Source organism: Aplidium turbinatum, chromosome 7 (assembly GCF_918807975.1).
Source record: "Aplidium turbinatum chromosome 7, kaAplTurb1.1, whole genome shotgun sequence".
NCBI lineage: Eukaryota > Metazoa > Chordata > Ascidiacea > Aplousobranchia > Polyclinidae > Aplidium > Aplidium turbinatum.
The window spans coordinates 27,333,256-27,477,434 of NC_137478.1; the positions used below are offsets into that span (position 1 = coordinate 27,333,256).

Here is a 144,179-nt window from a genome sequence, read left to right on the forward strand (position 1 = left end):
ACACGAAAGAAAGATTGAGGCCATTTTTTTGACTTAAATCAAGCCTCTCATGTTTGTTCGACAAATTCGCAACCGGAAAAAAGCAGCGCCCACTCTTTCACAGGAAGTCTGCGTGACAAGAGACATTATTGTTTTTTTTAACACCCGGGGCCCGGCAAATTTAACTGAATTGTTCAACCACTGCGTTAAGGCTCAAGTCACGTGAAGTTTTTTCAACTGTTTGATGTTTCAAGCGGTTTTTGAGGAAAGGATTAGACTTGTGGCTACAAAGATATTAGAAATATGTTTCATCGTTCTGTGACTTACATCCGACTTCTGGTATGAAAGAAATGCGATTCTAACAATCATGGCACGTTTCCCATTAAACAAACTTTACCCCAAGCCCATTTTGCCGATGTGGTTTCTTTTTGCGACGTTAAAAGGCTAAAAAGTGTTGCCCGTATTACTAGATTTAAAACCCAGTCATAATATCTTTACTTGTCGAAGTTAAAGCAGCTATTGTTTCACCGACATTCAAATACCGATAATGTTGCTGTGGCTGATGGCACTGATGAATCTGATAATTGTCGGAATCACTGAATCTCCAATCCTCTTTGATGTTTCATATTTAATCCACATTGACGTTTAATCTCCAATCCAGACTGATCATTCAAGAAATGCTTTTGACTTTCTAAATTCTATGTTGTAACTTGAAAAAACTTGTACAAGAATTTTTTCAACATCAAATTATGTATGATAGGAATTTAACATCAAAAAGCGCTAGTTTTTTCATCTTGATTTAACAGTGTTAAGACTCAGACAATGCATAATCAGGTGTCGTGTATTAATTTGATTTGTAGGCTAGATCATAATTACATATTATTTTAAATTTTAAAGTGGCATGGCTAAAAAGGAAATTCACCCCTGGTAGTTTCTCTTCTGGTTATACCCTTGATGACGTCGTTATTGTGTCATAATGTACTGGTACTATTGTTATTGCTGGGAATTGCAAAATTTTAAGCATTTGCTAAACTTATACTGATAGTATTTGATCGCTTTTTTCGGAACAAACTTACCTTTGGCTCCTGAATTTCTAGTTGATAAAAGATGCAATCAAGACGAAACTAATTTTGGGAATTGTGAAATGGTTTTAGTAACCGGCACTCCAACTAAAACCAACGGCAAACGACCAAAATAGATTAAAAAGCAAAAAAAATAATGACGTCGTAATGACGTCATCAATCAAATTATTTTGTGTTCGTTTTGTCTTACTTATTTGTGTGTGCTTTTTAAGTTAATATATGCAAAATCAAATATGTGATTGCACAAAAATGCCGAAAAAGAGCTGAAACGTGTTTTCTGGGAAATCTCCGATTTGGGGGTGATCACGTGACCCAAAAACTTGCGGCACCCCCAAAAAAAAAGTTGGGTTGACCAACCGCAAAAATAAACAAAAAAACAACGTGTAACACGTTTAACCTAAAGATTCCCCTAAGGGCCTGGACTACTAAAGGAAATAATTAAATAACAAAATGCTGAAAACCACAAGATTATTTTTTTTCAATAAAGAATGTCCAAAATTTTTTTTTCTCTTAGATTTCTAATATGTTATTCTTCATGATAAATACTACAAAAAACCGTTGAAAAACCTTTTGTAGGAATTTTTTTAGGTTCAAACCATATATTTCATATATTAACCCTACTAAAGTTGCAAATGTTTTCCTTATCTGATAAAAAGAAGAGTTTTTGCAATGTATTTATTGTGTTATTCTTAAACCCGATATCACACAAATTGATCACTTAAATTTAACAGACTCAGCTGCTGAAAATTTGACAAGATAAGTGCAATAAGATAACAGTGTTTATCTAAATTACTGTACTATATACAGTATCTGTGATGATTTTGTCATTCTTTAACTCAGGAGTGACATAACAAAGCTTTGTTTCTGGGCATAAGAGTCGAGTCGCAACCTTTGCCTATGCTGGAAGTGGAGCATTGATAGCCGAAAAGAAACATGTTGATATAGTATATTTTATCTTGCTGCATTTAACTCATTTACTGTGGCGGCATATTCAATACGAGAAAGCTAAAAAATTACGGCGAAAGTCAAACACAAATAGCCTAACTATTTTAATAATTCATTATGTGAAATCAAAACGAATGTCTTTTCGTAGCGAAATTTCTTTGTGGTGCCAGCCATGGCCGCACTTAAGCAATTTCGCTATCATTAACTGAATCCCTAATTATGACATTACCCATTAATTGTTTTTACTGATACAACTATGATGACGTCATAACCGACTCAAAAGGAGAGGGGGTTAAGATACATAACCCCCATCTGGCTTAGGTCCAGTGATGGGCATTATCGGCGATAATTTACAGGCGATAAATTTTTATCGCTTATCGTTATCGCTCAATCATTTTTTTAGTTATCGTTATCGCCAAAGGCAATATTTGATTATCGCCGATAATCGCCGATAAATTTTATTTCGGATCAACAAACAAGTGGAAAGACCATGAAAAGTAACATTTTTACTAGCCACCTAGTTAATGAAACTAAAATTGAAACCAGTTCTTTTTCAGTGCCTGAAGTGTATCACGTGTGTGTACACAGGTCGTTGTCAGGGGAGGGGGCACGCCCCCTTTGCAGCGACGCCTTGATAACACAATAATTTTTAGAGTTGCAAATTGCAATCCAATGAAATGCATGCAACAATTTTGGAATTTTTTCAATTATTGCTGACTTTGCTGTAAACAGCCCTTTATAAAGCAGAAAGCAAAATACAAAGTTTGGAATTTTTTATGGTATTTTCATTTCATTTAATTATTTTGCCTACTGCACGTAAGCGGCAGTGTAACTCAATTGATAAAAGCATCCAACTGGTATCTGAAGGTATAATTATAAGCACGGCGGTTACCTCAGTAATTTGATTCTGGATCAAGAGGTTGAAGATTCGATACCCACTGCCGCTGTTGCGATTCTATTCATGCATAACTTCCAAAAATTTTGTCCCTTTACAGTAGGCTATATTATGTTCGATCTTTCGTCATGTTGATGAAAACAGTTCGTGCTGCATGGGATGGGGCAGCGCTAATCAAGAAAAAAAAATTATCGTTATCGGACATCATCGGCGATAATTTTATCGTTTATTGTTATCGCTTAACTTTTTTTGATTTATCGTTTATCGTTATCGCTTTAGGCATTTTTCGTTTATCGATTATCGTTATCGCTTAACTGAAAAATGAGTTATCGCGCCCAACACTGCTTAGGTCTGCAAAGCCAGCTCTTTGGTAAGACATACACAATGGTGGATAATAAGAAGAGCTTCCTTGTCTTATCTACTGTACATCTTCATCTATCATAAGTGAGCCTTAAACGGTACAAAAACAGTCACAATAAATTTCCTGTTTACTCTAGTTGTCATAAAATCCAGTGGAGTTTCCAGAACCTCAAAAAATTTCCAAAACATTTTATTTGTTGTTGAACGCGATGACGAAATGTAGTCTATCAGAAATCACCGAATTTTAACGTCAGAATAAGCTGATTGTGAAGATCGTGAAGTTCAAACTGAGTAGGTTACAACTAGATGCAGTTTGTAGCTCTGATTTGTTGCTGATATTTGAGCGGTAATTCCAAAAACATAATTAATTTTTTAGTATTTTTAGTACTGTAGAAATGATTTATGTGCAGTGCATCTTTTAAACCATGATAACAGATACACAGTAATAAAATTCTTAAAAACAGTAGCAAATCAAAACTCTCTTTCACACGAGTAGACCTACATTTCTGCGTGGGCCAATACATTCGGTAGGCACTTTTACGTATTACACTGCCCGAAGAGGTAACCGCAACCATGCGTATCGTATATGACATTACTGGTGTTTTAGTCACAACTTTTCTCATAAACTCCATTGTTTGCAGTCACTACGATTCTTCTTGCACTCAGTTCAGTTGCAGAAAAAATAGTATTAGCAGACGGTGGGAATCGAACCCATGCAATCGAAATTACTACTACTCTGCCCTAACCCATTAGGAAACGCTGGTTGTGGCGATGCATTCAGTTAAATTTCTTTGTATCAAAATCTTTCGATAAAGACGACCAGTTAATCACGTGTTGAGTCATGTCACGCATGATAGCGCTACCAACATCAGCGATGTCGTATGTCACGCATGGTTGCGGTTACCTTTTCGGGCAGTGTAATACGTAAAAGTGCCTACCAATACATTCAGTGTTTTCAACCTCTGCCTGTTACTTCCTTTCCTAACCATGTCAGTAAACTTACTATTAGCGGTGGGATGGCGCAACGGATAAGGCGTTGGGTTTGCAATTGTGCAAACCTGGTTCGACTCCCGGCTTCAGCTGGTTGTTGAAAAACACCGCTCACCTCTACCCAGGGTGTAATAAATTGGGGAGCGTAGTTGCTGAAGTAAAGGCGGCCGAGAGAAAGGAACTGGCCACCCTACTCTCCTTAGTGCCGAAGGCTTAGTATAATGAGAACCTTATCTTCTCATTCCCCAAAGCTCAGTAACTGAGTATGGGACCTTTACCTACTATAAATATTCCTCCGTCAATGTGCGATCACATTATTATGTGTGCCTAGTGCTTTTAAATGTGGTCGGCTGTAGGCTATAGCCGAGACGTGAGAGCATCCCCGATGTTTGAAAGGGTCCGTTGTGGAGTAGCGTTGGAATGGGGGTGCAAGGGATACTTGTGGACCGGGACGAGGATAAATTTTTAGGTCCGAAACAGGGTGCTCCGAAATTTAGAGAAAATGTTGCGGTATTTTTGTTACAATAGGCTACATTTGTTTTGAGGTGTCTTGTTTTTGGGGGCGTGGAAATGTCATTGGTACCGAGCCCATTGTAGCTTCCCAACAAACCTGTCACTGTTTCTATACCAACCCATAGTACCGTACTCACTTGGCAAGAAACATAATGATGTGGCTGAAGGTGGACACAGATTCCATTCTTTGCTTCCGCGTTTACTTATTCTAAACCTTCAAGTATCAACCATAAGCCTGTGTACGAGTACGACGCAATGCTTTGAATATCTTACTCTCTGAGGGTCTACTATGGAGGAAAGCTAGGTGAATTGTTAAAACAGAGTCGTTAATCAAAACAAATCAAGCTATGTTTGGAAGACAATAACATCAATGCTCAAATAGGTTTCCAATTTTAGCAAAAAAGGTTTTGGAGTTAAAACTCTCTTTTTATTTATTTACAGAGTTATCGAAAAAAACGTTCAATTTTACACCAATACAAAACCATGTTATAATTGACTGTCGGTTTGAAAAGCGGAAGTTACATTAAACAACATTGCTCAAATGCTCAGTCGCGGCAAAGTTACATGTCGTCCCATCAATGCCTTCTAGTGTGGAATGGACTGGGATAGAACTCAACGCATGGTGACGCTTGTAATAAAAAATATAAATTAAAAGAAGACAAAATTAGTTCTTGCAGTTAAAAACTACGTAAAATCAGCAATATAAAATATGGATTGGTATGATCTAATTTTAATGGTCAAAATTTTCACTGAATTAACATGAAAGTACAAAATAACTATTTGCACAATCAACCATAGAACTGGCTGTCATTCAAGACATGTGCAATTGTGCAGTGTGAACGCCACAAAAATTGTTTCGTCATCGAATAATGTCAACAATAATTTGCCTTGCTTCTGAATATGTCTATATTATATTTATTGTATATATCATCTATTAGTTCAATACTACCTATATATTTAAGTTATTTTGGCAGCCGATTGTAGCATCGAATAGACAGCGATAGACACGTGTTTCGCCCATGAGGCTGGGCTCATCAGTATCGCACCGTATTCGGTGCGATACGTATAAAAGTAGTAGTGCACCGTAATACGGTGCGATACTGATGAGCCCAGCCTCATGGGCGAAACACGTGTCTATCGCTGTCTATTCGATGCTACAATCGGCTGCCAAAATAACTTAAACGTTTAATTGGAGGTCTTTATGGCTAGCGTGGAAGCTACACCGTTCTGGTTAGCGAAGCGTTACTGCTGCTCGCTGTGCTAGTGAGTAATCAGCCTTGTGCTGATAGCCGGGAAGAACGCCTTTCTTCACACTACCTATATATTTGATTCTACCGCGTCGCATGTTAGGTAATCCATATTCAGGGACTTGTAGAAACTGCTGTGATGTAACCTAAATTGTAAAGTAATTTTTCATATACGTTTGATTGTAGCAGGAAAAAAATGCTGTAAACCACTGACAAACATTGATTGTTTTATTTGCTTAAAAAAGAGAACAGTTTGGGTGTGTATGTTCAGAGTGAATGATAATTGAATAAACATTTGCAGATTGTTTCATTAGAATCGTTTCAAACAAAAAGATGAAAGGGACAGCGCAGAAGCCGGCAACCTTCTTTGGTAAGAGGGCCATTAAAGCTACTAATTTAGAATTGTATTTTCGTGATAGTCATATATTTCTTTAAAACTTAATACCGCACAACCAACATGTAGTGGCAGCTGGTTAATTGTGTTCGATAAGGCCAGTGATCCAATAAAACACGTGGCTTATTAAGCAAAGTGGATTCTATCACAATACTGAGCTTGCGTGGTGATCAAATGGGCCACGTCTCCGCTAAAGACGATAAAAACAGCGGAAGGTCTGGGAGGCCTACCTCAAAAAATGTTGAAAAAGTGCATTTAATTTGATGCACTCTGAGCGTATTTTCAGCTCTTAATTGTAATAAAAAGTTAAAATAAAACTTTCGTGTTTTGACCTTCAAAAGATGATTTATCTGCAAGCCAGATGCCGTCATCAAAAATGCCATATATGGCTTGCAAGCTAGAGGTTCCCGACTCCTGGGATAGCCTATCTTGTTTTTTTTTTTATTCAATTTAAAGAATAATTTTTATCATAAATTAGCCAAGTCTAAGATTGAAGCGGGTCGTAGCCGTATTGTGGAGTCTGCGTTGCGTATGTGATTGGTCCAAATCAGTGACATAGCAAAAAAGAAAAGTCAGGGAGACAAAAGCAACTGTTGCGGGGACAAGCATTTTAATATTTGAATAAAGAGATTGTTTAAAAATTATAGCTATTGAGTCAAACAAACGCAGACGTTGCAACAAAGCGACATTGGCACGGTTATTTCAAAGACGGTGATGCAAAACCATCTGCCTTTTGTTTGTAATGTGTTTTGAGACTATGAGAAATTAAAAGAGCCCGGGGATTTGAAGAAATCGCCGCACATCGTCTCAACCAGGGCTTTGGAGCAGGCATAAATGTTGTTGCTCTAGCTCCGGAGCTCTCTTTTATTATAAATTAGCTCCAGCTCCTGCTCCGGAGCTTATTGATACCACTGCTCCGGCTCCAGTTTCAGGCTCCGAAAAGTGCTTTCATTAAAATAATGACGACATATAAATTTAATTTTTGAAGCTTAAAATTGCCTGCTGTCAACTGTTGCTAAAAAATGGCACAACTTTATGAAATTTAAGGTACTTTCATCAAAATGTCATGCGGAACTGAGTTTCAAAACATTCGTTAATTCGACGTCTGCTTACGCAAATAATTTCTTAAATTTCTGAAGGGTTGCTGTTAAATTTAGTAAATTCAGCCAATAGTAGCATCTCATGAAATACATCGGAGCCGGAGCTATTTTTCAAACAACTGGCTCCTGCTTCACTTCAATTTCACGTAGAGCTCCGGCTCCAGCTCCGTTGAAAATGCACGGCTCTGAAGCCCTGGTTTCAAAAACCCTGCTTTCAATTACCTACGCGTGGTTCATTGGATTGAGTAAGCCAACTACATCGTTTACGAAAAACAGTATATGCTACGTCAAAAGTGTTATAGCATAACGTATTGTTTGCTTTCAATACAAAATTTATCCAAATGAGTAACCTAGCTGCTGCAAACTAAAATATTATCGTCAGTGGCGTAGCCAAGGGGGGGTTTTGGGGGTTACAACCCCCCTTTTGGCATGCGTGTGACGTCACGATATTGAGAATGATGCTTTCAGTGTCTATATTTGTAAAACAAAGTTTGCCTAATTTTAAACGAAACTGCACTAAAAGAACGAGTTTTGCCAATACCAAACATTCAAATATCTCAGCCAGGAATTAGCAACAAGAAAACACAGAGACTTAGCTTTATTACCGAAAAATGCCCAAGAAAACATGATCTTATCCTTTTGCTATGCCACCGGACAGCATCATTTTACAGTAATATTCATACCCAAATTTTTGTTGAAAATGCTCTCAAAATGCACCAAATTCAAAGTAATTTTTCAAAATTTTCTCGGAGAGGCCCCCCAGACCCCCCGCCGCTGGGTGTCGCTTTTAGCGAAGTCGATGTCGGGTTTCGCCCGCCGGCCGTCAAAAACCCCTCCCCCCCTCTTTCAAAATTCCTGGCTACGCTACTGATTATCGTCAATGCAAGCTGAGCGCGGTAGGATTGGTAGGCTAATCGTATACAATACAACTTACAGGATATTACCAGCAAATGGCCGTTTTTTTTTTGTTCTCTTTGTTTCGATTCCAAAAATACTTCGAATGGCCCCACCCTTGAGAAAATCTTACATGGGTCTAGGTTACGTTACTGTGGGTGGGCACAGTGTTTTTTTCTAAGGTGTTTTGGGGGACCGAAACGGTCCCTCAAATTTCTCCAGCGGTTTCCCAAAATTTGGAGTTGCAACTACAGTAGAAAAGTAATGGTTGTTTCTCGCTATGTCTTGTCGATAATACGAATATAGCCTACGATCAATAGTTCACGTACGGAAAAAAAAATAAGTGGAGGTACAGCTAACAGCTGAATCAAACAGTTATTCACAAAAGAAGTGCACCTTCGATACTCGTCAATGTTTATTTCTGATTTATGGCGCATAATGATCAGTTTTTACGTGTGGAAACATAACAAGCAGAAGCCAACAAGCACACTTTGTTTGATTGTGCAGCAAACTTGTTTGGCGGCCGTGTTGGGCAGGCTGTTTGGTTGCTGTCACAATCATTTAAGCTGTGCCTTGTCGAATAATTCATTTTATGTTGCGTTGATTGTATGTAGCTATGGCTATTTTTTGGTATTTAAATGAAACACTTGCGGTCTCTTATAACTACTTAGCGGTCACCCAAACCAAACTTTAAAAAAAAAACTGGGTGGGCATATAATAGCCTTTAGTAGTTGCTGAGCGAAAGGCGGCCGCGAGAAAGGAACTGACCACCGTACTCTCGTCATAATGGCAAAAACCTAGTAGCCTATTATGAAAACTTTATCCTTTCAGTTCCATAAGCTTAGAAACTTAGTATGAGACCAACTTTACAATCCTTAACAGACAGCTGCCGAGCAACACCACAACATTTAACAACATAACAAACAAAATAAAATAACATGTAATGTAAACAACGATCATGCTGCTGCTAAAAGCGAAACTCAATCTATTGCAAAATAAAATGAAGCAAAACAAAACAAAACGTTTTTGGCTACACATATAGTAGTTAGGGCAATATATGGTTTGACCTCAAAAAATTGCAACAAAAGGTTTTTCAACTGATTTGATTAGTATTGGGTGTCAGTATTGACACATTCAAAATCTTAAGCGATCCAACTTCCGGAAAGTGGTTATTTTCAAGATAGCTTCCAAGATGGCCGCCAATCCATTAAAATAACAGTCAATTGACCATAACTCGGTCATCATATGACCAAAACATGTAGTTTTGGTGTCTATATCTAGGTTTTTATACCCTGTGAAGTCAATGAGACCATTCTCAGAATTGTTGAATTATCTGATAGCCTATAAATTCAATATGGCAATCCAAGATGGCCGCCAAACCAATAAAATAACAGTAAATTGACCATAACTCGGTCATCACATGACCAAAACATGTAGTTTTGGTGTCTATATTTAGGTTTTTATACCCTGTGAAGTCAATGAGACCATTCTCAGAATTGTTGAATGATCTGATAGCCTATAAATTCAATATGGCAATCCAAGATGGCTGCCAAAACGATTAAAAATGAACAGTAACAATGTATTGGTTATTAAAAAACCCGGTGAATTTCTATACATATTTGGGTAAACTAAGCAGGCATAAAGAGTTCATACAATGTGGTCATGTAGACTCTTGACATAATTAGCGTAAAGAAAGCACATGGATCAAGTATTATTAAAACTCATCGTTGTCACTCTCGATGTCATCGTCTGTAATTATGTGATTGTTGTATGGGTTGACACATGAACCAGTTTGGCATGGTCCACATCCAGCATGGCATGGTAGGCCGTATCTCCGGCAACTACAGTGAGGTGGACACGATTCGCAATTGCAGTGTATCATTTTCAGTAGGTTGTCCGGGGCAGCTTTCATGTCCGTCATGATTGGAACCATCTGAGTATTGTCTACTTTCCATCCCCAGTCTAGAGCATCCATACCATCATCAGTACCCATCCAGACCATAATCTGGTAGTAAACTTTGAGGCAGTGGAATTTGGTAGAGGATGATGTAGGTGGCAAACGTTCAGGGTGAACAAAGGACTTGGCTGTTGTAATTTTCTTGACCAATGCAATGTAGCGCAATGTTTCCAGGTCACTACTGCCTTCGTTGCCAAACATAACGGTCATAGCTTTGTTTCCAAGATCCTTAATGATGTGGTCTGTCTGATTTGGGAGAATGAAGCAATTTGCACATTCTTTGATTATTGGTTGACCTTTCACTAGTTTCTTGAAAGCCGTCTTCTTCCCGATACCAAATAGCCTTGACGTTGAATCACAACCGGTGAATGCATGAATGAAGAGGAGCTGTGAGCATATGTCTGGTCCGATGATTGCTTTCAGTTTGTTGATGTCGTGTATCTTGGTTGCGTAAGCTTTGTCGGAGCGGAAGTAAAGGTCTTTTATGTCTGGAGAAGTGTCAGCATAGTGTAGTAACAATATTAAAAGGTCTGTGTCTTCACCAATTAAAGTTGTACTATGTCGATGAGAGCTGTCCACTGCCGTCTTGACGATATCAACATCTGCATCACCTGGTGCGTTGATCACATTGCAGCCTCTATTCCTCAGTTGAGCAGAAATTAGAGAAATTAATCCTTTCTTGTTGGAAGCTCGGGACAAGAAATGCTCCTTCTTTCCAATGAACTCGGTGTCTGCAGTAAAGTGAACAACCGGGTGGACGTTCATGCCGCGTCTTTGATGGGTATTGTCTTTGATAGACGGACAACCATATCCATCAAAAACCACCGTTGCTAAGCCATAATGACGAATGGTAAAATCTGCATACGACTGTGCAATAGACCCATAACTGTCTCCAGCTTTCCAATGCACTCGATGCAACAAGGACCCTCCATCAAGGACGTAGTGATCGGTTTTCGGGGTAGATTCTTGCACTACTTCATAATCGCCTGACGTCACACTACTGGCATGTTCTGTGATGGCGGTAGCTATTTGAGGCTTATCGGCTTCTCGGAAAACATGTCTAGCTTCAAACAAGGCGGGTGGGTATGTACTGAGTTCGTGCTTCATCACTTCCTGCATGGAGAGATCACCTGTTTGGGATACGACGATGAATCTCTGAAACAACAAGGCGGGATCGATGGTGCGATCTGGGGCAATGGGCACGGATGACGAATGTCCAAGGGTTTTAGCCTTATCCTTGCGCTTGAAAGAATACTGAAATGCAGCTTGACCAGCCATGGTATTAATTATGTTCATTCCGACTGCCTTGTATTCATGAACATTGGTATCAGATGGAGCCTCTATGCCAGTAACAATGTTTCGTAATGAACGATCTTCAGAAAATGGTGTGAATGGAATTAGTCTGGAGTTAATCTTGGCAAGATCATGTATGTCTCTATTTAGGCGTGCATCTGTAGTTTCCTTGTGTTGATCACTGGTTGTATATGTCAGGTTGTTGAAGTCCTGCATTGCCATGTTGTACATTGCTGTAACTGGCATGGACATTGTCCAGAGTGAGCGCTGTTCTTCATTCATCCCGCTACCATGTGTCAAGCCTCCACTGGTTTTGAGAGACCTCATTAGTGTCTGTTCGATTACAAGATCTGAGCTTAGTCCAGCCCAGAATTTGTTGCTTCTTCTTACTACATGTCGCCCATTTACAAATTTCAAGTATACATCTGGGTTCCTGCTTTCTAGCTCTGACATCTCTTGCAAATAATAATATGCAGACTTCAGGTAGTTGAAATGCCCAGCGGGTGCAAATATTGGAAGACAGTCAGTAACAGCTTGCAAATGCATTCTCCATGAACCTGTGCGATCGGCCATGATGAGGGACCTCGCACACCGTAGCATATCTTGATACTGAAGCCACAACTGACTAGTTTTGGACCTGGATTGATTGTTTTTGGAAAGAATAAAAGATCGCTAAAATGCAATTGTTTTTGTAAGATCCGGTGGACCAACCAACTGTGGAAAGAGAGAGATAAATTTAAGTACCGTACACGAATTTATAGGCTATCAGATAATTCAACATATCTGAGAATGGTTTCATTGACTTCACAGGGTATGAAAACCTAGATATAGACACCAAAACTACATGTTTTGGTCATATGATGACCGAGTTATGGTCAATTTACTGTTATTTTATTGGTTTGGCGGCCATCTTGGATTGCCATATTGAATTTATAGGCTATCAGATAATTCAACAATTCTGAGAATGGTCTCATTGACTTCACAGGGTATGAAAACCTAGATATAGACACCAAAACTACATGTTTTGGTCATATGATGACCGCGTTATGGTCAATTTACTGTTATTTTATTGGTTTGGCGGCCATCTTGGATTGCCATATTGAATTTATAGGCTATCAGATCATTCAACAATTCTGAGAGTGGTCTCATTGACTTCACAGGGTATAAAAACCTAGATACAGACACCAAAACTACATGTTTTTGTCATGTGATGACCGAGTTATGGTCAATTTACTGTTATTTTATTGATTTGGCGGCCATCTTGGATTGCCATATTGAATTTATAGGCTATCAGATAATTCAACAATTCTGAGAATGGTCTCATTGACTTCACAGGGTATAAAAACCTAGATATAGACACCAAAACTACATGTTTTGGTCATATGATGACCGAGTTATGGTCAATCTACTGTTATTTTAATGGTGACGCCATCTTGGAAGCCATCTTGAAAATAACCACTTTCCGGAAGTTGGATCGCTTAAGATTTTGAATATGTCAATACTGACACCCAATACTAATCAAATCAGTTGAAAAACCTTTTGTTGCAATTTTTTTGGGGTAAGGTCATATATTGTCATATATTGCCTTAACTATAGCCCTTACGAAAACGTTCGCTTTATTTTGTTTGTTGTAATGTTAAATGTTGTGGTGTTGCTCAGCTATGTCTGTTTATTGCTGAAAAAAGTAACCTTCTACCCAATTTGTACCAGAACCTGTACAACGGTCGATGGAGGCTGGTTTAGAAAACATAGGTATGCAGTATGCTATTTAGGTTTTTAAATTATTGACTGTTTTGGCTTTGAATCATACGCAAGCAGCTCTACACAAAGCGTTTGGTTAACCCTGTTACATCAATTATGGCGATTTTTTTGTAACCTAAAAAAACTCAAAAAGGTGACTTTAATTTTGCGAAAAAGTAACCAAAAAGTAACTTTATTCAACGAAAACAAGAAAGCAAAAGAAATGGCAGCAATTCAACATAAAAAAGCATCTAAATTAGTTTCAATTTGTGCTAAAATCATAATTACACTTTCAAATTACACATATGTAATGTTTTACATTCTCTGGCAGGAAGTTTCTGTCAGTCAAACGCTTTAGCTGTTGCAGGGAAAACAAGTGGTTAAATATAGTTAACACAATTTGTTTCATCGAAAAAATTACTTAACAAGTTTTCGGGAATACACGCGATACGAACAAGCATGGGCACGTGCAAACCTAAAATCCCTACCATAGTAGAAGCATGTAGAAGATATACTAAAAGTCGTGACATTACATAGAATGTAAATTCATCTCTACAGTAGCAATGAAAGATAAATAAATAAAAAAATTAGGCAAAAAAAGTATGCATAGTAAAGTGACCTAACAAATGAAAAATAACCTAAAAACACAAAAAGTGACTTTTGGTAACTTAATAACTTCTTAAATATTGACCTCACAACCATGAAATTTTGGTTCTATATTTCTTTTGCTAATTGGTACAACTAAAAAAAAGTAACTTTAGTGACAAAAATCGCCCTAATCATTATGCTTATGTAACTACAGCTAATCTGATATTAGGATACGTTTAATCTTCCAATCAGCTTATATGTTGTTAGTTCTAAAGCAGAAACAAACTTGTAATTCACGAAGGATGTCAGCTTATGAAAATTCAACATTTAACGTCGTTGAATGAACAGAAAATTAATTTGCCATTGCCACTCTGCAGGCAGCTTCAAGAATCGCAAAAACAAACGCGAACAAAATACATAACCGGAGGCAATGCAGTCCTGAATAGGATAAGTCAGTTATTTGCTCTATTAGAGGCAAAAGAAGCTTGATTGATCAAGGTAGCAGAGAAACCAGGTAGCCTACTTTTAATCACAAAGTAGCCCAGACTAATGAGTCGTTATTAAATATAAAGTAGCTTTTTTTGCGTATTCAGCCATCGTGAGACTGCAGGTCGAATGTAGTTTAGACAAAGGAGAAGAGGCCCGTTTGAAATAACTTTCAGAGTTGTTTTTACAAAAACAACGAGTCAAAATTTCCAGAAACACAGACGTCATTGAGAAGCCACTTTAGAGATTACGGTTATTCACAAATAGTCTCATATGATTTTGGAGAAATATTGCACAAAACCAAAAGATTTAAGCTTTTTGAAAATAATGTCATTAGGCTATCGTTTTATCAAAATGCATATGAAAAACCTACAGGCTAACCTTGGTAGGTCCACCAACAGTCATTTAATAAGTGCTACTTAACTTTTTATGACAAAAAATATTTTTATAGTTTAGTTGGGCATGCCCCTTCCAGACTTTTAAAGCAATCTACAGATTTAAACGATTTTTTATTTTGTTAAAACAATGAGAATATGTTTTAATTTTTTTTTTCAGTGCAAGTTACGAAGGCTTCATTTTTATCGTTTTTGATATGGCTTGTCTTGATTGAATAAATGACAGAAAAAACTGTCACATTAATTTTGAAGATATAAGTGGTAGCATGTCAACTATTTAAGACGATATCAGCAGCCTTTATGCAGCACGCATTTAAGTAACGTATGCTTCAAATTACCGTCAGTAAACAGTAAAAAGTGAATTGTGTACGTTATGTGTCAATGCATGGTATCATTTTTCTTTACCCTTGTTAGTTTATGCCTGGCAACAGAATTTAAGCTCTACTCATAAGTAAACAAGCATGTTATAAGCTTTTTGCTTGCGGAAGGATACTAAAGAAAATATTAGCCAAGTAAGAAATTAGCATCAAACAAGCAAGACTCAACAGTATTTTGAGGCAAATACAGATAAGTCTGCCGCTATAGTTAAACCGAAAAAGCTCATTTTTAACTTTTTAATCGGATGAGTTTTGTACTTTTACTTTATTGCTGTTTCCTTTCATATTGCAAGCTTTTTACCGTGTCGTAAGCCACTGAAGGCTTGTTTTATGTCTAGCTATAGTGGAGTTTTAGTTTTAAAAATGTTTAGACTACTGTCGGTGCTTAAACTTATAGTAAGTAGACCTCTATCGGTCCCTTCTAACTTTAAAATCTTTTCACATTCATTAGTCTACTTTTCAACACGTAATCACAGGCATGTATCTGGTAAACGTAGGTTATTCTACATCAAGGGAATGAAAAATACTCATACTGTAACTGTCTAATTGCATTACTAATATAATTTTGAGCAGATGCTATATACTTACAAGTTACATATAGGTTTCTTTTTGCTTTGGAATAAGTCATTTCATATTCGTGTGACCCTAGCTTATGGATTTGTAGTCATAACAAGCTTATGATTTGGCCGACTTGTTTCTAACTTATCTTTTGAAAAAATTTAAACATATATTTTGCTTTTTAAATATCGACAAAAAAATCTTACTGTTTGGGTTATTTTCTTGTCCTACTGTAGGTTGCTCAATCGATTCATCATAAGAAAGCTAACAGTTAGCTGTATATATTCACTATTCCATAATAATTAAAAAGATTATTGTTCAGTTGTTTCACTTTTAGTTGATTAGTGGTTGAGCTACGGCAGTTGTCGATGACAGCTTAGCTAAAATCAAAGGCAACTTCCTGTAGTCATGAATAGACAGATACATATAAAAGTGTCTTCATTGGCTTGCATGCTTTTGTTGACGTTGCTTTCCTTTGTTTTACACGTCATCAGACAGGCACAGCACACAAATGTGATCAGTCTCATTAGAAAAATGTGGCGACATCTTCACACGATACTTATTGCGTGAAGATGAAGCACAAAAACTTGACTCACAGGCTTACCGCTTACATCATGCGACCACAGCAACCCACAGCGTGGTCTCTGATACTGTGATGTTGCCTGATTGGCGGAGCACCGTGTATTTCTCCTTTGGCGATACTTTACAAAGCCTCAAGTTCTGTCAATGAGAATTTATTTGAAACATAGTTGCTTTAAATAAAGAGAGTTACGGAAATCGAGGCGGTATACTCATTGACTGATTCATAGCAGGATAGATAGTGTATTTGTACGGTTTAAATTCAGTACAGCTAATTTTGCTTTTGCGACTATCACAGCAACACCAGATTCAATACACGAAGCAAAATCCAGATAAAATATGGAGGCAACAACATGAACAGTGGTAGGGAAAATTGTTTGCGTTGGGGCTTTGTAACCCGCCCACTCTAGTTAGAAGCCTAAGTATTTGTGTTCAACCATTTTGGATTGAGTTATCTTAAATATGCTGTAGCCTGTAGGCTACCTGTGGTAACTGTACGCTGAGTCAATGTTAGAACATACGCAATATATCTGGTGACATATCACCCTCTTCCAATCTGCCTTGAGCCAGCATGAAAGCAGTACGGCTCATAAAATCACATGGAACCCTGTCAAGTAATCCATGTTGATGCGCAATCTGCTGCAAGCGGAGATAGCGAATGATTATTATGCATTATGCAATACATTGAAAGTGAAAGCTTCAGTTTGTGGTTTGAGCTATGCTTAGCCTATGTAAGGTATTGGCGTGATAATAGTAAATTACACTAACGATATGTTAGTCATACTGTAATGTCTTGTTTCATTGTGCGACAGTTTCTTTCTTTTTTCATACGAGAAAAAAATTGGAATTACAGAGCAAGGTGACTTTGTTCATGACTGCTACACCCAGCATAAATTAGGCTACTGTGCAGTGCCTTTCCGTAAATAACAGTTTGTGAAAGCTTACACCAACAAGCGAAGTAGTCTTGTCATATTAATTCAACGTCTGCAAACAGCAAACCAACGTAGAGTAGCACTGAATTAATGACTAGGTTGAAATAAACGCAAATTTTCATTTTTTGAAATAGCACTGGCAAGCTGCGTGGGGCCAAGTTTATATTGACAAAACATTTTATTTCAGAGTAATTTCAAATTTGGAAAAGTACTCTCACATTTAGTAAGCTATCGTAGGCTATATACTTGCTCATTTGTTCATGCTAATATTGAAATTTCTGAGCAATCGAAAATAACGTTAAATCTGGAAATGCTTGCCGGGGGCCCATATGGACTTTTCATTCCAGTTTTGCTGGCTGTTCTCAGCCAATGCAAACTGAGGAATAATGGAAAGATACCGAGTAAGTATATACTGAATAGCACAGCGCAGTGTAGACCCGAGATGGGGAACCTGTTGGCTATCGTAGGCCACATAAATAATGAAACATTACTAGGCGGCCGCAAATTATGACGAAAACCTGCCCATTTACATGATTAAGCTTAAACCAAAACGTGTTTTCTTTGTTAATAGATAAACCCAACATGTTTTCACGCCCAGTCATGTTGATACAAGATCGCTTTAAATTAAATTTGTGTGGTTTTGAAATTTTTGGATAGATGTGACAAGAATAGATCCACTTCTAATGTACACAAAAATGATATGACCACTGGAAGTTTAAACATCCAGCAACACTTTTATTTTAATACTGTTTGTTTCGCATTCTATCCTTCAAAAAACCGTTGTATTTTAACCTTTTAAGGTTACCTGTCACAACAGTCCTGTTAATGGTTTCAGATCACGAAGATAGGAGTTGTAGGCTACTGACACTTGATTGAGTAGTTTTGCTTTGCTGCCATGTGTTTACGACAAACAAGCCATGTAGGTTCATCACCGTCAAACTACTTCGGCTATGAAAATAAACGTTTACTAAATATTCTACTCAATTTGCACATTTTTCAATTATTAACCCTCACTGAAACCAGGCGTCAGACTTGGACAACTAAATATTTAAATCTAGTTGTCTAATTCGATAAATTAGAGCGAAATATCGGTAATTCTAATTCTAATCTAATTCGGTAAAAACTTGTTTGCTCTAATTGTAGTTCTTATCCAATCTCCAGTTTTGCTAAACGTTTTAGTTTCCAACAGTATTTTTTGGTAAATGGAAGGATACTGCGCTCTTATCAACGTTACACAAAGAAAATGCAATAAAACGATCAAGTTCAAAATGTCATTCCATTTGATCCAGATCAAAGTGTCATTCCATCCCTTGAGCAGCAAAGTCATGAAAAATTCGATTAGTTCATGAATTCACTGACGTTACAGTGTATATGGTGGGATGGCGTAACGGATAAGCCGTTGGCTTCCAAATTATGCAAACCTGGTTCGACTCCCGGCTTCAGCTGGTTGTTGAAAAACACCGCTCACCTCTACCCAGGGTGTAATAAATTGATGGGCGTAGTTGCTGAAGTAAATTCTGCTATTCGCATTGTTTTTAAGTCGGTGAACTGGTAGGTCTACTGTTTATTTGTGTTCAACTGAAAAACGCAAAGTTTTATTTGTTTGATTCGCACGTCCCATTAGCATTTTGTTACGCTCTGCCAGTGAGGCATGCTCTCAGGCCGAGAATCAACATCCTTTAGGTCGAGGATAACCTGTATGCTACGATGCAGTGGTGTAAGAGCGATGCAGTAACCCTAACCCAAAGGCTTTTTTGTTTACAATTTGATTGAAACGTTTCTCATCACAATCAAACTTTCCTTCTTTTCCAGCAGGAAAAAGTAGGTTAAGGATGATAAAAAATTTGTAAACCCTGCAATTATATCAAACGGAACAAAATCTTGAAATGTGATGCGTCTAGTTTGAAGCAACCATAAGTGAAAATACTATGGTCATTAGTCAGTTCTGAGGTAAACACTTTTGGTTACCTCCCTTCTCGTGTACGCCATCGGTTTTTTCAATGTCAGTTCATTAAAACTACAGTTTATCAAACAACAATGCAACAAGTGACAGAAAAGTGGTAGATTATAGCACTGAACATAACCAAATAAACAAGGCGATGAACTGTTGCAGTGCCACTAAGCAAACTTTAAAAATTTGATGTCGACGCTGCTCTGTGGCATTGTTTCAGCCCAGACCTATTGTGTTTGCATTTAAAATGCGGTTGTAGGTTCTAAAAGCTTGTTCTAATCTCTCGTTTGATACGTTGCCAAATTCGATGAATTATATATTGAGCTGTTCGGAACAAAAAGATTTCAATATGTTTAGCTTTCTTCACAACATTGATTGTTTTGAAGAATTTTTTTACTGAAACAAATTCGTTTTCAACAGCTCTTATTAAATCACATTTTGATAAATTATCTTTTCGATGTCGGCCTACTGTCGTTTCGATCAACTGTCGCGGTACCGATTACTTCATGAATCAACAAGGAAACTTTAATGCAAACTAATACAGTAAGTAGTTAAGATTAACACGAAAACTCCTAGTAAAAAATGAACTTTGGAGCTGTCTAAGCATTGAGAATAGTTTTTTGTTAATAAGTAAATTGTCCCATTCCAGACAACAAAACCGTTGAATATATTATGAATTTTCAAAATGACAACAACAAACAATTTCTGTGGCAGTTTGATCGTAATTATTCAAAAGACGGGAGAAATCTTTCTCTGTATAACACTTAACGGTCTGCAGTCCATACATTATGCATGAACTCGATCAACACTGAAAGGAAGCGTCGGAAAGCTAAAGCTTGAAACACTGCAAGTTTGGAAGGTCGTGATAATTTCTGCCATAGTCAAAGCATAAAACATGTTTAAGATCGTTTTCAGTCTTGTTATTCATCTGGTACAACCAGGGCCGGATTAAGGTTTTGGTGGGCCTGGGGCTAGGCTATATGGTAATCTGAGGCCTATTTTTCATTCCCCTCATTGTACCAATCAGAATTTAATTGAAATAACAAAATTATACCCGAACAACACATTCAAATGACATATTTTCTGGATTTAGACAAAGCAAAACTGTTAATAACATCATCGGTGTCTATTTTATCCAAAATTTTGTTTTCAATAAAGAGTATAGCTAAGGAATGCAGCCTTTTCTGGCCGATGAATGAACGCAGTTGATGCTTTACTCTTTGAAGCATTGAAAATGGGTGCAGAAAAATGTATCATCTCTTCAGGATGTGATTCTTCTAGAATCTAGATCATCTGGGTAATAGTGAAGCCATGTTTTAGCACTCTCTTCAATTTTACAGTTAGACATGGTGTTTAATTCCGCCAGAAACGAAAATCTTATTTGAAGACGATCGTATGCTGCAATTGGGATTTCATACACAAAATAATTTGGTCAATGATTGGCAAATATGAGTCTACTTTGAATCTGCTCGATGGATCAAGTGATGTGTCTTCAGATCCACCTTCGCTATCCAAGCATACTTTTCTTCTCTTCTTTCTTGAAATTTCTTCAATATGATGATGACAGTCACTTACTATACCCTTTTCTTCAAATTCTTGAAATTGGGATCTTAATGTTTGAGCAAAGTCATGCAAACCAATTTTTTTGCTTTATTCAAAGTAATTTTGCTATCCTGCAGCGTTGGCTAGTTTTATGAAACTGTTCCATTATGCACGACCATAACTCAATTAAAATCCCGGTTTCAAGCTTTTCCGTTGACAAGATAAACCCCTTAGCTGTTTCTTGAGTCTGGATTGTTCGTCATTGTCATTATAGATTGCTTTCAAGACTTGAAGAACTGCTTGATAACCTTTTCTTAGAGCATGTAGGCTATAGCGTCATATCGTGTGCCTCCCAACGTGTATCAAACGGTACCCGGTCATTTGGTCGACAGGACGTTTGGTCGACAGACATTTGGTCGACAGGACGTTTGGTCGACAGGACGTTAGGTCGACAGAACGATTTATTTTAGGGTTAGGGTTAGTTAACTAACCATAACCCTAATCTAACCCTGACTCTAACCCTAACCCTAACCCAAAAATGAATCGTTCTGTCGACCTAACGTCCTGTCGACCAAACGTCCTGTCGACCAAACGTACTGTCGACCAAATGTCTGTCGACCAAACGACCGTGCACCGTATCAAACAAAGGTTTAATTGTTGGCAAATGAGTTAAAAACCACTGGTTTACACAGTTAGCATTCGTTCTATGATTTCCGTCCTTTATTCTTTCGATCCTGATAATAAGCATGCCAGTTGCTCTTAGTAAGTTGTTATCGGTGGGCCTATTTTTTTGGTGGGCCTGGGGCTGCAGCCCCATCAGCCCCCGCCTTAATCCGGCCCTGGGTACAACGTAACCTTGAACATCCAATAAAAAGCCAAGAGCCCAGGAGCTTCAAGAAGCCCCATTTATTTTTTGGACGTATAGAGTGTTGTCATTTAATCTATTTCTTTTTTTGAGACAACTCCTTTTTTTTCGGATAAATGACCAAAATCACATGATAACTTGACAGTAGCCTATTATTTTTCACTTAGATATTTCTTGTTTCAAGAGTATTTTTAGAGGTATATTATTTAGGGATTTGGATTCGTGCTCACTGGATCTCAATTTTCTACTCAACGGTCCTAAGCAATTTTATTAGCAACCTTGAATAAATTTAAAATGTTTCTGAAATAACTTGATAATATTGAAATATTTTGTTTTTACAAAAAAGTCTTTATCGTCGTTTCATTTTGTCTGTTCCAATTCAGCTAGAAAGTTATTCTCGTTTATTCAGACTATATTTTGAGTCAAAAGTAGTTTGTTGCATTGCACCAACTTAGCTGCCAATGGGCCCGGCTCAGTTATGGACATCATAGTATGGTACAAAAATATGCTTTGGCTTCTACATGGAATAAGACAAAATAATATTATCATAAAGAAACTTGTGTTACTTGCATATAGCCTAATAACAATCTGTAATAGATTTTGGCTTTTATAGGCTGGTCTAACTCTATTATTAGGCCTACCCTATGTATATTATAATATAATATATTATATTATTATATTATATTAATTATTATATTATAATACATAATATAATATATATTATATTATTATTATAATATAATATATTATATTATAATACTATATTATAGTATACTGCGCAGTAAGCTAACTACAGCATAACTTAAAGACGTTTACAAACTTGTCAATTGATGTTTGAACAATTGGTCCAGCCTAATTTACATTCACCAGAGTACAAGAATGAACTTGACGCTTGAAATATTTGTTTTTAGATATCCCTCCTTTTGTGGCCAACGAGAGTGCATCGAATGCTTCAGGTATGAACCATTTATAACTTCATTCAAACAGAATTTTTTTTTAAATGTTTACTTCGAAGTACATGTAGGCTCCTGCTTGCATTTTGTCACTTTGCTCTGCATTGTGCAAGTGATGAATAGCTTCGTCTCTGCTTCAGGCGGATTCTGTGTCAATTCAAACCTTGTGTAGCAATCCAGACCAGGATTTCCCAAACTTTTTTGGCCACGGACCATTAGTTGGAATAGCTTTTGTCGCGGACCAAATTTCACCTTCAGTTTACAAAAAGCAACAACATTGAATCACATTTATTAACAAAATTGACAACATTGGGACGGATTGGGTTGTATCTTATCGCGAGCTATTGGTGACTAGTGAACTCGCAAGTAGAGATCAATGTCATTGTCAAATCTTTGACAATGCCCCTGGTCTACTGCACAATGCTTGTGTCAGAATCCACAGACCACTGTAAGGGATTTAATTGGGAAATCCTGGTCCAACTTGCTTAACAGTGTTGTTATACGCCGCCAAATAAATTCTCCTACAATTGTATTGATAATTCCCCATTCATAAAAGATCCTGTCCTGATTCTGTTCATTTACAATGTTCTTATGAAAATTTTCGCTTCTTGGCAACGTGTATGCCCAGTCCTTAATCCTTTAGAAACATAAGGTTACTAAATTATAAATGACATGTCAATGTAATTTTGAACTCGGTTTAGGAATTTTAGATCATGGAGGTACAAAATTAAATCCGCTTTTGGCTTATTCACAGCACTAAAACTAGATCGGTTACATTTTTTCCTAATTTACACATAATGTACTTTTTATGGGTTACATAAGAGGAGGGAAGTTAGTTTTAAAGCAAGTTAGTGCTTTTTGTTGAAAGCTAGCGAGTTGTGAAGCGTAAAAATTGGCAATTGACCATTCTAATGTTGCTGGAAAAGCGGAGCTGCGCTCGTCCCGCAATGTAATGTCCCTAAACTCGGGTGCAGACTCCACGGTGCAACTATAGTTCACTATATGTCCACTGAAACTATAGTTCACGCCATGTCATCTATTGGCTACATATGAAGAATAAAATATGGTAAGCTCGTGAATAATGTTATTAGGTATAGGCTACCCTGCCAATTTTCAACGATTCTGTGAACATCTCTGATTAGGGATGAGCATAAAACGAGTATAGTTTGCAAGAACAAGAGAATAAAAAGAGAGATTAACGTTTGAGAAAGTGGTCTTTATATTCTTTCGTTTTCGTAAATCAGACTTGTTTTTATCTTACTCCTTTTCTTAAATCTATGACCAAAGTCTAGCTTTTACCGGTGTCCACCAGTTGCTTTTTCTTTCCGGTACCAGTATCCCAAAGTTTCCCCAATTAATTTTTTTGTTTTTCACAACACTGAAAGCATTTGAATCTGTGCAATGCACAATTTGTCATTCTTAATTATACATTTTACGTTTTGACACAAAAGAAGTCGCGCGACTGTGTTTTCTGAAAGTTCACATTATGAATATAACACAAAATTGAAGAACACACAAATTTGGTGACTCTGTTACAAGTTGTTAATCTGATGTTGGGACTGCAGCCAAGGTTACCAACGTGAAACTCAGCCAAGATATCTGCAGACGTGCTTGAGTAATAGGTGTTCAAACGACTTTCATTACATGAAAGCGTTTTATTTGTCTTCCATTATTGAACCTTTCAGAGATTTCCTGTTTCCATGCACAAATTCAAACGAATTCAGACACATGACACATGCCATGACACAGGTAGACATTGCCAAGCTCTGCATGTATAACGTTCGACCATCACAGACTGATCGTTTTTTGCATTGATTTAACGTCTGCAAAAGTCAAATCAATGTAAAAAAAAGGTTGGTTTGCTGGGTGGGAATATGACTGACAGTGATACAAAGAAAACTGCAATAGGAAGAACAGGCTGATTTGACTTATTTCGTCAGGTCGCCATTAAGCGAACTTAATTAACCTGATAAATTGAAATGTCAGTAGATACATTAGAGTTTGATCTTCAAATGCACAAGCTTTTTCGGCCCGGAGCGTAAATGTTTTTCTCATACATTACAAAAGTGGAATTATTAGCATTTGTTGCTGTCAACAGCAGTTACATCAGCTCATATAAAAAACATACTCATTCTTATTTATATGTACTCCATGAAACTAAGACATTAATGCGCAATCCAAAGCCTTATGTTGCTTGGACAAACTCAAATCACTTCGTGCTGAAAATGAAGCCATTTTTTTCAAAAACAGTTTTATTTGTATTTTTTCACCAAAAACTTTCAAAGAATTAGAGATTCATGGCGACTTATCCAAGCAGGCCTTACCAACGTGCAAGACTGACTGAACGTTAAGCTGCTACGTTTGGTATCATTTAGATTCGCCACTTGCTGAGCAAACTATATGTTGTTAGCCTGAGTAGTAAGCCATATTTCGCTCATTAGTTTCTGCTATGGGAATTTCCTTGTAATATGGACTGTTTGGAAAGTTTGCTTTCGTTGCATCCAAATATATTAACATAAGGTTTGGCTCTAGTGTTGCTGAACGAGGAATTTTGTTATCAGTTAAATGAAATTTCACAGGCGTTAAGGGCGAAATTTGAATTGGAGCTGGCTGCAAAATATTATTAAAGTAGGGAGAGATCAATTTTTTTAGACATCACCTGGAAATTGTCGGAAAAATACTCCTAAAAAACTCGTTTTTTTTTCGAGATCACTCTCAGCTTTGATAAACCAGAAAGTCGTTGGGGAGAAGAGAATGCGTTTGGGAAATTTGCGCAGCAGCAGTGGAGAAGTTTATCCGTCGACTTCCGACAACACTTTTCGGTGCACAATTGGACGGCGCACTTTTAGTGTGGTTGATTAAGTTTAAACGCTTTCACTACAGATATGTCTGGGTTTTATAGGAACCTGCTCCATACACTCACCGATTTACTGCGCGGATGGAGTTGGCTGTGTGAAAAGAGTACACGAATTCTGCGACGGAGTAAAACATTGCAGGTAGGCTTAATGTTTTTGCAAACCTTTGAAAAAATGATGTTGTAGATTTGCTGGTGTTTTAACAAAAATTCGCAATGAAGTTAGATATCGATCGAAAATTAACATTCATTGATAAAACTCTGATACAATGAAACCATGACAATTAAAGGGATGAGGGGAATGTTTGAAAACGATATTGTAACTTAAGCAATTCTTTTGTGTATGATTAAACTTTAAAAGGCATTGAGTTAAATGATAATACTCGAAATAGACGAAAATGGCAGACTGCCGCAAGTCTTTGTAAATCTGGAAAGTATCAAGGTTTTAGCCATGGGCTCGAGTAGCAATCGCCTGCGCCAAATTGTATTTTGCTTCCACCAAAATGGGTTTTCATTGATATTGCAGTAGGCTACAACGTTTTAGTGACATTGCATAACATGTTGAATGAAGTTTTATAAATGTTTGGCTGCATTCAACAGCTCTATTTTTAAACAAACCATTTGTTTCAAATTTTAAAATATTTTCCCATTAATTGTGACTTGTGTTCTCCTAAAATTTTGTTTCTAGCTGCGTCGCTGTAGTAGCCTATAGAAAAGTTATCCTGGTGGACAGACCATGACTTACCGAAATGTTTGGCGACATAGGCCAATCTACCGATTCATCTAACCATGTAAAAGTACTTATAGCAGTGATTTGTGATCTAAGGTCGGTAAAACCTTTTAAAGAAGTCGAGTCCGTAATTACATTGATTTTAGGGAAAATATTTAATCAATTATTAAAAACAATGAATTAGAGACATTTTAAGTAATACGGTATTGCAAACAATTTCACTCAGGGTCTTTTTGGACATTTAAGACTTCGGAAGCTTGATACGTCTTTGAAAGGGTTTGTATCAGCGAAAAGCTTAAGAGCCATTGCTGACACAGCGCGGTTTTAATTCTAGTTTCTTTGCGCAACTTCTAAAGTGAACCGTGTCGTATCGGATAGCTTCCTGTGCAAAACTCGTCAGTGAAACCGTCAATATGTTTTTAGTCATAACATTTGTTCAGTGGTTATAACTTTAGAACACAAGTAGCCTTAAGCCAGTTTGTTCAGCAAGCCGAACAAAAAAGAACTTAAAAATTTGAACGGAAAAGCTTTGCGTAGTTTTCATTGCAGAGTTAACACGAAATGTTTCATCCATCGGTATTCTCGTTCTTTTACTAAAATGTCGTTTTAATAAACACACCAGTCTACCATACATGACCAGTATCATTGACGGGGGGGGGGGGGAGACGGGAGTTCAGGGGTACTTTTAGACCCGGGCCCGGGGGTAATTTAGGAGCTTGTAATCTTTCCATGGGTCCCCGAAACTGGAAAAAACCAGAACATATTCTTTGGATATTGTTGCAGTTTTCTTAGATGTGTCTTGATTTTGGGGCCTGAGGTCTCAGTGATACCGGGCCCGAACTATCCTTTCAGCGGCCCTGTGCTTGACGGTTGTGCATAACACTATTCTAAGGCTACTATGTAGCCTATGTATTTTAAAAGATGTTTGTATGATGTTTTTTTTTCACTAAAGTGATGGAAGTGATGAAGAACCTTACAACCCTCACGTTCATGATCAACTGGGCGGCGTCGACTGCCATGTGCTCATTGGAGAAAATATAAGAAATTGCTATTTGCCAAAAGAATACATCTGTGATAATGAAGTTGATTGCACATTGGGTATAGTAAATAGGGTATACTGCTGTGATTTTTATGTAATAAAACTATGGGATTGATCTCGTTATTTGACTAGTCTTGAATGTAACAACATGCACTCGTATGTTTAATAGTGTGTAAGAACAGCTAATCAAAGACTATAGCTTCTCTCCAGTAGTCTGTTAGGCCCTAATATTTAGGATAATCCGGGAACCATCCTTGAGGTAAGGTGAGGACTGAGGAACCATCGACGTCTTGAAGAAGCTCAAATGAAGAAGAAGCGTGCATATTAAATTGTGGAACCATGGCCACCTGGAGATGCGGCCTGATTTGTCACATTTTGCAGATTTTGATTACAGCTACTGCTTGACTGACATTTTTTGAGATGTTTTTACTTTTTGCGGTTTCCTAATGACATAAAACTTTTTTGTTGCCTTGGGGAAGCAGTAGCAAATGAGAAAAAGTAAGTTGAAAAACGCAAAATCAGACTGTTATTGAAAATTAACAGTCTGACTAAAATCTTCGAAATCAAAATTTCTTTGTTTTTTAACATGTGAGAATGTTAAAACCTATTGTGTCATCTGGAGAAAAGAATAAAGAAAGCGTAAAAATCTAAAGTTTAGAAAAATTTATTTAAACGTTCGCTCAAAGATAGAAAAACCTGGAAATTTCTGCAAAATGTGACAAATCAGGCCGTATCTTTAGATGGCCATGGTGGAACGTATTAGTAAAAAGGGTTCTTTCCAAAACGAAATTTTTCAGTGGTTTGATTTGACCATATAAGCTACACTCTCAGACAGCAAAATTCGTCGTGTTTGCATCGATTCAGCGTCTGCAGACATCAGACTGTAGACGTTGAATCAATCCAAAAATGACGGATTTTGCTGTCTGGGTTGTGAAATACTCCACTTCTACGTTGTTGCTTAGGAACGGATGAGTGTGATTGTGATCATTCCTTGATGTGTGATAGCTCTCCATACAGTAAGGTTGGTCGACAATGCATTTCAAGAGTCGACTTTTGCGACAATGTCTACGATTGCTTTGACTACTCGGATGAAAAAAAGTACAGGTAAAATAAAGTTTTTGCACTCACAAAGATTAATTGCAAAATTTCAATAGAATTGTTCTGATGTCATTATAAAAAATGAAGTTACTGTACTGACGAGGCTTTATTACAAAATAATAATCATAGACTTTCAAACTTCTGAAAATCATTCAGTGTTACCCAGCTAGCAAAATCACGGCTATATTATGTGAAAAGCTGTTACGCTAATGTGATCACATTGATTGAGCGTTGTTTTTACGTGCATATGTTTAAACTAAAGCTTACTTCAAAGATCGTGCTGATTTATCATACCACGCCACGATTACTTTAATATGTGATTTGTCCATGTGGGTATTGACCAAAACGAAGTGTGGACGCTCTTCAGTTGAGTTTTTTTTAACATGGTATCCGCATCAGCTTGCCGCTTGACGTCGACATTATTACCACAAGTTTGTGGAACTGGCATTACTTTGCAAACACTCGTAAACAAACTGTGAAACGAATTTTCTCTACCAAGTTTGTTCTTGTCAAAGCATATTTAATTTTCGGACAGCAAAAGTGGACAAGAATTGCCAGCCGTGTGTCATTGTGAAAGTCTTGAAACATATTCAGGACGCAACCCATGATAGCAACACAATATAGAGCAGTAATAGATCACGTGATGTTGGAACATAAGCTTCTGTTGAGGCGGGGCAGCTGCCTTTTTTTTACAAAGCGAAGGCCATGCGATACATGCGCTGAATCAATTGCAAAATTTTGTTTAAAAATTCAAAGTATTTTTGTATTGAATATGCTTAAGTCCTGATGATTAGTAATTCCATAAATTCAGCGTTCTGATTCTTGCGTATTTCGAACTCGCGACAAAACGAAGTTGCTTTTATTTCGAAACGAAATGAAATATTTTACTAAAATTAGTTTATTGGAAGCGAGATCAAGACAGAAAATGTTGCGTCAAAATGAAATCGTTTTGTTTTGTTTCCAATAACTCTTCTTCTCTCACTGACACGCCTTTGTTTTCTGTTTTCAGCCCTGGAGCGTCGGGTTACCAATGTGCTGTCAGCAAAACAAGAGAGACGACCTTCTGTATGCTTCCTACGCAACACACTTGTGATGGGGTACAGGATTGCGATTATGGAACTGACGAGTGCTTCTGTAATGGATCAAATCTAATCATTGATTGTACGCTTCGCTATAAGTAACTAATCAAAACTACTTTTGAAGCTTTTATTCGTCAACGTGTGCTTCAATCGCGTTGGTCTGGTAATTATCATTTTTGTATGAGTTGGTGTAATCTTCGATTGTTTACTGACAATTGTAAAGTTTAATTTTAGATTCTCTACTGCAAAAAAGGCTCCATGGCATTTGACTTAGGCCACTAGTTACAGTAATATCGCATTGAAGATTAAAATTCTTCTTTTTGGACATAAATTATGTAATTTTTGTTTGTTAAATCCACGCTTACGCCTGGTGATTGAAGATTTAGATTAAGTGGACGAGAAGGCAAGGAAACCAATCTTCGTGTCCACATTCAGGCATGCCTTTAAGTGTCTTACCAAAGACACAACTGCATGCTGAGCGGTGTCGAACCGCCGCCTTTTCGAACGTCGTTCCACGGCTCTCACATCTCGGCAATGCAGTAGTAATAAGGTACAAGTAGACCTCGCTCTGCTCCAATGGCAAACAGCATCTTTCTCTTCAATTCGTTGAGAACTTAATCGCAGATCATATCTTTAACGACTATGTCCTCTTTTTTCCATCAAATGAAGAAGGTCTGAATGTCCAGATAATGAGAGCAAAGAAAGGCTGTTCTTCGTTAATCCGTAGCTGTACAAGTGTACAACTGTACATGTAGTCAAAGGAAACGTGAAAAAAAATATGAGTCTCAATCCAGATGCTCAATCGACGACAATTATTAGGCTCCATGAACGGCCATTCCAATATATATGGCAACAACATACTGGATGATTTGTTGCAGCAATTAGTTACGTTGATTTTTTTTTGATATTTTTACCTGCATGTATTGAAAACATATGTTGTAGTTATAGGCTATTCACTCAGTAAAAAAGATATCACCACTACATTCTGCATATCCCACTATGACTTTGCCTACAGTGGCACAACTAGGCTACCTTGTACAACAATACAGTTCCAGCAGCTGGTCATGATGACAGAACGTCAAGATTAAAATTTCCAATTCAATTTGTTTTGATGCTAAAATTGTCTACGCTTTTTAATCTAATCTTTGACGCTACATCTTCTAAGTCCATGCAATTTTTTCACTAAAGCTTATTCCAATGGCCGTTGCTTTCAATGCTTGGACGAAACACTTGTCATCTCCCAACGACAGCTTTGCGACGGGATGTTTCATTGTCGAGATCTCTCAGATGAATGCTTGTGCTCCGATAAACCCGATATTTGTGATCAAATTTGCAAAAGTAAGCAGGCTTTATTTTAGTGATTATTGAAATAGTTATTCTTGAATTGAGAAAGCTTCTATGAGAGCTTAACTCTGGGAGTTTCGCATCCTTGTAGAGGCTTTAATGCAGGCCTGGTCACCGAATTTGATAGAGTAAAGTTTCTGATTGTTGAAGTATTGTTGTCTGTGAATTATTCCATCCAATAGGTGCCGGTGAATGAAGAACAGGCCTTGAAATGCGTTGCTCAAGCGCACACTCCGAGAGTTAAACCAATTAACGCCGCTCAATCTTACAGTTTTTTTTTAATATATCCGCAAGATACGTAAGATATATTTAAATTGTACAGTACGGTAGTTTAATCTAGATGAGCAATTAAGTCACAACCAGTGATTTTTAAACTTACTGATCTGATAGCTCCCTTTTGCTTGGCTGAAATGATGGAGGATTTATTTCAATTTTTAACACAAAGAAAGTGAAAAAGGAACTTACAAAACCATCAGTTGTTTATTGTCACTTTGTTGTTTATTGGTACTTCGACGTTTGCATAGCCATAAACCATTCGCATTTATAGGTATTTTTGTCTTTCAACAGCCATTATTGCAACAAAATAGTCCTTGGTAGCTTCAATATACATTTTTATAGTTTCGTAGCTCAACTTGTTCATCTGTTTTGCTATCAAAGTAAGTTTCAATGGTTGTGTAGGGTTATTTGGGGTCATTGAAACTGAAAATGACATTGTTTTTTCGAATGCCTCTAGTATTTTGATTATTATGATGTTGCTTCAAACAAGTGCTCAGAACACTCAAAATTTTGACAATAGTGTCCCTCTATGCTTCAATCTTGATTGACTTTTATCTTCCTCTTTAGGTATGTTTTCCGTACATCATTCTTGTAGTTTTGAAGTAATTTGTTAAAAACGACAATTCTTATTATAGGAAGCCATGCAAAACGCAACTTAGACACGTTTCATGTTATCATTAAGTAACAACTTCACAAGTAAACCTTAGATAAGAGATTTTGTAACATAACAATTAATGGAGTCAGAACATCAACACCATTCATAGCAATGATTATGAAACACAAAATATCATGCAATTTTTATAGATTTTCTTTCACCAAACCCCAAACCTAAAACTTCAACTTTGGGAAAACATCTGTTCTACCAATTTTAGTAGTTTTCGGCGTCTCGGTGTCCAAGCAGGTTATGTGTGAATAAAACATATGTTGCCAAGTAACAGACTCCTTGTTTGTCAAAGACTGTAGAACAGAGCATAGTCTACATCTTTTATAAATTTGTGTTTCAAATACCATAAAATGCTTGCTTTTAGATTTTAGATAATCAAAACAGGAAGTAATACCCGGGTAGTACAATTTAGTATAGTTCAAGCAATTTCACTTAAGACAGCCTTTCTGAAACATCAAATCATATGGCTAGGGATGGTAGAAAATCTATTGCTCCTACAGTACATATGGCATTCAAAGTTTTGTTGATCATGTTTCTGTCTTCATCAGCTCTCATCCTAATGTCGATTGGGCCGCACTGCTTCTTTTCACGCGCTTGACTGTCTTACAAGCAGATAAAAGACATAGCTTTATTGGGTTCAATCTCTTTGGCGGGTACTTAAGTACGGTTTGTTTTTATTACTTTCAAATCTAGTTTTATTAATTTTCTATGTACACAGATAAGTATTAATGAAAGTCATCATCTGGTTTCTTTGATACAGTTTTGAAGTTGTATGCTACTTTTCTTTGAGGTTTTTGAATGGTCGCTGGGGAAAGGTGCATATCTATGAAATACAGTACATAACTGCAGACAGGACGTCACTGTTTCGACCTCAAGGTCTCAGTCATCAGTGCAGTAAACATACGCCAGATTTGCACGCATTATTATTATATAAGTAATTCAGCGTAGTGATTTTTCCATTTGTGGTACACAAGGACATTTAGATACTTTCACCCACCTTGCCAGAGTGCTCAAACTGCTGGAGCGGTGACCTATGCACAATACAACAGCAAGGTGTCTGCTAGCAGAGTGTTCAATTGGCGAACCAAAAGCATGAAATATATGTTTTAAACTTTGTTTGATAGCCAATCTGCCGATGTATGGTACCCAATCTTGAACTCCGTAATACGCTACATTCGCTCATTTTCAGAGAAAGCTCATGTAAAGTGGCTACTGGCAAGCTGTTGTTGGATAAAAGCTAGAAGCATTTTTCTTTCATAGGCATAAGCTTTCACTCCAACGAAGATTTTGTTTTCTAATCTAGGGACATTTTCTGCAGCTTTTTTTGGCATGTTCTGACATAATTTGATCGGTCTTTCCTGTTTGACTCAATGTGGAAAGCATTGAACTGCGGTAATTTAAAAAAAGCTTTTATTGCGATTACTGAAGAAGTTTTCCACCTCATCATAAGTTATTTTTCTGATGAGGGCAGAAAGTATTGCCGAAAACGTTCGAACTTATGTAGTTATCTTTAATTTTATGCATTGTTTTGAAGTTATGCAATTCAATCCTATCAAGTTGCTATCAATTATTTATCTGTCTTCATAAAACGTAGGCTACCAATGAATATGTTAGGTGAATCACCAATTTAGTGATTCAAGCAAATAAAGTTGATCCTACCCTACATCATTAACAACCTATTTCGCTATTGGTGGAATCTTTAAAAAAAATTGTATTTACATATATTTTAATGGTTTAATAATAACTGACGATAATTATTGGATCAATTGGTTTATTTTAAGGTTTTTGGAGAGTAACAATTTTACTTTAATCTGCTCAGAATGGATTTTGCTTAACATTGAGTACTCTTTTTGTAGTGTTGATAAGCTTTACTGTATAAATAAAGATTTAAATTTATTTCAGAAAAAAAAAATATTACATGACAAAACTTAAGCTAGCCTTCGTAGTTACACAACCATGCATGTAAGAATAGATATTGTTAGGCTATCATAGGCTTAACATTGAGTATACTCTAACGTTGAGAACTTTATTCAACCAGTTAATCAAGACTGTGGAGCTTGTGAAGTTGGCCAGTTGCTTTGTAAAAAGGAAAACAAAACCGCTTCTGCCATGTGTCTGGACAAAAGTGCGGTTTGCGACGGGTCTTACGACTGCCCACTTGCGGACGATGAATTAAGCTGCAATGTGGACTTTACTGACTTGTTCAATTGCTCTGACGGATCCATGTATATCCCAAAACGCCAACAATGCGACAGTAAGTGCTGGTAATCAAAATAATGTTATCGTTTCTATTGTATTAAAATGGGTATCATATCATCGCGCCAGTTCAGCCTACTTAGCTTGTCAGTTAAATTTTTCTTCACTTTTTTTGACTAGTAATTTCAAAATAATGTTGCATGCATTTAAAGCACGTTTGTAACATGCTGTGTACCTCAGATAAACTATTCTCTATTTCAGGCCAAAATTAAGCCTATTTATGTCAGTTAAGATTGTTAAATTTTCCTCTGAAAAGAACACTTAAACATGCAGTAGTGTCAAGAGCCAGTGGCCAGTGTTAAACGTTCTGGCCCAAGGTGGAATGTAGTGTATTCTTTAAGTCAGACTTTGCGCTGAAAAATAAAATATCAGCATTTTTGTTAGCTGCATGGCTGAATGGTGATAGGCTACTGCCAGCCTGATGCTGCAAAGGTTCTCCAGTAAAGAGCGCTGTGATGTGTTGGCGAGTCATTTTAATACTTGAAGGTGGACACGAGCATCAACTTCTTTGTTTTCTTTTTCTTTCAACTCTAATCTTTGTCCATTAGGAATGATCTTGCATCTTAAATTATGAACACTTACATGAACGTTTGCTTTTAATGCTTAAAACATAGAAGTCTGTAACATGAAGTAGAACAATGAAGCAATTACTAACTAAGCGTATGAGTTTATATACAGTATATGACTGGTAAAAACTGTTAATAAATTATAAGCAACAAAAGTTTAATGGTTTTTTCTATGCTACTAATTTCAATGTCGTAAGCACAATAAGTAAATGCTTATCTACTCATACTTACCTACTCATCAAGTATACATCCTTGTTTTGTTATCTTTTTCTCGGACTGACAAAGCCTTGATAGGTTATCCCTGGTAGTTTCGCATACTTGTAGAGGCTCTTGATGCAGGGCCTGTTCCCGAGATTGACAGAGTGAAGTTTCCGATTGTTGAAATGTTGTTGCCAGAAAATTATTCCATCCATTAGTTGCCGCTGAATAGAGAGCAGTCCTTGGAATGCGTTGCTTAAGCGCACACCCCAAGAACCGAACCAGTGCCGCGTGATCTCGAGTCGAACGCTGAACCATTGAGTTAACGGGCGGGGTAAAGCCTATTAACTACCAGTTTAATAAGACTGCAACAAACTGTGTTAATAAGTAACCAATAGGCAACACGTTGTTTCATATGCAATGTCTTTGATGATATTTATATTCAATAGGAAGATTTGACTGCCCTGATCATTCAGATGAGATGAATTGCTCTAAATTATTCTTCGAGTGCTATCCAGAATCTGTCTACGACAATCCCATCAGAGAAGGAGGTAAGTTATATTTAAATGTATACTGACGTAGGTATGACAAGCGATCTTCCCTTGCAAGTAATTTTTGTCTTGGTGATCTGACATGGTTTAACAATTTTGGCAACACACTTAAGATTAGGTTCACAAACAGCAGATCATTCACCAATGAAGCAAATTGGCCGATTAAGTAGCTTAATTTTCGGATTATTATTTTTTTTGTTATGCACCGACTGTGATCTGTTCAATAGAAGATCGGATTATTGATCCCCAGATAAATTTTGTGCAAATTGATCCTCGATTGGTCAATCAAACGATTAACATGGGACAGCAAAGCAAGCTCTTTACACAAACGTTTATTTCAGCAATCGGAATTGTTTTCACTGCACTTACGCTTTTAGGAAATGAATTTGAATCGAGATATCTTTCTTCTCAGCTTATAGCCACGCCAGGCCTCGGTATACTGAAAAGTGCAACCGGATACCAGATTGTGAAGATCTTGAGGATGAATGCAACGCCACACTCTGCGGTGACTCTTTGCCGAAGTATTGCGATTTGGTGACCGGAACAACTGGGTTCATGTAAGCTACGACTTGTTTTGGTTGCTTTCTAAAACGACTGCCCAATTATCAGGGCAGTCCCAGTTGATGCCCTCCTTGAAAAAACATATGATCTTTTGAGTCGTTCGAGATTTAGTTTTGTTTCACTGTATGTTTGAAAGTTTATTCCTAGCCATCTCAGAAGAAAGGCGTTAGGTTGGCGTTTCGAGACATTAAGTAATTACGCATAATCAACGATAACGCGACTTCTTTCTTTTCGCTTGTGGTACATGGCCGTTGAGAGGATAATTTGAGCTCGGGATCAATGAGATTCTAGGGCCCCACATTAAGACACGACTAAGAAAAAGGCACTACATCCAACGTATACAACGTAGTTTCTTCAAGTTACTGGACCCTTGGAAAAGTATTGGATCACTAAAATCACTCCTGGACCGGGCCCAAAAGTACCCCCTGGACATCCCTGTCAACGCTACTGAGTTTAAATTAAATTGTTTTGACCCCATCCTACAGGCTACGTTAAAAATCATAAGCCAATTTATAATCTAAGTTTCTTGAACGTTACTGTTATAATTAACATTTTTTTCTCAGATGTCCCGATTCCTTATCAGCATTGATAGGATCTCAAATATGTGACGGATATCCAACCTGTGATGAAAATTCTCCTGAAACATCTGCGGATGAGTTTTACTGCGAACATAGGTAAGATCAGCGTGTGTAAATTCTAAAAAAAGAAAATGAAATTGCAAAAAATTGATTTATTTATGAATCAATTCGCAACAAAGTTGTGGTTGCCTGCAAATTCTATCAGACTGCTGGGGCAAATTTAGAGGATGTCAAATTTTTATAAAGATTATATTTTCAATAGCCCTTTTTATTCATTGAGACAAATTGAAAACTATCCGTCTGAAGCACTCTACTCGAAGACTCAGCTTGTAAAAAGATCAGTTTAAAAACTTCAACAAACATATTCCATTTGTTAAAAGACGAATGGTTTCAACCTTGTCGTCATATGTTTCTCAGAAGTCGAGTGTTGCGAAAATTGACAGCAATAGACACCGGTGTTTCCCCCTTAAAGTTGGGCTCGTCAGTACCGTCAGTACTCGTCAGTACTCGAGACTCTCATTGATTCATGCCACAGAGTTATCGACCGCTGCTTTTTTCAGTCAATTCTAAACCATGTCATCATGTTTTCTAAACATTTCCTAGAATCTACTGCCAGGACAGAGGAGCTTCTCACCTACCAATCCACATTGATGTGTCATCTAAATGTGACGCCATTTCTGATTGCTTTGATGAAAGCGATGAATTGAACTGCTCTTTGGATACCCACTTTTACTGCAACGGTGGCTTTCCCAAATATCTCCCAAAGAGCAAGGTAAAGTGTCAATTGAACTTATTAGCGTTTGGCATTTCTTACGCAGATTAATTGTAGTCCTGCTCAGTATCATCGTCTAGGGTTAATTTTATAATGACAAATTATTTTTAAGCTAGTGCATTTTTGACTAAGACTTATTCTATGTCAGTCTAATTTTTTCAGAGCATTTACATTTCCAGCTGAAAAAATGTGTAGGCTTAGAGTGTTTTAGACTTATTAAGAGCACATTTCTGTAATACTTGAGCCATTACGAAGTTGATTTAAATGCATTTGTGTCAACCAAAATGACTGTATCTTAAAATCTGTCATTTGCAAATTTTAATGCAATTATAGGTTTGCAATGGAGTCCAAGACTGTATGGGCGGGGAAGACGAATGCCAAGAATGTTCCGACAGTCCGTTTTCTTCCGATAGTTTCCTCATCAATTCCTATGTTCTTCAAGTGTTTATTTGGATAATAGGTAAAGTGTGAGGTGTGCAAGGTAGTAGGCAAGGTGTCAGTAAAACGACGGCCCAAAATTCAGAAACTAGATTCATGTTTAGCAAACGTTTTGAAAACTATATTGATTCTACCTTGGTAGGCTACGGTAAGTACAGTTGTCCCAGTATTAAGCCCAATTTGGCCCGGTCCGGAATTACTGAATGTAGGCCTATAGAAGTAGCAGAAAATCGTCTCCGCTTAATAAGCCCAAAGTCGTCTGGTTCCGAGGTGGACTTAAGCGGGGACTATTGTATCTTGAAATGATACAATTTGAGTTGTAGCAATGACGGTAGAAACATTAAAGTTTTCAGAAGTTTTGATGGACGTGAGCGCAATTTGGTTTTTACATTTGAGGTTGAGCTATGCATCTGTCAGTCAGGTCGACCAAGCATTTCAACCATTTAGGTGCTAGTTTCAAGATAAAGTTTTTCCTTTTTTCGCAATGCCTAACTTTTTTTGACCAACGTTACTGGGGTCTGGGGAACTTTCCTTTGGAAAAAAATGACCTATTTTTTTTGGGGGGGGGGCTACTTTATGGATCACATGGTGATATTTTTTGAGAAACTTAATATACCTCATTACATGACGTTATGACACACTGTTGACTAGAGAAGACTTGTAACTTATCTTTTTTTATTCAGCTGCATCTGTAGTTTATTTGTTGTCACAGGTTTATTTGCGGTGGTGGGAAATATTGGAGTAATAGCTCACAACACGTGGCAAATGTGGTCAAAAGGGGAGAGGATGAGTAAAATCTCTTTCAACCACAGAATGCTCGTCATCAGCTTGGGATTAGCAGACTTGCTTTTGGGGGTAGATTGAACATCTTACTTAGTAGCTTACACTAATTTATTGAAGTGGGCCATAGCCTATTAGTAATTTTAATAAGTTGTGAGTAGCCTATACTATAGTTATTATTTGTTGTTATGCTAAATTATCTGATGCTGATAGCAGCCGTACTTTTTTGAGTCGTATTTGCAATTGGTTATAGCCTATGTAGTTTTTAAATATTTAGTTTTCAAATATGCCACAAAAGCTCAACTTTACTTTATGCAAACGCGAAACCAATTTTGATCTCTTGTTTATAATCCTCAGTGCTCGTATTTTTTTGATATTGACATGCAAAAGCATAGACCGGTATAGGTATCGAACCGACAACTACATGCTTACCCTAGACTTCCTTCTTAAATTTGCCCAAAGTAAATAGCCTAATGCTGTTGCAAATGCATGGTCACTGTACGCTTTTGATAGTCATTTACATTTTACACGACGAGTGCATTTTGCTCAACATGCGATGTAATTTCGTACAGTAGGCTATCAAGATATTTTATGATAGCTTCATTAACCAGCGATATTATAACTTTTTTAAATAATGGGTTTAACAGCCCTGTGTTTGTATACTAAACAGAAAGAAACATCATTTTTTGTTGTTGTTGATTACTAGTTTAAAATTAAGTGAATCCATTAATGAAGGAATATGTGTTTTATAGCTATATCTGATTAGCTTGGGCGTTGCCAATGCTAGATACAGTGGAAGTTACTGCAGACATGACATTCAGTGGAGGACGAGCTATTCATGTGAAGCAATGGGCGTCATGGCGGTCATCAGTACAGAGTGCTCCATTTTTCTCCTTGTAACCATGGCGACCATGCGTTTCTGCCTCGTCACATGGTACGTCAGATATCAATTAGATTCACTCAAAATTACGCTTCCACTTACGCTTCCACTTGACGAAATGTGAACTTGCTTGCTTTCTACTGTGTGGTGTCCATGTGCACTCTCGATGTGTCGCCTCTCACGCGATTTTTGACAAAATTTAACGCCGTGTGGAAGAGAGTGGCAATTGTACAAATTTACTCGGTTGGTTTTGTCAGCTTCTTCTTAATTGACATTTTTGACATTTTGGCTTCAGGGCCTAGACCTAGAACCTATTTTACCATTCTAAATTAGTGGTGTTTCCCGAACTAAATCGAGTCGCTAATACAAAGCAGCCAGTCTTTGGTTTCATATTTCAAGAGATACAGACGTTCGGCTGTATTTGGTGGATAGTAGATGGTGCAACAGTTGATGATATGGTCTGCGGTCTGTTCCTCAACACCACACTATCAGCAAGAGGAAGATACCACTCGTCCTCAGTGCGCGAGTGAGCAGATAGCTTGTAGCCTACATCAATTCAAAAAAGATAAAACGGACTCGATTTCGCTTTGGTGGAGGCAAGAGTAATCTGACCAATGGAAAGCCAAGTGTACAGATTAGGTCCTTTTCAACATCACATTTCGCGTCCAAAATATGGAACCAAATATACAAATCAGCAATATAAAATATGCATTGGTATGATCTAATTTTAATGGTCAAAACTTTCACTGAATTAGGCTAACATGAAAGTACAAAACAACTATTTGCACAATCAAGCATAGAACTGGCTGTCATTCGAGCATTGTGCAGTGTGAACGCCACAAAAAATTGTTTCGTCATCGAATAATGTCAACAATTTGCCCTGCTTCTGAATATGTCTATATTATATTTATTATATATATCCAGTGATGTACGCGCATACAAAAAATATTGACGCCGTCAGCGTTAACGCAAACGTTCGAAAAACCATACGCCGTATGCGTCAACGTAACTTGTAAAAAAAGTTGGCGGCGTCAGCGCATACACTAGCGTAAAGTAATTTTGTTTGCTAGGTGCCAAACATTCACACGGTACAAACCACTCGAAACAAACAAGTTTTATTTTGAATTTCCACGAAGAAACACAAGCATCTGAAAGTGTTCATCTGACATTTTGCTGTGTGTTGATTCCAATATGTCTTTGCCCATTGAAAACATTCTTTCAACTGCAGCGCTGGAAGGTATTGGCGTGTTGTAGCGAAAAAAAGACATTAAAAAGTATGCGTTGACGCTATGCGCTAAAAAACCGCGAAAACTTTACGGTGTAGCCTCAAGCGCAAACTATCCAAACAAATGTGGCCGCAAGCGTTAGCGTAAACAAAAAGTCTACGCCGCAAGTATGCGGCGTATACGTACATCTCTGCAAATATATGCTAGTAAAGTGACTTCAGCTCAGTCTCTCGCCATTTTACAAAACTTGTACAGTACCGGTAGTTAGCCTACTTCACTAGGAGCATCAAACATGCAAAACTTTTTAGTTTTCCTACAATTTCTCAATTTTTATTTTCTTGCTCTGATAGTAAAAAACGTCAAATTTTCTTAAACAGTTTTCTCAAAATGTACGGTTTTTTTTCAGGCCCTTCAATACCTTTCTGAAAAGCCGTTACATCGTGGCATTAATTCTGTTTTGTTGGGTTTTGGCTATCACTCTTGCAACATTACCTCTTACAGAGAATCTAACGGACTACTTTTTATCAGAGGTTTGGTAAGTAAACTGCCTTTTTTACCTTGCGTTGGCCCAACTCATTCACCCCAAAGTAACCTTACTTTGACCCTAATCATAAAACCAACCTTGCTTTGACCTAAATCATCGAAACTAACCTTGGCCCAACTTATCAAATGAAAAGTAAGCTTACCTTGACCAAAATTATCGAACCTGATTTTCTTCTTTAGCCAAACTAATCGAACGTTGATAGCAGTGATGAGATGCGTTTCTCAAGCGCACGCTCCGAGAGCCGAACCAGCGTCGCTGGATCTTAAGTGTGATGCGTAACCACTGAGCTAAAGGGGCAGGTTGACTTCACTCAACTTCACTGCCTTCATTTATTTTTGTAAACACCTTGGAACCAAAGCTACTTGAGGCGCCACCACCAAAATGTTTTTTCTTGATGCTCGATTGGTCCTATGGCACCGCTGTACCGCAAGGGATCAGTTGCCGATTATTTTGACAGTTGTAACATTTACAGGTACCAAAACAATCCATTTTTAACCTTTGCCACCAGACAAAAGATTGAAGACTTGACCACATCATTGTGGAGCTTACAAAACAGCAGTGCTAACGTGTTTTCAAAGAATCTCAATGGGTAAGCATACGACAAAGCCTGTTCCTTAGTGCTTTCATATCAAATTTTGTTGGCTTTATTGCAGTGGAATAAACGTTGTAGGCCTGCAGGATGGGCAGGGAGTGGTGTGTTCCCCAGAGATTTATAAAATTTAAAGATGGAAGTAATTCATTAACAGCATTCTCTTAATCTTTTAAATCGAACTGTAGACAACTTATTGTAAGTGGTATTTTTTAATTTATAGGTCTTTAAGCTGGAAGAGCATGGTAGAAACGATATCCCGGTTAAATAATACCTACGTACCTAATCTTTACTTTGGATATTATTCTGCACACGGAGTGTGTCTACCTCGGATATTTCCGGATCCATCCAGGGACAGTTCCTGGGGATTTTCCTTCTTTATTGTCACTCTCAACTTCACTGCCTTCATCTACATGCTTGGAGTATACATTGCCATTTACAAGTAGGCTATTATTGTCTTATTAACATATAACTTGCTATTAACAGGGATACAGCTACGGGGTGCTTGGAGGGAGGCAATATCCCCCAAACTTCTAGTTTACCCCCCAAAAAAATATTTTTTAATAATATTGCAACGTTTTATTACCATTAGGCCTCTAGTTTATCTTAAATGACGGTTGCTCCCCCCCCCCAACAGTTGCTTTTGCCCCTCCTACAATTGTCTTTCTAGCTATGTCACCGGCTATTAATAAGCGTCGATTGGATTGGATTTGAATGATAAGGCACAAACATTTGGATAGGATGCTGCAACAATGACTGCTCTGTATAGCGTACAGTCTTTGTTGTGTATTCCAGTCAAAGTACATCTTTGCTGTACATTGATACGTTCCTATTAATTAGGCCACTCGGTGCATTAAACGTGTGAAAAAAAAAAATGTTATTAAACAGTTTAAAATAATTCAACAAAACTTTATAACAAACCTGTTATTAAACTAGCAAGACTTTAAAAAGGGCTTATAGGCTGCTCATAAGAAAATAGTACGTCACTTTGTTTGGGAAGCAGTTTTCAAAAACTTACATGAACTACACCGTATACTAGTTCCACCACCTGTTTCTGTAGGATCGTTTTGTGCAGCAGTTTTAGAATAACATGCTTCGGTTGAATATATTTCTGAGATGCATTAACACGAGTAACACAAAGACACCGTTATGGTTAGCGAATCGCAACTGCTCACTGCACTATATAGTGAGTGCTCAGCCTTGTGCTGATGGCCGGGAAGAACGCTTTTTTCTTCACAAGAGCAACTCATTGAGTTTTTCTCATGTTTATTATTTGGATCACGTTACAGAATTACAACTCAAAGAAGTCGTAATGCTGGCCGTACCAATAATGATGTGGCAAGTGTGCATCTTCAACGCAAAATCAGCAGGATCATATTCACTAACTTCTGCTGCTGGATTCCTATATGCATTATGGCCTTTATCAGTTCTGCTGGTGAGATGATATTGAATAATGAATAAAGCCCGCCGTAGTTAATGTGTAATATTCAAATACACATCAACAAACCTTCCCAATTTATTCAAGACACAGGAAAAGTAAAACACCAAAAAATAAGATACGTTAATTATTGTGCAAGTTGCGTAAGTCCAGTTTAATGTGTTGCTACTTTAAATGAGCGCTTTAAATTAGAAGTTAGCCAACGAAAGAAGATTGTAGTTGTTTCCTCAGAACATGAAATTATCAGAAAATGTATTAACACAAATCTGCGTAATTTGGCATCTGTATCTAATCACTAGCACATCAGTTGCCTATCATTTATCATGATAAGCTAAGTTCCAACATCTACAACATAGTTAATCACCACACGCGTTTTCATCACTTTATTATGTTTTGTTTAACCTAAAAGACGTTTTTTAACTTGGTCTTACGATTTTGTAGGGTGGGTTTTGTCTTCAGAAGCGTATGCTGTGGCTGCCATTGTTCTGTTACCAATAAACTGCGCTTTTAATCCTCTGTTGTATTCGGATTTACCTGAAGTCATAGGGACGGCTGTTCTTACTAAGACAAAATGTGGAACATGGTTAAAAACAAAACGCCTGTTTGACGCTGATGAAGGGGAAAGAGACCAACAGAGACAGAATACATCATATACGAGTGAGTTCTAAAATTTAAAATGTGAATTGAAACAATTAAAACTGAGTTTCATCATGACTTAGCCATTGGCCTTTTTCATTCAAAAATTTTCAAAATTGCACAAAGCCGTTCGACTTTGACACGTTCAAATTTACTGGGAAATTAGAAAATAAGTAAAATTAACTTACTGAAATATCCATTTTCGTGCAGTTTCGCATTGTGTAGAATGTCAAGCCTTTGTTAAATCATTGACACAGGTTTGCTTTCTAAACTGTCAGTTGGAATTTTTTGCTTTATAATTTCTTCAAATGCTTCTTTTTTTTCAAAATGAATCAATCAACTTCTGTAACCGACCAACTAACGAAGTATCAAAGCTATTCCATTCGTTAGAGGCACTGGATAAAGACTAGAGAGCTTTCCTTGGTGTGGCAGGCTCACACTGAAAGCAAAGGCATCGTTGCTTCGATATTATTATACCGTACTTTATTTAAGAATCCGATGTACTGATAAAGGTATCGGGGTAATTGCTTTTGGATGTATATAGCTACAACTTTATCAAATATTGTTTGTCACGTAAGAAATATGTCAATACATGCAGACTATCATGACGTAGCTTTCATTTACTTTTCACGCTCAGCAGGCAAAGAGACCAGATGCACAAAGCTTGTAACCTGCCTCAGCGCAACGCCAAAAGGTCTTTCTATGGAAATGGAAACAAGAAAATGAAGAGACGATTTGGATGCACTTTTTCAGACTTGTTAAACTTTATTATTATTTGCTTTTCTAATTCGTTTATAGTTTCTCTTGTGTGGATTGAACGTTTTGATATGAATTAAAAACAACTGAACTGAACATCACAAGCACAAACAAATGGCGACTACAGTCAGAAGTTGCTCGAAAAAGAAAAGAATAAAATATTTTAATAGGCTTTTTGTATTTTGCCTGCACTACGAATAACTTGATGATGCAATTGTTTTATAAAAACACTAACCCCAGCTGTTTTCCTGAAAGGGCCACTGGTTTCAGTGACGTTAAAATTTAGTCAATATCTCGAGGTCTCCACATAAAAATATGAATGCAGCCCTGTTGCATGCAGCTCGATAATTTAGCTACTTCATAAATGCAGTACTGAACAACTACTCTCAATTTGGTAAATAATGACATGATAAACGGTGGATCATGAATTCAATGTTATTTGATTTAGGCCTAGCTGTAAACTGCGCATTTCACGACTTAATGCGGTTTTGATCAATGGAAAAGTACGCTTGCTTTGCTGTTGTGAACGCTTCAAGAAATTTTATAGTTTGATGAAAGTTTCTTGTTATTTAAGTTAAACAATGTGGACATACCATTCGGAACGCAACTATTGCTTTTCTTCGTAAATCGGTTGACTTTAAGGTTGGATACACCAACAAGGGATTTTTTAAGCCGCCGATTAAGATAGCCGTCTGATTGAATAATCGAGAATCTGTTTGTGCGAAAATTATCAATAAATCAGTAATTTTGATCAGTGGATTACTGTTGGGTTATATAACAAAATTAGTTAGCGACACAAGCTGGCTAATCAATAGGTTACCTCAATGGATGAATAATTCACAATTGGAGCGTCCAACCCTTAAAATGCTTTTTTTTTAAATCTATATTTAACATAATAAAAGTTGCTGACACTTCTATGAAACCTTAATTTATTGATACGTTTTGCATAACTTACTTTGAAGTAGTTATTGCGTGAATTGTACCCAGTGTTTCATGGCCACCTGGAGATGCGCCTGATTTGTCACATTTTGCAGATTTTGATTACAGCTACTGCTAGTGTTTGACTGACATTTTCTGAGATTTTTTTTACTTTTTGCTGTCTCCTAATGATATAAAAGCTTTTTGTTGCCTTGGGGAAGCAATAGCAAATGAAAAAAAGTAAGTTGAAAAATGCTTAATCAGACTGTTATTGAAAAATTAACAGTCTGACGAAAATCTTCGAAATCAAATTTTCTTTGTGTTTTCAACATGTGAGGATGTTAAAACCTATTGTGTCATCTGGGGAAAACAGTAAAGAAAGCGTAATAATATAATTTTTAGAAAAATTTATTTAAACATTCGCCCAAAGTTAGAAAAATCTGGAAATTTCTGCAAAATGTGACAAATCAGGCCGTATCTTTAAGTAGCCATGAGTGTTTTTACCTGCAACGATGTTGTTTTGCAAAATCAAATTATATTTGTTTGTACTATTTTCTCTGAGGTGAAGACGACAATGAACACGATAAACTGGCATGAGATACGCGTCACGTGATCAAGATTCGTCATCTCTGAAAAGTTTGAGAACGACACTTCAAGCAAACTGCTGTTTAAGACCTTTTTAACTTGTATAGGCATAGGTTTGTTTGGTTTATGCAAGGGTAACTAACTCCGTCATCCTGAGAACACCAAAAATTCTCGGAGCTTTACCGGAACTATGCTTCTAACTGTATGCTACTGCTATCATGATTTTGTATAGGGTTAGAAGCAGCGTAATTTCGAAATCCGAAAGACCGATTGTCATTGTTTTGTTTCACAGATACATTGCAGTCGGCTTAGGTCTTGTTGTTCTTCTACCAAATTAGCCTACAGTAACCAGAAGATCCAAAAAAAGAAATTATAAATAGATGCCTAATGAACAGTCTTATTTTGCATGTCAACATTTTGCTATAGTTTCATTAGAGATTAGGTCATATTATTTTTGTAACTTATGCAATCGCAGCAAAATTGTAAATTTTCTGAAAGTACATCTAACCTTAACTCTGTAACGAACAAAAGGTAAAGAGTAAACCTTTGTGATATGAAGAGTTCTATTTCCAATTTTAAATGGTTTTTGTTGCCTTGTGAAAGCAGTAAAAATGGAAAAAGTTAAGCTAAAAAATGTTTAACTCGACTGTTAGCAAATGGGTATCAGAGCGACTAAAATTTTCTCGTTAAAATTGTCTTCTTTGTTTCCAAACCTTGTGATGTTGAAACTTATTGTGTCACCCAGGGAAGGAAGCAAAAAAGATGCAAAACTAGATTTAAAAAAAATTCACACAGTTTACCAAAGGTAGCCAAAATTTGGAAAAGTCTTGCAGAATGTAAAAAAAAAAACAGACCGTGTCTCTAAATCTAGATAGTCATGGCTTAGGAAAACTGCAAAGTATTCACGGGCTAACCAAATCTGACAGATATTTTTTCTTGTTTTATTATTGCGTCTGTTGTTGCTGTAACCTTTTCTTCATAGACCAATGGGCTATTTACCCAAAAAGATATAAAAGATTTTTCAAACGGTTCTAGTTGCATTTTACTTGCTTGCGAAACCTGTCCTCTTTTTAGAAGATGAAAATGTGGTAGGCCTATGTTTGGCTCCCCCATTGACTTGCAAATGCGGCGATAGAACAATCTGCTGACCATGTCATTCTTGAATGTTCCATTTACGAGGCACAAAATGGAATGCATGGTATAGCAGCACTGGACAAAGCTACACTCACCTGGCTTTTCATCACCTGCCCTGAAATCTGAACAACCCTGTCTCATACAAAAGAAGAAGTTAAAAAAGAAAGTATTGACTCTCTGATTTTTGTAATGCTTATTTCTCGATCTTTTAAACCTGAAACTAAAATTAGATTTTTGTGCAAAGAAAAAAACAAACGTCGTACTTTCGGTTAGGTGAAGATATACAATATAATTATGTTCATAATTTGAAAAGCACATTTGCTGGCTTACACGAGCAAACGAAACTCAGCAAGTTCTTTCAAAAAAACTTGGATTGTTGTTGGTTTTTACTGGAAATGAAATCATTCCATTAAAATTGAGAACGAATGTGTAGCAGAATAAACGGGAACATTGCTTTTCTGTTGTGCGTTCTTCAGTTTAATTAATTACACTGTCGTTGTGCCGCATTCTTTCATTTCCACTGCGTTTCCTTTCATTATACTGAACCTACTGTTTTAGCTATACGGTACGTCATAACTTTAGGTGTGTTCGACAATTCCTTGCTAGCCTACCTCATTTTTCATGACATTAGAAGCTTGGATAATTTGTTTGTGAGTTTTTGGAAAGTTTACTGGACTTTGTGTATGTCTAGCAGGAATGCAATGAACAACTTGTCAGAGACTTTGTTAGTCCGAGGATAAATGTTCAAACCAACCAACCGATGCAATGTGACAACCTTACTGTGATAGCTAGAGAGAACTTTCCACCAGTTGCTACGAGATGGTTTCAGTAGGCTCTATGAATTGCATGCGATAAGTCACATCTAATTTTTGTCTAGGTGATTCATACCTTTCGTGACAAACATTTGATTAAAGAGGAAGCCTTTGTCTTGAAACGTTTGCTAACGTACTTATAACTTGTTCAATTTTTTTATATCATTGTGAAGCAGCTGCCTTCATTGCAACAGTTTCTATTAAGTGATTTCCAGAAGAAAAAAATACGATAAACTTAGACTACGGTACTGTACTTTTGATAAAATTTTTGCACAAGTTTACGAAATTGTATGAAATAGTATTCCTAAAAATCAAGAGTGTAAGGTTGCATAACCTGCATGATATGCGCAAACAAGCCGCTTTTCTAGCATCCACTAACTAAACTTTAAACACAAAAATATTGCAGGCTATTCGAGTAGGCTATAGGCTACCAGTAATTTCAGTAGAGATACTGTAGTAAGCTAGTCTCCCATTAGCGTGTATTCGAGTAGGTTCGAGGTACGATATCAGTCGACAACAACCAGCTGATATGTATATTGTATATGCTACGTTCAGGGGCGCCGGAAGCGGGGGGGCAGGGGGGGCGAATGCCCCCCCTGCCCTCAATTTTTCTGCAGATGGAGGGGCAGGGGGGGCAATGGTGCCCTTTTAAAGTCATGTAAGCTACTGCACATTTTGCAATATAACAATTTCTGCTATTCCCTTTTAGCCTAATTATGATCTTTCATTTTTGCCTCAAAATAATATTTATGGCACAAAATTTTGCAACACAGTACAGGCCTTCAAACTCGTTTTTTTCGGCAGCCATCGTGGCTTACTGGGAGCTCCTTCTCGGCGGCCAAATCTGCGTGCTTGGAGGCCAAAATACAAATAATAACGATAGCACAAGTAAATAGAATTAAACTTGCAACAATACTAGAATGATCACTTAGCGTTGTTGAAGGCTGGGCCTGGGCGACGTCCTACAATAGAATCGTTACACCACGCAATAACTGCTTTATCGGGATTGTAATATAGTACTGCGGGACCATCTAACGACACTCGCACGAGTGTCTCCAATGTGGCTGATTTTAAAGAAGTTGGCCACTCCCCTAGACTTCTTTTTAGCAACGAAAAACAACTTTCGACATGAGTTGACGATGACCGCAAGGTAATAAAATAAGTATTTCAATGATGTGAAGGACATTACTAAAAAGAAGCATAATTTTTGCAAAATATGACCAAAAAATGTTTTCCCCTCGGATGTCAACTAACTTAGTTCTCCTTTTTAACAACGATTCAATGTCCGACAACATCTAATCGACATAAAAACGACAATATTACCAGCCGATGTAAATTAGCACTTCGGATTAACACTTTGTTAAAATAAACGTCGGGAATTACAAACAAGACTTACAGCGCTGGTGATCGCAGATGGATATCTTCCATCAATAACAAAAATCTTCCCGCACAATGCAACAGTGTCGATTATGACGCGCTGACGTAATTTTGCGTCACTCTTTGATACTACATATTTTCGACAGTTAATCCACGATCATTCTATTGCGAAATTAAATAATTGGCTAGAAGAGACCGGCGGCCAAACTTGGCCGATTGAGGAGGTAGCACCGGCGGTCATTCAAGCACTACTTAGCGGCCATGGCCGCAGGTTGCTTTAAGGCTTGACAGTAGGTTACATCATTATAACATAGCATGATGCCCTTCTTTGTATACCGGACACTTGTAGGCTATCATTACTCAATACATAGTGAGCTGATAGATTAGCATTATCGCTATATCTTATCTTGAAACTTGAAAAAAAAATTGGCCTTTTAGTAAACAAAAGTGCCCTATTTTCGTAATCTTGCCCCCCCCAGTCAAAAATCGTTCCGGCGCCCCTGGCTACGTTGCATCTACAGTTTATGTATAGACACCATGAGCACATCGGATATTTGGAGTTATAATGTAAATGAATGGCGCTTGGCTTCCAATCGTTCAAAGCAGATTTAACAGCAGCTTGAGAGAGTTTGAAAACTACGATTTAAGTTTTTTTAGGATGCAAAAGAGGAAGTAGCCTGATGGATTGGTTGATTTTGAATCTTTATCCTCGGACTGACAAAGCCTTGATAGGTTATTTCTGTAAGTTTCGCATATTTGTAGAGGCTTTTGACACAGAGCTGGTTACCGAGATTGACAGGGTGAAGTTTCCGATTGTTGAAGTGTTGTTACCGAGGAATTATTCCACTCACTAGTTGCCGCTGAATGGAGAGCAGTCCAATACAGGGGCGCCAGAAGCGGGGGGGGGAAGGGGGGCGAATGCCCCCCTGCCCTCAATTTTTCTGCAGATGGAGGGGCAGGGGGGCAATAGTGCCCTTTTAAAGTCATGTAAGCTACTGCACATTTTGCAATATAACAATTTTTGCTATTCCCTTTTAGCCTAATTATAATCTTTCATTTTTGCCTCAAAATAATATTTACGGCACAAAATTTTGCAACACAATACAGCCCCTAAAACTCGTTTTTTTCGGCAGCCATCGTGGCCTACCGGGAGCTCCTTCTCGTCAATCAAATCTGCGTGCTTGGAGGCCAAAATACAAAATAACGATATCACAAGTAAATAGAATTAAACTTGCAACAATGCTAAAATGATCACTTAGCGTTGTTGAAGTCTGGGCCTGGGCGACTTCCTACAATAGAATCGTTGCACCACGCAATAACTGCTTTATCGGGATTGTAATCCAGTACTGCCGGACCATCTAACGGCACTCGCACGAGTGTCTCCAATGTGGCTGATTTTAAAGAAGTTCGCCACTCCCCTAGAATTCTTTTTAGCAACGAAAAACAACGTTCGACATGTGTTGACGATGACGGTAAGGTAATAAAATAAGTATTTCAATAATCTGAAGTACATTACTAAACGAAGCATACTTTTTGCAAAATATGATCAAAAAATGTTTTCCCCTCGGATGTCAACTAACTTAGTTCTCCTTTTTAACAACGATTCAATGTCCGACAACATCGAATCGACATAAAAACGACAATATTGCCAGCCGATGTAAATTAGCACTTCGGATTAAGACTTTGTTAAAATAAAGGTCGGGAATTACAAACAAGACTGACAGCGCTGGTGATCGCAGATGGATTATATTCTATCAATAACAAATATTCCTGCACAATACAACAGTGGCGATTATGACGCGCTGACCTAATTTAGCGTCACTCTTTGATACTACATATTTTCGACAGTTAATCCACGATCATTCTATTGCGAAATTAAATAATTGGCTAGAAGAGACCGGCGGCCAAACTTGGCCGATTGAGGAGGTAGCACCGGCGGTCATTCAAGCACTACTTAGCGGCCATGGCCGCAGGCTGCTTTAAGGCTTGACAGTAGGTTACATCATTATAACATAGCATGATGCCCTTCTTTGTATACCGGACACTTGTAGGCTATCATTACTCATAGTGAGCTGATAGATCTTATCTTAAAACTTGAAAAAAAATTGGCCTTTTAGTAAACAAAAGTGTCTTTTTTTCGTAATCTTTCACCCCCTCCCCCCCCAGTCAAAAATCGTTCCGGCGCTCCTGAGTCCAAAAATGCTTTGCTCAAACAAACACCCCGACAGCCGACAAATATTGAGACGAGCGCGCAACCACTGAGCTAACGGCGAGTACAACGCGTAATCACTGAGCTAAGTAGCCTAGGCCAAAGAGTGTAGTATTGTGTACAATAAATATAAAAGACTAATTTGGACCAGGTGACCGTGGCATTCCCGGGCCCTTAAAACAAGGCACCGCTAAAAATGCACTATAGCAAAACTATAGGCTACGCGACGTTTTCTTCGATTTCTCAGCTTCCTGGAAAGGTTGTAGAACCTACAGTTATCCCATGCGTGGGTTCAAAAGTAGACTAATTTCGAGACCCACTATTAACGATGGTGATAGTGACACTTTTGTGCAGTTAGAACCATACCTTTTTATCATTGAGACTCACTTGTTAAATATGGGTCTTTGCAGCCAACTATAAATATTAAGTTTTAAAACTTTCATTGTGGAAAAAGAGTGGTCCAACCAACAAATAATATTAAGCAGTTGCAAATTTGTCGCATTGGGTTATAAAGAGTCGATTAAGAATATTTTTGTATTATTTTTTATCAAAAAATATTCATCCAACTCTAACGAAGTCGGCGTTCCAACTAACGTCTAGGTTGCAAATATGCAACGCAGGGCAATGCAGAGTTAAGATATGAAGAAAAGAAAACAATCATGCAAATTTGAAGAAGAAATTTCGTTATAAGGCTTCAAGCTTTGCAAGCAACATTAATCATGCATTATTTGTTTATTGCAATATGGGCAAGCTCAATTTCATTTGAAAAGCTATCAATGACTTTCCATTTTGAGATTATTTTAAATTTAAAAACTAATCTCTGGGAATTGTCGTGACCAATGCTGGCATCACAAAAAAAAAACAACACACGAGAAAAACCAATCAATCATCTTGTCAAAATAGTAGACTTGTGCACAGTTCAGTCAGTAATGTAGGGTATTTTTTGTACCACCATTAAAAGACAGCAATGCAAAGTGTTTGATTAGAACTATATAGCCTAAATATTTTAAATTGATGAAAATATTTTATGCAGGAAATCGTTCAATTAGGCCTACAGCATTAAACATGAGTAGACTAAAAATTTAAATGTCATATATTGCAAAACAGTTTATTTTTCTGGATGTAAATACGTCTGTGTTTTTTTCTTTGTTTGCTGTAGCCTATATTCTAGCAATATTCAACTAGCAAATACTGCTCAGGTAGCAAGATATCGAACTTCTGAAGTATACAGGGAACTGCTCTATTACTGTAGATTGATGAAAGTAGTGTACGTACTAAAATGTTTTGCTACTTGATCTTTGAAAATTGAATTATTTTTACGAATAATATCTATGTTTATACAAGAAACCTTACGTTGCTTTTCCAGCTTATAGCACTGTAACAAAACTTTTATATGTTTGTTTTGCTTGAAACTATGGTAGCGCTATTTTGTCGGCTGATTCAAAGCTTCCAAAACTGGGGTCCACGACCCCGCCGAGGTTCCAAGCTTTGCACCTCCCTTCTACTCACATAAAAAATTATTTACACAGGAAAAATAAAAGCATCTTAGTTTACTCCATCTTGTTGAGGTAGCTGAAAGTCATGCATGCGCATTTATTATTTCTCTGTGTTGCTTCTTGATATCTCCCACACCTAACCTGAAAACATTTTCAGTTCTATATCGTTTCAACGCCGCTAGACGTCGAAACAGTTCAAAAAGACATCTTTTGTGTGCCGAATATTGCCATGCATAATTATTTTTTTTATTATTATAAGAAAACAGTTCATTTTTTTTTATACCGTAGGCTACATACATTTTTTTGCAAGTTTCAAAAGAAAGGTTTGGGCTTAATTCATAGACTCCTTAAGTACTGAAGAGTCTATGGCTTAATTAGATAATGTTTGGTATGCTAACATTTTGAGGAAACTTTATCTCTGCAGCTGCAGGTCAGATCAGCGAATAGCCTTTGTTAGGTTTAGACAAAGTGCAGTTTGCTTGAGAAAACAGGTTGGTAGACATGGCTGGTACAAAACTTTAATTCTTACTTAATTCTCTCTGCTTGGCTTTTGCTTGAATACTGAAAAGTTTGGGTGTTCATCAGGACAATTATCGTTTCTAGCACTAGTTGCTAAGTTCATCTGATGAAATTGAAAGTAAAATTAACAACAAACAAGATGGTTTATTGCTTCACTGACGTTTCGCGCACCATGACAATGCGCATCCTCAGAGTATGTTATTCGCTCTGAGGATGCGCATTGTCATGGTGCGCGAAACGTCAGTGAAGCAAAAAAACCATCTTGTTTGTTGTTAATTTTACTTTCAATTTCATCAGATGAACTTAGCAACTAGTGCTAGAAACGATGGCTTTTGCTTAGCATTGAGCACTTTTTGTAGTATTATAATTCTTACCTAAATATGCCAAAGAATATGCCTCTTCGCAGCTGGCAACAATATTATAGCGCACAACGGTTTTGTTTTGTCAGAAACTTTTTAACTTAATCAACGAAACAACTCGATTCTTTACATTCTGATGATTTACTGATCTATACCAGTTGGCCTCATTCGCTTGATAGCCTAAATCAACAGATAAAAAATCCAACCACGTATTGAATCCAATTTCCTTTGAGGCAAGTTTGTAACATTTGATATTCTTAGATATTGCATCCACCGCTTATTACAGTCACCGCTGTCAAATCCAACACCGCTAAAGACCGAGGTACATTTATCAAGAGGATTCTACAATAGTGGACTTTAAGCAAACTTAAGATACTGCATTAGGATAATCAACAACGCTGATCTAAGGTCCCTGAAAATGATGCACAAAATAGTGAAGCTACCAAAAGGGTAAGCCCTAACGTCGACAGAGCAATGTAAAGCATTCATTGGACTTCCTGACTGTGATAGGCCAGCCCACGCCTACTTGTAGCAGATTTTAAACCTATCATTTTCTCACACAGTCATGTTTGAAATTAAATTAAGAAACAATGACCCTTGTTGACAAACTGGAAGTATTTTTTCTGTTGATTATATTGATGACAAATTCTTTCATTAAAATCACTGTCAAAGCTACAGGTGAGAAAATGCGTTGATAATCCTTTGTTGTCTAATTTACTGAACTTTGCTTCCTCTATGAGACAGAGAAAGTTGGATGATATGCGTTGTTTAAAACGTCAAACACACCAGCAACAAACATAAAAATCAAAGGAATTCCATATCAGTACGACAGTTTGAATGTCCTAAACTTTCCATTTATTTATTCATTTTGCAATCTGCAATCATGTAGAAAATGAAACAATGAACTCATGAATGATGTCGATTGAGTCTATTTGAAACAACTTAGCTGAAGATGATCCAGCTGCTAGCAGATCAAAATCGGCTTTTACTTGTTTATGATTGAACTGACTCTTATGATAATAAATTTGTCTAACCGAGTCATTCATATCAAGCATTTTTGTCGGTTTCAGGTTTGACACCTGTAAGAAATTATTTAATGATGTGTTTATTTAGAAATCTGTAATGGCAGCCATACCTTCAAATGCAATTCAAGCAAAGGCTGTATCCTGCGAAGGAAGTTTTGTGACTTCACAGAGGATTGCAGGTGAAGTGTTATACAGTATAATAATTACTTTATAAATGAACACCATTACGTTTAACATCACTTTTTATTTAAAAACACTCACAAAATGCTTTCGGATTTTATTTGCCATTTATAATGCAGTAGAAATCGCCTATAACGGCTTCGTTTATAACGTCAATTCGCCTATTACGTCACATTTCGTTCGGTCCCGGCAGAATTCCTATCTTTTACGTACATTGTAGTTCGGCTACAACAGCATCGCCTATAACGTCAATTCGCATGTAACAGCACCCTTTATTGGTCCCCAGACGTCTTTTGTTCGTTTATAACGTCACTTTAAGCCATCACCATCACCACAAACGGTCGGTCTTTTAATCCAGTTAGCGCTGCTGCTTGCAAAATGTCTTCCCTTTATTTTGCTACGTCGTTTGCAGCAGGGACTTTAATTAACTGAATTAATTTTTTTCCCGCGTGAAAAACTATCACGTGTAAAAAGCAGCTCTACAGCTGACCTTTAAACAACTCAAAGCAACAATGTAACGAGCTGTATTGCGCAAATTTCCTGTACCTTTCGCTGTAGGTTATTTTTTTTATACAGTTTCTTTGTTTACTGTATTTTCTGCGTGACTTTTGTCAGTTTGGTGGTACACAGTAAACCTGACTGGATTATGCATCTCTTTGTTTAATCAAAAGACAGTTTTGGAATAGTTTGCGGTAGTTCGTCTATAACGTCAATTCGGCTATAACGTCAGTTTTTGCAAATCCCCTAGAGGTGCCGTTATAGGCGAATTCTACTGTAATAATAATTATAATGCGTATTGTGATACAGCGCTGTCCATCGCATATATGTGTTGCTCCTTGCAAAGCAGACAGTATCATAAATTAAGTATTAGTCTTATGCATGCATAGACCAAATAACAATTGAAACTAAAAATTCTAATTTATTGTACAATTTTCAAAGCATGTGGTTTCAAGCATAGAGAAAATGGTCTCTCGCTGGCAGGGGCTCCGAGAGCTAGCATAACATTATAAAGGAATGTTTTATCATATCGTTTTATCACTTTTGAGGGGGGCCACTTTTACTACTAAAATAAAAATTAAATCTTAAAAATAAACAAATTTTTGAATGAAATGCGTATAGTTACAAATATTTTTCGATCATTGTGGGATGCTACTTTAGATGTTTCTCATCAAGAACGAACCATTCTCGTATTAAGTAAGGCTATGTAAACTGCTTCAACATGTACAGTCTGGTGCTGTTAAGCCTGCTGATCTTTGTATCACTGAACGTTTTATGTTGTTCTAACTTGAAAACTAGTGCTGCTTTGGCTAATCGTGTAGGCTACTGTTTTTGCTTGACCAACTGCACCTTGACATGAAAAACTGCGTTGGCCATGCATATGATAATGGATCCAACATATCTGGAAAAGTGTCCAAGCGAGATTGAAGGAAGTAAACCCTTCCTACCTATTTTCTGCTTATGGATGTCATTGCTTAAATGTACTAGAGTTGGAGTTCATTGTGTGCAGTGTTGTCCAGATATTATATCATTTTTAAGTAGCCTAATTGCTTGACTAAGCTTAGCCTATGTCATTTTCAATTGCAGCCAATCCAGATAGGAAATTCTAAAGAAAGCTATCCCATTTCCAAGCAGCCTACTTGAGCAGTTTCATACCTGTGTTTCTCTGCATTATGTAGATTGCAGTCCTAAGCGAGATTCACTCTACTAACCCATTTATGCAGCGATAAAGAACTGTTCAATGTTTTTCGGCCCCAGAGGCTCACACGACGTTGAAAAATGGACAATAAGCTGATAAATTTAATGAAGTTAAAAGAAGATGTAATCAAAGTTACAGAAAGCTGGAAAGAGTAGGCTACTCGCAAGCTTAAGTTGTTATATAGGAACTATGAATTAAAAAAAGGTTTTGTTTTTCTGGAGACAGAACGCTTCAACAACTTCGCTTCACCAGCTCAATTCATACAAACAAAATTTATTCTACCGTACGCTATGCTGCAAAGGATTCGCTATGGTTGTTGGTAGTTATTAACAAATGTATCAACAAACTCAATGATAGACCTTTACCTCAGCCAACCAATGAAGCGTGACGTTGAAAACAAACCACTTCAAGAACTAAAATCGTAGTAGTGAAGCACAGTTTTTGAACGTTTTGATCGAACCATCGCTCATTTTAGTCGTAGCCTACATTTTGTACTAAAAGTACTTTTCTGACTGAGTATTACAATTAAGTTATTTATTTTCAGAAAAAAATTGAATTTACTACAGGGCCTTAGCCCATGGGCCTAACTACCGCCGGCACAGCGCTATAGCCTACTGCACGGGACCACTGAACGAAAGGACCTCGCATTGATAAATTTTATTTCAAAAATATTTGAGTTAACAACTAAAGTAGGTAGCCTAAACGTGTTATCATTTCATTTAGAATCTACACTTATATTTTTTCGTGCAGCATTTCCGTTTATTAATTGTTGTTTTTGTCCTAGCTTACCCTATGCTTTTGGTCACTCCAGGTTTCTAGCCACTTAATGTTTGTGTTTGGTTCGGCTTCTTTTATTCTTATGAAACTAATATATTGACACAGAATGAGACAGTATAGGCCTATGTATCTTTGGCAATTATTACTTTCTGTCGAAATAGGAATAATCACATCACAAATTTGCAACACACACGCATTCATTTTAAATTGGACAACAGCGCAAGTGGAATCCGCAATACCATACTTTTTGGTTAGGCCATGGCCACCTGGATATGCGGCCTGATTTGTCACATTTTGCAGATTTTGATTACAGCTACTGCTAGTGCTTGACTGACATTTTTTGAGATGTTTTTACTTTTTGCGGTTTCCTAATGACAAAAAACTTTTTTGTTGCGTTGGGGAAACAGTAGCAAATGAGAAAAAGGAAATTGAAAAACGCAAAATCAGACTGTTCTTGAAAATTAACAGTCTGATTAAAATCTACAAAATCAAGTTTTCTTTGTTTTTCAACATGTAAGGATGTTAAAACCTATTGTGTCATCTGGGGAAAAGAATGAAGAAAGCGTAAAAATCTAATTTTTAGAAAAATTTATTTAAACGTTCGCCCAAAGTTAGAAAAATCTGGAAATTTATGCAAAATGTGACAAATCAGGCCGTATCTTCAGGTGGCCATGGTTAGGCTAATACAATTTTATTAAATTATTAGCCTATACTAACTGTTGTCTAAAATTTTAGTAAACTTTTTAACATTATAAAGCTCTAATTAAGTACAAACAATTTATGGTAATGTAGCAACTGCATGGTTGAGTGGTGAGAACGTTTGCGCCACGTTCGCAAAGGACGTCGGTTCGACACCGCACCAGAGTTTGCGGCTGTGTCTCTGCAAAGACTAGACTTCATGTCAACTTTACTGGGTGGCTTATGTGAAACTGGGTAGGCTAAACAAACAAATAATTGAAATCCTTCTGTGGTCGGACAAAAAGTATTAAAGTGTAGCTTCGATTTCATATCTAAAGTAATCTAATCACCAAACTTCTGCGGAAATCCAGTTTTTATTGGATGAGTTTGGGCAAATGCGAAATGTTTGCCCTTACGTCTTCATCAATAGGTTGACCTGTTGGGCAATTGAGCCAAAAAGCGGCCAAAACTAGGTATAAGCTTATGGTGACAATAAATGTTTGTTAACAGCTGATTGTAGCAAGAATTGACAGCAACAGTTAGACACGGGTGTTTCGTGGTCTGCAGCTCGTGCGAGCTTTACATATGTCATTTCTACATTCTATAATAGCCTAAGCACAGAAACAAATGGAGGCCTCATAATTGTATCGGAGCCCCAACTGACGAAGTTAGGGTACGGCCTTGATTGAATGGCAGTCCAGCTTATTAGCCTACTTCAGTTGATTCATATTCAATGCAAGTAGGCTATAAGTAATAGGCTGCATTGCTTTCACAAGTAAAGAAGCAAAAGAAGGCTACAAACTGAAACAAACTTAGCCTACTTATTGTAGCAAATAAGGCAGTAATTCTCACTTATTATTATAAAGACATAGTAGCTAAAGCAGAAAGAAGTTTTAAGTCTATCAGAATTGCAGATCAACAGCGTTTTGCTTAGACATTAACACACTACCAGCAGTTCCTTCAAGCGCCATAGCTTATGCGCAGTTACTAGAGCCCATTAAATAAGTGGCTTATTATTGTATCACTTGTTTTTCATATAAAAGTAACTTGAATGAAATTTAACAGTCAGATCCTTGTTTGGATTCGCTAGCTGTTGGTAGTTTGTTAACAAATGTGTCAACAAACTCAAAGATATTATCGATAAGTTTGAAGTCCTATGAAAATATCGTCGTATGTCTGATTTGTAGTTGCCGGCATGTGGAACAAATTTAAACAAGTTGTACAACAATGACATTTTGGATGAGTTGGTAGGCTACTTTTGATAGAAAGCTACCCAGTAAAATTGAGCTGCAAACCGGAACGCATCACTCCAGGATATCTACAAATCATTGATTGCAACTTTCGAAACACTTTTCCAAATATTTTTGTTGTTTGAAAATTAGTTACGTGAACCAGTACCTCCAACGGTTGCGAGTTGAAAACGTGGTTTTAGCACACTGAAATTCGTAAGAATTGTTTAGCCTACGCTCCACCATGACTCAAAACCGAATGACTCCACCATGACTCAACACCGTTTATGCATTAGGGAGGACCGTCAATGCACTATTTTTGTCAAATCGCTCAGCAACTCTGCTCAGATAGGAGGCTTAGGTCACAAACTAATAATATGAACCCCTTTTTGAGATCGGGCCGCGGGAAAACATCGCACAAAAAAATCAATATCACCCAAATAAAATAAAAAACGATTTTTTCAAGAAAAAATGTAAATAAAAAAAATAAAAAATACACAAAATGACGTAAACAGTCAAAAACAATCACAGAACGTAATCTTCCTTTGACTCAAAACGTGAACGCTGTGAGCAAGCAGCAGTATGCGTCAGAATAAGTTCATGTCTGCTGTCATGGCCGATGACTTCATCCCTCACTTCCATGACGCGTCAACTGCTTGTGTGCACCACGGAAAACTGTCAATCAATGTAGGAACATCGGTCTCGATGAAAAGCTCTGTGAGCTGTTGGATGCTGAAATCGCGTAGAATTGATGGCGCAGTGAGTTTCTGCTCGCTTCACCGGAGCAACGAGTTTGTTATCTAGTCTGTGTATTCAAAGTTTATTTGGGGAATTTCGAAACGACGTAGGCTATCCCACCCGTGTACTCGTCCCTTGCTTTCTGGATCCGATGAACTGCGAGCTTACGCATTGGCTTAGACTCGTCATGCAGAAGGGCCACATTACATTCTTCGGATGTGCAGCGAAGGCGTTTGTTTGTAGGCAACTGTCTGCGACTTTTTTTGATTGGCCTGACAGATAGCAAGTCAGCTTAACTAATCGAAGGAAGGACCGAGCAGCGAAGCGAATCTTATTGTTTCGCTTAATAGTAAACCACATGGGAGCCTAAACTTTAACGATGTACGTCGTCATTTTTATCAGCGCCTCTGTCTGGCTCCGAGATATAAAGTCGGCATATCCTTAAAGCGAGAGTAAAGCCATCGTGCATGACCCTGTTTTCCTGGATCACGGAATCAAATGCTTTCTGGAAGCAGACTTCCCTCCATGACCAACACGACATCGAGTAGATACTTTTGATCGCTGCTAAATTCCATCACCTCATCGACTTCCGTCAGATTGGATTTTATCTTCTTGTATTCAATGACTGAAAATTTTCCCATTTTGCACTTATCATTAGCGACAGCACGGCTGATAAATCCTTTGAAGGTTTGCGGTGCTGATGATTTCTCGTCCAGCTCGCCGAAGAGATGCAAAAGCGGGAGTTCGTTGAGGTGAAATTGGCAAATCGACCAATGCACTGCACTCCCGACATGTTGCTCAATGATGGTGATGACTCCCAGTGGCGGCTGGTGGTGTTTGTGAGCAGTGGGGCTGAAAACGAGTTCGCGGGGAGGTCTGGGGGGTCTCCACCAAGAAACAATTTGAAAAATTGCATTCAATTTGGTTCGTTCTGAGCATGTTTTTGCCCAAAATTTTGAAAAATGCATTCAAACCTTGTTGAAAAGTTGATGTATTCCTAAGCTGTATTAAAAAAAAACTAACAGTATTGCTTTGGAGACAAACGTTACTAGTATTGAGCTTAGTCTTGACTAGCCTAGCAGTTGCATACAAGGTTCAAGTGATTCTGAGATCCCCTAGCACTTCCTATAACCTGTTGAATACCCTAACTCTACAGCTAACACTTCTAAATTCATGGCTCATCACTACTCTTCGAAATAAGAACTAACTTTAAAAACTTATTTGGTTAGGTGGGGCTGTTTTCCATGCAGCCCCAACAGATTCAAAAATTGCTGTAGAACACCAAAAGAGGTGGAGCTTCAAGGATAATTTCCGTCGCAACCGACGACCCGAATGCCTTTCACTTCAATTCCCTTGACTTCAAGAGCAGCCAACATCGTTTTGGCGATGTTGTTCCCAGTTGAACGCCCTTGAATGGAAACGTGGTCGATATATTCACCTCCTGGGTATTTTAGCATGCCAGTAGGGTTATATTTGGACAGTAGCCACTTTCAACAAGTTCTGATTGGTTGGCGGTGTCAAAGCTGCTATTGGGTTCTTACTGGGAGTTAACATGTTTAAGTGGTTACCAGCTATGTGTGCTTTGAGTTCTGAGCACACATGTTTCCAATATATTTTTCGTAATTATGCAATATATTTTTATGTTTTATAACAAGGGACAGTGAAAAACTGGACTGTCATGCATTCCAAGCTTTATTACTGACTGAACTTAACTGATTATTATGATGATTGATAAATCAACTATGTTTGATGGGTGTGACGAATCTGAATATACGCCACTGCAATATCCTTGGAATAGGGTGATTTAGGCTACTGATTAGTTGGACCCTGTTGTGCACCGTCTTCCTGGCGTTCAATTTAAAAATGGCTTCCGATTTCGCCATTTACTCGACAAACCTCCTAAGAAACTCGAATTGCTAAGCGATCAGTTTCCGACGGCCCTCCCTAATATGCATGTTTAGCATCAAATTAGACCTTGCAAAGTCTTTATTATTTGATGCTGTGATCCGTAACTTTGCATCGCAAAAGGTTCGAAATGGATTGAATGCTTTGTTGAGCTATTTTCATTGCCTGCATTGTGTGTTTACAATTTTCCCTCCATCTACTGTAGGCTATACTAAAATTACCACCTATAAAAATTTCGATTCACAACATGACTGGAACCAACGCAGACGCAGTGACGCAGACTTGTCAAGGGAGGAGACGTTATCACCGACCCAAAGCGGCTCTTCCAAGATTCCACACAACAAACAGACAAGAATTCATCATCAGCAAACATAGGCATATAAATTTACTGCAATTTTTTCTAGAGAAAATATTGAGCAACAATGGCAATTTTTCTGCAAGTGTAGTCGAGTGATTTTTGTTGATTTTCATATTGAAAGAAGTTCTTTCATCTAGATATAGGTACGTTGTTTAAAATCGAAACTTTAAGCAGGGTTACTCAACTAATCTTAACAAAGGTCCAGTTTGACAAGTTGAATATTTTTAGCGTTCTGGTGAATAAGTTATTTCACACGCAACCAAGCAAGTTAAACTATCTGTCCCAAACCACATTTTTAGGTAAAATGTAACTCGAATTAGATTTCTGAGAAAGTGCTGGGAAGTCTGAAAGTTAAAGCCCCCCCAGCAACTGGTGTAATCACAGTAAAAATTGCTTCCTCCCAGTAGAAATCTGTTTAAAGAAGCCTTAAAACGTGGCAATGAGGTTATTCTTCCAAAAGCTCAAGGTCCACCATCAGCACCCAAAAGGTCCGGATTTGGACCGCGGTCCGCCAGTAGTGTAGCCCTGCTTTAAAGGAGCTCAATTTCACGCTGGTAGGCAAGTTCAGCTTAAGACACATGATGCTACGTATGATACAAATTTGCTACTTGTATTTTCGTTGAAAAATGTTTTTTTGGGGCCCTCTTTTAGTATTGTTTCCCGACCAGTCATGATTTCACTCGGAGGCCCTGCTCGCTGGGCATTTTTTAACTTGCAATTGAAACTTGTAGAGCAGTTAACGCCATTTTCACTACTTGCAACCTGCATGTCGTGAAGGTGCTGACTCTGTTTTCTCACTTGTTAGCTTATTTGTAAGTAAGATTGCATCCATAACTAATCACTCTCTTGTGCCACTAACCCATCTCATAAATCAAGGGGTGGGCACCTGTTTGGCATGCTCGGGTCAAATGAAGCAATGATAGTAGGCTACGGAAGCGGGCCGCAACGATGCTCATGCAGTAACATAAGAATAGGCAAAGTTAACTTTGAGTATTTGAAATTGTATTTGTTTGATATGAATCCCATTCATTTTTCTATTTTTGTACTTAGTGATGGAAGCGATGAGATCATATACAACAAAACTCTCCATCAAGACATCGGGATAGAGTGTCTTGTGCGTTACCCAATAACTGGAAGGGTCAAGCCTTGCTTCTTACCCAACCAGTACAAGTGTGACCATGAAATGGACTGCACCCTTGGTAAGTAAATATCTTGCTATGTTTAAGCGGTAAGGTAAAGCTTTTTAACGAAGCATTTTCACTCTTTTTACTATTGTCTTTTCCTTGCTGACTTGTCAAGAAAATTACCTCACCAGCTTTTTCCAGATCACAATTTAAGTTTTTATCGACCAACCTATCGTTTCTATTTTGTAAATCTACTTTCTAATGAGTGAAGTAGTTCACCAACGGCTACCTCGAGACGTGGCTTGATTTGTTATATTTTGCAGATTTTGATTACTACATAGGCCTACATAGGCTACTGCTACCCCAAACAGCAAAAATCCGTCTTTTTAACATTACGGATTTACATTACAATATGGTGCAGATGACAGATTTTGCTGTCTGGGTAGGCTACTGTATGACTGAAATTTTCTAAGATATTTTTTATTTTTTGTTGCCTTGAGGATTGTTGAAGCAGTAGAAAAAGAGAAAAAATAAGTTGAAAAATGTCCAATCATACTGTTATCGAGTAGTTAACAGTCTGACTAAAATTTTATGAATCAATTGTTTTTGTTTTTCAACGCATGACGATGTTAAATTTAAATACAATTGTTAAACAATTTCATTCAGACAGTTACCAAAAGTTGGCAAAACCTGAAAAATTCTGCGGAATGTGATACATCAGACCGTATTTCCAGATGGTCTTGATTCACCGTATTTTGACAAGCCCAAACTATCCTATAATTTGAAAGTAATATTTCTGTATTCATTCTGACGTTTTGTTAAATGTCAAATGTTAGAAATACAAGCTCATCCAAACTTCTAAGCACTTTTAGTTAGTTAATATTGTGCAGTGTTGTACGCGTCATTGAAATAATTTGACGGCGTCAGCGTCAGCGCGAATTGCCTAAAAACTTTACGGCGTAAAGGACTGCGTAAGCTCTTAAAGAAATTGACGGCGTCAGCGTCAGCGCTAATTTCTAGCGCTATTTTTTGCCAGCGTCACATAAAACGGAAATATTTCAATCAAGTTCAGGCTAACAATAGCTATAAATAAAGAGCAGGTAGGCTATTTTGTTTTGAGACTGTGTTGTAATTAGCTGCTCAGCCTATATAATTAGTTATTTCCTTGCAGAAAAACAAGCATTTCAAAACGTTTGTCTGACAATCTGCTACGTTTGGGACGCATATTCAGGGGCGCCGAAGCGATTTTTGACTGGAGGGGCAGGAGTATGAAAAAAGGGCACTTTGTTGCTGAAAAGCCAATTTTTTTTAAGTTTTAAGATAAGATATGGCGATAATGCTCATCTATCAGCTCATTATCGAGTAATGATACAAGTGTCCGCTATACAAAGAACAATGGCACGGAAGGGAATCATGCTATTTTATAATGATGTAATATAACTTACTGTGATGGAGAATTTTGTGTCGTAAATATTATTTTGAGGCAAAAATAGAACATTATAATTAGGCTAAAAGCGAATAGCATAAATTGTTATATTGCAAAGTGTGCAGTAGCTTACAAGACCTTAAAAGGGCACCATTGCCCCATTTTCCCTCCCCATCCACAGAAATTTGATCCATCCTATCCGCTCCCCCTGCTCCCCCCCCCCCCCCCCGCTTCCGGCGCCCCTGCGCATATTGTCCTTTCCAAGTGAAAACATGCGTTCCACAGCAGCGCTGGTTGGTATTGGTGTGTTGTATTTCAAAAACAAGTTGAAAACGTTTAGTCGAAAAGGTATCACTGTTCCAAGCGTGCTGTGATAGTTTAGCATGTATAAATCATTTAACGAGGTCCACTGCACCAACACCGCTCTTTTCAGGGGCATAGAGCTCTTGAAATAAAGTATATTCAACGTCCGCGATGCCATTCATGGATTTTTCGCTTTCAGTCTCTGATCCCTCGTTCTCAATACATGGATGATCACCATTTGGCGAACTTCTTCCGCATGTATTCCAGGGAGCCATTCCAACCAACGCAAAAACTGGTAATTCGGATGAGTCGCGCTGGCAAGAATACATTGTGAAACTCTTATTGTGAAACGAGATTTTCCATGAAAACAAAAATTGACGCTTAGCGCTTGACGCTTAAAATCGGCAAAATAGTTGACAGCGCTATCACTTCCTTCAACTGAAAAATAAACTGACGGCGCTAGCCTCAGCGTCAACAAAAAGTTGACGCCGTCAAATGACGCCGTCAAATTGACGGCGTCAACGTACAACACTGATATTGTGGTTTGTTAGTATTATTGAGCCTGCCAAAATTACCAGTGTTGCCGTTTACATGGTGCATCTTTGTGCGTTTTAAACAGATGATTTGATATTTCGTTAAACAAAAGTCTGTAAAATAACATTTGATGGAACTACAGTCTAACTTTACAATTTATTTCAACTGGAATTGTCATTTTTAGAACCTTTTTGGATATGGGTGGCCAAAGTGGTTATTTAGTGTCACTATTAAAATGGTTGAATACTGTTGTCACACAATGAGCTAACAACCGGAAAAGTGGCAGCTATTTGTGCTGAAATTCAGCAAAATGAGCAACCTCCTAAGCTATCACGACAGCACCAAGTCGAACTCGAAAACTAAAAGTTAAAGCTGACATTTTTAAGTAACAGCCTATTATTTCATCTGATACCTAAAACTATATGCTTCCAGATATTGTTTTACAATTTACACAATGGCACATAAAGGAACAAATTGGTCACAATGCTCTTGTGAAGTAGCATGTTGTCAGGCAATATTTAAATTTATTTGATTTATTCAATTTTTTTTTTTATCAAGTAGGCAATTACTCGCAGCTGGCATGAATACTTGAATAGTTGAGAAGCGGTTTTTTTAATTAATGAACGTTATTACTGGAGTTGAATGATCACATCTTGGACGAGCAATTTTTTTAACAACACGTTTTTTGAGCAATCATATGTTTAGAAAAGAAGTGTTTGAACTCTTTGAAAAACGAAAAAGAGTGCAGCATCTGAATACTATGTAACAACAAATTTAAAAATCCATTTAAATGAAATTTTCTCGCTATGTAGCCTATAGGGTATTCCTCATCCTCACGAAATATAGGCTACATTCTTGTATGATTGACTATCGCCTGTATCAGCGGTTCGCCGACCGCCGGTCAGAGAACCGGTGCCGGATTGAGTGCATAGTTTGCCGGTCCGCAAACTATCTTACTTTCTTTTAAGATAATTTATATAGGCTATGTCGCCTAACCATGTGCATTGATAAAGTTGCAACTTTTTGTGAAACTCATTGCTTGGCCGATTCACAGCAGCAAAGCTGAAGTAGCCTACAACATTTCGCTTTCGTTGACACCGCAAAATTGTTTTCTCATAAACTGCTTGTAGCTTTCAAAAGATTTTTGTAGTATGATGTCGCTAGATGGAGAATGTTATAAAGAAAATTTAAAGATCGTTTCGAACACAAATATGGAGAAATTTTAAGGTTCCGAAGAGAAGGAGCGGAATGTTAGGCATGGAACCGGAACGGGACAAAACTGAAGTTTGAAAGGCCGAGAATGTTTTTTAGAGATTTTATGCAGGAAGTAGTGGAAAAACAGCGTTTCAGAAAAGAAAAAGACATTTATTGGTGATAAGCTTTTAGTTGGCAAAAGTAACATTAGAAGCCGATTTGCGATGAAAAAATGCTGGTAAAATGGAGTTGCGCCTGGGGAAAAGTTAAAAGGGTTACTGAGCATTTAAAAGATTTGGCTAAAAGTTTTGAACATTAATTTGCGAAACATGAAGACCCTCGACCTGGAAGCCTTTGGATCAACGATCCATTTTATCGAATATGTCAGCACATGCGACTTCAATTTCTATGAAAAAGAAGTTTAATTAAATTTCGTTGTGATTCTGCTTCGCAGTCCCGATGAAATACATTCTGTCACAATTCTAGCTATTTCTTGGAAGCGAATATCTACTGTAGTCTACCTGTCTAACTTTCAAAATAATCAAATTGTTAGTGGTTTTTCAACCAGTTAATTATGTGAGAAATCTTTTTTGTTTCTAGCATGAATTCAGCAAAGAGATCGGTTGAAAGTTGAAGCAGAGCTAGGCCTACTTGTTTCAAAAAATTCTTTGATGTCTTGCTTACATCTCATACTCTATACAGGCAATGAAACAGCAATAGATTTCCCACTAGCAATGATTTTATATGTAAATGGACGGGCATTTTGTTTTTTGAGTTGATATGATTGCGGCTTTATTGTACGTAAGTTAACATTTTCTAGATTTATGGCATATGGTCACAACTTTGGTCCACAAAAGATCAGTTTTATTCACTCCGATTAACTGTTGCCGGAACGCAAACATTTTTAAAAATTTTTACCGGTCCCTGGTGTAAAAAGGTTGGGAACCACTGGCCTATAGTTGGTTAGTAGGTTGGTTTAGCAGTTATAGTACAGTATACTGTAGGCTACTACACATACAGTACTGTTATATGTATTATTTAAAATACTTTTGTATTTTAATGAAGTAGTTGAACAGCATACTTGTCTAGGTTCTCCCTGTAAGTATATTAGCTCCCAAAGTACATGCAGAAGCTTACTACATGTACGTATTCTTGCACAACTTATGATAAAGAATCCCTTAGAAATGTGACTAACAACTTCTTACAGAAAGTAAAAGAATGATGGAGAATGTTATCATATTATGGAAAATAAGAGAAACCTTCAAGCTAAGAACTTATTAAAGTTTTTCACAAAACTTCAGAGAGGCCTACAAACTAACTACAGTATGCGTAGGCTACTATCACTTGTAACATCTCATAATGTTTTCAAGCTTACTTATAGCCTATATATGCTCTGGTCAAGTCACTTGCGATAATCGTTTGTTTTTGTTAGGGGAAGATGAATGTGATTGCGATACTACAATGCAGTGCGATTCCTCTCCGTTTGCTCTGCGAGGCAAACAATGCATTCTGAGATCAAGATTTTGTGATAATGTGCAGGACTGCTACGATAATTCGGACGAGATACCGTACAGGTACACGCAAATTCACCATGCTTAATTGCCTTATTCAAACAGCTATCAATTTGTGCTGTATAGCTATTGCTAGCAAACAGGTAGATCCAGACAGCCAGTTCATCAGATACAGAACTTCATCAGGCTGGCGGAGGAATACAGATTTTAACCGATCTGGCAATGATCTTTATCAAATTAATCATAATTACCTGTAGCAGTATGAGATAGATCATGTTTTAAAGTTTGTTGTACGTTTTTAAGCTACTCATTTTATTTTAAAGAAATATGAAATTTACTCTTGAATGGACAATAAACTGTTAGTGTTCAAAATGAATGTACAAATACTGTAAAAGTGGCTAAGCCCATTTCAAGAGCGCCTATCGGTTTTTAAAGTTTGTTGTACGTTTTCAAACTAATCACATTGTCTTCTCTGACGGCTCACAAGCCAGTGGTAATACAATGCTCAATTCGTTCATTAAGTTATAGCACAACACTCGAAGACAAAATATTGCTGTTCACAAAAACAGTTCAAAGTGTTTTCAACCCAAAAGTCATAAATATAATAATCAACCCGTACTTTTTTAACCACTCTAGATCTAATCATAAAAATGCATGTTTTTATATAACGCTGTATCCATCGCAGAATGTGTTGTTCCTTAGCGCTTTACAAAGCAGAACTGTCATTATGTAGGCCGGAGCCGGCCCTTGCAGAGCGCGGCCCTGCCGTCGGTGCCCCAGTTGCCCCGGGAGGTGGCGGGACCCGGCCTCGCGGCGCCTGCAAGCAAGTAGATCGTTAAGTGTCATTCAGTAGATCTGCCTAATATTTAACCTGTTTTTGCAAATGCTTGGTTATGTTTTTATCACTTTAATTAATTTTGCTCTCAAATGGACCAAAGAAGCAAAGAACTTAATTTTTGCCTAAATGCTACCAAGAGACATGAAGTAACATAATCCATAGTTCAATCAATTTAAAAATACCTTAGTTTTATTTCCCACATTTCATTTTACATATTTTCACCACGATTGCAAAAATGTTGCTTTCGGGTGAAAAAAAAGCATTAAATAATAACTGGAAATTATTTTACACTTTTCATTACATTTAAGCATCACATTTGATAGAACATTTCCTAAAACGTTTGTGTTATTTTTGCAGCCCCGACGCTGAGGGACTCCATTGCGCTGTTACCAAAACCAGGATCACTTCCCACTGCATGCTTCCTCATCGTTACGTATGTGATGGGATATCAGATTGTGATGACGCTGTTGATGAGTGCTTCTGTACCGCGCCAGGATCAGGAGTCAACACGAACGGTAAACGTGATGTGTGTTTTTTTTTGCCAGAGAGTGGCAAACTAGTTTTCTGTACATCATTTGACCATCGTTTGATTTAATGTCGCTCTACACCTGCTATTTTTTTTTGGAAACTATGCCATATTTGCGTCATTTGACAACTTTAGGTTTCGCTTTGCTCAAGAAACTAGATAGTCTGTATCTGTACAACTATTATGACCCGACTTCGAATTGAACCCAGACCATTCAGACGGAAAATCTAAAATACCAACCGACGATGAGCCAACAAGGTAGTCAAACTTTGCTGAATAAAACCAAAATGTTTGACATGCCTTCATAAGAAATCAGATGTTTTGCAGTGACGTTTGCCTTGCGACTTTTGTTTCATTTTAAACTTAGACGATAATCAAGATTGGGCAATCTTATGAATTAAACAAAAACTAACACACAAGGTTTGATTCAAACAGTCAAGCTGAGAACTTGTGTTGCCATTTTTAAATGATGGATTTTTGCTTTTTATACAGTAGAGACTTTACTTTAAAGAAACTGAAAAAAAGCTTTACAGAACCTTCAATTTATGCCTTTACTAAACCTTGTAATGTTTTGTTTCCTGCTGCTCTGGCACAAACTGCATGTGTCTGTAAACTGAATGTATTTATTTTAACATTGATCGATGGTTAGAGATAGAGAAGCACGTCTTTATCGCCAGAGGTTTTGTGATTGTAGTGTATCCTGATTATGAAGATCTTTATTCTCTGAGTGAGAAAGCTTCATTGACAGCTTAATATTGTCAGATTTGAACCACAATCGGTTTTGCTTCCTCCTTGACAGGGTTGGAAGAAACGACTAGTTGTCACTATTCGATAGCGTTATTCGTTACTTTCTGAATATCGAATGCTTATACCCATTCCTTTTAAAAATAAATATCGAATGCTAGTTATTCACTGCCTTTTTATGCAAAAAACGAAATCAGTATTCGTTTTTCACTTATCGATATTTAGGAAAACAGCTGAATCATTTTTTGTTGTTCACTTACTTCGTCGTCAAAACGAATTTACGATATTTAGTTTTCGGATTACTTCCGATCTAGTCCCCTTTCGGTTTTCGAACTTTAAAGGATTAAGGAAAATTTTGCGGCAACACAGTTCTGAAAAACCATGTCAGTGAGAGTCATTAACAGTGTTGCCAACCTTGCAGTTTTCCCACAAATTTGGGCTTGTTTTTTTTATTGTGTTTTTGTATTTTCTTTTTGAGTTTGCAGGTTGCTTGTTTTTTGGCCAGTCAACTTTTAGTAATTGCTATTCATTGCTTTTTTTTAAGTATCGATAGCGGAAAGTTATTGCTTTTTTTGGCACTATCGAATAGTGAAATAGTCACTGCTTTTTGAGTAATGACTTCCAAACCTGCTCCTTGATAATGCATATTGGATGATATCAAACGGCTCATTGTTTGCCAATAACGTTGATCTGCAGCAAGTCTCAGTCTGCAATTAATTTAAAGCGATTATAGTTGATTTTTTAATTTCTGTTTTGCTGAAATCGAAAAGAGTTGCTTGGTGGTACAAAAATTGAAAAAAAACTGTTTATTTGATTTGTTTATTTCATTCTGACGATAGCTTATGAAGAGAGTCAGACAAAAACCTGCAGCTTCGAACTATGAGCAACATTCTACTCGCAGTTTTAAAGTCGAAAAATTAACACCTTTTGACACAGGGGTTCTTAAAAAGAAATTTGGTTTGCGTGGACCCCCTTTGTGGCCTAGTCCGAGAAACTTTTTTGATCAGCATGAATTGAACATAACGCAATAAAATTAAAACAAATTGGTAACAAAATTTATGTTTTATTACATTTAAGAAACAGCGAATGCAGATTGTTTTTTAATATTTTTGATTTAATTCAGGGGTTTCCAACCTGAGGCCATGGCCCCCTAGTGGACCATGAGCCTTTTTCAAGGGGACCATGGGAAAATTTCAAAAATAATGATTTTTTTTAATTAGTCATATCTAAATCGTTGTGAATGTGGGTTTTCAACAATGTTACTTCTGAAGACAAAGCAGCGCAGTGTCTTGGATATTCAATATGACATGCAGCTTGCTCTTTCCACCACCAAACCAGCAATTAAGACATTGTCAGAGCAAAAACAAGCTCAACCATCACACTAACTGCATATTTAATAACTAATTAATGCACCAGGCCTATCATGTTTATTGTGCGTTGTATTTATATCATTTTACCATTCTAACTACCGGTTACTGTATAAACAAGCTTTTTAATTAAACACCTTTTGACACAGGGGTTCTTAAAAGGCTGAAAAAAATAGGAGGGCCATTAATTTTCAAAATTTTCAAAAGGGCTGCGGTGTAAAAAGGTTGGGAACCCCTTATTTAATTTCATTAATGTGAAGAATGCTGCTGTTTGTCTTCAACAAGAACATGAAATTGTGGCTTCGTGTTTGATAGGGATGATAGGATAGTTGTTTGAACTTAATCTTTTTTCTTTTGAAAAATGTAGCCTACTCCGTTTTTGAAATTATACACTAAGATTTCCATTGGGCCTTTATGGACCCCCTAAAACTAGTCCGTGTACCCCTTGGGGGTCCATGGACCCCAGTTTAAAAACCTCTGTTTTAACAGATAGTTTTTTTGCAATGTTGGTAGACTAGTTTAATTGTTTTTACTGCAATTAGACTATTAGTTTAATATAGGCTATTACGTTAAAGGTAAGGCCTACTAGGTTCAATATGCAAAATATTTCAGAGAACGTGATCTGCCACGAAATGGAAACATAATCAGAGTCATTGTGAATTGTACCTCACAAGGAAGTTTATTTGTATTTTTGAATTTGCGTGAAGTGGAATTTTGCTGACTAGATTTGTGTAATTTTCAACAGGTCGCTGTATTACAGGCTGCAGCTAATGAACAATGTAAACACAGCCAAAAATCGTAACTTACAAACAGGGCCTCTGAGAGAAATTTTCACTAGGGGTACGAAGAGTCATTCCGGGCCCCCCTCTCACTCCGGGCCCCCTTTGTCTTGGGCAAAACGTGTAATGTTTGCTTAGGCGTATTGCACATCATACAACATTTTACTGCAGAATTGGACATTTGTGCGCAATAATAGTATCAAGCTGCAATAAAACTATTCTTTAATTTTAATAGGCTATGCACAATAATACTGAATATGAAAAAGAATAAATATGTCATTTCCCTCATATGATATAGGCCTACCCCGTAGCCGGTCGTTTGGTCGACAGGACATTTGGGTTAGGGTTAGGCTAGGTTAGGGTTAAGGTTAGTTAACTAACTAAAATGAATCGTTCTGTCGACCTAACGTCCTGTCGACCAAATGCATGTCGACCAAATGTCTGTCGACCAAACGTCTGTCGACCAAAATGTCTGTCGACCAAAATGTCTGTCGACCAAATGTCTGTCGACCAAACGTCCTGTCGACCAAATGACCGGGTACCGGCCTACCCTGCACTGCTGCCAGATTGATTGAGCATCATAAAATACAAGTTTGTAACAACAGAGAATGGCATTAGCCTAGGCCTACCCTAGATTAAATTCTATCCCATGCATCTGAATAATGATATAATGTAAGGTTTAAGTCGCCCCGATAGCTCAGTTGGTTAGCGCGTGACTTCGTGAACGAAGAAGCTTCAAGATCAAGCAGTGCTGCTTCAACTTTCGGGGTGTGCGCTTGAGCAACGCATTCTAAGGACTGCTCTCCAATCTCCATTCAGTGGCACCTAATGGATGTAATAATTCCCAGGTAACAAGACTTCAACAATGGGAAATTTCACTCTGCCAATCTCCGTAACCGGCCTTGCTTCAAGAGCCTCTACAAGTATGCGAAACAACCAGGAATAGCCTATCAAGGCTTTGTTAGTCCGAGGATAAAGATTCAATACCAACTTTGCCCCTTTTTTCAAATAGTTTTTAAAAAACACAAATAAGCCTAAAAACACCCGGGCAAAAAAAGCTAGCGGTTTGGGATTTAAAAAAAACCCGGGTTTTTCTTAACCCTGCTTTTGCTACACTATGCCCCTCCCCCCCCAGGACAGGAGAATAACCAACTTTTGTGATTTAATTTAGGGTGCTTTTAACAGAACATGTTTGCACGTAAGGCATTAAGTCACCACTTTAGACACCTAATTTCTTTCTGGGCACTTTTGCTACATTACGGGCCCCCTAAGGAGTAACGAATAACAACATTTATGCTTGAATTTAGTCGTTTAGGATGGTTTTAACCAAAAAAAAATTCGCGTAAACTATAAAATCACAATTTCGGGCCCCCCAACAACCACAAGCCTGGGCCCTCAAGGGTACGCCGTACCCTCCGTACCCCCCTCTCGTAGGCCCTGCCTACAAAACACACGTTGCTTTTTATACGTATATCCATTAGCATGGGGCGCGAAGTGTAACCTAGTTTTGAGATTAGGCTACTTCAGCAATTCGGCATCAAGATTGCTTGTTTTGTAAGTTGCCAGGTGACCCAGTTTAACAACTGACTTTTCACATTCTGCAGTTTTGCCAGCTGCTGTTACCAGTTTGAAGATTTTTTTTTTAAAATATATTTTTTCACCCTTATTGTGTAATTGTTTCCTATTCCAGGCAATGCTACAGGGTATAGCATCACCAGACAGTATACAGTATAATAAATAGAATTTCAATAAAGATTACATTTTCTCTTTAATTGCTTTCTCTCAGCAAAATAACCTGTCAAAACATTGTCAAGCAGTACCCTTTTAAGTACACTGGTAGGCCTACATATAGGTACCACAAGTTAATTTTGCTCTTACGCAAGCAATATTTTACCTATCACGTCAGTCCAAAGTTTTAAATCTAGCCCAAAGTGCGCACTTGAAAGTTAAATAAAAGTTTGAAAACTCTGAGCACATGATCGCTAGACACCGGTGTCTGAATTTTTGCTTTTTTTGGCAAGTTGAAGCAACAGGCGTTTAGGCTGTGCTGTGAAAAGGTTTGAGTGTGTTTGTTTACTAAAATTGTACTAAGCATCTTGCAAGGGTATCGAGATGACATTTCTAACTTACAAAAGCGTTTTTGTGACATAGTCAGCAGTGAGAACGTTTTTTTTTGGCTTGGTACCTATAGGTTCCACTTTACCTCAAGGGTAGTAATGGCCGTGTTGTGGTTGTTCAATTGAATGGCTGTTATATTTTTTAGTAATTGTTTTATAATGTAACTAGAAAGTATTTGTTTACTTAAAGAGTGTAATTATTGGTGTTTATGTAAATTAAGCGTTCTTTTGAGGAAATTATTTTAGGATGAAAATCAGGACTCAAATTGGACTCAAACTATAATTTTGAGGGATTTGTTATGCCACAGTTAAGAGAGCAAAACAGAATGCATAATTATTGCTTGTTTTGTTGTAGGCTATTTACCGTTTGTATTTGCATAATGGTAGGCTACATATATTTTCTATTACATTGTATGATGTCGTCACAAAGTAAAGTGTTCTATTTGAAAGAGGCAGAAATAGACAGAATACTGTTTTGTGATGAAAACGACAACGTAGATGGTCTTATTCTCGATGAAGAGGATTTAGAATTTTTGGTAAATGATGTCGTACAGGTTAAAAGCACTGGCTGTATTGACGAGCCGATTGAAGTTATTATTGACCCACCAGATGCACCACGATTAGAGGATGATGTAACATTTCATGGTGAAACAGAAGATGTGGCAACTACATCAAATGAAAATATATTTCTCTGGAAAAAAGTACCTCTGAACGAAGCAGCTGGCCTCTCCAAAGATGATGACCTATCTAATTATGAGTATGGACATTAGGGTGGGTCGATTTCTCCATTTATCATATAAATTTGAACACAGGTGCCACTTTACCTTCTAAACATTTCCTAAAAGTTTTAAATCGTTTGGTGCACAGCAACCCATTACCCCAATGACCATCTGTTTCTATAACAGGGTTGCCAGATTGGGCGAAAAGTTGCAGAAATTTTTGTCATTTTATCTCATTTTTTCGCCCAATCCGGCAATCCTGCGCAATGAGCGAACTTCTAATAGTCGTGCGGTTTAGCACGCCACAAAAAAACTTTGTGAAACTGACTCTTTATCTTATTCATCCGATAATGATCCGAGTTTCATGGAGAGTGTCTCAACTAGTAGTGCCTACAATACCATCCCAACCCCTTGTGTTGCAAGGGAAGCCCATCAAAAGATGGTTTCTGACGAAACAGTTGCTGCTATTGCCACTGCTACTTTGAAGGGTGTGTTAGGAAAAGACTTCTCCACAGAGATCATTGTTGACCCACGGAAAGTGAGACATAGCCTAGTCAAGGGACGTAAGCTACTGGATTGAAACCAACCCAACATGTCGTCAACAATTTTATATCGCTCTATTTCGATGGGAGAAAGTTTTATATCGCTCAATTTCGATGGGAGAAAGGATGAATCATAATTATTATGTCTTTGATGATTACCACCACAGGAGAAAAATAAAAGAATACCATTACGTTTTACTGATACAACCTGGTGACATCTACATCTCTCATGTCACAACACCAAGTGGTCGTTCAGCTGACATTTTAAAATGTATGATCGACGAGAATGTGGACATGAATGGAGTTCGAATAACAGGTTGTGACGGGGCAGCAGTGAACACTGGGAATCGTAATGAAGTAATTGCTAGAATAGAAGATCATATCCATTTTGAAGTTCAGTGGAATATATGTTGGCCTATGCTGCCCATCAATGAGTTACCATTGAAGCATCTAATTGGATTATTTGGGAAGACAACTGGTCCAGAAACATTCATTGGTGAAATGGCGATATTCTGTGGTCAAACCTTATAGCCTTGGAGATCGCATTATTTGATAAAATTGAAACTCTCCATTTGCCAAAATTGGACAATTCAAAGATCTAAGCACAGACCAGATGTACCTTTTGGAAATCTGCCATGCAATCAGTTCTGGGAATGCTCTGAAACACTCTTAGGCTACACAGAGATTCTGGGAAATATAATCATTCACAGGACAAATCGAATGTGCCGCTATTATGTTAGTCAAACCCATCCATCAGAAGCTGTTAAGACATTGACACGATTCATTGCAACTGTATATATGGGCCTGTATGGTTTGCACTAAGATGGCCACAGATATCAGCGATGCTTCAGCAGTAGGCTACTTTTCCTTATGACACAACTCAGTCGTGGAATTGAACCAGTAGAAGTGCAGTCTGTCATCGACAAATCGATCAAGCAAAATTGTTATGCAGCTCACCCCGAAAACTTGCTGCGTGCCATGTTTCATGACAATAGACCTGCCATTCGTTAAGTAGCTGTTAGGCGAATTCTGAAAGCACGAAAGCTTTCATCTACAATACTTTGAAGATTCCATCGCCCTGCTGATCAACTTAATCTTAATGCGATGGATTATATTGATATGATCGAATGAACACAGATTGACGTAACTGAACCACCATTATTACCATCTAACTTAAGAACTAAGCGTGAGGATGAACTTTGGGATGCAATAAAGTCAGTCCCAGTAAAGTCGTCATACACACCACAGACTCAAGCCGTTGAAAGAATGATTCGTGTAGTCGCTGAGGTCAACCTCAAAAAACTGTCGGAAAGGAGAAACGGAACTCTATAATTTATTCTATCTTAGATGCAAGGAATCAGCGCCTATATTTGAATCAAAGAAAGACTGTGTTGTTTAGTTTAACATCCAGGTGTGGCTTTAACTCATTACATTCAATTGTGTTTCATTTTCACTCTAGCCTACCTATTGAATATAATTTACCGTAAACTAGAAAATTGTATTTTTCCATACCACCTGGGGTAAGTGGTTAGGAGCACACCATCACATTGAAATTTTAACACTTTATTTAGTATGGCAAGCCTCACCTAAATACCGATTTATGCGACAATCCGACAATTTTATGTGAAAATCGACCCACCCTAATGGACAAGTTCTTGATAATGTGATGAGTAGGCTAATAATTCAACTTCATATGAAATTTTTGACTCAATTGCAAGTTTTGAACAGTTTCTGACAGAAATTGTAATCCCTTAGACTATGTTGTATAGTCAGTAGTAAGGCCATTCTTTCTGTAGGCTTGGAAGAAATCTATTTGAATAAGTTTCAGGGAATGCTGGAGAAGCAGGTGTTGTATAGGTTCCTGTACCTTTCACTAATAATATCATATTACAGTATTGTTTGAATTAATTGAAACTGTCAAGAAAACAGGCTGAATTTGTGATAATTTAACAGGTGTATATAGTTTAATACCTAATGTGGCCCCCACTTTCTTTCAATATTCCACGAACACGGTTTCGCATGCATTCGATTAGTTTTTTCAGTTTTCTGCAATTTTTGGGTCTCGCAACCACACCTGAATGATGGCCTCCATCAGCTTCCTTGTGATGGTGTTTAGTCCTTCTTGCGTAATCGTGCCTTGATTAATGTGCCTTGATTAATGTGCCTTGCGTAATCGTGCCTCCACAAATTTTCGATAGAATTAAAATCCGGAGATTTGCCAGGCCAATCTAATATGGTAATCTTGTTTTTCTTCAAAAAATTATTGGTTTTTCTAGAAGAATAGCATGGTGCGAGGTTTATGAGAAGGAGTGTTAGAGAGACGCTGAAGCGCTGCCATTTCAATCAATGTGTAAAATATCCCCCCAAAAATATGTTCTGGGGAAGTTTTAGCCACAGAGGTGTTGGATCACTTTTTCAGGTAGAATGAATAATGAATTCTGAATGATACATCGATGTGATCACAAAAAAAGTTATCCCAGACCTGAGAAAAGCATTTCCTAAAGATAGGGGCATTTTTCAGCAGGACCTCATACCATGCCATTCTTCTAAAAAAACACTAATTTTTTTAAGAAAAACAAGATTATAGCGTTAGATTGGCCTGGCAATTCTCCGGATTTAAATCCCATCGAAAATTTGTGGAGCATAATCAAGGCACGATTACGCAAGAAGGACTGCACCATCATAAGGAAGCTCATGGAGGCCATCATTCAGGTGTGGTTGCGGGACCCAAAAATTGCAGAAACCTGAAAAAAACTAATCGAATCCATGCGAAACCGTGTTTATGAAATATTGAAAGAAGATGGGGGCCACATTAGGTATTAAACTATATACATCTGTTAAATTATCACAATAAACCAAATATACACAAATTCAGCCTGTTTTCTTGACAGTTTCAATTAATTCGAACAATACTGTAAATAACACAAAATAAAATAATATCAAACTGCAACATGAATTCTGAGGACAACCACTGATGGGCATTATCGGCGATAATTTACTGGTGATAATTATCGGCGATAAATTTTTATCGCTTATCGTTATCGCTCAATAATTTTTTTCAGTTATCGTTTATCGTTATCGCCAAAGGCAATATTAAATTTTATTTCGAATCAACACACAAGTGGAAAGACCATGAAAAGTAATATTTTTACTAGCCACCTAGTTAATGAAACTAAAATTGAAACCAGTTCTTCTTCAGTGCCTGAAGTGTGTGTGCACAGGTAGTTGTCAAGGGAAGGGGCACGCCCCCCCCCTGCAGCGACGGCCCTGACAACACAATAATTTTTAGAGTTGCAAATTGCAATGCAATGAAATGCATGCAACAATTCTCTTGTTGTTTTGCCGCAATCCGCAATCGCGAGTGAATTTTACAATTAAAAATGTAAGCGCACAGGCGGAACAGCTTTCTTTGAAGCGAATGAAATTGGCAAGTGGTTTGTGAAAGTGTTGCAATACGAGCAGTGGTGTAGCCAGAAAAAAAATTGGGGGGGGGCAAACATTTGATGAATTGAAGAGAACAACAAAGTGTTTGATTTAAGCCATAGCCACTTGATGTGCAGTGGCGTATCCTGGTGGGTTGAGCAAGGCAAGCAATAAAACTGGTGGGGAGTTAGAGTGTGCCTAAGGCACGCGTATCCTAGGGGGTCCGGGGGCATGCTCTCCCGGAAAATTTTTGAAAAATTACACTCAAATAATGGATTATAGCGCTTTCTGGAAACACTTTTAGGGTAATATTTGTATGAAATTTATTAGAAGATAAACAGCTGTTAAGGTAGCTCTTACACACGAACAGGCAAAACTGCGGCTAAAATTAGAGAACACCAAAAATTCAGCTACACAAAAACTCAATAACTACACATAAACCCAACAGAGTAAGCCATTCTGAAATTGCTTCTACAAATTAGTTCAAAGAAACGTAAATCGCGTAAATTTTGCGCGATTTACGATTTGCAAAATTTAATAAATTTCTACAAATTTTATTACATTTTCAACAAAAAGCTCAACTTCGGAATCCAAAATCGAAAAATTTGGGGGGCCATGGCCCTGTTCGCCCCCCTGGCTACGCCTATGAATACGAGGCCGCTTTCAAGTAAGCATTGCTGCAGAAAGAGAACTCTGATTGCAGCATCGTGCATTTTACCGCACTTTTCAAGATCAAGACTCTGAAAAGTGGGATTATATTGCATAGCCTAGGCTTAGATTAGGGGCGTAGCAAGTTAAAAGTTGTTCCTGTTTAAAGTTAAAGAAAATTAGCCATGCAGTTAAAATGAAGTAGATGGGCTATGTATGACTGTCGAGAAAAGATGCAAGAACAATACAGTAGGCCTATAGTTCAGTGTTCTCGCCAGAGCAAAAAAAGTATGAAGGGGGGGCACCTGCCCAAAGTGAGAGAGCACCAAAATGTTAACCTAATGAACAAGTCATAAAAAAGCCGGTCACGTAATAAACGCCATAAGTTTTCGTGGAGAAACAATATTATGAATGCTGAATGGTAATTTTGCAAATCAGAGTTAACAAATAACTAATTAACATAATAAGAAATCGGTTTATAAGGAGAGGCCACTGTTCCCGACAATTATTTACCAAATCAAACGTCATATAAAAACCGATATGGTTTATTGAATCTTATCGTATCACGTCATGGAATTTTTCCTAAAAAATGATGCAATCTTGGCTCATTGTTCCTAGACTGATAAAATATTGCATCAGCCGCTTTGAACACCTGTTTGAATGACTTCATAATTGTCTTTCATTATTGCGTCACAGAAACTGCTGACGTGCTTTTGAAATATTGCAAATCATTCTGGTCATTCTTAAAATTGTTTGGTGGAAGTCAGCGCATATTTAACTGTTTGCTTGGTGCTTGCTAGCTGGACAAATTTTCCGTCTTTTATCTAAGTAATCTGTTCTGTAGTGACAAGTTTTAGTGGTGTACGGCGTTGCATCCAATTTCGACAGCCAAGTGGTTAATTTTACAGAAATACAATTTTGAATAGACGTTTCGAAGGAGTGTTTCTTTTTCGGTCATTACATGCAGACGAACGGATTCGGGAATCTTATGTTACAATTTTCCCACGAAGAGATTATGGTTTACCGCTGTGACCATAAAAAATAAAAGACGTGTTGTTGTCAGCTAGTGCAGAAGTATTTCAGAAGCACATAAAAGTAAAAGACGAATTCTTGTCAGTTGGTAGGTCAAGAAGAAATTAAAGCAAAATAATAAAAGACGTTACTCTGTCTAGTGTTTGGTACTGAAGCAAAGAAATAATAAAAGAAGATCTTGTTGGTTGGTAGGCTACAGAAGCAAAAGAAAATTAAAGACATTTCTTTTCAGTTGGTACTGAAGAACTTCAAGCTAAAAATTAAAGGCGTTTCTTTGTTGGTTCTCAAGAAAAAACAACATTGACATTCATTTGAAGAAAAAAGATTAAAGACAATCGATCTGTGCTTGAAGATTCAAGTGAACGAATCCAAGCAAGTTGTGTGGAACTTTAGGACTTTATATACCCCTACATCTACGGTATTGTGCATTTAAATTCTTTTTTGTATTTTTTACGGTCTTTGCAGTTAAGTTTTTTATATCTTAATTTTGTGTGTTTGTGTAACTTAATTTTTTAATTGTTAAATTGAGGCCCAACATTTAATATGTCTACACTCGGTGGCGACAAGGACTCGACCGCCGTCGACTCGACTGAGTTTAAGCCTGATGATGTTCTTTGCGGTCGGGCAGGCCATTCTGGAGAGGGACCCAGTAACGATGAGGCTAAGTCAGTTCGAGAGGCCCGGCATCTTAGAAGGGATATTTTGACTCAAATTGGGGAACTTTCTGTAGCCCTAGGTTCTTTGAGTGATAAGCAGGAACTGTTAATTTTTAGATCTAAGTTCTCTATTTTGGAAGAGGATTTATGGCATTTCCATGCTCTTTTGACTAAAATTTTTAACTCTGCAATCTTGGCAGAACTTCGTGATAGGGTAGACCCCGAATTTAACTCGTTAAAAAATAACTTTGAACAAAAAGAAAGTGAGTTCTCAGATATGTTGGATGCTGACATACATCCTGAGGATAGCGCCTCAAATGTAAGCACTAGGATGTCTACGAGTTCGTCTCGGATAGTGGCACAAATTAACCTACAGCTAAGACGAGATGAGCTCCAGCTCCAAGCTGAGGCCGAAGCAAGAGCTGCTGAGGCCATGGCGAGAGCTGAGGCCATAAGAGCTGAGGCTGCCGTGAGAGCTGAGGCCGAAGCAAGAGCTGCTGAGGCCGAAGCGAGAGCTGCTGAGGCCGCCGCGAAAGCCAAAGCGAGAGCTGCTGAGTTCGCACTCAAAGACGCTCAGTTGAGGGCTGAACAACGTAAAGAGGTAGTTTTAGCTGAATATAGATCGGAGTTGGGCTCCCGGCGTAGTTCTAAGAAAGGCTCTTCTAGCCACTCCAGAAATGAACATCAATCGCTGTTTAAATTACCTAACCTTTTCCAGACGCCTGTTCAATCTGTAAGTGGACCAGTGCAATCCACACGTTTTCAAGCTGTTTCAGGAGATCTCGGGGCCGCGGCTAAGGGTCTTCCGAAGGCTGTAGAGCCAAGGCCTGCGAATTATAGCCGATCTTCTCCACCAGAGCGTACAGGTCACGGGGCCGCCATTTCCAGTAATGCTTTGCCCCCTTCACAGTTTTCTGCGCCGTTAGTTTTTGATCGCCCAGCTACACGTAATCTGGGTGGTTGTAAGAGGCATGTCGCGTCTCCTGATTTTAACGTTTGTGAGGATCGTGATCGGGTTGTGCATGTGACTGAGCCCACTCAGCCCCTTAAGGGATATAGCTTGTCTTCTCCCGCTAAATCGAGTTCTCAACAACAGGATTGCTTTTTTGAATACCAAAATAGTAGGACGTTTTTCGATAAGGCGGCCTTGATTGGTTATGATGGTAATAATATGCCATTTATCTTCTTTAAAAATCGTATTACGGCCTTAATGGCAGCTTCGCCCTTTAAAGGAACTCGTTTGACTTTGTTACAAGCAGCTTGTGTTAGAACAGCTGCGCAAACGATTGCTAATTTGGTTTCCGACACTCCTGGCTTGTCAGAAGAAGACAGGATAGAAATGTCGTTAGCTCGCTTGTCCCAGCGTTTTGGGGTTCGTGGAGGTCTTTTCGCCGAACCGGAAATTAGAAAGTATCGCTATGGTAGCAAATAGACTTCAATTTTTTCCAGTGATTTGAAAGAGTTTAAAGATGAATTGTCGCAGTGTCTGCTTTACGCGCAAGCTTATGGTCAGCGTGATAAATTGGAAGGACGTTTTGTTTTGGATTTGGCTAAGCGACTCCCGTTTGACGCTAAGCAGCGTTATCTTGACTTTTTAGGTGATCAGTATGGTGGTACTGATGAGCCTACTTTTCAGAGTTTGTTTGAATTTGTAGTACGGGAGGAAACGCGTAAGTCGACTGATTTTAGCATTATGCTAATGGGCGATTCTGGTGAGTCGCAGCATTTTAAAAAGTTTGGCGAAGGAAAATTGCCTTCATGTCCGGTTAGGCAGACGTCGGTAAAACCCCATGATAATGTGATTTCAGGGAGTCCGCAGTACTCGACTGCTGTTGGCGCACCGCGCGGTGGTGTAGCCAGACGTAGAGACATACCGGCATGTTTTTATTGTTCGTCACGTGGTCAAGTTGAATATCATTTTTTGTCTAATTGTAAAGAATTTTTGCGCTTGACACCTAAAGATCGGAGAGATGTCATTGTGAAAGCTGGAAAATGCTTGAATTGTTTGCGACAGCATATGGTTAGGGATTGCGTTCATGCAAACAACTGTCGTCAATGTGGCCCTAACAACGATAGGAAACACTATTTTCTTCTGCATGATTTTTATGTGACGTCACGTGATTCTCTGGATTCGGTCGGTAAAAATGATGCTGGTGCCAGAGTTCCTGTGCGTAATGTTAAGATTGGAAATGTTAAAGCAGCCTTTAACCGCATTACTGCTGCTCGTGTTTTGAATCCAATGACTGGCAAATCGAAGTTGGTGTATTGTCAGCATGATCCTGGTTCGTAGTTGACTTTTGTTTCGAGTGATTTGGTCTGCGAACTTGACGTTAAACCGTATGACAAAGCGTCGTTTAAAATGGATACTCTGGCTGGTCAGAAACCTACTTGTGCTGACCTTGTTAAACTCAACATTCAGTCGTTAGAGACGAATGAACTTTTTTGTGATATAACTTCGGTGGTTAACCCAGCTTGGGCTGACGATGTTAAAACTTTACCACATAAGCAGGATTTAAGTAGTTTCCGTCATTTTCATGACGTGAATATGTTTCATTTGAATGATTGTAGTACTGTAGATGTATTGATTGGCAACGACAACGCTTATTTGATGTGTGCTAAAGAAGAGCGTGTTGGTGAGAATCGTAGTGAACCACATGCTTTGCTCACTCCTCTCGGTTGGTTGGCTTGTGGTGGTAAGTCACCCTTAGATGAAAGCGTTGCTAACGTGTGCAGAGTGCAAACGTCTTCAGAGTCGGATGTCATCTCTACCTTTCAGCGTAAAATTGAGTCTCGTGATATGGAAATAGCAGACCTGAATAAAGTCATTCAGGATTTGACCTTGCAAAATGAAACCTGTGAATTGTCTCGCAATGATACTTTGGCTGGAGAACTTGTTGAACCGAATATTGAGTTGAAAGATGGTCGATTTGAGATACCTGTACCGTTGAAGGAAGATATTGATCTACCTAACAATTTTGTGTTGGCGTCAGATAGAGTTGCTGCTTTAAGGAAGAAGGCTTTAAAACAACCTGAACTTCGTGATTTCCTTACCGACACCATGAAAGATCTTAAATCTAATGGCTATATTGAGCGTGCTGGTGAAGCAGAAAATGTAAAAGGATTTCAGTGGTATTTACCATACTTTGTGACGTCACAACTAAAAAAGCGTATTGTTTACGATGGCAAGTCTGAATTTCGAGGAACTTGTGTTAATGATGTAATGTTTTCGGGTCCTGACTTGTTAAACCCTCTTGTAGATGTCTTGGCTAGATTTCGACTTGGTAGATTTGCTCATGGCTGATGTGACTAAATGCTTCTTTTAAAAAAATTTACCTGAGTCGCAGAGGGATTTGTTTCGTATATTGTGGTTTGAAGATGATGACCTTGAAAATGGTAGAATGGTACCCTTTCGTTTTTGTGTACACCCTTGGGGAATAAAGAGTAGCCCATATATCGCTTGCTTGGCTATAAAGAAAATGATCGAGCAGAATCCCAGCGGTGCTGGTGACCTGACACTCTGCAATATTGCAAATAATATGTACATGGATGATTTTATATTTTCGGCTGATAGCTTAGAGGAAGCTCAGCAAATCACTCATGAATCAATTGCTTTGTTTGATAGCCGTGGGTTTAAACTTGTTAAGTGGAGTGCTAACAAGGAGGCTATGATTGTCTTGTCAAATTTGGATAATGAGATGCTCTCACCTTTGATTCGTGATGTGGACTTTCAGACTGATGATATGACTTTGCCATCAGCGAAGACATTGGGTTGTGTGTGGCAAACCGAGTCTGACGAGATGCGTATCGCATGTTCCTTAAAGCCCTTAGCTAAACACACGCGCAGAAGTATGCTCAGTCAGCTTGGACAAAATTTTGATCCGCTAGGCTTTGGAGCGCCATTTTTTCTAAAAGCACGCTTGATACTTCAGCAATTGGCAATGGATAAGTTTGATTGGGACACCGAGGTCCCTGATAGCTTTGTTAAAGAGTGAGGGTCGTGGCTTCGCACTTTGGACCTGCTTAAGGATTTTTCGTTACCGAGATGGTATTTTGCAAACTCTGGTGTGTGTAGTCCGGATGATGTTGTGTCATATCAATTGCATGGGTTTAGTGATGCTTCGAATCAAGCTTTCTTTTCTGTTGTTTACTTACGTAGATTGGTTAACGGAGTTCCGAGTGTGTCTTTCGTTTTGGGTAAATCTACCATTGTAGTAAAAAATCAGTTTTCTTGGCCGATAGCTAGGAAAGAGCTTGTTGCCGCTTTGAATACAGCAAGACTCGTGAAGCAGGCTTACGAGGCATTGAAGATGCCTAACTGCATTAAATATTTTTGGTGTGATTCTCGGACAGTGTTGCAGTGGGTTAAAAATTCTGATTTACGTTTGAATAAGTTTATCACGCGTCGAGTTGAGCATATTTTATTGTTGTCTGGAGTCCAGAATTGGCGTTTTTGCCCTACCGATATGAACCCAGCTGATGTTGGCACACGGCCAAATCTTATTACTAAGAAAGAATTTCGAGAGTTGTGGTTGAACGGTTCTAGTCTTCTCTATCAGTGTGAAGAAATTCCATCTGTAGAAAATGCCACTTCAGTACCTGCCATAGCCTATATCTTCGTTACGAAGAGGAGTCGCTCGACGTTGGACAGGATGGCCTTCACAGATTGATCGAGGCCGCACCTTCTTTGTATATTATGAAAAAGAGAACCGCTTATTTGGTTGCTTTTGTTGAATTTTTGTGCTGTAAAACGAAAAAGCGTAGCTTTGTGAAGCCAAAACTGGACGCCTCTTATCTTAATAGAGCCTTAGACTTAACTGTGAAGTTTGTTCAGAAAAGCGTGTATGGCGATGTGGTACATTTAATGACCAAGCGATCGCCGGATGCCCTTGAGGAAGTGATAAAGCGGGGTAGTGTTGGTGCTTCGCAACGTGAGAAGGAACGCTTGAAAGAATTGCGTTCACTTAAAAAGTACAGACCTTGTGTAGATGATGCTGGTGTAGTCCGCATTGAAGGGCGCTTAAAGGGGCAGACAACCCCATTTTCAAATGCAAATTGAGAGTTGAAATACATAAAGGGGATATTCAAAAACACGTTGCACTTGTTTTTATGAAAAAGTACCCATTTGTTCTCGCGCAATCTTAAAACAAAGTTTTGGTTTTGCAATTCGAACACACGCCGCCTCAACTGTTGTCAAAATAAAATATTTGCTTACGTGACGTCATAACCAGACTTTGGCAAAAACATTTTGCTGGTTTAAGGTGTTGAGTGCAGCTGCAGATAAGGTTTGAAGCGTTGCAGCAGTAGATAAGATTATCACAAGTAAAAATTTTAGCTCAGATTTAGTTTATTGTAGCTTTGATACTAGATTACATCATTTTAGAGACCATACTACACATTTACACTAGGCCTTGCACTGTTTGCAGGAAACAAGCAAATGCGATTATTTTGCTTCAGTGCTACAGAATGGTTTTGATGGGATTTAGTAACAAGAGGTTTAGACAGTCAAGGGTTGTAGGGGCTTAAATTTATTTATTTTTCATCTTTAGTCATGTTTGTGTACTATCAGACATGTTTGTAGGCCTATCAGACAGGCTAAACTAATATGCCTACCTCAATATACGGTACATGCTTTCCCAGTGCCATACCTTACTTGAATAGATTAAGCTAAACCTGTTACAGTTTTATACTCATCATGACAAGTCGATGTGTTGTGTATGACTGTTCAGTGTTCATCTGGTGGTTCTTCATACAAGAAAATTGAAATGGGACAAGTTTGTAAACACCACAAGAGTATGGCCAGGAGCAACAGAGACCAGCATAATAATGCCGACTCCATTTCAAGGAAACAGATTTTCAAAATCTTCAATTTAACATGGGACTTGCCACACAGCATTAAACCGCAATGCATGCCCTTCAATTTTTTTCAAAAAAATCCATTTCAACAACTCTGCAACCTTTGGAGTCAAGGTCCAGTGGGGAGACAACTCCACAACAAAATTCCAATCCATCCATACGACCGGCTGTCAGGAAACGTCAAGTTCTTGAAGTAATTTTGAGTTAACAATAATGTTACTACATGTTTGTTATAAAGTACCGTACATAAATTGGGGAATGGGGAGTACTGTACCATCCTTGGGAAATTGTTTTTCATATAATTTAGAATATCTTCCGGCTAAGCCTATTACATTTTAGTTGCTGCCTGCTGGCATAGCGATTCCTATCCTAGCTACATGTAATTTTAAAATGACCCATCTATAACTCACCAAGTATATTAACAAAAACAAGTCCTTGACAAACTGGTGTTTATTTCATTTACTGGCTAGCACGATATGCAACGGTAATGTAACAGTACATAAATGTGAGTTTTCTTTATTAGCCTACTGTCTTGTAATCTTGAGTTGTATTGTGCTGTTTTGTGATGTGCTTTTTGTGTTCATAGTTGTCCTGGTATTCTGATGGGTCAAGCCAAACAAAAATCGTTATTTGTTATGCCGCAGCACAATACAACATATCGGATTTTCGTGTTTGTTTGTCAAAAGGATGCCATGAAGCCAAGGAGTGTGGCAAAAGGTAAGAAATTTTAACTCTATAATAAACTAACATATGAAATAACGGGTGGCGATGATGTCGTCCCCTCATACATCATACATTGCTTGCTGCTTTTGAGAATCATGCTGCTAAAATGAGTTTCATTTGTAAAACTGCTTGTGTCTTGGTTGGTTTTGAATCTTTATCCTCGGACTGGCAAAGCCTTGATTGGTTATTCCTGGTAGTTTCGCATACTTGTGGAGGCTCTTGACACAGGGCTGGTTACCGAGATTAGCAAAGTTGAAGTTTTTCGATTGTTGAAGTGTTGTTGCCGGAGAATTCACTGGGTGCCCCTGAATGGGAAGCAGTCCTGAAAGTGCGTTGCTCAAGCGCACACTCCGAGAGTCGAACTTGAGCCGGGCGCGTAACCACTGAGCTAACGGGGCGGGATGGGAAGGCCTATTATTGGTCAACATTTTTGTTACGGATTTGTTATAATAGATGTAATAAAAGATAAGTTTTTATTGGCTTGTGAGTGCAAACATCATTTTGGTCTGCATTTCTTTTATACTATGCATAGACAACTTGTAACTGCATTTCTTTTATACTATGCATAGACAACTTGTAACTGCTATTCATTCCAACAAGAATAGCAGCAGGTCTACCGCTAGGTTTCGGGTTAGCTATCCGAAAGCAAAGCATAAGGAATGAGGCTATTCTCTAAAAACGATCAAAGAAAACCCCACTTACCATAAGTTATCTATACACCATAATTTTATGAAATTAGCAATATTCCAAAACTGCTACTTTATAATATGTGTACTGTGTAGTTGTAGTATGTGATTACCCAGTCAGCAAAATCAATCATTTTTACGTTGATTCAACGTTTTGCAGACGTTGAAACAATGTAAAAATGACGGATTTGACGCAAATATTGTCATTTTATTATTCATTTATTTGACGCAAAATTCGTCATTTTTACATTGATTCAACGTTTGCAAAACGTTGAATCAATGTAAAAAGGACTGATTTCGTTGACTGGATAAGCATGTGCGGTAAAGTGAAATGTGTGCAGCAATCATTGTGACTACCATACATTTTTATTGATTTAAAATGCATTATCTTTTTTAAAGATCATGCCAAGAGCCTTTTGAAGATTGCATTGTGTGAAAGGGAAACATTGGCAGAACACCGAGAAGAATGGGAAAGCACACCTCTTTCCATGCATTTATGCTTAGACGTTTGCATCCAGATGTTTCTGATGCAATTGCATCTTATTTTTCACGGTTTTCTAACCAAAACCCGTCTTAAATGATGTAGCAAATGCAATACCTAAACGTGGGCAATCATGTTGTATTATATTCATGTAACCAAAAGTTGCTTTTAAATACGTTATAGGCACATTGTCTACAGACAATTTGTTCGGTGGATCTGGGGTTACCTTTGTCATTCAATCCGTGTGCCTCTGCCGTCATGCGTTGTTTCGGCTATTAGGTCGAAATTTTCAAGTGAACATAGAAAATATGTTGGATTTAAATTATCCTGATTTGAAATAAAAAGAAGTCACAATTCAAAGTCTGCTTCAAGAAAAGCTTTGCCGTGTGCATAGAGAGAGTGATTTTTGTACTTGTACACTAAAGTATACCTATCAGAGTTCTTGAGAAAATGTTCCTAGTTCTTTATAAACTAATATGGTGCTTGCCTGAAGCTAGTTGCTTTCGGTGTTCATTTTATCAACTACTAAGCTGCTTAAAATCGACATAAATAGTTCATTGCATTTGCTGGAAACGACACCATAAGCGATCTCTTACTCTGCATTTCAAATGCATCTTGCGTGAACATACGAGCAGCTTGTACCGTTATGACGTCACGTCCGATTATGGCACGGTTCAGTGAGCACGCGTCGCTCTGAAACTAAGGGCTAACTAAAACGGCCCTACAAAGGAAACGCAATGAAATTAAGGAAAAATTTCAACGACAACCACTTATTATACATCTCTAGAGCACTTACAAAGAAAAAAATCGAAAAGTATGGTTTGGGGTTTACTGCCCCTTTAAGTAATTCTCCCGATATCTCTCTTGAAGCAAAGCATCCGATTGTTTTGCCTTCGAAACACCCCTTCACTAGGCTTGTTGTACTGTCGCATCATAATGGAAATGCGCACTGTGGAGTACAGCACACTTTGTTGTCCACGCGACAGAAGTTTTGGATCGCTAATGGTAATGCCTCCGTGAAGAGGTATCTTAATGATTGTGGTGTATGTGCGATTGAGAAAGCGTGGCCTATAAGGCAGCTGATGTCTGATTTACCTTTGTCTCGCACAACTGCGCATAGGAAACCCTTCTTTGATTGCGGCTTAGACTATCTTGGACCTTTAACCTTTGTTGAGGGTATGAGTCACAAAAAAGCTTGGGGACTCTTGTTCACATGTAGGCTATGGCATCTCGCGCTATTCATGTTGAGCTGGTTACATCATTGTCGCTGAGTGAATTTTTACTTGCGTTTACTAGGTTTACAGATTTACGTGGGCAGGTTAATGCTATCTATTCCGATAATGGAAGCACCTTTCAGGCGGCATCTAAGAAGTTACCCGAGTTGATAAAATCAACTGAATTTCACAACGCCTTGAGACAGAAGCAAATAAACTGGGAGTTTATACCTCCGTATGCTCCAGCGCAAGGTGGCGCTTGGGAAGCAATGGTAAAACAATTTAAAATTGCATTTTTTCACATTTTAGACTCTTCAATACGTAAGCACAATTTTATTGAACTGCTTACGTACACCAGCAGTGCTGTTCGGATCGTGAACGAACGCCCTTTGGTACCTTTGAGTGACGACCCTAGGGATTTTACTGTCATCACCCCTGCTTCACTTTTGACCCCATACTTAGACCCATACTGTGCTGTTGGGCAACCACATGATCGTGACCAACTAAGAAGGGATTATCGGTTCAATTTGTCACTTTCTCAGCAGTTTTGGAGCAAATGGATAGATTTTTACTTGCCAGGGCTTCAGGGCCGGAAAAAATGGTTAAAAATGGCCGAGACTTTGAAGCCTGGTCAACTTGTAGTGGTGGGTTCTCTCCAAGACATTGGTAAACGAGGGAAGTATCAACTTAGGAGGGTGCATGAGGTGGTCCCACAAATTAGGAAAGGGAAGCCTGTGGTTCGTAGAGCTAAAGTTGCCGTCTGCAACTATGATGAAAGTACGGGGGAAGTGAAAGTGGACTACGTGTTGAGGGATATTTCGTGCCTCGCCCTCGTAAAGAACACCTAAGTGTTAGGGTTTGAGCCTGGTTTTGTCTGCGGTGGCCGACACTTGTCTGAGCCCAGAACAGTCGGTTATTATTGCAACCATTGTATATAGCGTCATTTTAGCGTGTACCTATGGTACCAATTTCATGTATCGTCGTGTATTATTCTTATTGTTGTTCATTCTTTGCATGCCCTTTGTTTTTACATATTAACTTAAACGTGAGTGATTCAAACAATTTGTGTATCGTGTGTTTTTATTCATTGGCTCACAATTGTCGTCAATTCTTTTTTAGTTATGCCATGTCAGACTGTCATAACTAAGGGCCGCTATGTTCCCGACAATTATTCACCAAATCAAACGTCATATAAAAACCGATATGGTCTATTGAATCTTATCGTATCACGTCATGGAATTTTTCCTAAAAAATGATGCAATCTTGGCTCATTGTTCCTAGACTGATAAAATATTGCATCAGCCGCTTTGAACACCTGTTTGAATGACTTCATAATTGTCTTTCATTATTGCGTCACAGAAACTGCTGACGTGCTTTTGAAATATTGCAAATCATTCTGGTCATTCTTAAAATTGTTTGTTGGAAGTCAGTCGCATATTTAACTGTTTGCTTGGTGCTTGCTAGCTGGACAAATTTTCCGTCTTTTATCTAAGTAATCTGTTCTGTAGTGACAAGTTTTAGTGGTGTACGGCGTTGCATCCAATTTCGACAGCCAGGTGGCTAATTTTACAGAAATACAATTTTGAATAGACGTTTCGAAGGAGTGTTTCTTTTTCGGTCATTACATGCAGACGAACGGATTCGGGAATCTTATGTTACAATTTTCCCACGAAGAGATTATGGTTTACCGCTGTGACCAGCCACAGAGACAAAAACGTAACAAATAGTAGCCTAGTGAATTTGAATGAAGAATCATTTAAAATTCAGCCAGAGAATTGGGGAAGCGCTGCAAACTCACTCAGTGGAATCCGAGGATCGGAAGTTTAGGGAGTTTATCAGAGAGTTTTTGGCATTAAATGGCTAATTTTAACATTGAAAAATCCGATATTGTTGTTCCGATATAAATTTCGTTTGATTTTGCGTTTTTTGGAATTTTTTCAATTATTGCTGAATTTTCTGTAAACAGCCCTTTTAAGCAGAAAGCAAAATACAAAGTTTGGAATTTTTATGGTATTTTCATTTGATTTAATTATTTTGCCTACTGCACGTAAGCGGCAGTGTAACTCAATTGATAAAAGTATCCAACTGGTATCTGAAAGTATAATTATAAGCACGGCGGTTACCTCAGTGGTTTGATTCTGGATCAAGAGGTTGAAGATTCGATACCCACTGCCGCTGTTGCGATTCTATTCATACATAACTTACAAAAAGCTTTGTCCCTTTTACAGTATATTATGTTCGATTTTTCGTCATGTTGATGAAAACAGTTCGTGCTGCATGAGATGGGGCAGCGCTAATCAAGAAAAAAAAAATTATCGTTATCGAATATTATCGGCAATAATTTTATCGTTATCGCTTAACTTTTTTTTGATTTATCGTTATCGCTTTAGGCATTTTTCGTTTATCGATTATCGTTATTGCTTAACTGAAAAATAAGTTATCGCGCCCAACACTGAGGACAACAAGGCAAACATGGATCAGATACTGACAGGCATGGAAGAGATTTTGAAAAGACAAAAAAGGTATAAACAAAAATACAATAATGACCTAACCACTGCTGCACCCCCTGCTGTTGCTGTGTCTTCATCTTTTGCAGATGAGCTGCAGCGGGCTCAACAAGTGGAGCTGTCGGAGCTATCCAAACAGGTCTATGCTCTCCAAGAGCAAGTTTGGTACCTCCAACAGTCTGCATACAGAACGGATCGCAAGCTGGATGACTTGGAGCAGTATGGGCGAAGCAATTGCCTCATACTGCATAGATGCAATGATACACCAAGCAAGGGAAGTAACATTGATTATTCTGAATATGTAGTGAAAAAGTTAAATAAAATTATTAAACCAACAAACTGTCTAACAGTGGGAGACATAGATGCATGCCACCCCTTGCCATCAAAAAATAAAAATAAACCAATAATTATTAAATTTGTTAGAAGGATGACAAGGGATGAAATTTTTTATTGCAAAAGTAAATTGAAAACTGATGATGGTCCTAAACTGTCAATCACAGAGTCCTTGACCAAGCGACGTCTTGCACTACTTCGTCAAGCGAGAGATGCCTTTGGCTTCAAGGATGTCTGTACATCCAAAGGAACTGTGTGGTGCTTCTGAGATAATAAAAGGCAAGTCATAGATGATTTTTCAGACATTACTAACATCTTTAACCATAAGTCATCTTAAACTATTTTGTTAATAACATTATGCTGTTTTTCAACTATTTTGAAGCTCAACAAACCATAGGACATATTATTATAAATGACTTTAAAACCAAACTCAGGAACCTTTTACTTGGTGCATTCCCTAGAACCTTTGAAAAGCTTAGCTTTTGAACCAACCCTATTTTATACCTTTATATTTTCCAAGTTTTTATACATGAATACAAAACCAAAATGTAACTATTGCATGAAAACAATCAGAAAAAATCAAAAGTTTATTAACTGCTTAACTTGTCCCATTGAAGCTCATGTCAAATGTAAAAAAAGCGCAAATTATCAGGACACAAAAAATGGACATGCTCATTGTGCAGTGACTGGAATCCTCCTTTTGTACATCTATCCAATACAGAATTGATTGATTGATTGAATCTTTATCTTCGGACTGGGAAAGCTTCTTGCAGAGCTTAATCCTGGCAGTTTCCCATACTTCGCATACTTGTTTCGCATAATTAGCTACACTGGTTGGAAGCCACAGTGTCTCAAATCTTACCTTCAAGCCTGACTATCCGAATGACATGTTTACTAGTATATCTCACACAAACAACAATGACATAGAATCATAGATGACCTTTTTATGCCTAACATATTTGAAACATATTTAGACTCAACAACTGTCAACAAACTAAAAATGGACTGCTCACTGCCGGCCATTCTTCTCTTCATAATGTATCAATGCTCGGTCCATAGTCAATGTGAATAATTACACCAAACTTGAGGCCCTGCTGATGTCTATACCCATTAGTCCTGATCTAATTTCCGTTGTCGAAACATGAATTCAGCCTAATTCAAAAGATCCTTAGTTAAACCTACCAGGCTATGCATTCATATCAAATGCTCGGATAAACAGTCGCGGTGAAGTGGTAGGAATATACTTAAAAAGTGACATATTATGTATACCAAGTGTGATGACATAAACATTGTGAAAGAAGAAGTATTCGAATCTCTATTTGTTGATATTTTTGTTGGTGGCAAACAAGTGACCTGTGGTAGCATTTATCGAGCACCTGCATTGGATGCTAAGTCAAATTTGGAATTTCTTGATCTGCTTAGTGAGTGCATTAATAACACAGGTTCATCAAAACAATGCTACATAATGGGAGATTTTAATTATAATTCATTGGAGTATGAAAATATCAATGTACGCAATTCTACAGAATTAATGTTTTCAATTTCTTTTTACCCACTAATTAATAAACCTACCAGAATAACTGACACTGGCCAGTGCAACAGTCTTAGATCAAATATGGTCCAATGTGCAAACAGGTAATGAAAGTCGGTGTGAAATTCTAATTAATGCAATCTCAGACCACTTTCCAGTTATGCATTGTACAAACATTGGAAAACCCTCAGTTACATGTCATCAATATACCAGATCATTTAATCTCTCAAACATACAAAATTTCTCAAATGCTCTGGAAAATGTGGACATCACTTGTTGCTTAAATCAAACTGATGCTGATGAAGCTTATGATTCATTCATAGGAGAATATACCAGTCAATTTAATAAGCATTTTTTTTTTACAAAAAAACACCTTTAAAAAAGAATAATTCTTGGTTTGATAAAGAACTACTACATCTATTACGAAGAAAAGAGCGTTTGTTTAAAAAGTACATATCCAATAAAACTATTCACTCCAAAAAGAACTACACTTCTGCAAGAAACTTATACTTTCATACAGTTCAACAAAAAAAGAAGGAATTTTATAAATCTAAATTTGAAAAGCAAAAGTTTAATATGAAAGCTACTTGGCAAACAATCAACCATCTATTAGGTAAATCCCAGTCTAAGACTAACCATGGCATCAAAATAAATGATAGTACAGTCACTGACAGATTAACTATTGCAAATCACTTCAATGATCACTTTTCCTGTGCTGCCCATTCCCTTACAAGTGTGGCGCTCGAGAGCTATTCTTTCTGACGTAACGCGCGTCACTTCACTGACGTCAAGTCGTATTCTAGAATATTCTGCTCCAATTGACAAATACCGCGTGCTCTCGGAATGCAGTCTTGTAATCAATTTTTGCATTATGCCTGAATTGCATTCCTACTGTACTTCGACACGTAGGTCTACAGTTGTGTTGCGTTATATGGTCGCGTGTAGAGTTTGCGTTACTTGTGGCTGCGCCCCTCCAATCAAAACCAGAGTTCTTTTTAGGAAACTGAAACTATGATTCCTGATGTAGCTTGTAAAATGTAACTTGTAGAAGATGGCTTGTGAAATGTAACCTGGAAGATGTAACTTGTAGAAGATAATATGTAAAATATAACTATGAAGCTAGGATTCCAGATGTAATATGTAAAATTCTATTTGTAATCAAGTTGCAATTGTAAATGAAAGTGAAAACAAAGTTCTTCGATTCTGAAGTTAAAATTCTATTCTTTGAAAATAAATAATGTAGTACGCCAGTATGCTGAACTCAGTTTTGGTAATGGAGTTATTAGTCGTTCGGTGTTTTCATTTTTGGTGTGTTTGGATTCTGTTCTTCGGAAGTTAGAAGTCGAGTTAATAAATAACGCAGCCTGAAAGAACTCTACTTGTGATCAAGCATTATTCTGTTACGTTCAGTCGATAAACAAGGCAGTAGAGAAGACGACTTCGTGTCCCGGTCATTCCTCGCCAGTTATGCCCAGGAATGTCGCCGTCTTCATTGACGGCTGCATATGAGCGCGCGTGTTGACTACAGCGTCCGCTACACAAGAAAAATTTCCACATCAAATACAATATTTTCAACATATCTTGATTCTCCATGCTCTGAGACAATTTATATTTATCAAACTACTTTAAATGAAATAAACAATATTATTCATGGTATGCCAGCAAAAACTAGTAGTGGCATCGATGAAATACCATCCATAGTTGTAAAGTCAACCCCAAAAAAAATATACTGCATGCTTTAACTCATATAATTATTTAACTTATCTTTAACAAGTGGAAAATTTATCAATTCATTTAAGTTGGGGAAGGTGATACCTATCTTTAAAAAGGGTAGCTGCAAAGATTCAAACAACTACAGACCAGTCAACCTAGTACCTGTTTTTCAAAGATATTAGAAAGAATCATGTACAACAGATTATACTCGTTTTTAATTAGACACAATTTTTTCTATAACAATCAATTTGGTTTCAGAAAAACTCATTCCACAAGCCATGCTGCTTCAATGCTAATAGAAAGTATCACCAGTATACTCAATGACAATCATCTTGCATTAGGAATCTTTCTTGATTTATCTAAAGCATTTGACACCATTGACCATAAAATATTGCTAGCTAAATTATATCATTTCGGAATAAGAGGCGTGGCCAGTGATGTACGCGCATACAAAAAATATTGACGCCGTCAGCGTAAACGCAAACGTTCGAAAATTCATACGCCGTATGCGTCAACGTAACTTGTAAAAAAAGTTGGCGGCGTCAGCGTTAGCGCATACACTAGCGTAAACTCATTTTGTTTGCTCGGTGCCAAACATTCACATGGTATATAAACCACTCGAAACAAACAAATTTTATTATGAATTTCCACAAAGAAACACAAGCATCTGAAAGTGTTCATCTGACATTTAGCTGCTTTTTGGTTTCAATATGTCTTTGCCCATTGAAAACATTCTTTCAACTGCAGCGCCGGAAGGTATTGGCGTGTTGTAGCGAAAAAAATACATTAAAAAGTATGCGTTGACCCTACGCGCTAAAAAACCGCGAAAACTTTACGGCGTAGCCTCAAGCGCAAACTATCCAAAAAAATGTGGCCGTAAGCGTTAGCGCAAACAAAAAGTCTAGGCCGCAAGTCTAAGGCGTAGAATTTGCGGCGTATACGTACATCTCTGGGCGTGGCCTATGATTGGTTCATGAGTTACCTGAGTAATAGAAAACAAAGAGTGGTTTTCAATGGCACACTATCTTTTAACCGTATCTGTCACTGCTTCCTTTTGGCGGCAAGAGTTACTGGCCGAGACCATCAAGTCTACGTCTCTCTTATTGCTAATTACTCCGTCGGCTTATATCAAATAACACCGGGAAAAAGTATGCCGTTGGTCAAAAGCCTTATCTATCACTTCAATCAATTTATTTCGCAAAATATTTTTTTTTCTTTTTATTTTTTTATTTATTTATTTGCAATCAGACTCAAAGTCCATAGAATTTAAATTTTTTAACAGTCATCACACAAAATATCAGACTAACACAACATCAAGTAGGCTACATCAAACAACGTACAAAATACTGTTGTAGTGAATATAAAATGTAGAATTAAAGTAATAATCAGAAGACATAACATTGCGCAAAAGTGGATTAATTGATCTTTTGCAACGTTCTACAAATGCATAGCAATTTTTTCTTAATAGAGCATCAAATGTTAACACGTCGTTCTGTACCTGATACACTCTAGCACTGTCGCATCTCGACAAATTGTGGATAATTCTGTACGAGTCGTTGTAAGCAACTCGTATGCGATTTAAAGTAGAAGTTTTATAGTTACACCATAGTTGCGAACCATACATTGGCATACAATATGATTGGTACATTACATTTTTAACTTCGGTAGAGCAATTTCCAAACTTGGACCTAAGCTGATTGGCAGCGACATAAAGAGATCGCACTTGCCTTTTAATATCTGCGTCATCACTGATGGTATCATCAATCAGTATACCTAAATATATTCGTGATTGTGTATTTTAGGTAGAAAAGGTGATAACGACTCGGTTTTAGACCTATTTTCGCCATTTCTTGGTCAAATTTTTCAGATGACATTTCATTTTGAAAGTCTTCTTGCATTGAACACAGAATTTCATCAATTTTGTTTTTCCGTCTCTGTGCAAACAGTATCACATGCACTTTTTGCACTACAAAGCAATTTGCGCAAATAACAAATTACCTTCCTAATTATTGTCTGCCAGCAATGAATGACTCATATTGCGTCAGAGACCGACTCCCTACCCAGACAGCAAAGTCGACGTTGAATCAATGTAAAAATGACGGATTTTGCTGCCTGGAATTTCAGCGCCGTCGCGTTAATACAAAATGAAACCGCACGCTAATAGTAAACTGTCAATCAAGCTATTGAATAAACCCGAAATTTTCCTGCATTTCAGAACTGACTGTGACAAAAGGTTTATTGTGAACTTCACAATTATCCGATACCAACATATTCGGGATTAAAATTTGGGGCAAGAAAACAAAAGTAAAAGTCAAGAAATCTCAAGTTTCCAGCGTCACTGCTTCTATGTGAAATTGCTGAATTAGCAGAGGGCGAGACCATAAGGTCTACGCCAGTAACAGATACGGTTAATGTTAACAACATATCTTTGGGTGTCCCATTAGAGTCTATCTTAGGCCCTTTTTATTTCTGATTTATGTAAATGACTTTCCTAACTGCCTTCAACACGGAACTGCAATTAATTATGTTTGCAGATGACACCACCGTTATATATAAAAATAAAACCGTTTCTACTGTATATGATATGGCAAACCAAGAGCTTGTATGCATAGATCAATGGCTATCAACAAATCGATTGTCTCTAAATGTCATCAAAACCAAACATATATTATTTTCAAGTCAAGAAAGCAAGTCACTATCATGCAACCCACCCTTGAATATTCGAAAAAACTACATAGAACAAGTTGCCTCAATTAAGTTTCTGGGAATAATTGTAAACGAGCATTTGTCATGGAAGTTTCATATGGAAATTTTGCTTCAAAAACAAGATCAACACTCTGCGAAGGGCTTAGGTTAAGCCGAAAACGTTCGATTGTTAAAACTATTTGTAAATAATTATGTAAAATATATTGTTGTAATACTCAACCCTGTGGTATTGTTGTGTCTTGCCCGTCTTTGGTACAAGAAAGCAAACTCTCTCCCGAAACTATATTATCACATCAGCAAAAAAATTAAGCCTTTCCTAAACAAACATCACTTCTCTCCATTTACCGTTCTCTAGTTGAGAGTTATATATTATATTGTATCTCAACATGGTGTCATGGAAACAAAACTACATTGCAAAAGCTACAACGCACATGCAATAACTTTCTTCGTACTGTATTTGACATTGACCGCAGAGAAAGCATAAAAGGCGTAATGGAACTCAATAATTTAAAATCAATTTACCACATGAAAAATACAGAGATTGCAACTTTCATGTTTAAATATTCAAAAAAGCTACTTCCCACAACATTCAATGATATAATTATGTGTAAACAATCAAGTAGCCTAACAACAAGAAGTAACTCTCCATATATTCCTATATATTGCAGAATTGACACCTGCAAACAATCAATACGGTACATGGGGCCAACCGTTTGGAACAAGCTTCCAACTACCATAAGAAATGAATGTAAAACTGCAAAAGGCTTTAAATCAAAAATGAACAAGCTAAATCTTCCTTGAAATAATCCTATTTAAGTATTACATACACTAAACATACTAATATTTCTTTGCCCAGCAATAATAGGCCAATGTGTGTAAATTTATTATCAAAATAGTAAGGTTGTAAGTACTCCTACTGGCTTTCTTTGTTTTTTGTCTACAGAAGGTCCACTGGGTCTACAGAAGTTTTGCCATCCTCGTCGACCAATCGCCATCTTTCGGTGAAGCGGTGGCCATGTGCTCCAACCAGTTGTTTTATATCAATGTCTTGGACTCGATCGTCAGTCTATTGTCTGTTTGCTTGTTTACAATTTTTTTCTACGTAATGTGCCGAATTGGATTTTTTTTACGTTTATTTTGGTTTAACGTGTAAAACATGTACGGTAACCCAAATTTATCATATTACTGTGACATGCCACTACTGCATCCCAGCTAGCGATGCCTGTCATTTTTGCATTATTTCAACGTTTGCTAACGTTGGATCGGTGTGGAGGTGACAAGTTTAGCTGACTGGGGTCTAAAATTATCGCTTTATCAACGCAACTTTATAACAAAGCATGCTTGATATCTTCAAGACATAACTTTCCCTGGGTATAATTGGATTTCCACAAGATGATGATGTTGTTTTTGCTAGTTTGTTTTATTTGTTTTTGTCATTGTTTTCATGTCGTCAAGTTATGGCCTATCATGGCCACCTAAAGATACGGCCTGATTTGTCACATTTTGCAGAAATTTCCAGGTTTTTCTAACTTTGAGCAAACGTTTAAACAAATTTTTCTAAAAATTAGATTTTTACGCTTTCTTTATTCTTTTCCCCAGATGACACAATAGGTTTTAACATTCTTACATGTTAAAAAACAAAGAAAATTCGACTTCGAAGATTTTAGTCAGACTGTTAATTTTCAATAACAGTCTGATTTTGCGTTTTTCAACTTACTTTTTCTCATTTGCTACTGCTTCCCCAAGGCAACAAAAAAGTTTTATGTCATCAGGAAACCGCAAAAAGTAAAAACATCTCAAAAAATGTCAGTCAAGCACTAGCAGTAGCTGTAGTCAAAATCTGCAAAATGTGACAAATCAGGCCACATCTCCAGGTGGCCATGGGCCTATCTATTTTGTGATTCGTGCAAGGCCTATGGTGCGTTGCGCTTGAAATGGCTTTGCCCGTGGTAGGATTTCTTTGTGGGGTTTTCTTTGCCTGCCTTGCTTTTCTTTGCTATGAGCTAAACGCATCAAGACGTGTTCCCCTCACGACCATCAGCACTCTTGATAACGCACCATGGCCGATCTTCATAGCAACTGTCCATACAAATCTTAAATATATCAGCTAAAGCTATGCGGGCTAATAAAGCTATAGCCTAAATATATGTTTTTTATTTTATTTTATTTTTGTAAATATTTTTTTTTTCCCTTTACATCTTAAATTTTTCTGAAGGTGTTGTGACCGTGCCAAATTTTTTCAACTCAATAACTTACTTCGGTCACAAGCACGTTTAAACGTTTGCGTTTTGTCGCGTCTTCCTTTATCTCGACCTTTGCTATGTTGACGTGTATTGCTTTTGATATGATGGTCAGAAATAAAAACAACTGAACTGAACTGAACTGAAAGCGTTCTTTGGAATGCACATAGTCATGGGTTACCACGTTCATTCCTGTTTGCGAGACTATTGGTGTAGTAACGCTGACCTTGCTGTTTCCTATATTGCAAACATAATGCCACTGAGAAGATTTGAAGAGCTCCGTGCGTATCTTCACTTCAATGACAATCAGTTTATGACAAGTCGTGATGACCTCAAACATGACAGAGCTTATAAGCTAAGACCTGTTTTAGATCACTTTAATCGTTCCTTTTTAGCAGCCCTATCACCGAGTGAGCATCAAGCAATCGATGAGTACATGATTAAATTTAAAGGGCACAACATCTTACGCCAATATGTGAAAGGAAAGCCTATAAAATGGGGCTTCAAAATGTGGTATCGGTGCGATTCAAAATCAAGATATCTGTGTGAATTTGACTTGTACACCGGCAAAAAGAAAGGCCAAGTTGAACATGGTCTGGGTGAAGGAGTTTCTTGCAGCTCACTGAAAAAATCCGGGATCTTGGTTGTCAAGTCTACATAGACAACTTTTTTAATTCACCAGCTCTTCAACAGGAGTTGTTGAAACGAAAAATATACAGTGCAGGCACAGTACGAGTAAATCGTAAAAACCTTCCCAAAACCTTGGTTCCCACCGACAAAGCATTGACAAAGGGAGACATTGCTTGGTTTTTCTAGTGGAAGTATCAATTTTGTAAAATGGATGGATAACAAAGGTGTGTTTTTATTGTCTGACTTTTTGTTTGTCCTGCCTTTACATGTAGCCAACCAGTGCACAAGAAGAAAGGTTCTAGTGACAGAGTTGCCATCTCTTGTCCTGCTGTTCGGAAAAGATACAATGAGTATAATTATGGGAGGTGTAGACATTATGAATCAGAAAAAAGTGACCTTCCAATTTGACCACCGCTCAAAAATCACATACTACCTTCGCGTGGTATTTGATCTGTTGGACATTGCTATATAAACAATGTTTTCATTATTTACACCACGTTGCAAAACGACAGCAGTGATCAACTTAATTTAAAGACATTTAGAAGGGTTGTTGCTAGAACTTTGATTGGATACTATTCCAACAGAAAACGAGCATTTCCAGACAGTGCTATTCTTACTCAAAGAAATGTCAAATACAACAAGACCTCAAATGGCCCTGTCAAGCATACTATGCAGATAGGGGAGAAAAATAAGCAACGTTGCAAGCATTGTCGCAACCGCCGCACGAACAACATGTGTGTAGAATGTGGAATTTATTTGTGTTACGTGAATGGCCGCAACTGCTTCCAAGCTTTCCACCAGCAATTGTAATGAGCTTGTGTATTCTATGTTGTTTTTCTGCATTAGTAACACGCATTTTAGTGTTTTTATACTTGACTGTGCTTTGCCAAGTTTGCTATTCAACTGCGATATTTCAAGTTGTTAAGTAACAGCAATTGCTTGTGATGGCACATTTTTGTCTATAGTAATCCATTTTTGACAACCTAATTTGCGTGTTTTCAATTTTGATGCTGAATTAGCAACATTCTTGTGCTCAGTACAAACGGAACCACTGCAATTGTGTTTCGTTCTATTCGTTTCTACACGAGACTTAGAAAAACTCAAAATATAAATCGAAGATAAAATTTTACCTTTGAAGCACCGTGGTACCTCTAGGTACCACGTCATATTTCAACGATTACAAGTGTTTCATAAAAAAATACCTTGAAGCAGTAGCGTAGCCAGGAATTTTGAAAAGGGGGGGTTTGACGATTCAGCGGCGGGGGGTCTGGGGGGCCTCCTCCAGAAAGTTTTGAAAAATTACTTTGAATTTGGTGCATTCTGAGAGGATTTACAACAAAAATGTGGGTATGAATATTTCTGTAAAATGGTGCTGTCCGGTGGCATAGCAAAAGGATAAGATCATGTTTTCTGCGGCATTTTTCGGAAATAAAACTAAGTCTCTATGTTTTCTTGTTGCTAATTCCTGACTGAGATGTTTGAATGTTTGGTATTGGCAAAACTCGCTCTTTTAATGCAGTTTTGTATAAAATTAGGCTTTTTTTTTGGACTGAAAGCATCATTCTCAATATCGTGACGTCACACGCGTGCCAAAGGGGAGGTTGTAACCCCCAAAACCCCCCCTTGGCTACGCCACTGCCTTGAAGTAACCCCAATGGATCTTAAAAATATAAGATTTATACAAAAAATGATTCCCCAACTTTAATGTGCATTAAAGGGTTAGAGAAAATGTTGTTTTGAAAAAAATCATCCAGACTGCAAGAAACAATCTGCAAAATGTAACAAACTAGGCCGTAGGCCTACGTGTATGTGATCATGGGTGGCCGTTGTTAAAACAGATAATTTATGTCATAAATTATATCATATCTCTATCTCTATCATATCTCATTATCTCATATCTATCATATCTCATATTATATAATGTCTCTTATCATAAATCTTGTGATATCAGGACGGACAGGAATCGAACCACAGCTTTTAGTGCGTTGTTCATATCTAAAACTATAAAAACTGCAATTCAGACCAACGCAGCTCGGTAAAAAATCAATCGTAGAATTTTACAGAATGTAGCCTGCATGAAACAAAACCACAGTGACTGTTTTATACTACAGTATTTTATTATTGTTGTTTTTTTTTCTAAGCCAATATTGTTTCGCTTGTAATGTGGTCGGTGTTTTATTTGTTTTTTCAGCTTTCTTAAACGATCGTTGTTTTCGCTGCTTGGATAATTCAAAAGTGATTCCCGGCAGACAGTTCTGTGATAAAATCTTTCATTGCCAGGATCTTACTGATGAATGTTTGTGCACAGACAAACCGAAAATTTGCGACCAAATGTGTAAAGGTACTTACCATTTTAATTTTAATGCTTTCGTGTGACTGCAAAGCAGTTAGTGCAGTGGTTCCCAACCGGGGGGGAATTCCCCACCAGGGGGGGAATTTTGCAGTTTTTAGGGGGGAATTTGGTTTTAAGATAGTGAACCTTTTTAAGCCTAGTAAGTTGGCCAAGACCAGAGCTTTAGAGCATTAAGGAAAAGCCCTTGACTACCGATTATTATTTAAGCAATTGTGCAGTGACATGGATGCAAACCATCACGTAGGCCTACTTCGTTTTCATGCAAATACTCGATGGCTTTCAAGAGGAAACATAACCAAGCTAGTGTTTGAGCTCAGAGACGAGCTTAAATTATTTTTTTGACCTTTAATAAAATTGGAATTTGTTTCATTGCTGAATGATGACAAATGGATTAGATTCCTTGCTTATTTGGTTGATATGTTTGGTCCATTAAATAAACAAAATCTGAAAATGAAAGGGAAAAACACCAATACACGGTATATAGGCTATTCGATTGCCATCTCTGTTTGAAGCAGATTTCGCATCAACATGGGTTGTATCCATGAGCTATTGACATATTGATACCATGTGAATTTACAAACTGCACTGCTTCCATGCTGGCTCAAGGCAAGATGGAGGAGAGTAATTGATTTATGTCACTGTCGTTAGGAGATTGTCTTAAGGTAGCCTACTAAAAGGCTCTGCTGTCCTGATCGCGGGGGGACTACGTTTTGTCTGGCCTCTACCTTTCAACCAGGCTGGCTTGGATGGCCCTTCCAGGAGCAGATGCCAGTACCGCTCAGCATTTAAAGATGCTTTAGAAGCTTTCACCAGCAAGCTCGATAATTGAAAGAGAAAAGTTAGAAATTAGAATGAACAATTGAACATGTCACCATATTTAAAGAATTATCATCGGTGCGGTTGTTGACGGCAAAGAACAAGTTCTTCCAGAGTTGAAAAAAGAATTGATTTTGCAATATCTCACAGCATTAGAGCTGGAATTAATTCGATATTTTCCTGAAATTTATGACGATGAGCTTGATTTATTACCAAATTCATTCACATTGTTGATGGAAAAGCTTCCCGATAAATTGCAGAATGAAATTTTAAAACTCAAGATGGATTTTTGCGCAAGAAAGTTATTCAGAGAAAAAAATCAATTACTGGATTTTGGCCATTAATGTGTAAATCCTATCCCAAAGTGGTAGAGAAACCTATTTAAAGTATCCTTCCGTTTGCGTCCACTTATCTATGCAAATCAGGTTTTTCAACTCTTACAGATGAAAACAAAACTTACAGATGAATCTTACAAATGAAAACAAAACAGAGAAGCAGATTAGACGTGGAGAATATAATATTCGTTATGCTCTTTTCAGTAGCCTACACTTTCACCATATTCATGAGTTGTCGAAACAAAAAGTCACAAGCATCACACAGACTGTTAAATGCATTGACTCTTATATTTTGAATGTCGTTGACTCCAGCTCGTGTCCGAGCATTGGTTTCGTCTTCAAATCGATTTTGGCTTTGGATGGTGATGTCGTATGTGGCTTTGGAAGCCCAGTTTATGAGGGAAAAGACGTGGGTAAAAATCACATTGTATGGAGAGTGTCGGACGTGGTTGTTTTAGCTTTTCTAATGCTTTGTTTTTCATGGGCTTTTTGTATCTTGTTTTTTTCGAAAATTTCCGTGCATTCCCTACTTTTTTTTCTCCAGAGTGATCTGTCAGTAGCAAGTTGTTCCCACGAATCTAGATCAATGTTTGCATGGCTGAGGGAGACTTTCAGCTGGTCTTTTCATGTCATTTTTGGTCTTTTTCTTTGGATAAAATACTTTTCAGCAACGTTCTTCATTAATTGAATTATTTTATTATGAAAAGGAATATTACAGGCTAAAAAGCTTATTGCTAGTGAAATTTTATTTTATAAGACTTAGATTAAAATATTAATGTCAACGAGTTTTTAACAAACTAAATTTATAGGGGGGAATTTAGATTTGAATTATGACTAAAAGGGTCCACCGGACGAAAAAGGTTGGGAACCACTGAGTTAGTGCCTAGTGATCAAACAGTAGCCTATAACTTAGACATTCCGATCAATAATGTTCAAACCTTGAATAGAAAAAATCGCCAAAATCAATCAACAGTAATATGCTATAAATAAAGGTAGCCTACGTAAAACAACATATTTCATGATCAGCAAATCATATGGATTCAGCTAGCGAACAGAGCAATTCAGAACACAGGCGTAGTAGTCCAGTCAAAATAGGGTTTGACCCACCATTAATTGCAAATGTTTCGACCCATACATTTTCTGAAAGCTTACATCATACAAAATAACATACTAAAAATCTGCCACGAAAAATTTAGTGGAACCCCCTTTTTAGGGGTAAAAACAAAATGGCCGCCATGTGTCCTAAAAATCTTCATTTTTCCATATTTTTTCACCTAATTCATATAATTTAGGTCTGTAAAAGAGCTCATTCTATATTTCTGGTACAGGAATTCAAAAACAGACATTGGAAAGTTGCAATATGAGACAAAAACGTGTCTTTTTAAAATTTATAACAATATAAAAATAAAATGGCCTTTACAAGTCCCAAAAATCTTCAATTTTTTCATATCTTTTCATCTAATTTAGTTAACAGAGACGGCACTGCAATTCATACCTCAGTCCCTACTTCAATTTCTTCAGACTATGGTTTGTAGCAAGAATGCTGACCCTAAAATAGCTTCTTTTGGACAAGCTATTATGCAAGCAGCAAGATCAAATGCTATTACTGCTCCCCTACAGTTAGGCTTAGGCGTGCAGATGCATCATCTGTTCCAGTCAAAAATGCTTGTTGACTCTTTGAGCAAGCATGGATTTTGCAGCTCCTACAGTGAGATTCAAATGTTTGAGAGAAGTGCAGCAGTAACACAAAATACTGACATTGTAGAAGATATAAGTGAGGGCACATTTCTTCAATATTCAGCCGATAATGTTGACCACAATCTGCATAGCATTGATGGTTATGGAACATTTCATGGAATGAGCATTATTTCCATGATGACACCGGCAGCGAAGCACTCATTAGTTATACCAAGAGTCAAAGTGACAGCAGATGACATTTTTACGTTGGCAGAATTTCTATTAAGTACTTCCACCAAGACAAAGAGAATTTACATCAAATGCAGTATGGAAACTTGAATGATCCTGATGTAGAAGAACTATAAGCAATGGCACATCTATTATGGGAATCGTCTTTGGTTCTTAAGGTACCACGTCCTCAATGGTCTGGCTTCATGCAACTTATCCACCAAGGAGAACATCAAGGCAAAACTTCCGTCTTGTTCCTGCCCATGCTTGCCATGGACCCCAGTGATCTCTCATGCATCTATTCTACCCTGAAATTCATTTCGTCTGATGCAACCAGATACAAAGTGTGTCCTGTCATCACACTTGATCAACCATTGTGGCTAAAGGCATTTAGCATGGTTGAAAGTCAGCCAGAACTTCAACCATCTGTGATAAAACTCGGAGGATTTCACACCATGATGAGCTACCTAAGCAGCATTGGACATTTGATGAACGGAACTGGACTTCAACAACTCTTGGAAATAGTTTATGCACCTAATTCAGTGGTTCACATGCTGTCCAGAAAAGCAGTGAGTCGCGCAGTCAGAGGACATCTTTTGGTGGATGCAGCCCTTAATGCACTGTTAACCTCGTTAGCATTAGATATCAACTTGTCTTATATTCCTGAATGCGATGGGTGCTTTTCAAATGACCACGAACAGGACAACCACTTGATTCTTCAGTTGAGACATCTAATGAAACGACTACTAATAGGCGCAGTGTCTCCATCAGATTTAGATCAGAATGAAGTGCTTCAGTGCTTAGAACAGAAAGTACAGCAAACTAAAGACACCCTAAAAAAATTTAGAACAGCACGACTTTGGCTACAATACATTTCGATGGTCACAATCATGTGCAGATTCATTAAAGCAGAGCGACAAGGCTTATGGCCATTGCATCTGCAGTCCATGTATGAAATGCTTCCGTACTTGACAGCATCAGGTCACAATCACTATGTGAAAAGTATCCACTTGTACCTAGCCAAGATGTCCAAACTTCAGAGTGAGATGCCTCTTGTCCACAAGCACTTCATGGAAGGACATCACGGTGTTCGTCGCACAGACAGATGCTGGGCTGGTCTCTGAACTGACCTGACAATCGAACAATGTCTAATGAGGAGCCTGAAGTCGAGGGGTGGACTTACAAGGGGGCGTGGATTGACAGAGACACAACCACCCATCTGGGTTCTATCTGCACCAGCATGCGCCCAAGTAAATGAAACCATGCAAGAGTTCACAGGGGTAAAATTTTTCACCAGTGAGCAACACAAAGAGAGTACCCCAGCAAGGATGAGCAGAGATATGAAAGATCTTCAAGATCTAATTCAGTATTTGACAGTGAGAAATCCATTTCGAAAGGATGGCCCACCAAGCCTGAGAAGCATAGTGACAGGCATTGCAGCTCATGACAGTGTCAACTGTGACTCAGCATGGGATGTAGGTATGAAAATCCTTGCACTAATGCCTGGAGTAAAGGTGACTGAGCATTATTTCAGAAAGAAACACCAAACCATCACCATGGGTGCAAAAGAATCGGTCAAAGTCAAGGACAGGGAAGTGAGTGTTCATCCCATCCTCCTATATCAACGTTTAGTCTGTGCTGGCACAACAACGAATCAGCTACCAGAGGTATTCCAGTATGAACTTTTTCAATTTCCATCAGCTTTGTTTGAATCAAAATCCATCATTAGACCAGCCAACAAGGCCTCCTTGACTGACTTCTTGTGGTCTTCATCAATTGAGTCTGCTCCAAAACCATCTAAGCCCTTAGTCCAGCATGTACTAGATGGAGGTGCCCTGCTCCATAAACTTCCTTCGACAAAAGGAGTTGCATGGGATGAAATCATGCAGATGTCCACTGATTATGTGATGTCCAAATATAGAGCCTGTATTGTTGTGTTTGATGGTTACAGATTCGCCTTCCACAAAAGATGGTGCTCACTTCCGAAGAACTGTTGGTAGGATTGGGGCTGAAGTAATTTTCGATCCAACAATGAAGCTCCAAACCAAAAAGGAAGACTTTCTTGCTAACCATAAAAATAAACAGAGACTAATCCATATGATAGGGGACAGACTCGAAAGAGCAGGATGTGTTGTCCACCATGCCAGAGGAGATGCAGATGTCCTGATAGTAGAAACCGCGATGTCATCTGCACAGCAACAAGACACTGTAGTTTTAGCAAGTGATACTGACATTCTGATTTTGCTCATACATTACAAGAAGAGTAATACCACACACAACATCTGGTTGCAAACAGCATCTAAAAAGGGCACTAAAAAACATCAAAGTGCTGCTACATTTCAGTCACCAGAAAACTTCTTGGAGACACCGTGTCAAATAATCTTCTCTTTGCCCATGCACTGTTGGGATGTGATACCACTTCAAGGGAATTTGGAATAAGCAAACAGAAAGCTGTTACAAAACTAAGAACTGATGAAAACTTCAGAACAGCTGCAGCAACTTTCATGTCATTCTCTGCAAATGCAAATGATGTAAAAGCAGGGAAGTCGGCTCTATTTGCCATGTACAATGGAAGGCAAGATGATAATCTTGACGATCTAAGATATCAAATTTTCTGTGGAAAAACAGCAGGAAGTACGACTGCAGTAGACCCATGTTCTCTTCCTCCCACGTCATCAGCAGCGAGGTTTCACAGTCTCACGGTATATCATCAAGTGCAGGTGTGGCTGGGTCATGAGACAGATGTTTCACCGGAACAGTGGGGTTGGCGTTTTAGTGAAGGCAGTCTGGTGCCTGTGATGACAGACAAACCTCCAGCTCCATCTCAGTTCCCGGAAATGATTGTCTGCAATTGCAAGACCGGCTGTCCTGCACTTCGATGCACATGCCGGAAATCTGGTTTAGAATGTAGGCCTACAGTTGCATGTGGTGAATGTCATGGGTTATGTTCAAATTCGTCATTAGGCCTAATGGAAAACATTGACTCTGATGATGATGCCTTGGTTTGAACTATTAATTGTTTGATAAAATTAGGTCTTTTACAGAACTAAAGTGTGCGAATTAGGTTAAACGATAAAGAAAAACGAAGATTTTTGAGACTCATGGCGGCAATTTTATTTTTAAATTTTGTTATAAAATTTTATTAAGACAAATTTTTATCTCATTTTTCAACTTTTCAGTGTCTGTTTATAAATTCCTTGTACCAGAAATATAGAACGAGCTCTTTTACAAAACTAAATTACATGAATTAGGCGAAAAGATACGTTAAAATGAAGATTTTTGGGACACATGGCGGCCATTTTGTTTTTACCCCCAAAAAGGGGTGTTCCACTAAATTTTTTGCAGCAGATTTTTAGTATGTTATTCTGTATGATGTAAGCTTTCAGAAAATGTATGGGTCAAAACATTTGCAATTAATGGTGGGTCAAGCCCTGTTTTGAGCCGGATTGACTGGACTATAGGAGCCAGAAGTGCAGAGGGTGCAACCGGCACCGCACGCCTAAATTTTCAACTAGTCGAAAATTTGGGCAAATTTGATAAAAAAATTTGGCAAAAACTTTCAGCATGTTTCAAAATTTTTTAATAAGATTGAACTTATTTTGGATTTTTTGCTTAAATAGTCAAAATTATACCAGGATATTGGGAGCAGTGTAGAGTGTTCAATCAGATGGTCTATGCTTTGTCGCAAACAATATTTTGGCGTAGTTAAATATTTAAGCGAGAATTTTTTTGCACCCCCAAAAACTAACTCTCCCCTTCGCCTATGACTCAGAAGTAGACCTTGTACTTTTACACAAAATCCTTGTCGTCTAACTATCTCTGACGAACTGTCATACGCAAACAGATATCTTTATTTGAATCTCAACATGTAGGCTACTCAGTCTTCAACATAAACTAACAACGTAAACGCCGACATAGCTGCAGCCCAAAACGATTGTATTTATTATTGGAACTCGAGTTGAAATTCCGCAACGCTGTCAGGAAAGCGTATTTAAGAGCGGCCAATCAAGAGGTCTTGGAAAACGCAGAAGGCAAATGCGAAACACAAGGTACAAACTTAAAGGGCAAGTTTTCACAAAAACACGTTTCCAATATTACAGGCCTAACACAACGTCACCTAAAAGCCATCCTAAGTGGCTGGTCCTGAGTAGACCATATTTTAAAGATTTTATTCAAGCAACCAAAACTACCAGAATTAAGCTCCAAAAGTGACTTCTCATTTTTATGATAAAGTAATAATCTCACAAAAATCTTCATACATTTGTACTGTAAATAGTCAAACACTTTGAATAAAATAATCATTAAGGCTACCTGGCTGTGGAGAATTTCACGTACGGGAGCCTTAATATGTGGAACAAGGTGAGACCTGTTTTTATTAACAAACATTGAGACTGGACCTGGTTTAATAAATGTTTGTGTTTAGTTGGCAAGGATTGTGGACCCTGCGTAGTGGGACAACTGATGTGCGAGCGAGAAAACCCCAAATCGAATATAGAATGCGTCAACAGAACAGAAGTGTGCGACGGAAAATCCCAGTGCCCTCTCCAAGAAGATGAATCAAACTGTGATGCTGATTTCTCAATTTTTTTTAATTGCACAGATGGATCGCAGTACATACCAAAGCATCAACAGTGCGACAGTAAGTCGGAAGAGCAGTATGCGGGTCTTCCTTTGATCCAATAGTTGTGCTTCAGTAATATGAATATCTCAAAAAGGCACTAAATCTCTTTTCTGGTTACTTACATATACAGTAGCTTTTGGATTAAAGAATTAGATTCATGACTATCACGTGCAAGGCTGTACCTAAGGCAGAACTAAAAGTGGTAGTAATTTTAAAAGTTGAAACCGACTGGCTATGATTCACCAGCTTTCATAACTTTTCAAAGAATTAGGGAATTCACGTGACCGACGTAGCTCAAACAATGGTTTGTGAATCATTAATTTTCTCATACGTCATATATATAGAGACTGACTGATTTATATGGTTAATAAAAACAATCAATTAACAATTTACGTAATCTGTGCGTTTAAGATAACACTGATTGTGAAAATCACTCGGATGAAGAGAATTGCAGTGACAAGTTCTTTCAGTGTTCTGCGTATTACATGCTACCACCAGCTGGGAAACAAATACGTGAGTGCGAAATTGAAAACTGACCAATTGTACCTGTAGTAGAATCGTGACTGATTTTATGCACTAAAAACTTTCTGTGAATTTGATGTGAAAATTTCATTATTGCCCCCATCTTTAGTTCCATTCTACTCCTTCTTCCCCCAAACCATTGACGTTGGATAAAAGCAATGCAAAGTGCAACTAAACTACTGTATTAGCCGAAACCTGTTTTAGCTGAAACAGGTCGTTAAAATCTACAGTATATTGTGAAGTAAGCAACGATCATGCCGCTAAAAGCGAAACTCAATCAATTGCATAAACTACTGTTGCCTACCAAAAGATTGAATTGTTTACGTTACGTGATAAGAGCTTGGTGCAGTGACATCGGTGTGAAAAACGTAAGGTTTCTTTTCCTGTACAGCTTGGCTTAACGTGTCCGCAAATAGTGAACCAGACTACTCATTTAGTTATAGGCCTACTAGATGCAAAACGCTTCTTCGAAGACAATTTTATGAACTCCTAGATTTACGTATAGGCTCATTTCTACGCCAAACGCTCAAAACAAAAATATTCTCCTATCCACTTTTACAATACGGTATTTAGCGTGGTCCAACTTCTTTTCAACGCGGGTCAAAAACATTTTTTTTTAATCTTGCGGGCCAATGTTATATAGCGATTCATAGGCTTATTGCTGGCAAATTATACATAGCCTATGGCATATAGTTACTACTCTCTGAAACCTCTACTCTACAGCTTGTTTCACCTTAAAAGGGGGATCATCTTTAACTTTATCAACTTTAAATTGTAATTTTAAACAATAGCGTTGGTATCCACGAGAATCGTAGTTGTGGCCATGCGAAGGCAAGCGTAAAAAGCCTCGTTTCCAAGTTGATTTCGATTTTTGGTTTTAATATTGTTCATTGCCGAAAACGTACATTCGCAAATGCATGTACTTCCAAACATCCAGTGGCCTACAGGTTCAAAACAGCATCTTTTAGAAGGGGAAACTTCTCCTTTGACACCAACTTCCAAAACCTTGTAGGATTTTCCATTTTCTTTGACAGCAAAAACGGATCGTTCTGAAGTTCACGTAATTGTAGTTGAAGCTCTGGGGGCTGTGTACTAACTCTCACGCCCATGGGAAAAATTTTTGAACAAAGTGGTATTGTTAGGCATCACAAACGATCATTCACAAAGTTTTTTTGTCAATTGCAATAACAAAGAAACAAAAATTGAAGTGATATTGCTAGATTAAAGCAAAGCTGACTATCAGTTTGAGGGCCAAATAAACGGAGCTCGCGGCCTGCAGTTGGGCCACGCTGCGGGTATATCATTAGTTGATGTGTAGTTTTTTAACAGTAACTGCTGCAAGGGTTTCCACAGATTAAAACTGTGATGCTTTGTAGCGTTAAACGTTGATTAATCACATCTCAACTTTCTAGGGTATGACTTTGGAAGACCTCGATATGCTGTGGCATGTGATAAAATTCCAACTTGTGAAGATTTGGAAGATGAATGTAATGAAGCAATGTGTGGGACACCTTTACCTGAATACTGTGCCAACGTCCAAGGAATTAATGGATATGTGTAGGAAGGCTGTTTATCAGTTAGCAGACTATTTTGTGTAGATTTGTGTGATCAAAATCCTTTTTTTGTGATCAAATTATTTTTTTGATCAAAATCTCAACACAATATAATATTTGCCTCAGTTTGTCACTTTCAATACACAGGATACTTAGTTCAGACAATCTGTCAAGACATTGTGGATCTTGATTCATTTTTAATTCTTTTGAATCCTGACGGCACCTCATTCCTCAGCAGTTAAAAATTATTAAGCTAAGATACAGCCGAATAATTGATTCTACATTTGCGAAGGCCATCTGAATGCTTTTCTTCATTGCATACATATAGAGTTTGATAAACGTCAGTATGAGACAAAAATGCGTTCTTCTGTTAGCCTATGGTCTTTTCTCACATAGTCTACATATGAAAGTGCAAAATTTCATCAGTAAATTTCATAACATCTTCTGGGTGACTTTTATAAGTGCAACCTCTTGCTGAATTCCTTCATTAGATGTTGTCGGTTTTTGAAAGTCTAGCGTTTTGAATGTATAGTTTACCTCTATAGTTTTGTATGAGTTCATTGTGTAATAGCTACTTTTTTGTTCTAATCTTGCTACTATTTTTAGGTGTCCCCATACCAAGCTCTCTATCCTTGGGACAGAAGTTTGCGACGGGTTTCCAACTTGCTTGCATTATTTTAATCACACAGCCTACGACGAACGAGATTGCCCCTTGAGGTAAAGAGATAAACGGTTTTTTTTCATAAGCACTTTTATGAACAAAAACAGCAATAGACACCTGTGTTTCCCCCATAAAGTTGGGCTCGTCAGTACCGCAGCAATAATTGATTCATGGCACAAAGCAGAGTTGGTTGGTTTGGTTTTGAATCTTTATCTTCGGACTGACAAAGCCTGAGGTTATTCCTGGTAGTTTCGCATACTTGTAGAGGCTTTTGACGCAGGGCCAGTTAACGAGATTGACGGAGTGAAATTTTCGATTGTTGAAGTCTTGTTGCCGGAGAATTAGTCCATCCATTAGGTGCCGCTGAATGGAGAGCAGTCTCTAAAATGCGTTGCTCAAGCGCACACCCCGAGAGTCGAACCAGCGCCGCTTGATCGGTGTCCAACGTTTTTTCGTAAACAGTTGTTCGTAAAATAATTGTTCGTAAACAAACAGTTGTTTCACGAACAACTGTTTACGAACAATTTACCTATAACCGCTTTATCATGAAGCTTTTTTCACGAAGTCACGCTTTAACCAACTAAGCTATCGTGGCGGACGAGGGACCGCTGCTTTTGTCAGTCAATTCTAAACCACGTCATCATGTTTTATAAACATTTCCTAGAATCTACTGCCAGGACAGAGGAGCTTCTCACCTACCAATCCACATTGATGTGTCATCTAAATGTGACGCCATTTCTGATTGCTTTGATGAAAGCGATGAATTGAACTGCTCTTTGTATACTCACTTTTACTGCAACGACGGCTTTCCCAAATATCTCCCAAAGAGCAAGGTAAAGTGTCAATTGAACTTATTAGCGTCTGGCCTTTCGTATGCAGATTAATTGTAGGCCTGCTCAGTATCATCGTCTAGCGTTAATTTTATAATGACAAATTATTTTTAGCTAGTACATTTTTAAGCTTGTGCATTTTTAAGCTAGTGCATTTTTTCACAGAAATTACATTTCCAGCTGAAAAAATGTGTAAGCTTAGAGTGTTTTGGACTCAATTTTTTCTCAACATTATTAAGAGCACATTTCTGTAATACTTGAGCCATCACAAAGTTGATTCAGATGTATTTGTCTAATCCAAAATAACTGTAGCTTATACTGAAACCCGTCATTTGCAAATCTTAATGCAATTATAGGTTTGCAATGGAGTCCAAGACTGTATGGGCGGGGAAGATGAATGCCAAGAATGTTCCGACAGTCCGTTTTCCTCCGATAGTTTCCTCATCAATTCCTATGTTCTTCAAGTGTTTATTTGGATAATAGGTAAAGTGTGAGGTGTGTAAGGTAGTAGGCAAGGTGTCAGTAAAACGACGGCCCAAATTCAGAAACTCGATTCATGTTTAGCAAACGTTTTGAGAACTATATTGATTCTACCTTGGTAGGCTACAGTAGCACAGTAGTCCCAGTTTATTTAGCCCAACTTCGTCCGGTCCGGAATTACTGAATGTAAAGTAGTAGCAGAAAATCGTTCCTCGCTTAATAGGCCCACCTGCTTAATCAGTGTTGTACGCGTCAATGAAATAAATTGACGACGTCAGCGCGAATTGCCTAAAAACTTCACGGCTTCACGGCGTCAGCTCTTAAAGAAATTGACGGCGTCAGCGCTAATTTCCAGCGCTATTTTAGCCAGGGTCTCACAAAACGGAAATATTTCGCCTTACCAAGTTTAGGCTAACAATCTATAGGCTATAAATAAAGAGCAGGTATTATGTTTAGACTGTATTGTAATTAGCTGCTTAGCCTGTTAGTTATTTCCATGTAGAAACACAAGCATTTCAAAATGTTTGTCTGACAATCTGCTGCGATTGGACGCATAATGTTCTTTCCAAGTGAAAACGTAGCGCGTTGCCACAGCAGCGCTGGATGGTATTGCTATTGGTGTGTTGAATTTCAAAAAAAGGTCTTGAAAACGTTTACTCGGAAAGGTATCACTGCTCCAAGCGTGCTGTGATGGTTTAGCATAATATATAAATCGAGGTCCACTGCACCAACATCGCTCTTTTCAGGGGCATAGAACTCTTGAAACAAAGTAATCTCAACCTCTGCGATGACATTCATTGATTTTTCGCTTTCTCGCTCTGATCCCTCATTCTAGATACTGCTCACGATATGAGTGATCACTATAGGGCGTTTTTTGTCACGAAAGTTACTTTTTTTTGGTTGTACCAATTAATAAAAGAAATAAAGAACCAAAATTTCATGGTTGTGGGATCAATATTTAAGAAGGTATAAAGTTACCAAAAGTCACTTTTTGTGCTTTTATGTTACTTTTCCGTTGTTAGGTCACTTTATTTTGCATACTTTTTTGCCTAATTCCCCTACTTATTTATCTTTCATTGCTACTGGAGAGATGAATATAGATTCTATGTAATGCCAAGATTTTTAATATGTCTTCTACTATGGTACGGATTTTAGGTTTGCACGAGCCCATGCTTGTTCGTATCGCGTGTATTTCCGAAATTTCATAAACGTTAAGTAATTTTTTCTATAAAACAAATTGTGTTAACTATATTTAGCCACTTGTTTTCTCTGCAACAGTTAAAGTGTTTCATTGGCAGAAACTTCCTGCCAGAGAATGTAAAACATTACATATGTGTGTGGGCTAATTATAACTTCAACATAAATTGAAACTAATTTAGATGCTTTTTATGTTGAATTGCTGATGTTTCTTTCGCTTTCTTGTTTTCGTTAAACAAAGTTACTTTTTAGTTACTTTTTCGCAAATTAAAGTCACTTTTTTCAGTTTTTCAGGTTTCGAAAAAATCGCCTTAGTGATCACCATTTGGCGAACCTCTTCCGCTTGTTCCAGTGAGCCATTCCAATCAACACGAAAGCCGTAATGCATATGTGTCGCGCTGGCCAGAATAGGCTACATTGTGAAACGAGATTTTCTATGAAAACAAAAAATGACGCATAGCGCGTGACGCTTAAAATCGGCAAAATAGTTGAGGGCGCTATCACTTCCGTCAACTAAAAAATAAACTGACGGCGCCAGCCTCAGAGTCAACAAAAAGTTGACGCCGTCAAACGACGCCATCAAATTGATTTCTTCTTCTTTTTGCGTTTGAGGCCGCCACAGATCACGTTGTTACATCCAGGCACAGCAGCTAATGGATTGTGTATTCATCGAGCGTTGTTAGGTCCACATATCTATCCTGGGGTCGATATAAGCTACAGGCCAATGGTAGATAATGTGGTGTGCAGTTTGAAAATCTGAGCCACACGCACAAGATGGTGAATCGGCGAGGCCCCACTGGCACATGTTGCTGGTGAAACGGCCCACTCCAGTCCGCAGGCGATTAAGCTTCACCCATTCCTTCCGGGGTAGTTCTGCTCCAAGTGGAGTGTTAGTGTTGTAAAGGATTGTGAATTGGGTTGGTCTCGCAACTTCTCTCCATTCACTGTTTCAAACTTCGGAAATGTGGAAGTTGGATTTGCAAATAGCTGCAGCATGTCGGGAAAACGGGCGTCGAGATCTCAAGCGCTGGAGCTTTTGGGAGTGCGAGTTTAGTACAATCTGGTTGAAGAGGTGGTCATCCCTTGACATAGCTTGTAGGACCAGACTGCGTACGTGGTTTTCCCTACGAAGTTTACCTGGGGCGATGCCTGATAGTACCGGCAGAAAGTCAGTGATAGTTGGAAGCAGACAACTGGTGATTATTCTCATGGTGGTGTTGAGGGCAGTGTCAATTTTGGAAGTGTGTACGTTGCGGCACCAAGAGGGGGAAGCATATTCGGAGGTGCTGTAAACAAGTGCAAGAGCACTTGTACGGAGTGTGGATGTTCTAGCACCCCAGGATGTTCCAGCTATGCATCTCAGCAAGTTGGTGCGTGCTGATAGCTTAGCATGGAGGGCTTCAGCATGGTGTTTGTAGGTTAATTGTCGGTCGAGCTTCACTCCTAGGTAGGTAGGACACGGGTTGTGTGGGAGTAGGTTTCCGTTGAGAGAGACTGACAATTGGCGCGTAGATTCCATGTCGCAAATGTGAAAAGGTGTGACGGTGGTCTTTGCCAGCAGGCTCAGTTTCAGCATCCATAGCTTCATGTAGTCTGCAATTTGGGCCATGTCATCTGTAAGTGCTTCCTCTACCACATGCCAGGACTTGTCAGAATGGAGTAGTGTCAGATCATTAGCATAGCCGTACTGGCGTGAGGTAGTCTCTGGCATGTCACTAATGTAGATGATAAATAGTAGGGGTGATAAGCATGATCCTTGCGGAACACCGTTTTTTAAGCGGCGGGGCCGGCTGCACTGCCCGTAACTCGTATTCAGCAAAAAGGTCCGATGTTCCAGAATGTTTGCGAAAAATCGCACTACCTTTTTGTCTGGGATCATGCGGAAGAGCTTTAGAGTTAGCCCTTGGTGCCACATAGTGTCATAGGCAGCAGTGAGGTTCACCAAGATTACTCCTGCTTTGTTGCCCTTTTCAAAACTTTCCTCAATATCCTCGGTTAGCTTGACTGCTTGATGAGTCGTACAGCGTCTGTGCCGAAATCCAGCTTGTTCTTTTGGTAGCTGGAGATCAACAACTGGCTCGAGTCTAGTTAGCAAGATCTTGTATGGGACTCAGAGTAGTGATATTGGGCGATAGCTCTTGGGATCATCAGCTGGCTTGTTTGGTTTAGGTAATGCCACTACAGTTACTTTTCGCCAGATTTTAGGTATGGCCTGGAGGATCAGGCAAACAGAATAGAACCTTTTCAACCATGTTAGACATTTGGGGCCACAGTGCATTAAGAATTCTGGAGGGATGTTATCGGGCCCTTGTGCTTTCCCGCTTTTAACTTGTTTGATGGCAGACGCAAGTTCTCTGGTGCTGAAGAGGGCTGACAAATGGCCATCTGCGCTTGGGGCGTTCCAGAGCCTGCTGCATTCCTGCTTTACTGCAAGGGCGTGCTTCTCATTTGCCACTTTACATTTGCCATTGGCTAGGAGTTGTTGTGCTATGGCGTTAGCGGTTACAGGGCATCGTTTAGGATTGCAAGTGCGGCCTTTAAGGCGATTGAAAGTTTTCCATGCAGCTTTGCTTGAGTGGGTGAAGTCAATGCCTTGTCCTGTATCTTCCCAACGCTGCTTACATTTTACGTTGAGGTGTTCCAACAGATCAGTGGCAGTCAGAGATGTAAATGCAAAAAAACAAACCGTTTTTTTTTTTTTTAAAACGTGTTTTTTTTTTTTAAATCTTGGCCGAAAAAACACGCGTTTTTTTTTCTTTTTTTTGTTGTTTTTTTTCATATTTTTCTGGAAAAGTTGCAATTTTTTTACAATTTGCTGCTTAGTTTCATTATAGGGCTCTTGAAAAACATTAAACTAGTAAAAACGGTTTTATTGGTGTGCTGAAATTCCTAAGTGTTTGTGCTTGGCAGCATTTATGGTTTTTGCATAGTCCTACGTTGTTTCATTTTCTTCTTCATTCTCAGGCATGTTTGTGGCACTAGACCTGACAAACAATGAGTTAATGCAATTTAATAGCCTACATGGCATAATGTAGATGAGTTAATTTGTTTTTCCATTTATGGAAGCGCCTTTTATGGAAGATACCGTAGCCTACGATTAGTATACCAGTACTGGTTATTCTTGTACACACTCAATGGGTTGACGAAATTTTGCAAAAACAAGATGGTACTGCAGTGGCGTAACCAGGAATATTTAAAGGGGGGGTGTTGACGGCCGGCGAGCGAAGCCCGTCGGCGAGTTTGCCTAAAACGACACCCACAGTGGTGAGGGGTCTGGGGGCACTCTCCCATAAAATTTTGAAAAATTACTTTGAATTTGGTGCATTCTGAGGGCATTTTTTCCATTTTGAACAAAAATGGAAAAAATAACATTTTTTTTGGGGGGGTGGTTACTTTATGGATCACATGATGATATTTTTTGAGGAACTTAATACCTCATTAGCCTGCATGACGTTATGACATTGACGTTATGTATTGTACCTTTTTTTATTCTGCTGCATCTGTAGTTTTTTTTACAGGTTTATTTGCGGTGGTGGGAAATATTGGAGTAATAGCTCACAACACGTGGCAAATGTGGTCAAAAGGAGAGAAGATGAGTAAAATCGCTTTCGACCACAGAATACTGGTCATTAGCTTGGGATTAGCAGACTTGCTCTTGGGGGTAGATTGAACATGTCACTTTAGTAGCCTATAGCCTACAGTTACACTAATTTATTGAAGTGGGCCATAGCCTATATTAGTAATTTTAAAAGGTTGTGAGTAGCCTATATAGCCTACGATAGTTATTATCTGCTGATATGCTAAAATATCTGATGTTGATAGCAGCCGTACTTTTTTGAGTCGTATTTGCAATTGGTTATATGTAGTTTTTAAATATTTAGTTTTCAAATATGCTACAAAAGCTTGTTTTTACATTATGCAAACGCAAAACCAATTTTAATCTCATGTTTATAATCCTCAGTGGTCGTATGTTTTTGATATCGATATGCAAAAGCATAGACCGGTTTTGGTATCGAACCGACAACTACATGCTTACCCTAGACTTCCTTCTTAAATTTGCCCAAAGTATATAGCCTAATGCTGTTGCAAAGGCTTGATTTTGAATCTTTATCTTCGGACTGACAAAGCCTTGATTGGTTATTCCTGGTAGTTTCGCATACTTGTAGACAGGGCCTCCAAGAGCCCTGCCGGGCCCCGGTGCAAATGTTGCTGATGGGCCCCCCAGCGCGACATGTCGCGTGATATCTCACCAATCACAAGCAAAATTTGTGGTGCGCGTTCTTACAAAGGATAAATTAGGTTAAAGTATCCATTATTTCACAAACAATGTACTATTGTAAATAGAACTTTAAATTCACAGATACACACTAGTTAGATAAAATGCTGTAAAATGCTAAAACACTACATAGTGTAAATATAGCCTCAATAGCGTTGTCAGATATGAATTTCTGCCCTAATTTGAAAAGTTTATAGCTGTTGAAAACAAAAACTTGCATTTTGGATATTTTTTTTAGTCCTGGGCAAAGATCAAAACCCTAACCTTTCCTAACTCTGGCAACACTTGATTGTAATCATGGCAACAAGTGGGTAAAATCAGCCATTTCGAAGATAAAAATTGCAATAGCCTACTATCCGACATGGCTGACATAGCATTGCATATGTGTGCTAACAGCTTTACATTGACACACAATACCATTTCTGACCTTGAAATCTGCAGAGACTAGGGCAGCAAACTTAGGATGAATGCATTGCTATTGTTCATGACATTAAGAAATACCAACTTCAATATAAGAAATACCAACTTCATATAAGAAATACCAACTTCAAAATATTAAAAAAAATTTATGCAAAATTGACCTTAAAACGCAAATTTAAACATTTTATTGGCCCCCTGAACGCAATATTGTTGTTCTAAAAAAGGGCATACCCATGAGGGGGCCCATTCAAAATATAAAACTAATATTCATATAAAAAACAATATTTTATGCAAAATCGACCTGAGCACGCAAATTTAAACATTTTGTCGGGTCTCCCTAAACTCAAAAAATTGAAAATTCTGTAATTTATAAAAAGGGCATAGCCTAGGCTACCCATAAGGGGCCCCATTCGACATACGGAACTAATATAAAAACAATATTTTATGCAAAATCGTTGAAATCAATCTTTTTATTGCGTGAATTTAAACATTTTGTCGGGCCCCCTTGAACTCACCTGGCTCCGGTGCAATGCACCGGTTGTCCTCCCCTCTTGTGGGCCCTGCTTGTAGAGGCTCTTGACGCAGGGCCGGTTACCGAGATTAGCAGAGTGAAGTTTTCGATTGTTCAAGTGTTGTTGCCCGGGAATTATTCCATTCACTAGATGCCACTGAATGGTGAGCAGTCCTGAAATGCGTTGCTCAAGCGCACACCCCTAGAGGCGAACTTGCGCCACATGATCTTGAGCCGGGCGCGTAACCACTGAGCAAACGGGGCGGTCACCGTACACTTTTGATAGTCATTTACATTTTACACGATGAGTGTATTTTGCTCAAGATGCGATGTAATTTCGTACAATAGGCTATCAAGATATTTTATGATAGCTTTATTAACCAGCGATGTAATAACTTTCTTAAATAGTGGGTTTAACAGCCTGTGTTTGTATCCTAAACGGAAAGAAACATCATTTTTGTTGTTGATTGCTATTTTAAAATTAAGTGAATCCATCAATGCAGGAATATCTGCGTTACAGCTATATCTCATTAGCTTGGGCGTTGCTAATGCTAGATACAGTGGAAGTTACTGCAGACATGACATTCGGTGGAGGACGAGCTATTCATGTAAAGCAATGGGTGTCATGGCGGTCATCAGTACAGAGTGCTCCATTTTTCTCCTTGTAACCATGGCGACCATGCGTTTCTGGCTCGTCATGTGGTACGTCAGATATCAATTAGATTCACTTAGAATTACGCTTCAACTTGTGACGAAATGTGAACTCGCTTGCTTTCTACTGTGTAGTGTCAATGCACACTCTCGGTGTGTCGCCTCTCACACGATTTTTGATAAAATTTAAGGCCGCGTGGAAGAGAGTGGCAATTGTACAAACTTACTCGGTTGGTTTTGTCAGCTTCTTCTTAATTGACATTTTGGCTTCAGGGCCTAGACCTAGAGCCTATTCTTTTACCACTCCCGATTAGTGGTGTTTCCCAAAGTAAATCGAGTTGCTAATACAACGTAGCTAGTCGTTGGTCATATTTCGAGATACAGACGTTCCGCTCCATTTGGTGGATAGTAGATGGTGCAACAGTCGTTGACATGGTCTGCGGTCTTTTCTTCAGCACGACACTACCAAGAAGAGGAAGATACCACTCGTCATCAGTGCGCGAGTGAGCAGATAGCTCGTAGCCTACATCAATTGGAAGACAGTTAAAGCAGACTCGATTTTGTTTTGGTGGAGGAAAGTGCAATATGACCAATGGGAAGCCAAGTGTACAAATTGGGTCCTTTTCAACATCACATTTCGCGTCCAAAATATGGAACCAAATATATGCTTGTGGAGTGACTTCATCTCGGTCTCTCGCTATTTTACAAAACTTCTACAGTACCGGTAGTTACTTCACTAGGAGCGTCAAACATGCAAAAACTTTTTAGTTGACCATTCCCAACAATTTCTCAATTTTTATTTTCTTGCTCTGATAGTAAAAAACATCAAATTTTCTTAAACGGTTTTCTCGAAATATTGGTGTTAGCCTATTTTTTTTTCAGGCCCTTCAATACCTTTCTGAAAAGCCGTTACATCGTGGCTTTAATTCTGTTTTGTTGGGTTTTGGCTATCACTCTTGCAACATTACCTCTCACAGAGAATCTAACGGACTACTTTTTATCAGAGGTTTGGTAAGTAAACTGCCTTCCTTGCTTTGGGTTGGCCCAACTCATTCAGCCCAAAGTAACCTTACTTTGACCCAAATCATAAAACCAACCTCGCTTTGACCTAAATCATAAAATCTCACCTCGCTTTGACCTAAATCATCGAAACTAACCGTGGCCCAACTTATCAAATCAAAAATAATCTTACCTTGACCACAATTATCGAACCTGACTTTTCTTTAGCCAAACTAATCGAACGTTGAGAGCAGTCATAAGATGCGTTGCTCAAGCGTACACCCCGAGAGTCGAACCAGCGTCGCGTGATGCATATCCACTGAGCTAACGGGACGGACAGACTTCACTCAACTTCACTGCCTTCATTTATTTTTGTAAACACCTTGGAACCAAAGCTACTCGAGGCGCCACCACCAAATGTTTTTTCTTGATCCGTGACCAGTCCTGTGGCCCCGTTGTATCACTAGGGATCAGTTGCCGATTATTTTGACTGTTGTAACATTTACAGGTACCAAAACAATCCATTTTTAACCTTTGCCACAAGACAAAAGATTGAAGAATTGACCACATCATTATGGAGCTTACAGACCAGCAGTGTTAACGTGTTTTCAAAGAATCTCAATGAGTAAGCAAAGCATACTACAAAGCCTGTTTCTTAGTGCTTTCATATCAATTTTTGTTGGTTTTATTGCAGTGAAATAAACGTTGTGGCGCATGGGCGGGAAGTGGTGTGTTCCCTAGAGATTTATAAAATTTATCATGTAACAGCACTTTCTTATTCTTTTAAATTTAAGGGAACACCTCTAATGGAAAAAAAAATTGAAGAAAAATATATTTTGGACTAAAAAGATAGAAAATTTCATCAGGATTCTGAATATATGGAAGTTTCTCCACAATTCCAATTTTTTCCTTGTTAAATTTTAGAACTAGTGGATCCAAAAGTCTAAAATATGCCAGAACGATGATACGATATGCCAAAAATATGCTAATAGTAGTGTGGCACGAAGCAGCTAAATCCGTTTTCGGAATTTTGCTTTATTTCGTTACGTACCACAAACTTAAGTTGTTTCTGATAGAACACAAAGGTCGAGTTGAATTCGCTGAGCACCCAACGTTCGAAGCTCCCACTCTCGCATGTAAGGCAACGTTGACCAACAGGTGTGAGGACTAGCGACCCTACCCCGCATTGGTAGGTTTGACCCCCGGTAGGTGTTAAACTGTTTTATTCGCATCAACAGCGCACGGGTACAAATAATTGACACGGCGAGAGAGCACAAACAAACATAGCCAGGTCGAAGACTTTCAGAAACCGGCCTGCCACACCCCGCGGCGGCGTGATTTAGGGGTGACGATGCACCCGGAGGGGTAAGTACACCAGCTTAGGTCACGGGGGCCAGGCTGGGGAGTCGAGGTACCTGTGGAGAGAGAGTGTGGATCGAAAACGTTACATAACCCGTTCGCAAATTTAGAATGGCGGAGCGGGCCAGGGAGACAGGCTCTTTCTGCATAGCCCAGAAAGATGGCCTGCGATGGGCCGGGCGACCCGTCGCGTGTGGACGCTGGAACCGGCAGTAATTGACCGCCGGACGGCGCCCACGTCTCCCTCACGCGACCTCGGCGCAGGTACTTGACTCTTATATCCGGTCTGCCAGTAGGCAGAGCGGATAAAATTGGGGTCTACCACGAGGAAGAGAGAAACTATTTAAGGATAATTTGGCTCTCGTGGCAGACAAAATTCGAATAAAAATGTGGAGCAGAGGCTCGATTAATCAATAGAAACAAAAAGTATAGGTGGGAATTAATGTAATACATACTCACTGGAGAAGAGTAAGCTTTGATTCGGCGAGCACGGATGTGCACTGGCCAGACGTTGAGGCAGGTTCGCCCAGCTGGGTCGGGGAGGCTAGCGATCGAAACCAGAGGCACTGATAGGCTACATTACCAGGAAAAAGTAGAAAATTGGGGTGGAAATTTTGAGGCTGCATCGAGTTGATCAGGGGATCGTGTTGATCAATGCGTTGAAAGCAGAGCGAGGTTGATCCGAGCGGGCAAGAACAGCGTTACAAGGCGAAGGCAGCGTAAGATAATTCGAAACAATTGATTGACTAATACATAGAAATATAGTGATGATTGAAGTTGCTTAATTGCTGTTAAACCAGTCTCGATTCACAATGTACATTAGACATTTTATTCCTTTCTTTTGTTCATTTTTGAATGCTTGGGTTTGATGAGACTGGAGCATTATAAAAAAGATGACACTGGTTTATAGACATAAGTTGGTGATATAAGGTGATGAATTTTAAGACAATTGATATAAGGTTATGACGTCTAAACGGTTTGCTGTCTTGCGCGCTCGGATACTTACTGCAACGTTTTTGTTTTTGGGGAATAAGTTTCTGATCGCTGAATTCGTCTTTTCTATGACGTAGCCCCTCCACAAGTGAGCCCGGCGTTCCAAGCTTTCCAGACGCGGAAGGATCCTTCGATTGAGAGGGAAGCCACTTTTCTAGCCACCTCTGCTACCCCACGAGCAGGAACGCCCAAGGCCGTCAGAGCTCGAGAGCTCGTCGGGGCATAGCTCCCGAGGGAGCTTACGACGAACGGAAGTGACAGGACGTCCCTGCAAGGGCGCTTCCTGTCTTCCTTTATGTTGACACATAACTCGCCGTACTTGTCGTGTTTCCTGTCGGCGGCTTTTCGAAGAGAATCCGCGCCGTTGTCGAACGGAGATGTGACGTCACATACGACCGTGACACCGTCAGGGCGTTGCAAGACGATGTCAGGACGCAGATCGGCACCGCCCGCTTCCACGTGCTGTGGAACCGTACTATCTATGGAAAGCCCGGGTTGCCATTCGGCAGGCACGTGCCCCACAATCTCCCTCAATACTGAATTGTGTCGTTCCGTGACGACAGACATCACGGTAGGGCAGTGATTCAATATGTGGTGGAGAGTCTCTTCCGCTTTTCCACACGCACGACACATGGCAGGTAGGTAACGGCGGCCATGGCTTGGTTTTGATTTAAGTGGCATTAGATTCAATCTAGCTTTGTACGCAAATACTCGGTCCGCGTGATCCAGGAGCTCCGGGTCCATGAATTTGAAAATCCGGACAGACAGTGGGCACTGACCGTCTTGCCTTGGTCAGGTTTGGATTCCCACTGTCTCCTCCACCACAAGTCATTGTGTTGATGGAGGGTGGGCACCACTTTTTTCCTTATAGGAGGGGTGTTTGTGGAGCTCCCCGCGGCCAACTCAAGGCCGCCATCCGGGCGGGCGGACCAACATACGTTCAGGCGACGGGTGGCCGCCGAGACACGGCCCCACAGGCTCTCGCCTGTAGGGCACGGTCTAGAACGGGCGCCGTCAGGAGGGGGGTCACTATTCAGATAACTGGCCAGGTGGTCAGTCGTGGGATCTGGAGTGCCGAACCTCAGACAGGCATGACGCCTAAGTTGCCCGAGAGCGACGGCAGAGACAATGCTGTCAGGTGACGTCAGCATCTTGAAAGCATGAGCTACCGAAAGCGTGTCACTTTCGCGACACAAGTTCAGGATGCCCAAACCTCCCAATGCAGGCTTACAGTAGAAGAACGCGCTGCAGGCCCACCTGGGAAGACGCGACGCCACCTTCAAACACCGCAAAACCAGTCGGTCAAGCTTCAGAAGCTCATACTGTCTAAAGCGCCGCACTCGCAGATGGTATGACGCGGACGGGAGAATTATAGAAGTGAGTGCCAGAAGTTCCTGGCTTGGGGTGAGAAAAGATTGCATTAAAGAAGAAATGTGTTTCTCCAGAGTGGAGATGAAGGGTTGGGTTAGGGATGCGTCCGAGGCGTAACCGGTTCGAGCGCCGAGGTATTTATACGTCTCGCCCTTGGGGATGACTCGAATTTCCTCCCCAGCAAGGGAGAAAGGTTTCGGGTCGACCCGCAGACGGGACGCCGACACTTTCCCATAGGACAGGGTGCCACACTTGCGTGGGTTGAACCGTAGCCCGGACCAGGAGGAGAAGGGTTCAGTAGCAGATAGGAGAGAGATCATCTGCTGGCGATCGGAAGAAACAAGACAGATGTCGTCCGCATAGGCCATACAACGTACTTTAATATCTTCTTTAGCAGGAAGGTTGTAGCCGCAATCCGTTTTGTCACGGACGCCCCTGAGTAGCACCTCGATGACCAAATTGAATAGCAGCCCAGACAACGGGCAGCCCTGACGGACTCCCCGCCCCACAGGGATACGGTCGGTTTCACCATTGCCGCAGCGGACGGTACAGGTGTTGTCGACGTATATGTCGGAGATGCACTCAATAAGGTCTGTGGGGGCGTCGAAATGACGCAGGACCTCGGCTATGCATTCGTGCCGGACACTGCCAAAGGCGTTTCGAATGTCCAGAAACGCAACTGACACAGGCCTTTTGCGTGACTGTGCATCCGAGAGGATGGTGTCGAGCATGAACACATGCTTATAGACGCCCTCTGTGGGCATGAATCCCTTTTGCTCTCGGCTGACAACATTCCTCTCCACCGCCCATCGCTGCAGGCGCCGGGCCAATACGGCGGCGTAGATTTTATAAATGTTTCGGCAGATGGAGATGGGCCGCCAGTTGCTGACGTCGTGCAGGTCACCCTCAGGGTCTTTACATATGAGTGTGATCCTGCTGGTTCTCCACTGGTCCGGTACACGACGGTTGATCCGGCAGGTCTCGAAAAGGCTGGCCAAGAGTCCCCCTCTTGGGTCCAGGGTCTTCCAGAAACCGTAGGACAATCCGTCAGAACTAGGGGCGGAACCGACATCAAGCGACTGGAGGACCGCCTCCACCTCCCGGGCCGTAATGGGACCTTCACCGTCATCGACGGGGAAGAGGTTCACATTATCATGCACGTAACGGTGGGAGTTCATCCACTCGAGCATCTGCGAGCAACTCCCAGCTTCAGGAGCGGTCATGTCGCGTCGAAATCTCTCCTCAATTTCTTGAGGTGGGATTTCGCAACGACGGTTACTGTTTTTGCCTTCAACGATCCGGCGGACCGTCCCCTTCGCGTCCCGCGAGAAGGCGGCTCGCAACCCCACGCCCTTACGATATCGGGCTCCGTTCCCGCACGAACCCCCGCCGCCCGACCGAGGAGAACCCCCGTTAGAACGACGGCGAGCAGTGCGAGCCCGGGCGCCACGATTGAAGCGTGGTTTGCGAGGACGTGTCCTCTTGGGCGGCAAAGTGCCAGCGGTCCACTCTTCCAATTCAATGCAGAACTGGACGAAATTTATGCCACCCGCTAAAGTAAGGTTCACTAAACTGCAAAGAGCCCGCCTGGAGCTCTTCGTCTTACTTTCCCTGACCGGTTCAACAGGGTCTTGGATGGATCGTTAAGTGTTGGGTGTGATGGGCATCCCTGGGGTAGTCTGTGGGAGTCCGGGGTCATTGATGGCTTGGTTGCATGCCATGGTGTCGCTTCGGAGTCGAGTCAAGGTTTGGGAAGAGATAGTTGAATGGAATTCATTGTGGGTGGTTTGGGTAGGTGGGGTAAAGGGTTGGGCTTCGGCAGACAGCTTCGAGGTACAAGATTGTATAGGACAGATGGAAACAGGATTATAGGATAAGGAGGAGTGAGATGGGTAGTGTTGGAGAGACTTGGAAGAAGAGGTCTGCATGGGCGGCTTGGAAGAGCTGATTAAGTCCCCAGCTTCAGCTCCGGTGGTAGCCATCCGAGGCAGAGAAGATGGGCGCGAAACCGGCTTGGATAAACCGAGCGAGTCCACTGCCACGGCTCCGGTGGAGGTCGGCTTGCGCAGAGGTGCATATAGAAAAGGATTCGCACTGACAATAGGTCCGTAACCGTCCGTGGTTGGGCTATTAGGCGAGGACGTGGAGGAAGAGGAAAGATATTTGCTGTTCGACGAGTCGGACGAGTCGGAAGAGTCCCCACTTTCCGACCCATGTCCGGCCGAAGACAGGCGAGGAAGAAACAGCACATCTAGATCAGGCAAGCTGTCAGCATCAGCTAGGCTGAGCGAAGTCTTGCCTGGATGGGATAGAACAGTACGGAAAAGTTCAGGCATAAAGTCAGGTGGGGAGGGCAAAGTGGAAGTGTTATCCAGGCCTTGGCGCCAGAAGACTTGAGAGCGGATGACAAAGGAAGAGGAAAGAGGGGATGACCCCTCGACCGATGCGCTTGCAGTCGAGGGCCGGCGCCTTGCATGTCTAACAACAGAGGCGTAGGAAGGCCCAGGCTTGGTCATCATAGGGGGCCTGGTTTGGCTCTCCGACGGCGTCGGGTCATTGCTCGGCCAGGGAAGGCAGGTTGGCAATTGAAGGCCCTTGGGGCAGGATCGCCAGTGCTCTAGGGCCCCTGACAGCTTGTAAGCTCGAGAGAGAACACGGAAGCACCTGCTACAGGTAATCAGGAACTCGGCGCGCGAACCATGGAATGCTCGCATATGGTCCTGGTACGCCTGCACATCTCGGTAAGGTCGAGATGCCCTCCTGCAAGTGGAGAAAGGACAGAGAAGGGGGAATAGATTGGGGAGGGTGAGGCGAATAGGGCAGACGGACTGCAGTCTATTCGACCTCAGGTATAGTGGAGCTGACTCATGGCATACGACAGGTAAGCCACTGTGTGGTGTGGGATCACGGATCGGACACTCGTCGCCATGACGAAGCAACGAGTTCTCTAATTTAGCGTTTCTTGGGCAAACCCAGCCCTCAGACACTCGTGGGGTGTTATGTGGCACGGAGCAGCTAAATCCGTTTTCGGGATTTTGTTTTACTTCGTTACGTACCACAAACCTAAGTTATTTCTGATAGAACAAACGGGTCGAGTTGCATTCGCTGCCCAAACCGACCGTATCCCTGTGGGGCGGGGAGTCCGTCAGGGCTGCCCGTTGTCTGGGCTGTTATTCATTTTGGTCATCGAGGTGCTACTCAGGGGCGTCCGTGACAAAACAGATTGCGGCTACAACCTTCCTGCCAAAGAAGACGACATTAAAGTGCGTTGTATGGCTTATGCGGACGACATCTGCCTCGTTTCTTCCGATCGCGAGCAGATGATCTATCTTCTACCGAACCCTTCTCTTCCTGGTCCGGGCTACGGTTCGACCCACGCAAGTGTGGCACCCTGTCCTATGGGAAAGTGTCGGCGTCCCGTCTGCGGGTCGACCCGAAACCTTTCTCCCTTGCCGGGGAGAAAATTCGAGTCATCCCCAAGGGCGAGACGTATAAATACCTCGGCGCTCGAACCGGTTACGCCTCGGACGCATCCCTAAACCAACCCTTCATCTCCACTCTGGAGAAGCACATTTCTCTATTAATGAAATCCTTTCTTACCCCAAGCCAGAAACTCCTGGCACTCACCTCTATCATTCTCCCGTCCGCGTCATACCATCTGCGAGTGCGGCGCTTCAGAGAGTATGAGCTTAACCGACTGATTTTGCGGTGTTTGAAGGTGGCGTGACATCTTCCCAAGTGGGCCTGCAGCGCGTTCTTCTACTGTAAGCCTGCATTAGGAGGTTTGGGCATCCTGAACTTGTGTCGCGAAAGTGACACGCTTTCGGTAGCTCATGCTTTCAAGATGCTGACGTCACCTGACAACATTGTCTCTGCCGTCGCTCTCGGGCAGCTTAGGCGTCATGCCTGTCTGGGGCTCGGCACTCCAGATCCCACGCCTGGTCACCTGGCCAGTTATCTAAATAGTGAACCCCCTCCTGACGGCGCCCGCTCTAGACCGTGCCCTACAGGCGAGAGCCTGTGGGGCCGTGTCCCGGCGGCCACCCGTCGTTTGAATGGACGCTGGTCCGCCCGCCCGGATGGCGGCCTTGAGTTGGCCGCGGGGAGCTCCACAATCACCCCTCCCTTAAAGAAAAAAGTGGTGCCGACCCTCCATCAACACAATGACTTGTGGTGGAGGAGACAGTGGGAATCCAAACCTGAGTAAGGCAAGACGGTCAGTGCCCACTGTCTGTCCGGTTTCTCAAATTCATGGACCCGGCGCCCGGAGCTCCTGGATCACGCGGACCGAGTATTTGCGTACAAGGCCAGATTGAACCTATTGCCACTCAAATCCAAACCAAGCCATGGCCGTCCTTACCTACCTGCCATGTGTCGTGCGTGTGGAAAAGCGGAAGAGACTCTCCCTCACATATTGAATCACTGCCCTACCGTGATGACTGTCGTCACGGAACGTCACAATTCAATATTGAGGGAGATCGCGGGGCACGTGCCTGCCGAATGGCAACCCGGGCTTGCCATTGATAGTACGGTTCCACAGCACGTGGAAGCGGGCGGTGCCGATCTGCGCCCTGACATCGTCTTGCAACGCCCTGACGGTGTCACGGTCGTATGTGACGTCACATGCCCTTTCGACTACGGCGCGGATTCTCTTCGAAAAGCCGCCGACAGGAAACACGACAAGTACGGCGAGTTATGTGTCAACATAAAGGAAGACAGGAAGCGCCCTTGCAGGGACGTCCTGTCACTTCCGTTCGTCGTAGGCTCCCTCGGGAGCTATGCCCCGACGAGCTCTCGAGCTCTGACGGCCTTGGGCGTTCCTGCTCGTGGGGTAGCAGAGGTGGCTAGAAAAGTGGCCTCCCTCTCAATCGAAGGATCCTTCCGCGTCTGGAAAGCTTGGAACGCCGGGCTCACTTGTGGAGGGGCTACGTTATAGAAAAGACGAATTCAGCGATCAGAAACTTATTCCCTAATAACGTTACAGTAAGTATCCGAGCGCGCAAGACAGCAAACCGTTTAGACGCTATAACCTTATAACAATATTGTCTTAAAATTGATCACCTTATATCATCACCTTATTTCTATAAACCAGCGCCTTTTCTTTTACATGATACTCCAGTCTCATCAAAAACAAACATTCTAAAGTAAAAAGTAAGGAAATAAAATACCCCATGTACATTGTGACTTGAGACTGGTTTAATAGAAATTAAGCAATTTCAATCATCACTAGATTCTCTATGTATTAACCAATCAATTGTTTCGAACTGTCATACGCTACTTTTGCCTTGTAACGTTGTTCTTGCCCGCTCGGATCAACCTCTCTCCGCTTCAACGCATCGATCAACACGATCCCCTGATCAACTCGATGCAGCCTCAAAATTTCTACCCCAATTTTCTATTTTTCCTGGTAATGTAGCCTATCAGTGCCTCTGGTTTCGATCGCTAGCCTCCCCGACCCAGCTGGGCGAACCTGCCTCAACGTCTGGTCAGTGCACATCCGTGCTCGCCGAATGAAAGCTTACTCTTCTCCAGTGAGTATTAATTACACTCCCATCTATATATATATATATATTTTTTTTTTTTTTGATTACAGTATATTGATCAATCGAGCCTTTGCTCCACATTTTTATTGAATATTCGTCTGCCACGAGAGCCAAATTATCCTTTAATGGTTCCACTCTCTTCCTCGTGGGAGACCCCAATTTTATCCGCTCTGCCTACTGGCAGACCGGGTTTAAGAGTCAAAGTACCTGCGCGAGGACGCGTGAAGGTGACGTGGGCGCCGCCCGGCGGTCAATTACTGCCGGTTCCAGCGTCCACACGCGACGGGCCGCCCGGTCCGTCGCAGGGCATCCCTCTGGGTTATGCAGAAGAAGCCTGTCTCCCTGGCCCGTTCCGCCATTCTAAATTTGCGGACATGCCATGCAATGTTTTCGATTTACACTCTCCCTCCACAGGTACCTCGACTCCCCCAGCCTGGCCCGCGCGACCTAAGCTGGTGGACTTAACCCTCCGGGTGCATCGTCACCCCATAAATCACGCCGCCCCCCGCCGCCGCGGAGTGTGGCAGGCCGGTTTCTTAAAGTCTTCGACCTGGCTATGTTTGTTTGTACTCTCTCGCCGTGTCAATCTTTTGTACCGTGAGTTACTGATGCGAATAAAACAGTTCAACAAAACGGGTGTGAGGACTAGCGACCCTCCCTCGCAGTAGCAACGGAAAAGCCGTTTCTGGTTGTATATATTTGTAGCTGTTGTGTTGGTCATGCTTCAGCAGTTACATTCTTTTGATAACATATTGAGTGCAAGCTGAAAATGCACGATTTGCAAACTTTAAATGCGTTTTACTCAAAATGACATTTTTTTTACAGTAAATGTTAACTCATTTGTTTATTTCTTGTCCGAATTGGCTAAACATTGGAATGCATACTGGTACCATGGCATTGCATCAAACTATGAGAACTGTTTTTAAATTTTATCTTCTGGAACGTCTTTCGAGAATTGTATTTCAGCAAAAAATAGCCAACAGGCTGTCAAAGAAAACGGGGAAACCCCGTACCACTAAAAGCTTGCCACCACAATACAAATTACTTAGATAAAAGACGGAAATTTTGTCTAGTTGGTAAGCACAAGCAAACAGTTAAATATTCTACCAACTTTTCAGAACGACAATTCTAAAATGACGAATTGATTGCGATATTTCAACTGCACGTAACCAGCTTATGTGACGTAATAGTGATAAGCATTATGAAGCAATTCTCAACAGGTGTTCAGAAGGTTGTGCAATGCAATGCTACAGGTGCAATGTTTTACCGGTCTTACAAAGTATGTTGCAATCTCTGGACATTTTCTAGCAATTTCCATGACGTAAGACGCCAGCTAGGTTAAGTAGATCATAACGGTTTTATGTGATGTTTGATTTGGTGAACGATCGATTGTCCGGAACAAGCACTTCATAACATTTCTTGTTGCTATATGGCACGGGTCGACAACCGGGAACCTTTGGCATTGAACGAGCCATTTGGTCTCGTCTTCATCAAACTAAACCCTGCTCTGAGCCGCACCATCTAATTGATTTAGCCATTATTTATGATTAATCTATTCAAGTAATGCTGAAATTAAATATTTAGCTACAATATTTAGCTATACTGACTAGCTACAAATTACCATTACTAGCTGCAAAGCAAACCGTAGCTACAAAGATAAAGTGTTGCGCCTCCTTGTCGCAACTATTCGGTTTTTGATTATTGCGCCACAACGGTTAAATTGTGACACGAACTAGTACAAAAAAGTATCACATGAGCCAGAGCGCAGAGATAAAAGAGCCGCATGCGGCTCCGGAGCCGCAGGTTGCCGACAGCTGCATATGGTGCTAGTAGTGAGAAACAGTATTTTGTATTAGCATGTCAAAAAACAATTATTGAAATATGGTCTGTGTTTGAAGGAAACTCATTGCATCAAATTAAACTTTTATTTCATGAGACTTGTATATTCAGAATTCAGATGCGTCTTTTCATGCCCTTTACGGAAATATATGGTATGTGGGGGTTCCCACAATAGTTAGCTTATCTGAGGCAAGCTTCTCACCAATCAGCGAATATTGGGATTTCATTAAAGATGTCCCCTTAAATCAATCTGTAGACAATTTATTGTAAGTGGTATTTTTTTAAATTTATAGGTCGTTAAGCTGGAAGAGCATGTTAGAAACGATATCTCGATTAAATAATACCTACGTACCCAATCTTTACTTTGGATATTATTCTGCACACGGAGTGTGTCTACCTCGGATATTTCCGGATCCATCCAGGGACAGTTCCTGGGGATTTTCCTTCTTTATTGTCACTCTCAACTTCACTGCCTTCATCTACATGCTTGGAGTATACATTGCCATTTACAAGTAGGCTATTGTTTTATTAACATATAACTTGCTATCAACAGAAATACAGCTACTGGGTGCACGGGGGAGGCAATATCCCACACTTCTAGTTTACCCCCAATAATATGTTTTAATAATATTATAACATTTTATTACCATTAGGCCTATATAATTCATCTTAAGTGACGGTTTCCCCCCCAACAGTTTCTTTTGCCCCCCACGATTGTCTTTCTAGCTATGTCACTGGCTATTAATAAGCGTCGATTGGATTGAATTTGAATGACAAGGCACAAATATTTTGGATAACATGTTGTAACAATGACTGCTCAGTAGCGTACTGTTGTGTATTCCAGTCAAAGTACACCTTTGCTGTACATTGATACGTTCCTATTAACTACTTAGTGCATTAAACGTGTGACAAAAATAAACTGTTCTTAAACAGTTTAAATTAATTTAACAAAACTTGATAACAAACCTGTTGTTAAACTAGCAAGTTTTTAAAAAGGCTCATAGGCTACTCATAAAAAAAATACTACATCACGTTGTTTGGGAAGCAGTTTTAAAAAAACTTACAAGAACGACACCTTGTCCTATAGTTTCCATCAGTTTCCGTAGGATCGTTTTGTGCAGCAGTTTTAGAATAACATGCTTCGATTGAATGTATTTCTGAGATGTATTCACACAAGTAACACAAAAACACGGTTATGGTTAACGAATCGCAACTGCTCGCTGTAGGCTACTATAGTGAGTGCTCAGCCTTATGCTGATAACTGGGAAGAACGCTCCTTTCCTCACAAAAGTAACCCATTAAGTTTTTCTCATGTTTATTACTTGGATCACGTTACAGAATTACAACTCAAAGAAGTCGTAACGCTGGCCGTACCAATAATGATGTGGCAAGTGTGCATCTTCAACGCAAAATCAGCAGGATCATATTCACTAACTTCTGCTGCTGGATTCCTATATGCATTATGGCCTTTATCAGTTCTGCTGGTGAGATGATATGAATAATGAATAAAATCCGCCATGGCTAATGTGTAATATTCAAATACACATCAACAAACCTTCCCAATTTATTCAATACACAGGAGATGTAAGACACCAAAAAATAAAATAGGTTATTTATTGTGCAAGTAGCTTAAGTCCCGTTTAATGTATTGTTACTTTAAATGAGCGTTTCAAATTAGAAGTTAGCCAACGAAAGAAGATTGTAGTGTTGTTTCCTCAGAACATGAAATCATCAAAAAATGTATTAACACAAATCTGCATAATTTGGCGTCTGTATCTAATCACTAGCACATCAGTATCTTTTATCATGATAGGCTAAGTTGCAGCATCTACAACATAGCTATGCACCCAAGCGTTTTCATCACTTTATTATGTTTCATTTAACCTAAAAGATGTTTTTTAACTTAGTCTTACGATTTTGTAGGGTGGGTTTTGTCTTCAGAAACGTATGCTGTGGCTGCCATTGTTCTGTTACCAATAAACTGCGCTTTCAATCCTCTGTTGTATTCGGATCTACCTGAAGTCATAGGGACGGCTGTTCTTACAAAGACAAAATGCGGAGCATGGTTAAAAACGAAACGACTGTTTGACACTGGAGGAGAAAGAGACCAATAGAGACAGAATATATCGTATACGAGTGAATTCTGAAACTTAACATGTGAATTGAAACAATCAAAACCGAGTTTTATCATGACGTAGTGGTTGTTCGCTTATTTCATTTAAAGTTTTCCAAAATTGTATAAAACCGTTCGACTTTAACACGTTTAAATTTACTGAAAAATTAGAAAATAAGTAAAATTAACTTATTGAAATATCCGTTTTCGTTTTCACAGTTTCGCATTGTGTAGAATGTCAAGCCTTTATTAAATCATTGACACAGGTCTGCTAAACTGTCAGTTGGAATTTTTTGTTTTATATTTTCTTTAAATGCTTGTTTTTCTCAAGATAAATCAATCAACTTTTTTGTAACCAACCAACTAATGCAGTATCAAAGCTATTCCATGCGTTAGAAGCATGGATAAAGGCTAGAGAGCTTTCCTTGGTGTGGCCTAAATGCTCACACTGAAAGCAAAGGCATCGTTGCTTCGATCTTATTATACCGTATTTTATTTAAGAATCCGATGTAGCGATAAAGTTATTGCTTTTGGATATATAGTTACAGTTTTATCAAATATTATTTGCCAAGTAAGAGATAAGTCAATACATGCAGCCTATCATGTAGCTTTCATTTTACTGTTCATGCTCAGCAGGCAAAGAGACCAGATGCACAAAACTCGTAACTTGCCTCAGCGCAACGCCAAAAGGTCTTTCTATGGAAATGGAAACAAGAAAATGAAGAAACGATTTGGATGCACTTTTTCAGACTTGTTGAACTTTATTATTATTTGCTTTTCTAATTCCATTAAAGTTTTCCTTGTGACGACTGAACGTTTTTATATGAATGAAAAACAACTGAACTGAATATCACAAGTAGCCTACAAAATAGGGCTACCATACGTCCTCTTTTAAGAGGATTTGTCCTCTTTTTTCAAGAAAAATAAATTGTCCTCCGAAGACACTAAAAAATGCTCAAATGTCCTCTTTTTTGACAGTTTGAGTTTTCATGCTTATATTTTCGACGGACTTATATTGCTTGATGACGTTTCAGCGACGGCTTGTAGGCTATTTGTTTTCTCAACATTTTGTATAGGCTACCAATGTAACATGCTGATTTATAAATTCTACAAGAAATTGGCGCATTTTATGGAACTGTTGTTGAACGTTCATTGCAAAATATTAAACGACATTTTAAAGGCCATGCTCATTGCTCACACTTTCACAAAAAAATTATTCTTTTGCTTACATACGTTTTGTATTGATAGCCTACAACGCTTGTAGACGTTGTTGATTACCAACTGAGTTTAGCTCGTTTGTTGCTTGAAACAAATCGAAACGAATGTCTAAAAGTGCTCCAGTCCAACTCCAACACTGTTCGCTCAGGAGCAACTCATGAGTGAACGAATTCACAGACCCCTCCATTTCTACAAGCAGAAACTTAGCACTGTCAACCTCAGTGACCGGGTCTGTGTCAGTGGTTCAAGGCCTCCACACAGTGCAGCTTACTGTTGTAATCATATTTCTTGCAAATAATTTAGAAATTTTGTTAAGGCTGACCATTCCTTAATGAAAAAAGTTAAGGCTTGGCTACCTGAAGGTCGTGCCTGATTTGTCACATTTTGCAGATTTTTGCGATCATTGCTGTCTGACTGAAACTGTCTAAAAATTAGGTATTTTTTAGTATTTGTTGACTTTTAAAAATATAAAATCATTTGTTGTCTTAAGGAAGCACTAGAAATGAGAAAAAATCAGTTAGACGTTCACTCAATCTGTTTTCTTGTTGTTGGTTTTTTGGTAGCGCTTGCTGCGTAGGCCGATCCTGAAACGATCTAAAAACATGTAAAAGATTCTTCAAGCGTAAAATTCTACTTGCTTGCGAAACGTGTCCTCTTTTAAGGCGATAAAAATATGGTAGGCCTACTACAAACAAATTGCGACAAGTCAGAAGTTGCTCGAATAAGAAAAGAATAAAATATTTTTATAGGCTTATTGTATGTAGCCTGCATTACGAAAGACTTTATGATGCAATTGTTTTATAAAAGACACCAACCCCAGCTGTTTTCCTGAAAGGGCCACTGGTGTCAATGATGTAAAAATTTCGTCAATGTCTCGAGGTCTCCACATAAAAATATGAATGCAGCTCTGTTGCATGCAGCTCGATAATTTAGCTACTTCATAAATCCAGTACTGAACAACTACTCTCAATTTGGTAAATAATGACATGATAAACGTGGATCATGAATTCAATTTTATTTGATTTTAGCGTAGCTGTAAACTGCACATCTCAAGACTTAATTTGGTTTTGATCGATGGTAAAGTAGGCTTGCTTTAATGTTGTGAACGCTTCAAGAAATTTTATAGTTTAATGAAAGTTTCTTGTTATTTAAGTTAAACAATGTGGACATACCATCCGGAACACAACGATAGCTTTTCTTCGTAAATCGGTTGACTGGTTGGATACACCAACAAGGGATCTTTTAAGCTGCCGATTAAAATATCCGTCTGATTGAATAATCGAGAATCTGTTTGTGAGCAGAATTTAGGTTTTGAATTTGCAGCGTTGAAATGCATTTTGCAATTCTGATAACTTCCGGTTAAATGTTTTCAAAATTTAAATTTGTTAGTTAAAAACATGGTAGGCCTACATGTTACACGAAATTTATCGATAAATCGGTAATTTTAATCAGTGGATTACTGTTGGGTTATATAACAAAATTAGTTAGCAACGTAATCTGGCTAATCAATGGATTAGCTCAGTCGATGAACAATTTACAATTGGAGCGTCCAACCCTCAATATGCTTTTTTTAAATCTATTTTGACAAAATAAAAGTTGCTGGCACTTCTATTAAACCGCAACTTATTTATAGGTTTTGCATAACTTACTTTGAAGTATAGCTTTGGTTAGAGATACTAAAAGTAGTTAACTTGTAGTTACTTTGAAGTAGTTATTGCGTCACTTGTTCCCAGTGTTTTTACCTGCAACGATGTTGTTTTGCAAAATCAAATTATATATTATTTGTGCAATTTTCTCGGAAGTGAAGACCACAATGAACATGATAAACTGGCATGAGATACGCGTCACGTGATCAAGATTCGTCATCTCTGAAAAGTTTGAGAACGACACTTCAGGCAAACTGCTGTTCAACCTGGTTAACTTGTATAGGCATAGGTTTGTTTGGTTTATGCAAGGGTAACTAACTCCGTCATCCTGAGCAGGGGCGCCGGAACGGTTTTTGACTGGGGGGGCATGATTATGAAAAAAGGGCACTTTTGTTGCTAAAAGGCCAATTTTTTTAAAGTTTTAAGATAAGATATAGCAATAATGCTCAATCAGCTCATCATCGAGTAATGATACAAGTGTCCGGTATACAAAGAACAATGGCACGGGAGGACATCATGCTATGTTATGATGATGCAGGCCAAGGGTCACCATCTGGCGGGCCGCATGCGGCCCGCCACGCTGTTATGTGCGGTCCGAGGAAGGTATCAGCGTACAAGTATAAAAAATACTTTTCTTGAGGAATTAAAGAGTATGAAGGCAAAAAATACTTTCCGGGAAGCATATTTTCGCTTTGCATACGATTCCACCGACCGACCAATCAGATTGTCGAAATTGTCTGTGAGCATAAGGTTGCTTATTTCAAGTTTGTAAATGTCATGTAAACTCTAGTGTGCGTTTCACCGTTATTGTGTTCCACGAGCAGTGTTCCCTTTATGCAAGTTTTTGTTGGCAAAATTGGTCGGTGTGCCAACTCAATTTATAATAAATGGGCAAAATATTATATATAAATTTAAAGAGTTTTTCTGGTTGTATTGTGAAAATATTTAGCTTAGTAGCCTACTGCAGAATGTTGTTAATCAACAATACTTGCCATGCTGATAAGCATGGCAAGTGACAGTTGTCTAATAATCAAAGAAAGACGGTTTTATAGACTCTCACAAAATGGATGAAGCACCAAATTGCTGTTTTAGAGGGAACACTGTTCATGAGTTACAACAGAAACGTTTTTTCGATGATTTCCACAAGCGTTTGTTTCATGGTGCCTGGTTTCTTTCTCTCTGTTATTGTCAGTGTTGGGCGCGATAACTCATTTTTCAGTTAAGCGATAACGATAATCGATAAACGAAAAATGCCTAAAGCGATAACGATAAACGATAAATCAAAAAAAAGTTAAGCGATAACGATAAACGATAAATTATCGCCGATAATGTCCGATAACGATAATTTTTTTTTTTCTTGATTAGCGCTGCCCCATCCCATGTAGCACGAACTGTTTTCATCAACATGACGAAAAATCGAACATAATATACTGTAAAGGGACAAAACTTTTTGTAAGTTATGCATAAATAGAATCGCAATAGCGGCAGTGGGTATCGAATCTTCAACCTCTTGATCCAGAATCAAACCACTGAGGTAACCGCCGTGCTTATAATTATACCTTCAGATACCAGTTGGATGCTTTTATCAATTGAGTTACACTGCCGCTTACGTGCAGTAGGCAAAATAATTAAATCAAATGAAAATACCATAAAAAATTCCAAACTTTGTATTTTGCTTTCTGCTTAAAGGGCTGTTTACAGCAAAGTCAGCAATAATTGAAAAAATTTCCAAAAACGCAAAATGCTTGAAAATTTATCAGTAATCTTAAGCGTTATTGGTAGTAAAAATGTGCATACTGTGAAATCCATCAAGCTTGTCAAATTAGTCGTGTTTGTTTTAGAACAATAACATAATTAACGTAATTTACTGATAATTTCAGATAATTTTGTTTTTTTTTCTTTGTGAACAACATCATTAAAAGCAATGGCAGAACGCTGAGTTGTTGAGATAAGAATTACAATGTAGGCACTCTATTAGTGGGAATAAAAATATTTGATTGAGGTAGGCTATGTCGCATAGGTAGGCCACAGTAAATGAGAAAGTTTATACTGTATTTAGCATAATTTTACCACGCAATTCGATGCGCCTATTGTCATGCAAAAACTAATACAAGATGCAAAAAATGTGATGTCGGTCTGCATGTTAAATGCTTCAAGCAATATCATATTCCGCAATGACTTGTTTCAGTGATGTTGTGTTACTTTGCTAATTTTCATCTTCATATTTTTTGAACTTTCATTTCAATAAAATGCTCGATGACAATAATGACATGACAAGACATGAACAAGACATTTCCCATTTATCACTTTGAGCGACAAGTAAAACGTAATAACGCTTAAGCACTACGCACAAGAAACTTGTGAAATTTGATAACGGATTTGCCTAGCATCTTATATATAGGACGGCTTTTTTCTCAAAAAGTACAAACAATTAAGAAAAAAATAATTGTGATATGTTTTTTAGGTCATAATTAGGCAATATTTAAATTTTCAGAATTTTTTTTAAGTACTTTCACTTTCGGCACAAATGGGTTAACTTTTTAAGTTAAATGGCACTTATGCATTCGGTTATTATTTTCGGATTAAAGTTATATCGCCAAGCTAGAAAAAAATCGATCTTACAGTCTATAACCGATCTTGTGTTGTTATTGTGTGTGAATTTTGTTTTTTAATCTGAGTTTGTGACGTAACCGCACGTCTCAAGGCATTGAAGGCAAGTTTTTGCAATTTTAGTTAATCTACTCATCTAAAGATTTAATGCGCTTAAAACAGTAAGTTTCATGTTTTGACGAGAGAGATTTTATTTTTTTTACGACAGTTAGAGGAAGGTGGGGTAAAGCGGACCAACGGGGTAAAGTGGAACCCCGCCTTTTTTTGCTATTAAAGTTTCACTACTGTGCGGATACCATTAAGTTTAGTGAAGCATGACGAAAAGTAGCTACACACGCACGGTTGCCAGTTTGGATTTTTTAAAGCCAAATTTGAAAATTTAGGCTTTTTTTGAACCACTTTGGATTTTTTTGTTTTAAAAAAAATCCAAATGAAATTTGGCTTTTTTAGGCTTTTTTTTTGTTTCATTCAAAAATTTCATGAGTATTATGTTAAGAAGAGATCAAACTATCACAAAAAGAGAAGAATTGCCTTGAAAACCTTGAAGTGCTAATTCAATAAATACTAGAACTGAACTGAACTAACGTAACATGCTGTGATGGGATGACGATGATTTTTCAAGGCCTAAGTGCTTTGCATTTATCTAAAGTCCTTTCCCAAACTGCTCGAGTCCTTTTTGATCAGTTGCCAATGAGATTTCTCCAAGGTGATAATGTACAGGAAATAGAGCAACAATACAGGAAGATAGGCTTTATTGACTGGTTGGTCATCTGAAACTGAAGTAGCTTATTAGC

General features: G+C 38.9%; 3 protein-coding genes and 1 long non-coding RNA gene across 5 annotated transcripts; 3 read left to right on the top strand and 1 right to left on the bottom strand.

The window, feature by feature from the left end:
- Positions 1 to 9,638: 9,638 nt before the first annotated feature.
- Positions 9,639 to 109,191, bottom strand: LOC145774004 (uncharacterized). The gene is made up of 2 exons (XM_082585134.1): positions 109,188 to 109,191; positions 9,639 to 12,074 (listed from the first exon to the last, which is right to left on the bottom strand). The coding sequence occupies exons 1-2, from the start codon at positions 109,189 to 109,191 to the stop codon at positions 10,114 to 10,116; spliced, it is 1,965 nt and encodes a 654-aa protein (XP_082441260.1). The 3' UTR covers positions 9,639 to 10,113.
- LOC145774003 (uncharacterized) lies at positions 28,217 to 46,026 on the top strand. The gene is made up of 17 exons (XM_082585133.1): positions 28,217 to 28,342; positions 29,346 to 29,497; positions 30,604 to 30,753; positions 33,738 to 33,953; positions 35,169 to 35,270; positions 35,683 to 35,827; positions 36,395 to 36,505; positions 37,013 to 37,181; positions 37,515 to 37,641; positions 38,332 to 38,474; positions 39,152 to 39,333; positions 40,912 to 41,040; positions 41,522 to 41,638; positions 41,862 to 42,080; positions 42,928 to 43,073; positions 43,518 to 43,733; positions 44,353 to 46,026. Exons 1-17 carry the CDS (start codon positions 28,233 to 28,235, stop codon positions 44,436 to 44,438), a joined length of 2,520 nt encoding a protein of 839 aa, XP_082441259.1. The 5' UTR covers positions 28,217 to 28,232; the 3' UTR covers positions 44,439 to 46,026.
- LOC145774005 (uncharacterized) lies at positions 87,017 to 90,421 on the top strand. The gene is made up of 3 exons (XM_082585135.1): positions 87,017 to 87,992; positions 88,386 to 88,516; positions 89,608 to 90,421. Exons 1-3 carry the CDS (start codon positions 87,661 to 87,663, stop codon positions 89,787 to 89,789), a joined length of 645 nt encoding a protein of 214 aa, XP_082441261.1. The 5' UTR covers positions 87,017 to 87,660; the 3' UTR covers positions 89,790 to 90,421.
- Positions 109,192 to 137,187: 27,996 nt separating the features above from the next.
- LOC145774006 (uncharacterized) lies at positions 137,188 to 138,941 on the top strand. 2 transcript variants are annotated; one of them, XR_014289992.1, is made up of 3 exons: positions 137,188 to 137,282; positions 137,722 to 137,934; positions 138,545 to 138,941. It is a non-coding gene; the product is annotated as an uncharacterized LOC145774006 (long non-coding RNA). The 2 variants fall into 2 exon arrangements; XR_014289993.1 differs by having other exon boundaries at positions 138,548 to 138,941.
- The last annotated feature ends 5,238 nt before the right edge of the window (positions 138,942 to 144,179 follow it).

Bases quoted from the DNA above. Each gene is read 5' to 3' on its own strand.
- LOC145774003 (XM_082585133.1), top strand. From the start codon at position 28,233: ATGTGTGATAGCTCTCCATACAGTAAGGTTGGTCGACAATGCATTTCA. The intron at 29,498-30,603 runs GTACGCTTCGCT...TTTTCACTAAAG, and splicing joins ATCAAATCTAATCATTGATT to CTTATTCCAATGGCCGTTGC. The intron at 35,828-36,394 runs GTAAGCTACGAC...TTTTTTTCTCAG, and splicing joins ACCGGAACAACTGGGTTCAT to ATGTCCCGATTCCTTATCAG.
- LOC145774005 (XM_082585135.1), top strand. From the start codon at position 87,661: ATGACTGTTCAGTGTTCATCTGGTGGTTCTTCATACAAGAAAATTGAA. The intron at 87,993-88,385 runs GTAATTTTGAGT...TTGTGTTCATAG, and splicing joins GGAAACGTCAAGTTCTTGAA to TTGTCCTGGTATTCTGATGG. The intron at 88,517-89,607 runs GTAAGAAATTTT...TCTTTTTTAAAG, and splicing joins GCCAAGGAGTGTGGCAAAAG to ATCATGCCAAGAGCCTTTTG.